Consider the following 144,179-nt stretch of genomic DNA (forward strand, 5'->3'; position numbering starts at 1 on the left):
AAAAAAATCATGTGACTAATCCTGGCCAGTGTATGAATGAATTGTTCCATGGGAATGTTGGAAAGGCTATTCAACCGGGAAAAACAGACTTTGGTCCCCAACATCTGCCTCTTTCCTGTTTCTAGCCTGGAATGCTGGCATAATGACTGGAGCTTTCTCAATCAACTTGGACCATGAGGTGACCTTGAGGATGATAGCCACACCAGGATGAAAAGAAAAAGGAGGAACCTTCTCTGTGGTGACACCATGGGAATCACCTTCCTTGTACTAGACAGCCTTGACTCCAGATTTTTTTAAAATCTCTGAGATTTTGGATTTCTCTGTTGTATGGAGCTGAGGACAAAATATGAATTATTTCAATAATCTTGAATGTTAGTCAAGAAAAGTTCAGAGAAGATTGTATAATTTCCCACTCCCTGGAAACTAAGGCATTTGGGATAAAATCAGGGAGAATCTTCAGGCGTGGCGAGCAGCCCAAATGCCACGCAGATGTTTTCTTCTGGAAGCAATGGGAAATCATGTCTGATCATTCCAGAACTGGGGTCCATGAGTGATGTCCCACAAACTTGTCGTCTACACCCTCTGTCTGTTGCCTGTGGGTAAACAGAAAGGCAAAAGTGTTCTTAGGTTTAATCTTGAAGTGAAAAAGAAAAGATATTTAAATACCCACTTTCACTGACTACCTTCAGGTACAGAGGAATTAACCACCATTAATTATGATGGTGATAATTATACAATACATAAAATATACTATGTAGATCAAGTATGCAATTAAATAATTACCACTTTTATAAATGCTTATTGGATTATTCTTACAGGATAATGAGCAGGGTTAATAATGTTGTCCAATTAAACCCACCTCTTTTTTATGCCCATTGCCCAGGACTTTACCTCCCTGGGCCTCAGTGTTCTCATCCATAAAACAAGGAATGTGTTAGTCAGATTTCCATTACTGTAACAAATACCTAAGATAAATCAACTTATTAAGAGGAAAAGTTAGTTTTTACTTGATTTTGGAAGTTTCAGTCCATGATCAGGCAGACCCCTTGCTTTTAAGACTCTGATGGCAGGGTGGGAAGAGAAGTACATTGTGGTGGAGCCCATGGCAGAGCAAAGCTACTCACCTGTGGCCAAGAGGCAAAGAAAAGAAAGAGGAAGGCACTGGGGTCCCACAGGCCTCTTCAAGTGCACACCCAGTGACCGAAGACTGGCCAGAGGCTCCACCTCTTAAAGTTTCCATCAACTCCCAATAGTACAAGCTGGGGACTGAGTACCTACCACATGGGCCTTTGGGGAACATTCAAGATCCAAGCTATAGCAAGGGACTTGAGTGAGCCACTCTCCAGGGTCGTTGGATCTTGTAGATCTCACACTTAAATTGTTGCTGTTCTGGGCCCTGGGAGAAATGGGTCATCTCCTTTGGGACTTGGGATTTGATTTGGAAAACTGAGAGAGATCTTTACCACAATGAAGTGGTTTTGGAGATGCCCAACACCTTTAGCCTCCACCATTCAAAGCAGGCTTCCTACAGAGAAGGGAATTAAGGGGTATAATCCCAACCCTTTCTAGTCACGATACATGGGTAACATGGGATTAAACAGACAAGGCCGCCTGTAGTTGGAGGTGACCAGCTGCGCTCTACTTGATGCCCCCCAAGAATGAGGAGGAAATACATCGGCATTTCTATAACCCCTTCTGGGCACGCTGAGAAGTTCTATATTCAAATACCAGAAAATCAAGAAAAGGAAACATTTCTTGCCTTATTTGTTTAGTTATAAGATTTACCTTTTTGTTTTTGTTTGGCCTAAAATACAATCACAGTGGGTGAGAACTTACAGCAAATTGCCCAAAGTCATCTCAGAGCAACTTCCCTGAAACCCTGAGCATGTCTATCCACAGGCTCTTGTCCTCTTTGTCACATGGATTGACCAAAGCTACCAAACCATAATGTGGACAGAAGAGCCATCCTTCATTCTAAGACTCTCAAACTCAAGGCCAAGTTTGTTCAAACCTAATGGAAAATTCCCAGTCCCTCCTCTTCAAACCAATGGCCATCTTCCACCAAAATCATGACCTGGGTTGAGCATCCAGGGAAAGGACTTGAAAAAGAAAAGTCCTTGTGTACCAGTCAGCTTTGCATTGCTGTGACCAATATATCCATCAAGAACAACTGAGAAGAGGAACAGTTTACTTTGAGCTCATGGTTTCAGCGTTTGGACTCATGGGTAGCCAACTCCATTGCTCTAGGCCCACAGCGAGGGAGAAGGAAAGCCCCTCAGTACATGGCAATTAGGAAGCAGGAAGCAAGAGCCAGAGATAATATAAACCACAAAGGCCACTCCCTGCAACCTACTTCCTACAACCACACCCTACCTGCCTACAGTTGCTACCTATTAATCCATCAAAAGGATCCACTTATTAATGAATTAATGGATTAATCCATTAGGTTACAGGTCTCATAATCTAATCCTTTCACCTTATATCCTAAGTATATCACCTTGCTATCTTCTTTGGGTACTGAAAGATTAACTTGATTTTGTTTATAGCAGGAGCCAAATAACCATCATCCAGATGTGCCTCTTCATTGTTCATGAATAGAAAGACAGTGGCATACACTGGGATTCTGGAGTTAGTGCCCCTTGTAACTCTAGTTACACTGTTTATTTCACATTCTCAATCCTTACTTTTCCCTGCATGAAATCAAAATATGCAATTAACAGTAATAAATACCTATTAAAACCTTACTATATGCTAGGTACAATGTAGAGGCCAAGAGCAATTAGGATTAACAAGACAGCAGAGGACTTTATGACGTGCCAGCCAGACTCCCTTCAAGGAAGTCCTTGCTGTCCAGTTGTTGGTGATGCTGTTGGCAAGAAGCCTGTAACTGCCAGGGTCCTGCCCTTCCCAGGCAGCACCCATTTAATAACAGATCAAATCCAAAGGATGAAGAACTGGCCATCTCAACCCTGCCCAGGACATCTCTAAAGTTCACTCTAGCCCCGACGGTGTTGGCCAAGTCTTCCTTGTGCAAGATCACAGCTTGACTTCTCCCTCTGCCCACACCTGCCTCCAGGCCATACCAACCAAGGAGGTTGGCCCCAAAGGCCCTTCTTAATAGGTACCCTGCCCACTAAACTCTACCTCAGGGTCTGCTTCCCCAGGAAATCCAGCTTGCAACAAAAATAACAAACTCGAGGAGAAAAATGATAAAGCAATTTTCTGAGAGCCATTGAGAGGAGCCCCTGAGACAGTATGTTGCTTCAGTCACATAGACCTAGGATAGAAGCTCTGAGTTACCTTTGTTTCTATTGGTTTGGAGTGAATTGAGGTTTGCTTGGGAAAAGACCTGATAATCCCATTTCTTCATTTCTTCAAAAGTGCATTCTTAGTAGCCTGCAAGGTGTGCCCAGCACAGACAGATGTGGCAATGTCTGTGTTCCCTTGGGGAAAGAGATTGAGAGGACTTTAGGTACTCCAAGGAAATCCCTTGTCCATGTCTGCCAGTACCTGTCAGGGTGCAAGCCCAGTTTCAGAGGCCACAAAAGGGGAGCCACATGACCCCCAAGCCCAGCTGACAACTTTCCAAGTTCCAATGTGCTATAACTGACTGCAGAAGCAGAATCCCTGGCTCCAAACCACTAATGAACTCCTTCTAGCTCCAGGTTTAATTAGTTTTCATTGCAATATTAATGATCCTAACAAACCATTTCAACTTTCCTGTGGCACAGCTGGAATTCTTTTATTTGGCATTTGGTCTCTTTATAAGAAAATCCCACATGCATCCTCCTCCCCGCTTGCCCCATCAAGAGGGAATAAGATCACATTCTTACTTTGCTTATCACTTTGGGCCAGCCCAGGGACAGTTGCTTTAATAATTTTGAAACTGGGAACATTAAACACATCACAAACTGCCATACAAATAACATATAATATAACTCCAGGATTTTAATTACAGTGACTAATATATGTACCAATCCTGAAATCTCTGTAGCACCATTAGGCCACATGCATGGACATTATTGGGAGGTTTAAAATTTGCACAAGGTGTGTCATTAGTTGATCCAAGACCTTCCAGATCTAGAGTTCTCACTTGGGACTCAGAATTCATTTGTCGGGCACTTCGAACTATCCAGCCAAAGGCAGTGCTTTTTTCATTAGTGACAATGAAAAATGATTAAACTTTGCTACCAGTTCAGGTCAGTTTGTGTTGAGGGTAGTTTAGCAGCATGGCAGAGCAATGAGGCATTTTTGGTGGATTCCACTAGCTCTTCATTTTCTCTGTTTCTCCAAAGGAAGAGAGAAATAGAAGCAAACTGTCATGTGGTGGAACTGTGCCCCTCCTGACATTTCTCCAGCCTGACCTCAGTAAGTTATCCAAATTTATATTGGGAATTCAGTGGATTTTAGGTGCAGGGCCCTTCCAAGAAGCAACTAAGATGTGAGTGGAGATGTTGAATAATGACTTCAAGAAACTGAATTAAGTTCCTATACTGGAATGCTATAACAAAATACTTGGGTTTGGGTACTTTATAAAAAAAAAGAGGTTTACTTCAGCAGGAGGCTAAAGGTTCAAAATTAAGTGGTCCTACCTGTTCAGCCTCTAGGGAGGACCCTGCTAAATGTATCACAACTTGTTGGAGAGGTAGAAAAGAAATAGCCATGTGCAGAAGGGGTTAAGTACATGGAATAGCCTCACCTTATAACAACCTGGTCTCATGAGAACTAACTTACTCCTTGAAACCAACATACTTATTGAAACCTTTTTAACACTCAGGAACAAGGCAAAAGTGTCTACTCTCCCTGCTCCTGTTCACCAAAGTACCATGAGTTCTAGCCACTGAAATAAGATGAGGAAAAAAGGTCAACACAGAGAGCAGGAAATCTTGATTTTGGTTGATCTTCCTGTTGGGGAGACATAGATAAATTTGGACTGAATGAAATCTAAAATACTTTTTAGCTCTAAATTTAATGAGACTATTTCATAAATTATAAAACACTGCTTAAATATAAGTATGCATGTCTTTTATAAATTAATTTGTAAGAATACTATATGCTATATGCTGTATAAACAATTCCTGCTATAAAATTCAAAGTATAATGAGCCTTCTTTACCTGCGTATTCCACATCCTTAAATTCAACCAACTGCAAATAGAAAATGTTTATTTTTTAATTATATATTTATTTATTCATTTATTTTTTGGTACTAGGGATTTAACCCAGGGTACTCTTCCAATGAGCTATATCCCTAGTCCTTTTTATTTTTTTATTTTGAGACAGGGTCTCACTAAGTCACCCAGGCTAGTCTCAAAGTTATGATCCTCCTGTCTTGGACTTCCAAGTTGCTGGGATGACAGGTGAATATGTTTTTTAAAAAATGTGTCTGTAGCTTTGTTAGTCAACTTTCCATTGCTTTGACAAAAGACCTGAGAAAATCAACACAAAGGAGGAAAGATTTATTTTGGCTCATTGTTCCACAGGTTTCAGTCCATAGTCACTTGGCCCATCACTATAGGCTTGTGGTGAGGCAGAACACCGTGATGGGGCATGCACAGTGAAGGAGATCTGCTCACCTCATGGTAGCCAGCAAGCAGAAAATATGAGAGGGCGAGAGTACAGAAGGGGCTATGGACAAAATACACACTTCAAAGACATGCTCCCAGGGATCTACGTCCTCCCATTAGGCCCCACTTTCAACAGTTTCCACCGCCTCCTAACAGTGCCACCATCTGTGGAACACACTTACAACACCTAGGATTTGGGGGAGACCTTAAGATCCAAACCATACTAGTATTCAACATATACAACCTTTTCTTGTCATTATTCCCTAAACAATATGGCATAACAACAAATTTTTATGGCATTTGCACTGTTTGAGGTATTTATAAGGTAGCTAGAGATTATTTAAAGTACACAAGAGGGTGCACATGGATTATACAAAACTGCTATGCCATTTTATTTAAGCATCCACTGATTTGGGTATCTGCAGGGGTTCTGAAACCAATCCCCCACAGATACTGAGAAACAGTTATTAACACAGTTAAAGCACAAAAGTAGATTATTATTTTTTCTTTTATTTGTTCTAATTAGTTGTACATGACAGTAGAATGCATTTTTTCATTTTGATAGATCATACATAAATAGAGTATAATCTCATTTTTCTGATTATACATATTGTAGGATCACAATTGTTTTAAAAGAACAATAAATGAGGGCTGGGGAGATAGCTCAGTCAGTAGAGTGCTTGCCTTGCATGCACAAGGCCCTGGGTTTGATCCCCAGCACTGCAAAAAAAAAAAAAAAAAAAGAACAATAAATAAAAGGCATTCATTCCGATTAGAAATAAAGAAATAAAACTGACCTACTTGCCAATGGCAGGATTGTCTCAAAAAAAAAAAAAAAATCCCATAAAATAAACAAACAAAAAAACAGCCAGAACTAAAAAGTGAATTCCACGAGGTCACAGAATACCAGACCAACACACAAAACTAAGCAGAATTTCTACATACGCAAATGGATATTTTGAAACTAAAATTAAAAACAATACCATCAACGATTCTCTCTAAAGGAAATGAAACATTTAGATATAAACTTGACAAAGCATTCACAGGACATTTATGCTGAAAATTATGAAATGCTAAGAAATCAGAGAAGACCTAAATAAAGGAGCCATATCATGTTCATGGGTTGGGACAATGAGCATAATGAAGATGTCAGCTCTCCCAAAATTAACCTATAGATTAATGCAATTTCTGTCCAAAATTCCAGCAAGGATTTTGGCAAAGTTATTATTCTAAACTTACATTGAAATTTGTAAATAATTGAATAGTGTAAATGATCAAGAAAAACAAGAATAAAAATGGGAGTAATCACACTACTGAATAGTAAGGCTTACTATAGAACTACTTTAATTCAGTCAGTGTAATATTTGTGGAGGGGTAGACACTTAGAACAGATCCAGAAATTGACTCATATGAATACATTTGCATTGGTGGGCTAGAGCTGCCATAACAAGACAACACAGACTAGAGCCATCTTCCTGTCTGTACTTCAGCCCATCCATCTGTCCACCCATCCATCTGTCCACCCATCCATCTTTCCTTCCATCTGTCTGTTCAACAGAAATTTATCTTCTCACAATGCTAGAGGCTAGAAGTTCAAGATCCAGGTGTCAGTGGAGTTGGTTCTTCTGAGGCCTCTCTCCATGGTTTGTAGGTGGCTGGTTTTCCCTGTGTCCCCAACATGCTCTACTTTCTTTGTGTGTCTGTGTACAGATTTCTTTTTCTTATCAGGACATCCGTCATACTGAACTAGGGCCATCCCAAAGAATTCATTTTAACCTAATTGCCTCTTTAAAGATCCTTTCACTAAATATAGGCACATTCTGAGATACTATAAATTTCAGAAGACTGTAGCCTTCAAGAATGCCTGAATAAGGTACAAAATCAATTCAATGGAGGAAGCATAAACTTGAAACAAACCATGTTGGAGCAACCAGACATCCTACTGACCCAAGCCTAAATATGTAGAAAAGTTAACACAAAATTGATCAAGGCTAAAATGGTAAACCCAAAACCTAAATCTCTTAGAATGGGAATAAATACTAGGATCTAGAACTAGACAAAGAATTTTTGATCCTGAAAGAACCATCCATACAAGGAAAATACCAAAAACCCCATCACCAAAAGACTCTGCTAAGAAGGTGAAAAGACCAGGAGGAAATAAATGCAAACCACATATCTGAAAAAGAATCCATATCTAAATATATAAAGAACTTTCAAAAGTTCTGGAAAAAAGCAAATACCCCAATCGGAAAATGGACAAAAGCATGACCAGGTACTTTACCAAAGAGAATATATAAGTCACAAATGAATGAAAACAGGTTCAATTTCAATAATCATGAGGGAAAAGCAAATTAAAACCACTATACACTGCCGTGACCTGCACAGCAACAACAAAAGATTATGGAGAGGGGCAAAAGAAGATTAAGAAAAACACAGGACATTTTTAAGTAAAGCTGGGGCATTTAAAGTAAAGCTCTGATGAAGGAACAATGACTCAGAACTACCTCTGCATGTTTATTACTAGGGTCTCATGATCAGGAAGTTTAAGTACAGAAGCTCTGCAAATTGTTCAAGGTCTGTGAGTTATCAAGAGGCTTCTAAAAATTACACTGTTAAGAATACCTTGCGGCTATCCTGCTGTACCCAGAAAACCCATTGTCCTGGAGCATCTGATAATTGTTGGCATCAGAGCCGAGTGTCGAGGCTGTTTATGTATCCTGCCTTTTGGCAAGAAATGTTTCCCAGGCTTGGCTTTTGCTGACTCTGCAGGATCAGCTGATGACCGTGTCTCAATCATTCTCCACAATACACCAAATATCACTATACACCAAAATGAAGCAATTAGTATACACCAAAATATAACAATCTTTAAAGAAAGAGATGCAGAGGACTGAGTCACTCATACATTCTGGTGAGAATAAAAAATAGTGTATCCACTCTGGAAAACAGTTTGGAAGTTTCTTTTAAAAAATTAAACAAGCAGTTATCACATGACCCTCTGATTGCTCTATTTGGGTATTTACCTCAGAGAAATGGAAATTTATCTTCATAAAAAAATAGGTACACATGACAGCCCAATCCAAGCTTGGGAAGTGTTTGGGTAATGTGGAAACTGACCAGTACCAAGGGGGCATGACGTTGGATAACTACCAGAGAGGCCTGTTTAGAAGGAAAGTGTGTGCCTGGCAGCCATGACCCATGTTTCCTGGGACATCCCTGTTCTACATTGTTGGACACCTTTTAAGCACCACTGCCAATCTGTCTATCCATTCCTATTGTTCTTGTCACTGCTGCCTCCCCCTGTAACCAACAAGCAGGCGTCCAACCTGCTTTGGGAACTGTACAACCCCCTTCTGGGAGCCCCCTGTCTGTCTGCCTCTCACTCCCTTTCTGAGACCTTCCCTGGTGCTAGGGAAAATGGTCACACCTGTGGGACTCCACCACACTAACACAGGTGCAGTCCCAAAGTGTAGAGGTGTTTACACCCAGTGGGAAGAGGAGCCAAAAGATGAACTGCTCCCCAGTTGAGCTCCAGGGGATTCTGAAAGACACTTCCAACTTGAATATGATTGACAATTTTGTCCTGTGGAAAGACCTGGCTTTGAAAGGAGAAGTCTCTTGGCAGTAGCTGGCCCTGCAGATGAGGGTGTGAACTAGCCTGAAGGCTCTGAATTACTGGTGGTCATTCCAGAACTACTGGAGGCCCTCAGAAGGATAAAGAATTTGGTAAGTCATGGCCCTCCTGATCCGAAGGTCTGGAAATTGACAATAGATGAGGAAGAAACTTCTCCAGAAACCCCAAAGATCTTGATACACAACATATCACACAAAGTTTTGAGATTTGAGAAGGTGCTAGCAAGTACCTCACATCACATGTGGCCTTGCACATCCTCTTGCAATAGTGAGAGTATGAGTAAAGTCCAAGTGTATGAGTGATCACAATGTCATCTATCTGTCCATCCATCTATCCTTTTGTGCATTCTTTCATCTACCCATCCATCTACCCATCTATCCAACTGTCCATTCACCTTTCCATTCATCCATCTATATATCCCAAGCATCCACCCATCAATCTACCCATCCATCTGTTCATCCATCAATCCCCTCATCCTTCCATCTATCCACCTCTCCACCCATCTATCTCTCCATCCATCCATCCATCCATCCATTCATCAGTACATACATACATGCTTACATACACACATCCACCCACTCATTCATCCATTCCCTCATCCATCCCTTTATTCATCCATCTATTCATTCATCTTTCCATACATCCACCTGTCCATCTGTCCTTCCATCTATCCTCTATCAACCATTCCTTTGTTAAGAATGCCTTTGCTGAGTTCTGGAGACCAGAGTACCAGGCCCTGGAAGATATCAATGACCATGATGTATCCTTGATCTTGAGCATCTTTTGGCCTCCTGAGGGAGGGTGCTTCCATACATAATGCCTTGACCTTTGAGGCACCCTTCTCCTCTCAGTATACCCCATACTTCCCTCATCAAACAGCATCACAATGTTTTATCTTGCCTGGCTTCCCATGGGATTGTAAACACCATGATGGAAAGCCACACTCTCACAAACACACAGTGTACCATCCTCAGTGCTTGGTATGGATTAACACACAGAAACCTGAAGAGGCAGGAACTTTACAGCTGAGAAAAATGAGACCCAAAGAGGTGAATTGATTTGCTCAAGGTCACCCAGACAGTTTAATCCAGATACTCTGGCTCCCAGCACCTGTATCCTGAACCATGACCCCTGATATCTGGTAGAAGAGCAGGCTGGGGGCACTGTGTTCACTGCAAGATACCAAAACCAAGGGTAGTGCCCAGGTCATCAAGAGGCTCAGCAGTGTGGTGATGGGAAGCCGGCCCAGCAGCACAAGTTAAGTGCAAAGTGCTATGGGAGAATAGGGAAGGGCGCCGCCCACAGGTTGGGTTCTAGGACAGAGGGAAGAGGAGGGGAGAAGGGAAGGAAAGGGAGAAAAGCAGGAGAGAAGAAGGAAGGGTTCAGTGGCTCATGGTGCTGGGATGCACGGCGTGAAAGAGGACCAATGATACTGAGCCTGTCGAGGGGCAGGGCTGATGCTCAGGGTTTCCTGTTCAGCAGGCCTGAGAAATCAACACATTCAGGTTGGGTGCACGTTCAGGTGTTGCTAGCAGCACCTGCTGGATGAAGGCCCTCCAAAGGGGAGCCTGAGGCAGGAAGGGTAGTCAGGAAGCTGCTACAGGGTTCTGGGTGAGGCTGCAGGTAAAGGGAGTGGTCAAGACACAGGCAAGACTTGGAGAGAGGGGAAAGAGAAGAAAGAGGTAATGGAAAGGTCCAGCCTGGTGTGGATGAGGAGAGGATGATGTTCTCCATACTGAAATTAGAACAACCAATACATGAGTACGTACTGTGTGCCAGGCCTATTATGTACCAGTGCTTGAGATAGCATCTAGATTTGTAATTTCAACGACATGGGTGAGGGGAGTTTTTTCCTCCTAGTTTTACAGGAATGAAAATGTCTGAGCCTCTCAAAGTGTCGAGGGGCAGTGAGGTATGGAGGGGATGCACCAAGGGGGTCCCTGGGACTCCAGAGCCCTAAGTACCATGAGAGGACACCTATGTCATCAGCACTCAGCAAAGAGCAGGACACAGCGACAGCTGACCTGGCTTTGTGAGTGTCATGGTGGCCGAGCGCCAAGCTACAAATCATGCCACGTCACCACAAGAGCCAGAATAACGAGCGAGTGTCTATGTGTGGTCTGCTGACTCCAGCTGTCTTAGCTCAACCGGATCTATTGACGATTCACTAATCCAGCCGATAGCTGGGCAGTTGATCCACAAACTCGGCCTCTGCTGAGCCCAAGGCAACACCCAGCCTGCTCCCAAGCCCTCGGATTAGTTGGTGTTAGTCACCGTTAAAGAGTAGCCTTTAGAATCGGCACCACTTAGCTCACCCGGGCGTGTCCCAGATAGCATGGCAGCAGGTACCTGCACTCCTGTGTGCCTGTGTGATGTTTCCTTCTTCCCAGGCGTCCTAGTTTGACCCACCTGTCAGTGACCATCTCAGTACATTTAATTTGTGACAAACTGAACTGAACTGAATCCCTAAAAAGATATGTCCTAATCCCCAGAATCTGGAATTTCAGTCTTATTTGGAAAAAGGATCTTTGCAGATCTTGAGATGAGGCAATGATCCTGACAGGCTCTAAGTCCAGTGACGGTGTCCTTTTCAGAGATGTTTAAGAGACAGAGAAGTAGGAGGCAATGTGACCACAGAGGCAGAGATGGCAGTGATGTGACCACAAGCCAAGGAAAAAACTAGACCAGCAGAAGCTGGAAGAGGCAAGGAAGGATCCTCCCATGGACCCTGCTCACACCTTTGTTTCTGACTTTGAGCCTCCAGAACCGCGAGAGAATAAAATTCTGTTTAAAGCTGCCTGGTGCATGGGAACTGGTCACAGCAGCCACAGGAAAGTAACTAACACACAAGGTTTTTACCACCAGGGAGCCTGAGCTACTACTTGCAGGAGGATCTGTGATCTCATCCCTCAGGCGCACTAGCCGGTTGGTTCCTGTTCTGCCCTTGGCTGGGAAGGGAATCCCGAGGTTGCATCTGCCACTTGGGTGTGGAGTCCTGGGCTGGAGCAAGATGAGAAATGGGCCTATTTATAAATGAAGAGAGCCAGAGAGTAGAGGCGGGGTCAGCCGAGGGCTTCACCAAGGTCAGAGGCCCAGTCCCCAGGGGACTGAGGACAACACAGAGAAGAGCAATGCCCTGAGAGGAAGGTGGGGGCGGAGCAGGGGCATTCAGGGCCTCTCCAAGCAGCAGGGCCATGGTCCCTTTCTGAACAGGAATGTCCAGCTGGCTTCCAAGTCATATCTGGTGTCCCAGGCGGGCGAAGGGCAGGCCCTGCTGGGTGGGAACAGATTCTTTCCTGCTGCCTCATTGCCTCTCTGAGAAAGGAAGTGAGAAGGGGAGCACCCTGCCTGTCTGTGGCCAGCTGTGCCCACGACACTCCTGCCAGCTGAGGAGACACTGTCAGGGTGAGGGGGACTCTGTGCTCCTGTTTTCCCATAAAGGGTGCTCCCTCTGCAGGGCCAAGGCAGAGGGCCTTAGTGGGTGTGTCTCAGCCTCTGGCTGTCATGCAAAGGACAGGAAGCTGTGCACAGTGCCAATGTTGTGGGTGGACAAGGACCCTGCTGGTTAGTGACTAAGTTGGACCAGGACCCAGTCTCAGTTCATCTGGTGCTGGGAACAGCTGGACCAAAGGAAATCACAGCACACAGGCTACCATACCCAATCCCTCCCACAGGTCTGTGTGGGAGATGCCCGATCCCCTGCACCAGGGGTCCTGGATCTAGCAGCAGGCTGTGTTCCGTGGCAGGAGCGCCCTCTGACCTGGCTATAGGCTAGAAGCCCTGGACAGGTTCTTATCCATGACAATATGAGGTGCTGGCCTCTCCATCTTAAATGCCTTTAAGAACTTCTTGCTTTATCAAGAAGAGGAATGGTGGTAGTCTTGTACCTTCTGGGATTAAGAGAGAATGAGTTTTAATAAACCTTAAACCCCAGCTCCACCACTTTCTTGGCTATGTGAGCCTAAGTTACTCAGCATCTCTGAGTCTATTTTCCTTGTCTGTAAAATTAGAATAACAGGCTTGCTTCACTAAGCTTCTGGGAAAGTTAGATGGAACAATAAGTGTGACCAAAGCTTTAATCTCATTCAAGGACATCTTTGAACATTTCTTTTTAATCGTTTTCCTGAAGAAAGTCTGCCACAGCTACAGAGGTCCACTCTATCCCAGCTGTGTATGTGGTCACATGGAACACTCAGTATGGCACCATGTGTCCCCCAGGGCTGGCCTCTACATGCAGGGGATGCAGATCATGTGGGATTGTGTGACCCAGGCATCTGCAGCTCCCCCCATGACTCCAGATTTGGGCTCCGCTGGGCACAGTCAGGGGACCTGAATTCTGAACCTTTATCACTCACCTTTATCACCTGCACCTTTATCACTCACTCCTCATGCCTTGTCATTCCTGCAGAGTCAGGTTACAACCCTCTTCAGGTTGAGTTCATGTTGAAGAAGATGCAAAATGTGCATATGAGGTCTAGGGTTGTGGCTCAGTGGTAGAGTGCTTGCCTAGCATGTGTGAGGCACTGGGTTCAATTCTCAGCCCTGCATATAAATAAATTAAATAAAGGTCCATTGATAACTAAAAAATATTTTTTTAAAAAATGTGCACATGATAGGGACCACCTGTGGAAAGGACCAGCCACCGCCTTAAGGAGCCAGAGTATTGCTCCAAGCTTCTCACGTGGCCTTGGACAGTTCACTTTTCCTCTCAGTTTCTTCATCTTTCAAATGGACATTATCATCCTTGAGTCACACAGTGACTATGGCTGACCCTTGGTCACCCAGCCTGGCACCTGTTGTGTAGTAGGTGCTCAATTAACATGACACCTTTCCTGAGTAGGAAAGGGCTCTCAGCCACACTCGCACAGTTACATTCACTCACATGCAGACCCACGCAAACTCACGCATGTGTACACACTCTAACACACACAGACACAAATCCACAGTGGGTTAAGAGGAGGGCAGAAAGGAGAAGCTGGCTCTTCCAGGTGTCTGGCCTGGAAAGAGACCTTCTGCTTCATGGCTAGCTGACTGCAGAGTTTCCCACCCACAAGTGTGATGGCCTCCACCTTTAGCTTAGTCTCCATCTGCTCCTTGGGATGGTCTTAGGAAAGCTACTCCCAGTCCTGCCAGGCTGCCAGGGCAGAAGCAGTGGAAGAGGAGCCTACAAGAGTGGCAGAGTGAAGTAGCCTGTGTGTGGATTCTCTCTTGTCCAACTATGCCCAGGACTGGAGTATGCAGGGCGCTCAGACAAGCTGGACAAGATGTGGACAGGGCACTTAGCTCAGGTGACTTGAAATGTTGCCACTCTCCCCAGCTCATTGGCCTGGCCTGGGAACGTGCCCCAGGCCATACCTGCAATCCATGTCTTCCACTGGCCTTCATATTCCTGACTTACATAGGCCCTACCAGAAATGGGTAGAGGTGGGATCTGAACCTAGATATGGTTACAGGTGTGGACAACCACAAACCCAAGTGAGTTGAGAATAACCCAGGAGGGTGGCAAGGATGAACCTCCAGATCCACAGTAGGAAATGTGGACGAGTCAGCTGGCCAGACCTCACACTTCCCTCACTAGGAAATCTAGCAATTTCTATTCTGAGTTAATCATATCAGCAGGGCAGTGGACAAAGCAACATCACTCTTGGAAATGAAGTTCTCAGCTGCATTGCCATCTTCCTGACCCTCTATGAGTCTCTCAGTCACACAGGGAGCCAAATGCATGGGGAGGAGACTCGGGGGAGGAGGATTGTATCACATGGACCACAGTGAGAAGCCCGGGCAGCCCTACTCAGGTTCTTCTTGGGATAGGAGAGAAACCAGAAGTGGGTGGGGCCAGGTTGGGGGAGATAGTCTGGATCCACATGATGAGGTTGATAGCTGAGGCATCTCACAGGGTGGGGCGTCAATCAGAACAGCAGGAATTTCAGAAGGGTTCATAGCTGCCATGCTCTGAGCATCAGTGTCCCATCAGAACTGAGGCTAAAACCAGGGTGCTCCCAGGAGAAGGGGAGCTGCAGCCAGGTGGGTGGAGGCCCACCCCTGTTGAGAGGGACACACCTGAGATTGAGGTCAGAAGGGCCAGCCTCCAAGGGCAGTAAGACCTGGAAAGAACAGGCAGCAGAGAACCAGTCACCCTTCAACAAAGAGTGTGTTGGTCCAAAAATGTTGACAGAACAAAAAAGATGGTCAGAGAAATATGCCCAAATTAGATTTCACACCTAAATCCTTGTGAGGTTGACCAAAGCGTCCCATTTTCCCAACAGCACTGGACCAAATCATGGCTCCCAAAAGATGCATCCATATCCTAGTCTCTGGAATCTGGGAATGTAAGTTTATTTGGAGGAAGGATTTTTGCAGACAGGATTAAATTAAGAATCTTGAAATGAGGACATCAAAATTATCCAAGTAGGTCCTATCCCCAGTAACAACACAAAGGAAAAGGACACACAGAGAGAAGTCCACATGGAGACAGAGGCAGAGATCAAGTGATGTAGCCACAAGACAAAGAATGCTTAAAACCACCAGAAGCTGGAAGAGGCTAGAACGGATTCTTCCCTCGAGGATCAGCCTTCAGAGGGAACATGGCACTAATGACAGCTCAATTTCAGACTCTGGTGAAATGTAAACTCTTGTGTTTTAAGTCACCCAGTTTGTGGAAATTTGTTATAGCAGACAGAGTACACTAATACAGAGACATACAAATGGGTTCATATCTACCAGTTACAGTTGTAGGGAAGCATTTTTAAGTCTTTATAAAAGAAAAAATATACAGATCCAATCACAGGAAATTGAAATATATTATGTGCACATTTGTACAAAGAAATAGTATGCAACCACGCAAGGGAGTTTGTGGACAACAGCTAATGATTAGACAAATGTTCACGTACTATCAAATGGGAAAATATGATACCAGAATACCATATAATAAATATATATGTGCCTATCTTTTTAAATACATACCAAGAAAGGAAAAAAAAACCACTGTTCATCTGGGCGATATGATGCAATGTTCTCTATCTTCTTAGTTACTATTTCTCTATTTTTTTCAAAGTGTTCTCAAGAGTATATTATTTATATTATCAGAAATAATGGAGCTGTTCTCAGAATTATGTCTTGAAAATGTCACATGATTGTGCCAGCATGGCTAGAGGCCCACTTTTCTTCCCATCTCTAATCTCTAGAGATCTTTAAAGTGTCATCACAAGAAGGTCTTGCTGTTATTCCATTTTGCAGGTGAGTGTGGGGGTCCATGGGGCACTTGTCTGACAACAGAGCCAGCTTGGGCCCAAGCCTGGGAGACAAACAGCCTTCCCTCAGAGCCCATGCCAGCTTGTAACCTGCAGACAGCCAGCGACTATGGCTACCACCACACCCTCCTCCTTCCTGGCCACACCCAGGGCCTGGCTGTGTCCTTCAAGTCAGATGGTTAGTAAAAGTCTCAAGTGCCCTCCAGGCAGAAATAAATAACAGAGAGCAAGATCCTGGGATTCCAGATTCCTATTTTTAAATGGAATGAAGGATAAATCATTTCTGCTAACTGTTTTTACCTGGCTGCAGGAAATGATGCATCGCCATCTTTTAAAAGAAAATTAAGCCTTTAATTCCATGGCACATGTAATAAAATGGTACTTCGGCTCCCTGCACTGAATATATGGCCCGTCGCGTCCTAATTTACTATTTCGACACTGCCTGAAATGTTCTGAAGTTATTAATGTGGCAATATATTCAAGCACAAAACCCAGCCTTCAAACGCTGTTGAAACACTTAATTAACACAATGGATGGCCATGTGGGAGCAGATGGGGGTAAGAGCAAGGGGCACAGCCAGGGAGCTGGGTGCACAGTTAGCCCTGCCATTGAGCGCTGGTGTAAGCTGGAACCTGTTTCAGCTGAAAGTTCTGGAATACAGAGATTATGGTATTTAATACCCAGGTGCAAAGCACTCGGCTCTCAGTCGACCCTGAGGAAATTCCCTCCTCCTCCCTTACCTGGATCCCTGGCTGCACCACCACCTCTCTGCCAAAGATGCCCCCAAATGCCACTCTCCTTACTCTGACTCCCACAGTCCTCAAGGAGAGCTGCAAACACTTCCACACGCATGCAGATGCTCAGCATGCACATGCACATGTGGGACAGTTCATCACAGGTTCTGAGCTACTGTGTCCCACTGTATTTTGGAGAAGAGGCCTTTATGACCACAGATCTATCATGAAAAAAATACACCAGGGCAGAGATTCAAATTTAGACAAAAGGGGCCCCGAGCTTATTCTAGACTTGTGATCTTCTCCTTGCGCACCTCTCTCCTTTCCTGGCCTCTTATAATATTGACTGGTATGGTCATCACCAGTGTCAGCTGCCCTCACAAACCCTCTCTGCTTCTTAGCAAATGAGATGCAAACTGCATGGGTACATCTGGGTAAGGACACTGAGTGACGACCTTCCTATCCTAGAAAAACTTCCAAATGAACTCATAAGTGCCCCTGGGGTATCCAGGGTCAGGGGCTCCAGCTCTTTCTGTGGGTCCCCTCATCAGAGGGGCCTAGCTCCTTGGACAGTGCCAAGCCTCTCTGCCACCTCACACCTTCTCCACAATGAGACCAATCTCCTATTTAAGCGGCAGATAATTGGGACAGTTAATTTAGCTTTCAGCAAACCCCCAAGGGAAATTGCAAACCTGTGTTTGAGGGGAAGTAGGCATTAAACTCCTAAATGTGGACTTAATCCCTTAGCAACAGGCGCGAGCTAAGTTCCAGGAGAGGACAATCGCTACTGCTGAGATCAATTTTCTGAAGGAGCCAGGATGCCTGGACTACTAACCAAGTGACCTTAAGCAAACTACTTGGGTAACAATAGTAGCTCCTTCTAGGAGTGCTGTGATCATTAAAATAAGTCAATTCATGGTCATATACACTCAGGGCCATGCCTGGCAGAGACATAGTCATTGCATCTTGGCTATGGAATGTGCAGCCCACTGCCCAGTAGACACCTGGAATCCAACCAGACCATGAGTGACATCCCCACATTCCATGCAGATAGTAAGGGACCAACATCATGCCCATTTGGGTCCTCCCTTCCTCACCCCTCACATGCAGACCATCAACAGGTAATGACACTCACTGAGAAGAATTTGCAAAATATGGGGGGAAAAAACCTTCTTTTCTGAGTAGTCCCTACTCTCCTTTTCCTGTGTCTCTGGGCTACCTTCTTTCTCACCACACCTCTGCAATAAGTGTCCAGCTAGCAGCCCTGGTGGCTGTCACCTGGAACTCTCAAACTACTATATTCTGTTTTCCATTGAGCAGAGACAGGTTTGGGGTTTTTTGCTTGTTTGTTTGTCTTAAATACAGAAGATCCTGTCAGACCTTGATTAAACTCACCACTAACATTTTGTAGCACTGGATAAAATACAAATTACATGACTTGACCTTCGAGGCTCCTGATCACCTGGCCCTATTTGCTCCCTGCTCTCTCTTGAATCCTCCATCCCAGTCCCCAAATTTAAGTTCCACAAAACCAGAGACCCTGTCTGACTTATTCACTGTTGTATCCCCATTGTTTGGCCCATGTTTGTTACAAAAGAAATGCTTTTAAAAAAAAATGAATGATCCAAATCCATGCAAAAACTAATTATACTGCATTGTACCACTGCTCAGAGGGAATAGATGCTAATAAAAATAAATCACTTTGGCTAAGCTCATTTTAGTCTCTGAAACTAACCTGGGAGCCACTGGGACTCTGAGAAGTGAAGAAGTTTGTATACATGCAAGATGCATCTCTGAGGGCCAAGGTGACCACCACTTCAGCTACACAAGCTGTAGACTGTACAAATCCAAGGGTGCCCTTGACATAGAGGAACTTACCTGAAGTTTCTAGATAGGGCAGTACAGTAAGTAGCCCTGGATCTCCCAAACTCCTCCATCAGGGAAAGTTCCCACTGAGCCCCCTTCTCTTCGCCCTTGGGATCCAGCTGTGTATCTCCAGCCTCTATAGGTTTCAAGAATGCTCAGACCAATAAACCAGAGAATACAACATGATTGTCACTTAGTGTTTAATTAGCTTTTTTGCTGCTGTGACTAAAAGGACCCAACCAGCACAATTACAGTGGAGGAAGAGTTTGAGGGCTCACAGTTTCAGAGGTCTCAATCCATAGACAGCAAGTTCTGTTCCTCAGGGCTCAAGGTGAGGCAGAACATCAAGGCAGAAGAGTATGGCAGAGCGCATAATCAGTAAGTAGACAGAGACTCCACTCTCTGGATACCAAATGTGTACCTCATAACCATGCCCCAATTCCCACCTCCTCCAGCCACACCCTACTACTTCAATTAATCCCACCAGAGATTAATTCATTGATTGCGTTAAGACTCTCACAACCCAATCATTTCTTCTCTACAATTTCCTGCATTGTCTCACATGTAAGCTTTTGAAGGACACCTCACATCCAAACCATACACTTTGGGAGGAAGAAGAATGAAGGGCAGGTAGGAAGGAGACTTTGGTTCTATAAAATGCAGCTGAAGTCCTTCTCTGTTGCTCACTGGTCAAGCACACTTGAGCTCATCATCTTTCTGAGCCTTGAGCTCCCAGACCATAGGGATCTTGGGACATTTTGGCTATACTGGACTGAATGTCTGCATGGCAGGACTGATGGAGAGTTCAAGAAGTACATGCCACTTGGCTGACTCAGTACATGCAAATGCCACCAGCATGAGGATCTGCACTTCATCCAGAGTTGGCACACCCTGGCTCACTCTGATTCACTGGAGTGGCAAGCATGAATGTTACTATTCCTTCTCGCACAGGAGGCTACTGGTGGTTCAAGGAGAATTAGTGACTGCCCATATTCCCACAGTTGCAGAAGGTGAGACAGTCCTACCAATGGGTCCTTCAGATCCCACTGGTTAGTGCTATTGCCTGAGGTCACTGAGGCCTAGGAGATGGACGCTGATCTTCAAGACTCAGCCATACCATCATGGTGGGTCTCCAAGACCAGCTCTCTCTTTTTCCCACCCTATTCCCCACCTGACTTCCAGCCTGCTCTATGGGGTCTGTTCCTGAGCCTAAAATTGGAATGGAAAGGAGGTGGGACTCCTCCTGAAAACAAACTCCCCACCCCATAACTGACCTTGGCTGTCAAGTCAAAGCCTACCACTAAGTCTGAAAACCTGGGACAGTGCTGCTGACAGCCCGATGACAGCCCAGCTGGGAGGGTGGCTATATTTAGCACATGCTTGACCTAAGATGCTATCAACTGGAGACAGAAACACAGCACTGGGGGACAGAGAGAAGTGGTGGAGAGGACCCCCACCCACCCACTCCACCCTGGCTCTGCACCTCCACTTAGCTGCTCCAGGGAAGTGTCCACTTTCCAAACACGTTTTGTTTCCAGTTCTAGGGAGGCGTTATGATTTGCCAAGTACTTTAGGCCTGGGAAAAACAGCCAGCCTAGCAACCTCGTTAGGAGGTAGAAGCTAAAAGCCATGGGCTCTGTTTGCCACAGAAGGAATTTCAGCACAAGGGGGTTAGGCAATGTGGTGGATATGGGTCATGAAACTGGTTTTCCTTTTGCATCTCCAGTGATTACAATGAGGGAGTCTGTGTGCATTGAGTTCTTCTTTGGAAAGGGAACCTAGACTGATCAACAGGATGGATTCAAGTCCTGGACAAGGATGCTCCCACCACTTAGAGTTTTTGAAAGACCAAATGAAACAGAAGATGTAAAGTATACAGCACAATACATGCCATGACTCTTCCTCCCCTTCCTTTAATCTTCCTAATCTTTCCAGGTAGGTGTTTCTCAATTTATCCCCATTCAACAGACAAAGAAACAGAAAACAGTTTTCTGAGATGGGGATTTGCCTGAGGTCTTTGCCTGGGATCTCAGCAATATTTATGTTGCAGACACATCAATATTTCCCACCTCTGGGGTTGACCTGTGCTCAATGGTCTAAAAAAAATCAAGGCTGGGGGCAGGAGAGCTCACATCCCAGAAGTAATCTTACCTCTGCTCTTTGAAGTGTCACGAAATTGGCCTGAGACTGCTCCTGTCAGCAGCCCCGCATGAGGCTGCTGAAAGCACTTTTAGCACCTGATTAAAAAGGAGGCTTTATTTTCCTGAGCAATTATCAGCTGCATCTCATGATCTCATCCCAAAGACAAGGAGCAGGAGTGATGGACGGCTCGCCACCGGATGCTCACCCTGGAAAGCGCTGAGTGGCTAGCCTCACCTGCGTGCAGGATGAGCCAGGCACAACTTGGGTGGAGACAGCCCGAGTTGCTCTGGGGCAAGCAGGATTTGCCATCTGGGGTCAGTTGTGTCCTCCTTTCCTGCTCTGACAGGGGTCTTCAATCTGGGCTGCATCAGCTGAGTCTCAGGCTGTGACCTGACTGCTGAGGGCTTTGACAGTAAAGCAAAGGAAAAAAGGGAACTAGCCTGCTGTGATGTGCACCTGGGGGTGTGTCATCTTTATACTCCCCAAAATCGCTCTGCTTGGGAGGATTTTAGGTTCACAGTATACTAAGACAGAGACCCAGGAGATGACCTCTTGCCCCAAATCATGCCCCAGAGCATAGCAGAGAGGAGACTCAAACTTGGGGTTCTACCCTAGCCAGCACCCTGCATTTCACCCTGTTGCCCCTAAGACCTAGGAGCTGCCTTCCAAGAGAAGATTGGAACCTGTATTCGCCCTGGCTTGATCCCACTGGCTTCACCATCAGCAACTAGGAACTCAGGAAGGTTTCCTTCCCTGGGAGTGACTAAAAAGCCCCCTGCTCCAAACTGCTTGCTGTGAACCTGCTACAGCACCCTGCTTGGCACTCCACCCCTGGCCTCTGGCATAACCAGGAAGGTGTCTGCATACATGAGGCTCCTTTTCCTGTAGCTCATAGCAGCAAGGACTCATAAAATGAAAACACCCAGTGCTGCCAAATATACAATGAAACGAGCAGGTGCACTCAGTGATGGTGTGATGGGAAGCAATTTGGCAGTGTGTATGCATGGAGAGCTTAACAAGGTATATTACTCTGGCTCCCTAATCTCTCATCTGCAAATATTTGTTAAGGCAATAAGTCTGCCTATCTAAAAATAAGCTTTACTTATAAATATCTTCATCATGGCATTTTATAAAGATCCAAATAGCCTTAAAATCCCATAGTATGGTATATTAAGCCATTAAAAATAGTGCTTCAACTTCAAATCAGCATTCTGCAGTGATGCAACTACATCAATGTTAATAGCAGCTCAATTCACAATAGCCAAACTATGGAAACAACCTAGATGCCCTTCAACAGATGAATGGATAAAGAAAATGTGGTATATATACACATTGGAATACGAGTCAGCCTTAAAGAAGAATGAAATTATGACATTTGCAGGTAAACAGATGGATCTGTAGAATATCATGCTAAGCAAAATAAGTCAATCCCAAAAAACCAAAGACTGAATGTTTTCTATGATTTGTGGATGCTAATTCACAATAATGGTGTGAAGGAGGGGTTAGGGGAAAATAGAGGTACTTTGGACAAGGCAGAGGGGTGTGAAGCAAGGGGAGGGCACATGGCAGTAGGAAGAATGTAGAATGAGTTGGGCATTATTACCCTATGTGTGTCTATGATTACATGACCAAAGTGATTCTACATCATGTACAACCATAAGAATGAGAAGTTACACTCCATGTATACATGATGTGTCGAAATGCATTCTACTGTCATGTACAACTAATTAGAACAAATAAAATTTTTTTAAATTGTATTTCAAACGAATCCATGGTAACATGGAAATGCTTTTGTTGTAAGGTTTAGTGATAAAAGAATGTTATTAAATTATCTAAATGGCACAACCATCACTATGTGGAGGGGTAGAAAAAATAAGAGGTAAAATATAAATGAATGTGTGAATTGGCATTCAAATGGCACTTGGGACTGTGGGTAGAGTTTTTATTTATTTTTTATGCATAGAACTTGTTTTTTAAAGTAGTTTCAGATTCCCAGAAAAATAGAGCAGAAGTACAGAGTTTTCCTCATGTACCCCCCATCCCCACATATGCCTAGTCTCCCCATCACCAACATCCCAGGGTAGGGTTTTTCTCCCACTTTCTCCCCATCTTCAAATTGTCTACAGTGAGAAAAATGTATTTTATTTGGGATGAAAGAAGAAAGGGAAGGTGGGAGACAGGGAGAAAGGGAGGGCAGGCAGCAGGGACAACTTGTCCCAGAGTAAAAACCTGGGTGGCTTCAACACTTCAGCTTTTTGATACATGGTTTTATTTTAGCACCCGGAATTCCTCACCACCTTAAGTTTGTGACCTCATTTACCTGTCTACACATATTCTCTTAAGGAGGGGAGACCATTTCAATGCTTTCTCAACACCCCAATCCTCGTGAAATCCCCCAATTCAAACCAGCTTCCACAAGAAGCCCCTCAGCAGACCATCTCCATCTCCTGCTGCTGCAACCCCAGAGAGACTGGCTTTGCCTCAGTGAGCAGTCCTGGGAGTCCCTGCATGGGAACAATCTGATCTGCAGATCAGCCATCCACCAGCAGGGGGCAGAATGTTGTGCCTGGGCGGGGTCCCAGCCTATGCCTCCACATCTCAGGGGCCCTGGTGCCCAGTGTCAGAGGGGTTCAGGAACACTGGCTGGGTGAGCCAGTGTGACCATAGGCCTGTTGTCAGCACTCTGGAGCTTTAAATTAAGAAATGGGCTTTTGGAACAGTGATACATCTCTCCACAGGAAAGAGTCAATGTCCACCCACTTTTGGTCTTTTAGAAGACTTCCTAAGGGCCAGTCCCACCCAACAGTGCTACAGAGGAGAAAGGCCAGGATTGGGGCTTGCCTTCCTTTCACCAGGTAACCTGAGAGCAAGCCTTTTCCTCTGGGGGTCTCAGCTTTCCCAGAAATAGAATGGCAAAGTGGGATGACCTAGCTGAACCTGGTGCTGTTCTATTCTATGATCCTTGAATATATAAGGACCTCAATATCACAGCACTTCAAAAAATATGAGACATTTCTGTCATGACACCTACAAAGAATTCAGGGAATAAGCCTCAGAAAATTAGCCCCCCGAAAGCATAAATCAACTTCTTGTCTTTTTGCTGAGATGACAATGCAAAGTATGAGTCACAAACCTGTCTATACAACACACATGCACACACACACACACACAACCAAGGACATGCTACACACATACACACTTTGAATCATGTAGACACACATCCTCAGTCACACATGTACCCACACCTACTCTCAGCCACGCACATGCACACACACAATCTCACACACTCACACATTCACAGGTGCACACACACATCTGTACACATTCCTACCACCCCAAAAGTATAAATGCACGTGGACAGTTGTTAGAGAGAGAGAGAGAGAGAGAGAGAGAGAGAGAGAGAGATGAAGCTTAAGTCTGAATTGAAAAAAATGGTCCTAGAAAAATGAAGGCAGAAAGTTCTGGATTTAAAATAGATCAAACAATGGATAATCTGGGACTTTCTGGGGAGGTAAAACTTGAGAGGTGGTGATGACTTAGCCCAGTGCACTTACTGGAAGCAAAGAAGCTCCCTGGGACCACTTCCTGTTGCTAAGACTATCTGCCTAGATCCAAAATGGCAGGCTCTACAAAAGGAAGCCTTCATCAAGGACCACAGATAGTATGGTCTGAACTGCTTTCTACTAAGTGCTACCTCAGATTAAGTAGGGAACTAAGGGTTTAACATACATTGTCTTTAATCCACTCAAAAAGGCCAGGTCAGTGGGTTAGACAAAGGGGAATGAAGGGAAGGGAGAGGGAATGGGAATAGGAAAGACTGCGGGATGAATCAGACATAACTTCACCATGTTCTCATATGAATACGTGACCAGTGTAGCTCCACATCATGTTCAGTCACAAGAGTGGAAAGTTGTGCTCCATGCATATATAATATGTTAAAATATATTCTACTGTCATGTACAACTAAAAAGAGTAAATAAACTTTTTTTATAAAGGAGGGGAAGAAGGGAAAGGAGGGGGACAGGAATCAGAAAGACAGTGGGATGATTCTCATATAACTTTCCTGTGTACATATATGGATACACCACAGAGAATCTCCACATCATGTACAACCACAAGACTTGGATCCTACTTAGAATAAAATATATTCCATGTCTGTATAAATATGTAAAATATACTCTGCTCTCAATGTATAACTAAAAAGAAGAAATCAAAAATAATTTCAATGCCAGGTCAAAAGAATTATGCCCACTCTATAGATGAGACAACCAAGGCAGAGCTTGGGTAAAGAGCTTGCCCACACAGCTAGTAAAAGGCCAAGGTGAAATTTGAAGGCAGATGAGAGACTTCTCTTGCCTCTGACTGGCTGGTCTGCTGTCATCGGGTTGGTGGGGTGTGGGGGGCGGCCAGCATTCCTCAGAGGAGGTAGAACACACTCCCTGAGGTCACTGCTCTGCTTTAAGTCTTGCTGTCTTTCAAGCCCAGCCACTCTGGAGGTTTCTTTTCCGCTCTGGGCTGACCCGGCAGCAATAGCTATTAAAATAGTTCTCAAGGGTGTGGCCTGGGTTTAGTGTTTTTATGTTGCTCCAAATTAAAACTATGGTCACTGGCAGTCCAGTTTTCTCATGGACGTTGTTCTCCTGGATGCCCTCGGTACTGGTGACATCAGATCTATGTCTAACTCGCCTCGTTATGCAATCCTTTTTCTTAAAGAGTTCTTCCTCTTCAACCTAATGGAAAATTCTAGACCCCAAAGGGTGGAATTTTTGTTTGGGGTGAGAAGTAACCATTATTCATGTGACTATTGCCCAAATTTACTCTAACTTGGTGAAAGTCCTCTCTGTTTGACATCTATCTCATTGCTCTCATTCTTGGCTTTCTGCATCCCTTGCAGTGAAGTTGGAATCAGGGCTGATTCCTGAACACCCTTAGCTCCAGGTCCTTATTTTTACCTACCCCTGCATTCACTGGGAAAGGAGTTCATGAGGGTTCTGGATCCTGAGTCTGGATCCTTGCTCACTGTCTGACTCTGGGCAGTTTGTGCTGTTCTTCTAGGCCTCAGTTTCCCCACCAATGCAACATAAGGGCTTAAAATGCTTTGTTGCAACCAGTGATTGTAGGAGAATCCCCTGCAGAGTTTGTCAGAACAGAACTTTTTGGATGTACTTCCAGTGTCTCTAATATTGGAGAGCCTGAGAATCTGCATTTCTAAATAGCTCTAAGCTGGAGTGTGAGGATTCTCACTTTAAATGAAACAAATCGTTACGTGTGGATGCTTCTTTAGAAACTATTTTTGAAAAGATGCTCAATATCACTAACATTAGGGAAATGCAAATCAAAATCACAATGAAGTATTACCTCACACACATTAGGATGGCTACTCTCAAAAAAAAAATCTAAAAAGTGGAAAATAACGAGCGTTGGCAGGAATGGAGATAACTGGAACTCTCGTGAACTATTGGTGGGACTGTAAAACAGTGCAGCTGCTATGGAAAATAATTTGGCAGTTACTCAAAAAGTTGAACATACAATTACCATGATCTAGCAATTACACTGCTGGAGATGTGTGTGTGTGTGTATATATATATAAATATATATAAAGAAAGGAGGCACTCAAAATCAAAACTGCACTGATATTTCACCTCACACCAGTCAGAATGGCAGTCACTAAAAATACAAATAATAAATTCTGGAGCGGATGTGGAGAAAAAGGAACACTTTCACACTGTCTATAAATTAGTACAAACACTATGGAAATCAGTATGGAGGCTCCTCCAAAGACTAGGCATGGAACCACCATATGCCCCAGCTATACCACGCCTCAGTTTTTACCCTGAAGAATTAAAGTCATCTTAGTACAGTGATAGATACATGCATACCCATGTTTATAGCAGCACAATTCAAATTATGGCCAAATTATGGAACCAGCCTAGGTGCCCATCAATGGACGAATGGATAAAGAAAATGTGTTATATGTACACGTTGGAGTTTTATTCATCCAGAAAGAAAAATGAAATTATGGCATGTGCAGGAATATGGATAGAAATAGAGAACATTTGTAAAGTGAAATAAGTCAGTCTCAGAAGGTCAAGGGTGTATGTTTTCTCTCATGTGCAAAAGCTAGAGAAGAAAAAGGAAAACAAAGGTGGGGATGGACCTCAAGAAATCAAAGGGAGATCAGTAGAGGAAAGGGACATAGGGAGTGAGAAGTGGGGGGAAATGGAGGGAGAACTGGGGAGTGATATTGATCAAATTATATTGTTATATTGTGTGTATGTACGAATATGTAACAACAAATCCCATCAATATGTGCAACTATAATGCACTAATAAAAAGGTGGGAAAAAAGAAAGCAGGCTCTCAGATGTGTATGGCAGTATTACTTTCTGTCACCAAAGTGACCCATCAAAGATGAATGGAAAAACAAACTTTAGCAGATACATACAATACCTTGCCTTAAAAAAGGAAAGAAATTCTAACACATGCTATGGCATGAACAAACCTTGAAAACATTACACAAAGTGAAATAAGCCAGTTACAAGAGACAAATTCTGCATGATTCCACTTTATATGATGTGCCTAGAGGAGTCAAATTTGTAGAGATAGAAGGGAGGATGATAGTAACCAGGTGCTGGTGGGACAAAGAGCAGCGGTGGTTACTGTTTAATGGGTACAGAGTTCAGTTTTGCAAGATAATGAAGTTCTGAAGATTGGTTTCACAACAATGTGGATGTACCTGGATTGTGCACTAAAGAATGGTTAAGATAAAAATTTTATGTTACGCATACCTTACTGCAACTTAAAAAGAAAATCACAATATTAAAAAAACTCCTTGACATCTGTGGAAATGATTAGGGTCCATTTCATGATTAAGTGAATTTTGTCTGAACCAAATGTTTGAGTCAGGGCTAATGCCAAGGGAAGCACAGCGTGTAGGTACCAGTTTTCAAAACATCTCCTTCCAAAGGCAACAGAGTACCCAAGGAACATTCTACTCTCTCCCCAAATGCAGAACTCATCTGCTAGAGGACAACTGTAAGCAAAGGACGATTATCAGAGTGGGCTACTTCTATGAGAGACCACAGCACTTCTCTGTCAATGCAACGCACTCCTTAGCCATTCTTCCTTCCTTCCTTGACTTTGTCATTCATTCATATCCTTTTCACTCTACAAACAGTCCCCAGGCCCTGGGCCACACAGAGGCAGAAGGAGCAGGGTGCAGGCCATGGCCTGAGGAGCTCACCTAGCAGGTCCTTTTCAGGAGAAGTGGCCCAGGGAGGGGGAAGAAGCAAGAACATAAGAAGAGAGAGCCAGGGAAGAAGAGAGCACACAGAACTCACAGAATAACTCGGAGCAACTGGAGAAGGAGGTAGTACTGGAAAGAGATCACTTTGGGCCTGGTACTGGGAGCTGATTTTGGTAAGTCTTATGCTGTGTCTGGTTCCCCGCTGCAGCCCTGGTTCCTAGAGTGGTAGGGACCCAACAAATGCTGGCTTGCGACAGAGTGGGCTACTCAGGAGAGGTACAAAAGAGCAGCTCCATCTCAGCCTATGGGATGAATTTTTAGTAGAGACCTTTGCCCACCCCACTTCTGGATTCTGGAAAGCCTTGATCCTCATCCACAGCCACTTTTGGTAACAGCCCCTTCACATGCCTATGTCTCTTCTAAGCTAGCGATGGATAGTTTTCATTTCATTCCAATTGAACTGTGAAACTAAACCAGGCCCAATTTCTGATCAGCTTCATTTCTCAAGCTTGCTCAGGGAAGGAAAAATCCATTAAACTCCCCCCTGTTCCCCTATAGAGGCACGGAGCTCCCCATGGCAGTGAGATGGGAGCTCTTAAGGGTATAGACTCATTTTATGTGGATCAGTGGCTGGCTTATTGTAGGTGCTTAATAAATATTCAATCATAACAATCTTAATTACTGGATTACATCATGTCTGTCTTACGGTAGGATATAAATAAATAATGCCATAATAATAATGAGGCTCTTACGGAGGGCTCTCAGTTTGAGTTCCCACTACTATGCAGGCGGTTTTAATAAATTTGGGTGGATTTCATATTTCATGAAGATTTATCTGCTCACAGCAGGTAAACGTTTCTGAAGAGAAGAGTTATTTCGTATTAATGTGAACAGAACACTTCCTTGTTTCCCGTTTTATGTCCTCCTGAGGTTTAATTCAACTCAACTCAATATGGCACCCAGCTCTCTGAGGGTTGGGGGGTGTCCTTAGGCAGATTTGAGGAGAGTGATGGAGCTCCGTGTTATGGGGTCCTAACAGTTCAGCTGAGTCAAGGTGATATGGTGAGGCAAACTGTCTTTATTGTGATCCAACAAGATGTCTCCTACACAGCCCAAGCCATGCTCCGCCCAGACCCAAACTGCAGAAGCAAAAGCCTTCCTGCCAGGGGGGTCTGTATGTGAGGGAAAGTAGCAAGGAGCCAGCAACAGGGACAAACCCTGCTCTCGCCCCTGCCCCTTCATGGGAATGCCACCCAGAGGAGCCCAACCTCCCATTACAAAGAGCCAGAGATACAACTGTTCCCACAAAAATCTCTCAATTTCTAACTACTACTAATCAATCCAATTTTTTTAAAAAACCGGGGTCATGCTAGGCAGCATCAGAGCTGAGAGCCAGAGTTATACAAAGCAAAAGCAAGTGCTGGGAAGCTCAGGGAAGGGAAAAGATTGAGAGAGTGCTGGCCTAGGAGTTGGGTCCCCAAGGTCTGGAACAAGTACTGTTATCCACTGGACTCCCCATGTGACTCCAAGATCCTGGTCCCTTGCTGCAGTGTGGAGGGTGACAGGGTTATGGGGCATTCCTGAGGAAGAGTGAGAGGAAGCCCTCTGCAGTCCAACCAGCCCTGTACCCCACTTGAAAGTCTCACACCTTCCTGAATACTGACCTCTGGAAACCTCTGGAAGCCTCTGGAAGGTTCTGGAAGCAGAGATAGTTTTGGAGAGTTTGGAGCTGAATACCAAATATCAATCCCAGAAGGGAAATGGTGACCTGCAAAGCCACTTACCCTGTGGGCCCATAGTCTGCCTCTGCCTGACCTCACACAGTGCCTGAGCCAGGCTGAGTCCCGCTGTGGGTATCTGCTTCCCACTCTGCTCTGACTGGGATGAGAGAATGAGGAGGAACCTCCTCTGGTGGAGCCAAGGTATGTGGGGGTGGGGGCAGACTTCACATCCCCACATCACCACCGGAAGCCGAGCAACCCTGATGGGAAAGATAAATGCACCAGGCTGCCTGTCCACAGACGTGATCAGCCCTGCCTCCCTCCCAGGGCCAAGGTGCCTTCTAAAGCAAAGACAATGACCACAGGAACCCTTGGACCTGCAAGTCTCCAAGAAGCAGTTCTTAGCTCTTGCACAATCACCAGCACTGGCCCCTGGTGAGTGACCCTTGATCAGCTCTTCAGAGAAAGTAGACAGCTCAGGGCTCGCTGGAAACATGCCACCTGCACTAGGGTATTTATAGCCCGAAGGCACTGCACCTCCTTTCCAGGGACCTTTGCGTCATAGGTGGGATTAGCCACTCACCTTTGCATGACTCCAGCAGGAAAAACCAGGGAGCTACGTGGGGTGGGAGAAAAGAAAGTGTCTTGTCAATAATAGGACCAGTTTCTCTTCACCCTGCTGCAAGTCAGCTCAATGAAAATACATTACAAAGTGGTATCTCTTAGTTTTAGGTTCTTTTCTTTATCTAATATTTGGCAATTTAAGTACTTGAGAGATTTTTATATTTAAGTGCATTTTGCATTTTTTACATGTATAGACATGGTTTTATATTACTGTGTGAAATTGATTTTTACTTGGTTATATAATAATTCACCCTAACCATGTTCTCCTATTTTAATTTTTTAATTTGTAAGGGCTGCCTTAGGAAACCAAACTCTCAGGTTGGACGTTTAATTGTTTCTCTTGTTTCATGTACTTGCCAATATTGGTAGAGATGTTGGCTTCCCCGAAGCCACTTTATATCAAATAACCCTAAGTGAGGTTACCAGACAGACTGGAGTCTGAGGGACTGGCCAGGCAGGCCCAGGTGCCACCTCCTCTGCCACATGGCTAGAGGGACAGTCCCAGATCTCGCCCAGTCTCAGACCTGCCCAAGTTCTCTGACTCTGGCTGCGTCTCCTTCCTGGGAGCTCTCCCACCTCCCTGTCAGCTCCTTCTAATCCTCTTTCCATCATCTTCAAGTCAGGGAATTTTCCATTTTTGTAAAGGGGCATTTCAAATAAAGTTAATACGAAAGTTCAGAAGGTGGTATAATGACGACTCAATTTCAAAAATCTTGATTCTATGCCTCAACCCATTTCCTCATACATCATATCACTTTGAAGTAAATCCCAGGTTGCATAGTATTTCATTTATAAATGTTAGTGTAAGTTCCCTAAGTACTAAAGCCTCTTTTTCAACTTAATGCTACTATCACACCTAAAAAACACCAGTAATTCCTTAATATAATCAAATCCCCAAGCAATGTGCATAGTTTCCTAGTTGACTTTTAACTGTTTGCTGGGATCAGGATGCAGAGGGTCAGCTTCCTTCTGGCATCTTTTAATCAATAGCTCCCACCTGCCTTGTTTTCAATAATTTCTTTGTTAAAGAAATTGGCCTCTTGTCCTGTAGTTTGCCACTGGGTTTTCCAGTTTTGCTGAATTTAGCTGATAGCTCCCAGGTGGTGTCATTTAACAGTTTTTCTCTATACCCATTGTTCTTGTAATCTGGTGGTTAAATCCAGGCTTAGAAACTTGTTCTGATTGAGGTTTATTGTTCTAGCAAGAGTGTATCCTGTGTGTTTTCACAGGCAGCCATAGACCATCACTGTCTTGAGCCATGGTTTCATTGGGGTTCGGGATTGAAAAATTATAATATTCTAGTTCTACAACTCCTTTTTTATTTATTAGGGAAACTTTTGTCTATCACTTGGTGCGTAGGACTATTCAATACAGTTTATACGGGAGGGTCAGGCCAAGTCTCCCACCTCATCCCACTTCTCAGAAGAATGAACCTGTGCCAGGCTTGGTGGTGGACGCCTGTAACAGTGGTTCGGTAGGCTAAGGCAGAAGAATTGCAAGTTCAAAGCCAGCCTCAGAAATTTAGTAAGTTCCTAAAGCAATTCAGCAAGACCCTGTCCCTAAATAAAATATTAAAAAGGACTAGGGATGTGCCTCACTCCTTAAGCACCACTGGGTTCAAACTCTGATACCAAAAAAAATAAAAAATAAAAAATTTCAAAAAAGAAGAATGAACCTGCTCCCTCTCTCTGCCAAAGGACCACAGAGCACTGTGTGAGCTGCTATTTTGTTGAGTTTTCTTTTCTCAGTGTCATTATGAACTCATGGGTTGAAACCTATTTAATTTTCTTTTTATTCTTTGCCATTTTTATTCTTACTGATCAACATCTTCCCCTAGTGGAAGACTCTTCAAGTCGGCACCTTAGCTTTTTTAATAAGGTCCTGGGAAGGTTTTAATAGCTACTGCCTTTCTGGTATGATAAGGTTTTCCAGACTTTTCTTTTGTATTTTCTGTTCTTTTTAACAAGAAATAGTGATTAGAGACAAAAATGTAGGTTCAAGCATTATGGATTGCTATTCTGTCACAGAAAACATTTTCCTTTTATAAGAGAACATACTTCTCTTTTTAACAGAAAGTAATTACAAGCTGAAATTAATATTCCAGTAAGGGAACACAAGGCTTTACTTAAACATTTTGATGTTATAATTTGCATTTCCTTTCTCTAACACCAAAAGGGAAAAAAAATCTTTCACTCTAATGACATTAACATGCCTGTTAATTTGTTTTATCTGTCTACCTACATAGATTTCTGCAAACAATCTAAGATTTTATTTTACATTTAATTTTGTTTTGAGGTATATCCCCATTATGGATGTTAAATCAAATTGCTGTATTTAAAAAACCATTTATGTTATTCCCCTGTTTGAAATTGTGCCACCTACCCATTAAGCTCATTCATTTCATTTTGTTGAAACAAACTGCTCCTCAATTTTTAGGAACTGCCTTTTTCTTTTAAAAAATTATTTAATTGAGATTTAAAATTTTAGATATTTGCATGGATCCAAGACAAATCTATCCCCCCCAAAAAAAATAGATTCAGAGAAATCTAACTTCTATCCCTATCCCACTACCCTGTTTCCTTTCCCTTAGGTAAATATTTTTTGTTGTTGTATATGCTATTGTTTTCTGGTGGACAGATCTCTTGCTGTCCACCACCTCAGAGATGTAGTGTAGAAAAAGATTTACAGATGAGAAGGCCCCTGGGAGTACCAATCCATAGTTAAGAGCAGAGTATTTGTTGCGTCAAATTGAGCAGCAACTCCAGTAAATAATCTGTAGCAAAAGTGGAAGGGAGCTCCAGCCCAGTTCACCTGGTGGACCCTGCTCTTCCCTCTCCAAGGGTGGTCCCCAGAAGAGTGGCCTCAGTTTCACCTGAGGACTTGTTAGAAGTCTGCATGTTCGGGCCCCATCAAGGATCCACTGAAACAGAAACTCAGGCAGGGCCCCAACAATCAGTGTTCTCTATTCTGGGAGATTTGAGGACCCCTGCTCTGAGACAAGCCAACGCTGAGAGCCTGTGTCAGGGAGAGAGGCAAGGCAGTAAGGAGGACTCAATGTGGGGAAGTGCCCCGCTACTCCCTCACTAGCACATTAGGTACAGGCAAGAACAAGACAAGCAAGGTAAAAGTCCTCCTGGCACTGCATTATGGGGCAAGACTTCTAGTGACACAACATAAACCTATGCACAAAGAAGCAAGATGGTTTCTGTGAGTGATCAGTTCCACAAAGGATGGAAACAGGGTGGCTAGATGGGATAGTCAGGGAAGTTCTTTCTGATAAGGTAACACTTGATCTGAGGTTTTAATGGCAAGTAGGAAGTAGGCATGTAATGATCAGCAGGTGCAAAGGCCCTGGGGCAGGATGGAGCTGCATACATGAGGCGGGCCCTTGGGCCATCTCTAACATTAAAATAATCCTGCTACCCCTGCACCAGAAATGTGTGTGGGACAATTAGCAGCCTTCCTTTCCCCACTGCTACACATGGAAGGGAGCAGGCAATGCCCGGTACACAGAAGTGAGTTTCACACTCCAGTCCCCATCCCCTGCAGCCAGGTGCTCTAGGTGATCCCTGAGACCTGTCCATACTGGAGGGAGAGGAGATTCTTTAAGGAAGGCCCTGCTTCCACCAGCATGTTAGTGATATGGAACCAGGAGGGAAAACATTCTAGAGAGACAGAAAGACTGGACTTTGAGAAAAACTCTGCTTCCAATTACATAATTCAGGGAAAGGGATTCCACCTCTTTGACCTTGTTCTGCATCTGGAAATGGAGCTAAGAATATCTCCCAGGGTGGTTGTGAAGATCAAAATATAGCAGGGTATAAGAGAGCTATGCCAGCAGACAGCTTCTCATAGGCACTTCAAAAATGGCAACTTTTTTTTATTAGAAAAAGGTTAACTTCTTAAGACCCATTATTTTACAGAGACTAGTAGAAGCAAATAGGAACAATACCAGAGATCCAAGAATACAGTTGCCAACATTCCTGCTTAATGTTCAGACTCAGAGCAATTACCACAGAGAAGCTGAGACCCTCTCCCCCAGAGTACCTCTGCCCAGTACCCCGGCAGATCCAACCTGATGGAAATAGTGAGCAATGAAGGTGAGTGTCCACTACCCAGAGAAGAGCTGACCCAATACAATGCAATAGAAACAGGGCAAGTCCCATGTCATTTTAAATCCTTCAGTAGCCCCATTTGAAAAATAAAAAGAAATATGAGAAACACACTTTAATATATATTTAACCCAAATTATCCAAAGTAGAGATGTTCCTTGATTTACAATTGAGTTACAACTCAAAAATCCCATGATAAGTTGAAAATACCGTAAGTTGGAAATGTGTCCAGTGCGCCTAACCTGCTGAACACCCCAACTCAGCTGCCCAGCACATTGGAGTGTCAGGTGTGATCACAGCCTTGTGGTCACATGGCTAAGCAGGAGCCATGGCTCTCTGCTGCTACCCAGCATCACCAGAGAGGAATGGACCACACAGCACCAGCCCTGGAAAAGACTAATTCATAACACAAAGCTGGGTTTACCAATGAATACATCTCACCATCATAAATTGGAAAAATTGTTAACTCATATCATTTTGAGTTAGCAACTGTATTATCTGTTCCATGTGTAATCCATACAACATGATATTGAGATATTTCACAGGTTTTTTTTTTTACGCTGTCTTTGAAATCCTGTGAGCATTACACACAGTGCCTCTCAACTCAAGTCAGTCATTTTTAAGCCATTTTTAAGATGGACACTGTGTCCACCAATGGGGACAGAGCAGCTCTAGGGCAGAGAACAGCCAACTGTGGCTCATGAACCAGATCCAGCTTGCCCAGATGTTGGTGAGGCTCTATAAACTAAGTCTGGTTTCTACCAATTTCAATAGTTGGAGAAAAAACTTCAGGAATGATTTATTTACTGTGTTTACCACTCCCATTGGTTTATAGATTGTCTTTGATAACTTCTGTGCTAATTTGGCATGGCAGAACTTTATGACAAAGACTCTCTGGCCTGCAAAACTGAAAATATTAACTATCTAGTCTTTTGCAGAAAAATCATGCCAGCCTGTGCTCTAAAGAACAGCTCCTGGGTTTCCACATCCCTGAAAATTCTGGAGAGAGGGGTTCCTGAAACCCCAGACTGGCAGGGAGACAGACCTCCCCGCTGGCTTATTGTGTTGGGTAGCATTTTAGTAAACTGAACCAGCTTCATTTCACAGCACAGGTTCTTTTGTTTAAGCCTTTTATTATAAAGTCCTAAGCAAAGAACCCTGAAGGATAGGCCTTCAGGAGAGCCTGGTCGGCCCCTCGGTTGCCAGACTATACAGATTGGAACTTCAGCCTCATGGCCCAAGCCAGACATTGGACAGGCATGAGCAGGCAGCATCCCTCCACATCAGCACCAGCGCCGTATTTCTCAAGGAGAGGTCCACTTCTCAAACCCTGCATCAGGGGAGTGGCCGTGAGCCCCAGAGGTGCCCTCCTCCAGTGAAGCATTCTCTTGCCATCGGCCCTGGGAACACATTTGAACTGTGCCAACACTAGGGCACAGAATTCCCATGGTTCCCATAACAAATCAGTAGCTAAGGAGGTGCCTGAGCCAGACTTTGTTTCTCACCCGGGAGAAGCAAGGCAAACTGGTGTGTGGAAGGAGGCTGTGTCCTGGGTTTGAGCTGGTGGAGCTATTAGCTGCAGGGTGCAATGAAGACATACCATATAGACCCGACAGGCAAGTGGACAAACCCTCATCTGTTTCTGTTAGCTGTGAGGCATCTCAGGACTCTGAAAACTTCAGTTTCCTCATCTGTAAAGAAGCATGCATTAGAATAGAGGAAGGGGATTGAAAGGGAAGAAGGAGGGGAGGACATGGGAAAGAGATGGGGAATGAAATCTAGCAAATTATGCTATGCCTATGTACAGAAATACCACAATGAATCCCATGTACATATATTTAAAAGTATAATGCTCTAATTAAGACAATAATAATAAAAATAATAGAAAGGCAATCAGTAGAATGGATCAGGTGGAGAAAGGAATGAAGAGAAAGAGATGATACTGGGGAATGAGACTGATAAAATTACATTATCTGTTTATTCAAATATGACATAATGAATCTCACCATTCTATATAATTATAATGCACCAATAAAAAAAGATGGGAGATTAAAAAATAATAATGAACAAGAATCATTTACTGACATAACACAGGACTAGAGTGAGAATTTAGTGATTAAAGGGCAGAAAGTGATTTCCTGACACATAGTGAAAATATTGATTCACTTACCTTATCTTTCCTAGCTCCATGATAAGCAGCATTCTTGTTTTTTTTTTAATTTTTTTTTATTTTTACAGACTGCACTTTGATTCATTGTCTATAAATGGGGTACAACTTTTCATTTCTATGGTTGTGCACAATGTAGATTCATACCATTTGTGTAATCAAACATGTACATAGGGTAATGATGTCTGTCTCATTCCACCATCTTTCATAGCCCCATCCTCTCCCCCTCCCATTTCTCTCTATGTAATCTAAAGTTCCTCCATTCTTCTCTCACCCCCCACCCTCCCCAACCCCATTATATATCAAAACCAACTTTTCAGGGAAAACATTCAACCTTTGGTTTTGATAGAAGAAAATGGTTCTAGGATCAAGAGTATACAACTGGGCATGGTGGTGCACACCTGAAATCCCAGTGACTCAGGAGGCTGAGGAAAGAGGATCATAAGTTCAAGGCCAGCCCTAACTACTTAGCAAGGCCTTAAGCACCTTAGTGAAACCCTGCCTCAAAATAAAAAATAAAAAGAACTGGGGATGTGGCTCAGTGGTTAAGCACCCTGGGTTCAATCCCTGGTACCAAAAAAACAAAACAAACAAACAAAAAAAAAAAAACAGCATGTACAGTGCGTAGGTTCCTTTATGTAAAGACTTAGAACAGTGGAGAGCACTAAGTGGGCATTCTGCATGTGCTGGCTAGCATTTTTATTTTATTATTATTATTAAGCCAGGGAAATGCACCAGGTTCCTGAAGAAGTTTACAGAAGCAATTCCTAAAGAAATCTGGGCACTAGTGATGACATGTCACCTGACAAGAAGTCACATATAAACAGGTCAAAAGGGTAGAAGAATCAGGTGAGTTGCTTCATGTTATTTGGAGGAATGCGAGCTTCCAATAACCAGAAACAGAAATTAACTGCAGAAACCATTCTGCATTGCCCTCATTACCAGCATTTGAACATATCTAATTAATACAGATGCAGAGCAGATTCAATTTGCTGTAAAATTAAGTTATTGATCATCATGCGCATCAAGGTGATAACTAGGCCATTTCGCCAGCAGCATCAGGCAGATACACCACCCCCACAGTGTTCCAGAGACCCTGCTGAAAACTGTGGCCACTGAAGTCCCTGCAAGGATGGGACATCGTAGCACGCTGCCTGAGGACAGCTTTATTTATGCTCTTGCCGAATGTACAAGCGGGCCTTGTTTTTCTGGGCCATTAGGGAGCATGCTGGCTCACATAGTGTCCATGATTCTACATTTAGAATTGTGTCTTCATTCACATTCTTTCCACGCAGCTCACGGCTCCTGGACTGGAAGAGAGTGGTCACTTTGCCTGGGCCAGGCCCCAGGAATGATGCCAGCTCCCCACCATGCAGACCCTGAGTTCTTGGTCTAGAGCCCAGCTGTACTCTTTGCTGGGGGTGGTCCATGCCAATGTGCCCACCATTAACTGTGGGGATCCATGGCTTAGGGAAGGTGGAGGCATTTTCCAGGGGAAATTGGATTCTGCAGCCGTCAGCTGTGCTTAGGTTAGCTAGATGGAGCCTTGAGCCAAGCTCTGAGGGTCTTGCTGGGACAACTGTGCTTTCTTGTTCCGTCCCGACCCCTCCTGCTGACGTTATTGACAAAGCTGCCTGCCATTGCCCGGCCCCCTGAATGTTCCTTCCCCTGGTCACCCTCGAGATTTTCTCTTCTCAGTCAGCAGCTTGAAGCAAACACCACCAGCTCCAGCCACAGAGCACTACTCACCGTTTCTAGGATCCTAAACCAGACATGAGGTCATGCTCTCCACCTGTGAAGAATTAAAAGTAAGCTGGGAAGAACGAAACTGAGGCGGGGAGGAAAGCGAGTTAGGAAGAGCAGGGGCCTCGCTGAGTGCTGCAGCTCCTGTTACTAACACCCCCTGCAACCGCCTGCGTAGAATGGGATTCAGTAATGCAAGGTTTCCTAACATCTGGGACAAAATGATTTGAGTCAAACACAGATGACATATGAACTGGCTATAAATTAGTTTCCATGTTGTAATAGGGGAAAAAATTAGGTACTGTTGTTTCTCAGATATTGTTGTTTACCATACAGCACTGTTGATTTAAATAATTTAAAGTTGACTTAATAACTTAAAATTTTAAGTTGACTTAAATTTTCTTTAAAGGACAATAATAAGCAAATAATCTTACAGATGGTTAAGACTGTGGCAAAAGTCATGAAAAATAACAAATAAGTGGCTAACTTTTGGGAAGCTTTGTAGTACATGAGCACAGATGTGTTCATGAGCAATTTTGACCCTCAACCCCACAGAGCCTGGGTAAACTGAGGCTCAAGAGCTGAAGTGATTTGACATTGGTGTCAAAGAGCTAAGAAATGACAGAGCCCAGGCTACAAATACTATGTACTAGTTTTTTAGTGTTGGCTCATGTCTCAAGTTGGCTAATGTTTGTTTTGACAAGCAGAGGAGGTGGGTGCTGTGAGTAACATTAAGGGGTTCACGATGAGTCTGAGTCATCACTGAGTGCTCAGCAGGGAGCAGGTGCCAAAAGGCAACTGGCAAGGCTAGCAGGAGAGGGTCTGCACCTTCTAGGTGGGGGGTCTGACACCCTTGTCTGCAAGACAATGAGGAGCTGTTCTTTCTGATTTGGTTCAGACAAAAATATATAGACATAGGTCCCCATGACCCTGACCACCAGCAGGTTCAAGACTGGAGGTGGTGCCAGGCCCAAGTTGGGACTAGGACAGAGGTTGCTGCCCTTGAGGAGCCCAGAGGAGCAGGAGGGGCAGTCCACAAATAGATCCAGAGATACAGTGCGCTGCAGACTTCCAGGGGCTTTGAACACCCTATGGAACAGGGCACTGGCAGGGGCTGGTCACCTCTGCTTTCTCAGGCCACAGGGAAGGGGAGCATGACAGTGACCTAAGAGCTGGCACAGCACAAGCTAAAGCATGGCAGATAGAAGTTTGGGTTTTGTGGGCAGTTCGGGGAACAGATGGCACCGGGCCAAGACAGAAAGCATCCATTGGGAAGGCAGGCAGCAGTTTGTCTCAGGGTCATAGGTTGCTGCTCCTCCTAGAGATGGAGAGGGGAGCCCTTGCTTGGCAGAAGGGACTTGTCCTCTGATACGCAAGTCTTACAAACAACTGGACTTGCGGTGGCCACGCTCCCCAAGTGGACACTTACTTTGCCTCTTCCCCGATTATTTCATATCCTTCTGCAACCCTCACCCTGAAACCCAGCCTGGCCTTCCTCCAGCCTGCAGCTGGGCATATTATTTTGCTCCAAAAGCACGGCAGAGTACGCTCCTTACTCGAGGAATGCAGGCTGTGGTCGTCCAGACCCGATGATGAAACGGGCTATTTCTGCCCTGGGACATCAGCAGGCCTCCAGGCGCTGGCTCCAAGGCACACACACTATCGTGTTTTTAATGTTTCCCTAGACAAGTGCTTTCTTTCCCACCTTGAGAGATTTTACTTGAATCTGGGTGCTGAAATAGCTTTAGAAATCATTCTGGATTGAAGTTGGAATAGTGGTGAGGGTCCAGCTAATCAGCAAGCAATTTCTCACTCCCCAAGTTATCTATTACCCGTGGCTGATCTGGATGTAAAAATAGCTGCTGAGGCTGTTTGTTTAATCTGACTGTTACTTGACACCACGCGGGTGTTGCAGTGTGGACTGTTCGCCTCTTCCCCACCAAGAACACCATTTGGTTTCCCTCGTCCGGGTCTCTATTTAGGTAAGCTTCTCAGACTTCCAGTGTCTGGCCAACTTCTGGTCACTGATTTTCCTCAGGTGGGCAGGTTTGTGAGAATAGAAAGTTTGGGTCTTCAATCCACCGTCCTCCCATCTCTGGGCAGCCCAGCTCAAGAGAAGAAGTTCGTGCTGCTGGGCAGAGCCAGGCTGCTCTCCGTTCCTAGGGAGGCCTGAAGAGCAAGCAGCTGGGACACGCGGAAAACGGAAGGTACAGTCCATGCTTGCCTGGCTCCTTGGTGTAGGCAGGGAGTCTCAAGCTGGTAGCAGGAGGAGCTTTTGCTCTGGGAGGGCTGGTGGTGTGTTGGATGTGCAGGGTAGTGTGGGAGGCAAGGGCATGTTGGGTGCTGAGCTTCCCAGCGTGCTGGATCACATACAGAAGACAAGGTATATACATGTGTGATTCTGCCCTTCTGTGCTGTCTGTCAGGCACTCTGCTCCCTCATGGCTGAGGGAGCACATGCCTGTGGATGGGCCCAGTCCTTGTGTGGCCAAATGGAGACAACCATATAGTCACAAGTTGTATGCAGTCGGAGTTGGAGGTGGTGGCTCCCTTGTCTCCCCCAGTACTGTGCCAGGCAAGATCATACCTGCTATTACAAAGAACAGTGGTTATTGAAACATTCTGGCCTGTGGACCCTGAAAGCACATGTATCCCCAACCCAAAGCCCTCCACGGATGGCCTGTCTTCACACACTAGGGCCCAGTGTAAAATCATCTCTCTTTTTTTTTCTTTGTTGGAGAATTGGTGGGTGAAAAGAATAGTTTTGGATATGTGTGAAAAGCTAGATAGCCTTAAGAAAAATTATTTTAGACCTTAAAATACTCACAAAATCATTGGAATCCCAGGGAGTAGATTAACCAAATGTGCATGTTAATTGAGGTCCAGATTTCCAGCATTTGAGAACCCTTTACAATAGAAGTTGGTGAACTATGTATGGCCTCTGGGCTGGGTGCCTGGCTTTGTGAATAAAGTTTTATTGGCATACAGCCACACTCCTTCATTTACATATTGTCTTTGGCTACTTTTACACTATACCTGCAGAGTATATGTCTGCAAAGTGGAATCATTTTCTATAGGGTCCTTTACAGAAAAGGTTTGCAGAATGCTATTATACAAGAAAGCTTCTTGAGATAAGTCAATTTATATACTCACACCCCACCCCACCCTCAAAAATAGCAATAGAAGTTTTTGCAGCTAGTAAAGCCCTTGAAGACGAGTGGTTGACTGGCTCTCAGACTTCTACCCCTCCCCAGGGCCTGTATTTCAGGCCTGGTGGTTACAGGAAATGTTCAGTCTGCTGTAGTGGCCCTGGAAGGGTCGGCTGTGCAGTCCACCAGATGGACAACGTGTCTGTGTGACCCAGACCGAGCAAGGCAGATTGTGCTTATCGGATAGTTTATAAATAGCCACCTCCGGGTGACCCAAGTCCAACTAGTGTCTGCCCCTGGGTCCTTGGATTGGAAACTATTGTGCCTGCTCTTTGGTGACCAGAAGCTCTTTGGGATGGGAGCAAAGGTGCTGGGGAAGAAGAGGGGCTGATAGAATTCTGTGTCTTCCTGGAAGCAAAAGACTTCAGCCCCCTGGAAACCTAGAGGGCTGGATTATGTGGGGGAGACAGGGAAAGCTGGCTTTGCATCCTTGGAGGAAGAGCACATCCATTCTCCTGACTTTTCCCAGCAGTGTCTAGGTACTTCCTGCCCCTTTGCTTCTGACCCTAGGATGCCCTGGAGACCCTTCTGAAGAGGGGAAGCCCCATTCTTGAAATAGGCTACTCCTCCAGTCTACCAGTCTCAGTAACCGAGACCTGCCCATGGCATCAAGGCTGGGCTGCCTTCCTTGCCAGCTCTTGGGGTTTTGCTCTGTCTGTCCAGGGTTAATGGAGAGAAGTGGAGGGCTCTAAGGGAAGGGCGCCTGGTTAGAAGCACACAGTGCTGACATTCCCCAACAGGGTCCATGGAGGCTGGAGTGGGTCTTGTTTCAATTTGCATTTGAGGATTTAAACCCCATTTCACCAAATCCAACCAATCCGTAACCCTATAACTCAACCTTAAGTTTCATTTAGTTAGTTGGAAAAACCCCCAAAGGCCTCTTAGTCTCTGCTTGGTTCCCAGGGGTTGTGTGACATGAGCTGATAGGAGTGGCCAGAGGCAGGAGGCCAAGGGGTCAAACAAGGATCACAGATCAAGACCCAAAAGTGGAGCACATGGAGCATATGCTGATGCTGAGGTGTGGCAGCCCAGCGTAAGTCATGCTATTGTGGAACATGGCTGGATGCATGACCAGTGCAATGTAACACGCGGCTCCTGAAGTCAGGTGGAAGGAGAGGGACATTCTTTGGGACCACAGCTCATGAGACCTTCCATTCTCTGCTTGGCCAACCCTCCAGCGTCCACCCCAGACAGGACACAAGCACAACTCAGGCATCCAGGCCCCAGCAGGGCTCCCAAATCCCATAGTTTCTTTAGTGGAGTCCAGGACTCCTTTGGGCCCTGGTCCCTTCTTTGCCTGCAATGTCTCTTCTCCACTGGGCTTGGCTGCTGGGGACAGCAGGCTGGGCTGAGAGAAGGATTTTGCCTCAGCTGACTCCCATCTCAGAGTCTTCACCTGACGCTGGAGGAAGGCAGTGGGGTCTGGAAATGCTTAGATTTGCCGATGCGCCTCTCGAGGGGTATCTGAGACCAACGTTGCTCTTTCTCATTCCTTTCCATGGCTGGAGGCTGGTTTCAGTTCTGGTACTAGTGAGCCCCCTCTGTGAAGGCCAGGTCACACTGCTGCTGCCCCTTGGCTCTGTCCTGGGGCCCCTGGGTCACATGCAGCCCCACCAGTTCATCCCCTCCTGTGGCCCTGTCTGACCCTGAGAGGCAGGTCAGGCCTGAAGGCTGCAGAAGTCAAGGGAACAGAGTTCAGAGAACAGGGTTAAACCCGCCACATCAGAGTCATTTCTTGCCCTCAGTCACCCCCACCCTTGTTCATCATGGCAATCCAGTGGGCAAAAGCTTAGTAAGTCTGGTTTTATTTCTGGAGGTTATTCAGCATGGTGGTCCTTGTGATACTCTTCACAGAGGCAGGCACAGGCTAGAGAGATTAAGTAACCTGCTCAAGAAAGCACAGCAATCAGAACTGGAGATCTGTGTCTAGAGCCTGTATCTTTCCCAACTACCTCCCTATACTAGAGCTCACATCAGCAGCCAACAGACATGCTAGAAAGGAAGCCATGCCACTCATCGATGAGTCAAAATCTTAGGAAAAGTCAGGCGCACCTAGGAAAGCACACAGGCCTCATCCTGTCTCTTGCTCTTCAGGAAGATGTCTAGGGCAGAGCAGGATTCCATAAAGTGCCTCTAAAGCCTGCTGGCTATGCAGGTTCACAGAACAAATAGATCTGAGTCACAGGTCAGCTCTGCCTCTTCTCAGCAAGCCTCCTGAGCCTCAATTTTCTCCTCTGTAAAATGGGAACAATTTACCCCAATCTCAAAGGCGCCTATGAGCATTAAGTAAACGAAGGCATGAAAGGCCTTTGAAGTGCAAGAAGTTTAAGAATTGCTTCCTGCCCTCAACTGTCCTTCAGTGATTTTTTCCTCCTACTTAAACTCCAACTTGGATTTCTACCTTCCAGAGGTCACCAAGGAAAAAGCCTCATGCTTCAGAATTCAGCTGATTCATGCTGTTTCTCAGCTGGTGAGCAGCTGGAACCAGGAAGGACTGACCCCATGTGCCCAGGGTGACCACTGAACATTTGCACATGATCACCTTCCATGATTACCCTCTCTCTTGTTCTAGAGTGGGTCATGGATCTGTGCACCTTCAACACTTGGGGTGGATGACCCAGCCCTAAGTGATCATGGTGTTCCCACGGGTGTAGCAATGCTTCAGAGCACACAGCCATCAGCCAGGACACCCTGCTCCAACCCCACCATCCACTCCCAAGGACAAGAAGAGGGTTGAAACTTCAGAGCCACATTTACAGAACTCGAATCTTAAGCCTCAAGGGCAAAGGCAGGAGTCTGCATTTTAACTGAGCATGCAAGGTTTCCTGATGTTGGTTAGGTGACAACCTAGGAAATGCAGACGCGTATTCCAAGGGGAGCATTGTGCTGGACACGCACATGGGGATCACTGAACAATCAAGCAGGAAAAGTGTGTTCTAAGCAATGAGGGGGGTGAGTGGTTGACTGAGACAGAGGAACCAGACCCCAGGGGGCAAACCCAAGAGGAGCTTCCAAGACAGGGAAGCCCTCCAGGACTCTAGTCAGTCCCAGTCCATGCAGGGCCTCTTCCTTTCATGTGGGAAAAGGCACAGCCAACCCAGTGATTCTAATGACCCCTGACCCTGGATTAACTGTGCCATATGATGATAACAACAATGAGATCTATTTGAGAGTTGCTAGGAGCCAGCCACTTCACAGACACAAGGGCCCAGATTCTTCACCCTCATGACAACCCCATGAAGCAGGTGTTATTTTTAGTCCCACTTTGCGGATGAGGAAACTGAGGCACACACAACTAGTTCAGCCAGGATCCAAGCCCAACACAGTCTGGCTTCAATCCATGTCCTTCACACTAGGTTATACTGCCCCCATCTGGGGTTAGAAATTATGAGAATTGGCATTTAGTGAGCAGCTACTATGTGCTTTATCACATGAGCTCCTTTTTTTTTTTTTCTTTTTTTTTTTTATTATAAAATTGTAAACAAATGGGATACATGTTGTTTACATGAGCTCCTTTAACACACATGACAATCCTGTTGCCAGGTGTTACTACTTCCATAGTAGATATGGGATTCTTCCCTGCACTGTGTGCTTCAAAAACCTTAGTCTGTTCAGGCTGCAGTAACAGAAATACCATCAACTGGCAGCTTATAAATAACAAATATTTATTCCTCACAGTTCTAGAGGCTGGGAAATCCAAGATCAAGGTGCCACTGGCCCCAGTGTCTGGTAAAGGCCTGTTCCTCATAGATGGTACCTTCTTGCTGTATCTTCCCTAGGTGGGAAGAAGGTAAGAGAGCTCTCTGGGATCCTTTCATAAAGGAACTAATCCTGTTCATGGGGGCTCCACCCACATGACCTACTCACCCCCAAAAAGGCTCTACCTCATGACACCTTCACACTGGGGATTAGGGTTCAATGCATGAATTTGGCAGGGGCCTCATCAGACCACAGCAGTCTCTACTGGTGGGAGTTTCCATTTATCAAGTCCTCACTCTGTGTAACTGTCTGGGCTCTTGTCGCTTTTTAACTGTGTCCTTCCCAACCACCCAAGGAAGTAAGTACCAATAGCTGCAGATGAATGAACAGAGGCTGGGAGATGTGCTGGGTGGTGCTACACAGAGCTAAGAGGCGGGAAAGCTGCTCACTCTCTTTCCATCACCACCTTCTGTGGTGTGCCCAGGCTGGGCCCCACTGGGTGCTTGTGCACAGCCTAGGAGCTGAAACTCTCTAGCCTCCCAGCTGCTTTGGAACAAGTTGTCCCATGAGTCCTCTCTCCTTCTGCCCTGGGGACCCCAGCAGCATGCTCTCCCCTTCTACAGCACAGTCCCTTGGAGAGGGAGCAATTTCTAATTCATCTCTGCACCTCATTATACATTATCTACCCTGACTCAGGCACAGGACAAGAGCAGACAGGGCACAATCCACCACTGCACCCAAGCGGCCCAAGCATCTATGACTTACCAGTTCAAGTTCCAATACTGGAGCAGCTTTCTTCAGGTGTGGCCTCAGGCCTTGCAGCAACTTGGCCCCTGGGACTTACTAGAAATATGAATGCTCTGGGCCCACCCAGAGGCCCTGGCAAAGCCCAGCAGTTTAATAAGCCTCCAGGGCACTCTGGGAAGCCCAGGGCCTGACCTGACCTCTGCCTCAGGCAAGGAAAGGGGACACATTTCCGTCATTGTTCTCCAGCTCAAGAGGAGACTCTGCAAGGAACTTGTTCACATCAAGGAACACTATTGTTTTAAGTTACTTACCTGTCTTTCATTTTAAAATTCTTAGAAAGACAGGCCTGGGTAGCCATGTCTGAAAGCTTGTATTTGCTATGAGAAAATCCATAAAGGAGCTGCCATTCAGCTCCTTGTGAGTATGTCAGTAACAGGTCTGAGCCCCTTCCTCTTCTTTTCCCCATCCAAACCCGCCCCACTGCCACAGTCACACAGGTTGAAGAAAAGACAGTCACCATCTACCCACCAGCCCTCTGCTGTCTCCTTCCCAGCCTCCAGCAGGGAGGTGAGAAGCTCTGTGGAAGGGTTAGAAATCCTCAGACGTGCTCTGGGCAGGGTTCCCTTCTCCTCGTCCCAGGTATGCACAGCTTCCAAGGGCCAGAGCAGGGAAGATGGCCTCCGGGGGAGAGCCAGGTCCAAAGACACCTTCTCTAACCTTACCAAAGCGAAGCCTCCTGGTGAAAAGAATAACTGTGAGAAATAGAAGAGGATGTGCCAGGAGAGAAGCTGCCATCCATTCCCTGCCCTGTGTGAACAAAGTGAGCACCCACTGCCTCTCTCTACCTTCCCTGCAATCAGAGGGGCAAAGAGACCTGGGTCTGAATTCTGACTCTGCTATTCTTTGTCCAAGTGATCCTGACAGAGTTCCTCAACCTCTCTGATCCTCAATTTCTCCACCTAAAATTTCTTTGGCACCAGCCCTGCCTGACTCGCCAACTGTTATACCATTGGGTGAGATTATGGATAACAGAGTGTGTGATGGGGATCAGGAGGTCAATAAGCAGGATGGATGCCTGGGAGCACCCCTAAAGTATGGATGCTCAATGACAGCTCTTCCACCTCTGCTTCTCTGCTGTCATCCAGTTCTGGGGTGTCATTTCTCAGTTGGGGGAATTAAGTTCATAGTGTAGACAACTCTGTAGCAGTCCTGAACCCCATGATTCCAGGGAATCCTGCCTAGAATCTCTGTTCCCTGCCACACCTGACATACTACAGAGTTACCTGCCAAGGGTCCCCTCCCCACACTGTCTAATTCCCTTCCCAGAACTAGGGAGAAGATGGTTGCTAAGGGACACCCCTGCTCCCAACAATCCCAAATGCCTCTCCTCCAGGGGGCTCCTCCCTAGACAGGTTTTTGCAAGGTGAAGTCCATCAGGTACAACTGTCCCTGACTACCACAGGGGTTTCTGTGAGTATCAGACTGCCAGGTTGGCCATTCTACTCAACCCAAGGTGTCCAACGCAAGGCTGAGGCTTAAATTGAATGGCTTGTCCAAATTCTTTCTGATTGTGGAAGATTTTAACCAGAGATTCCTGTGTCCTAGTCAATAAGGGCACCACAAGGTTCAAGGTCTTACACCCCGTGCTATGGTATCCCGGGTGTGATGAGTGGAATGCTGGGAACAGAAGGATATCTGGTCAGACATCTTAAAACAAGCTCCAAGGAGAACTAAGGGTAAGAACAGGGGCTACAGGGTATGTTTTAGTTTGGACAGATGTCCCCCAAAGGTTCATGTGTTGAAGCATGTTCAGAAGTGGGAACTGGGGATGTGATTGGAGGTCTCTGGCCTCATCAGTGAATTAATCCATTGATAGATTCATAATTCTATTAATTATTGGGAAGTGGATCTGACTGGAGGAAGTGGGTCACAAAGGTCATGTCCTGGAAGAATATAGCTTGTCTCAGGCCCCTTCCTTGATCTTCCCAACTACCATGAGCTCAGCAGCTTTCTTCTACCATGCCCTTCTGCCATGATGTTCTGCCTCACCATAGGCCTAAAGCCAAGGAGTCAACTGATCATGGACTGAAACTGCAGAGATACCTAAGGAAGCACCATGGTAACACTAGCAGTGGGAGGCTGAGCTCCTTCCTGATGAAGGGAGCACCCAGAGACCCTGCCTTGACCATATCCAGTCCCCTGACCATAAGCATTATGAAGAGTGATGACCAGCACCATCCTGCCTCCAGAAGTGAGCGGAAACAAGGAGGAGGGTGGGTTGATAGCTTATGGGTTAGACTTTGTGAGTGAGACTCTACCCAGATTAAAAGCAAGGATAGTCAGAGCCTGCAGCCATTTGGAGTGTGCCCCAGAGTCCATCCCACCTCAAAAGGACCAACATCCACATTTCATCTCAACTCTACCTCTGGATGTCAGATTGGCATCAGAAAATTGGCCATGGCTACAGACCAACACCTTTGCCCCAGAGATCTGGGTTAAACATTGCTTGGCCTGACAAGGTTGTCAGGGATCAGGAACAGAAGCTGGAAGTGGGCAGGTTGTTTTTTCTCCTGTGACTTCTCATTTTTCTGGAGACTGGGGTCTTCCTCTGGGTGTGTGAGGCCAGGAACCAGGGAACCTTACATCTACATTAGACCAGGCCTGGCCTTCCTTGTGCCTGGCTCCCTGGCCTCTAACTTCAGACTCAACCCAGGTCTGAGCAAACATTCATAAGCTTCTGGGGAAACGCCCCTTCTATACACACAGACTGACTACCCAGGCAGACTCAGCCTCCAGTGAGACTGAGCTCCACAGAGAAAGCATCTCTCCTCAGACTCTTCCCAAAGGTAGCAGTACATGGGCAGCCACAGTGACCACACCATCATAGTGCAAGAGCTGCTTCCTTCATCTGTGATCCCTGGAAGACCTGGACTCCCAACAGCTGCAGAGTTTAGAGGACCCTGCACATGTGACATGGTTTGTGAAGGATTCAGACTCTTATCAGACCAGTGCCAACACTGGGGTCCCCAGGACCAACCACATTGTATTCCTGGGGCTGGATAAAGCCAGCCTCGTTCTCTACTATGGCACAGGAGACTCAGGGTCAGTTTGAAAGTCATTGGCTTTCACACTCTAGCTCCTGCCTTGAAGGTTGGTCAAGCCAGGCCAGCCTGACCAGCCAGGCCAAGTCACAAGCTGATCAACCTTTCCTTGGGTGCCAAATACCAGATCAGTGGAGCCAAACTGGTTAAACCAGATATGCAAGACTCAGGTGCAAATCAAGATGCATTTTATGTGTATAAGAGGTGCTGCCCAATAGAAGCTAATTTGCAATCAGAGGCCAATGTGCTTTTACAAATCAACACCAGGATTCATCCAATCCCACAAAGAAAGGTCACCTTCCTGCATATGGCTACATATCCAGCACCGGAGCAAGGCGGGGCAGGCACATATTAGGTGATCAGTGAGTAGTTGTTGAATGAAAGAGCTTCAAGTTCAGCTTGTGAGAACACACATTTTCTTCCAGAAGAGTCTAAATGAACTGGAAATTCTTGATTTCCAAAAATCAGGAGCGGTAATAAGGACAGAGAAATCATCATATCAGGTGAACAGCCAAAGCAGAATCATCATGGGGCCAGAGAACAGGACACCAAGGTCGAGGATGAGGTGTTACCCAGCTCTGCACTGGTGGCCTCCATCACTCACTTTTCCCTTGCAAAGAAAGGGACAAACAACTAAACCAGGGAACCTCAGTTTCCCCCACTGTAAGATGGGGAAGGAGGCCAACTTTGCCAGGTTTTACTGGTGAATCAATGAAGGTCCATGGAATGAAAGACTACTGCTCCATAGACATCTACCTATGCCTGCTCCCCTCTCCTGAAGGCCCCCAACTGAGGAAGCTAATTTTGCCTTATCGCTATGTCACTTATTGCTATGGACTTTTTGTACCCCCCAAATTCATATATTGAGATCCTAATTTCCAACAGGATGATATTGGGAGTTGGCCCCTGTGGGAGGTAATTAGGTTATGAGGGTGAGTCCTTATGAATGGGAGTAATGCTCCTATAAGATAGCCCCCTCTGTCTGTCTGTCTGTCTGTCTGTCTCTCTCTCTCTCTCTCTCTCTCTCTCTCTCATATGAGCATATAAGAAGGTGTTCATCACAAGTCAGGAAGAGAGTCCTCAGCAGAAAGCAGATCTGCCAATGCCTTGATCTTGAACTTTGCAGCCTCCAGAACTTTGAGAAAGAAATGTTCATTGTTTTAGCCACCCAGTCTATAGAATTTTAGCTCAAGCCAATTTATATACTTACCTCATAAAATATAGAATGTGGACAGGAACATTCCCTCTGAAACAGGAGGGCTGTTGGCCATTGAACACAGAGGTCAAGAGCTTGGCCCAAGACTGGCCAGCAAGTCCAGAGTAAGGGGCTGGGGTGGGGTGGGGTGGTGGAGGCTGTGTGTGCATTCACAGCTAGAATGAGGCTTCTAGGCTGCACAGAGACAAGGGAGCCATCCTAGTTCACTACACTGAACCACTTCTTAAGGCATGCCCAAGTCGATGCCTCAAAAAAGACCAACCCAGAAAGAACAGCATAAGGAATCAATTCCAATTTGTTAGGGCCTTCTGGGTGTGATAAAGCCAACCTCTGTCATCTCCGCTGTCTTCCTGCTTCCCCTTTACTGAGAAGTGAAAATATCATTCAATTAATGTAATTAGATCTACTCAAAGATCTTGGGCTCAAAAACCACACTACAGCAAGTGGTCAAACCCAGCAGCCAAGCAAACCCCAATGGCTTCCTGTGGAAAGACAGGGAGGGATGCAGAGCAGAATGAAATGGCAGCTCAGAAGCATGCCCTGGGCCAGAGAACTTACCCTCCCAGGTCTGCGGGGTCCAACCTTGAGGCCACCTAGCATCAGAGCCCTCCCTATGTTCACCAGCTGAATCAATAGTTCTACTCCAATAGTTGCCATGAAAAGTTGAGCTGAGAAGATCCTTGGGACGTGACCTGACAATGAAATGAACACCCTCCTTTTGTCTACTGGGCCCTTCAATTCTTCCACACACTCCAACCCAGGAGCAGTAAACTTGAGGAGGGTGTCTCCCAGGAAACTCCCATTGGATCCTGAGCCCAGGGGCCAGAAGTTCAAGGTTTCGTCCTGGAGAAAGTGCAGGGTAGTCAAGTGGTGAACCCGAGCTGAGTCTCAGTCCAAATTCTTTTTCTTTACATGCTGTGTGACATAGCAATATTTGGCACCTCTCTGTGCCTTCATTTCTCCACCTAGAAAATGATAGTAAGGCACGCTCAATTCTCTTAAAAGGGCTTGTGAGAATCAAACAAGATAGCGAATGCTAAAGCAGGTCATGACATACATGAGCCATCACTGTCACTGTGTCATCCCGGTATTGACTCATCATACTGACTCCTACTGATGGTGAGCCATTTTGGGTGCTAAGAGTTTGGTGAGGTCCTTGGGTTACCAAATTTAAAGGAAAAATAAATAAGAAGTCCAGTGGAATTTGAATTTCAGATGAGTAATTTTTTAGTATAAGTATATCCCACATGTTGCATGAGATCTACTTAAGTTTTTAATATACTTGATATACTTTTTTAAGTATTTATCATGTATCTGAAATTCATACTTCACTGGGTGTTCTGTATTTTTAACATTCTAAATCTGGTGAGGACCCCAGGACCACAAAGTCCTGGGTCCCAAGCCCTGCTCTGTCACTCGCCAAAGAGAAAATATTCTCATCTCCTCTCTGAGGCTCAACTGTCTCATCTCATAATGATAATGCATAGCTAGATCAACGAGGATGGTCCCTCACCTGGAGCCTCCAGGGTCACCCATTAGAACTCTGGTTCTGTGGGACCATCTCTCCTCAGTTGGAGGGCTCAAAGCAGTAGCTGTATGTGATGTATCTGGAACGGGACCTGGCATATATGGTTGGCATGCAGGAGTCATTTCCCATGGCCACTTCCTGTGCTCACAGCCTGGGGTGCATGAGGGTCTGCAGTGGACCAGAAGAAATTGAGTTGTCTGACATTCTCTGGCCTGAGATAATAAGTGGCCAAGAGACCCAAGGGAGACGTGGAGAACGTGAAGTGGCTGAGCTTTCAGCCCTTCCTCCATCTGTATGCCACACACTCCAGCAAACCTCTGTCATCACATCCTTGTGACCCAAGAAGTGCTCTCGGCAATAGCAGCTGGACACTTTTACAAAGGACTACCACACAGCAGGCACAGTGTCAGTCAAAAATGAATGAGGCCAGGGACGTCCCTCCAAAGATCTCAAAATCTAGTTGGAGTGATGGAGTCACAACAGAAAAATGTGGAATAAAAAGTAATGCAAGTAATTAAAGAAAAACAGATTTTACAAGAGTAGAAGGAAATGGTCAGCAGCATAGCCAGGGGACAGAGGGACATTCCAGGCCAAAGGACTACCACCCAGAGGAGCCAGTCCAGGACACATCCACTGCATTACAGGCTGGGAGTAGGGGGCATGAAAGGAGGTCAAGGTCCCCTTCAAGAAGACCTTGAGGTCATGCATAGGCATTTGTAAGGAGTTAGGAGAGAGGATAAATATCATATCTACAAAAAGCTACACATATTGGTCCTTGACAGTACAACAGCACCATTCACATGAAATGCCAAAAGAGCATCACATGAGAAAACATTTTGGAAAAATGATAACTGTGCAAAGAATATTTTGGTGCTCATCTTGAGAAAAGGCTGGTTCGTGGGGAGGTGTGCTCAAATTTGGCTTCTTTGATATACTCGGATTCACAAGGAGAAGACAAAATGTGTCCTCATGTGTGACTCTCCCACCTCAAGGCTCTGCCCTTGTGTCCCCCCCAAGCACATATTCACCATTCATATGTCACAGTCCACCCATTTCTCCCAGGGATCCTCTTTCACCTCGTGTACTTTGGTGTTTTGTAGAGCCTGCTCGTACTGATGCACTCTTGCTCTGTGTCCAGTGTCACAGGATGGGGGACTGGAAGTCTGTGGAGAAGAATGCTGTTGAGTTCTGTAGGGTTGAGTTTCATAGGGCAGAGGCAAACATTTCATCTGTTGATGCCCATCATTCACATGATGTATCATTTAATGACCACGTGCAATGTCGCTGTAAACAGAATCCCAGTTAACCCTTTAAGCTCCAAGTTGCCAATTCTGAAAATATTTCAACAAAATTGATACAGGCGCATTAAAATAGGTGGCAAATAATAATCTAGAGCTTATATGTTCATTAATGATACTAACAATTAAAATTATTACATCATACTATGTATGACATACTATAGCGAAGTTTTTTATAGTGTTCCATATCTGGAATGATGGGACAATATGAGGTATATTCAACAGATAGTTGCTAGACACTGGCCCTCAGAGCACCTCAAAGCCACTCCCCAACGGGAACACTGAAAACAGGGAAACAGGGAAATGGCATAGTCATGAACTTGCTCTTTCTCTCTGATATAAATGCTAACCAATATTGAAACTCAGTTCTAACTTAGTGGTGTATGCTGTGGTGTGAATGGATGTCTTCCACCCAGCCAGCCTGTGAACATGCTAAGAATAATCTGGTTCACCCACTTCCATAAATTTAATTTGTTTTAGGACTTGAAATCAAAAAGTAATTAAAATCCATTTGGATTCAAATTCACTAATTTGGAATTTGTGATCATTCTACAATTACAGATTATATTTGACTCAATAAAATAAATCCTAATTAGCCAATTAATAGCATGAATAATGTCTTGGTGGAGAGATTTTCTCATGTATTTAACAGATATCTCATGCTGTGCACATGAGGAAGATATGGAGAGCTAGACAAATGAGCACCCAGGCTACAGGACAGACAAATGTCAAATAACAAACCAATCAGCTAAACAGCTGCAATTTTGTTAAGTGCTACAAAGGAGATGGCTATAACCTATTCTGAATGTACTGATGGGAGATCTTGACATAGCCTGAGGAGTTGAAGGTAGCCTATGCTTTGAAGTATATGCAGGAGTTAACTAGGTAACAGAGAAAAGAAGGAAATAAAAGAATTCCAGGCAGAGATAATAATAAGTGCAAAGGTCCCAATGCAGAAAGTAACATAGCAAGTTGAAGAAGCTGAAAAAAGGTCAGGGTAGCTAGAGTCAATCATCAGGGGGAGAATAGGCCAAGATGAGGATGGAAGGGAGATTCCTTGTTAGGAGGGTTAATTTTCATTCTTGAAAACATGGAAGACATCAAGAGTTCTAAGCTACGGGTTGGCAAAAACAGATTTGAGTTCTAGAAGCTTTATCTGGGTGGATGAATATGAGCTTCTGCAGAAGTCCAAGGAAGTCATGACAGCTGCTTGGGGCATGTAGTGACCATGGAAATGGAGACCAGCATATCTGGGGCAAGAGACCCCTGAAAGATGAAACTTACAGAACTTGGAAATGGAATGGGTAGGAAAAGGCTCAGGGAAGAGGGAAAGGGAGAAGTCGTGGGAGGAGAGAAAGGGAGAAGTCATAGGAGATTCTTAGATTGTGAGATCCCCAAAGAAGGATGTGAGTATGAAACACTAGAATACACAGGTATAAAGCTGTCCAATGGGCAGTTGGAGATATGGGCTGGAACCAGACAAGTGGCATGGCCTGGGTATACTGTCAGTGTGTGCTGAGACCAGGTATGGGTAAGATCACCCATGTCCACACTGCAGAGGGAGAAGAGAAGCTCCAGTGCTGGGAGCAAGGAAAGCCAACCATCAGGAAGAGGAAGACAAGCAGCTGACCAGCCAGACAGTGAGGGAGAAGTCAAGAGTCAAGGTCCCTCACAAGAATACAGTGGCCAATAGTCTTGCTTGTAGTTTAGAAGTCAGTCAGTCAGTGAACATGACTCATTGGAAGGCTCATCTGGACCAAACAGAGGGGGCAAGGGTAAGGGGTACAAAGCAGAGCAAGGAGGGTGAAGGAAATAATGGAGGTAAGGGTAGGATAGGAAGCATTTAAGAGAAAAAAATGCTTTTGAAAGCCATAGATATATGCAAGGAATTTATCATGCTGTGATTAAGTATTAACTTTTGTTTCTGTGTGTTCATTGGACCAGATTCCAAGACCTGGATTCTAGCATGGCTCAGCCCTATGCAACTTGTCCTCAGTCATGTCATCTGAAGGTACTCACACCACTCTACCTGCAAAGGGCTCTATGCCAACTCAGGTTGGCTTCCTTCACATGACTGAAAGTAGTGAGCAGGACAGTTTTCCACAATGGTCTCTGGAAAGGTCGTTTCAGCAGCAGTGGCAATGCTTCCAGGAGGCCGCTGGTTAGGGAAGAGCCCAAGCACAGAGTGACAGGTCCCCTAAATGTCCACAAAATTAGTGCCACATCATTCCACTCCTATGTCTTGTCCAAACACAGCACCTGCTAGACTTTATCCGACTCCTTAAGCCGTATCTCAGTAGTACAAACATGTCAATCTGAATTTTACAAATGGTCTTAAGATCCATGGTCATGGGTCTTTTTTACTAAAATTTCTATTATCTTGCTCCTCTGTTTCCTGTGCCTCAATTTTCCATTCAGGAAACACTAAGTCAGAATAAAGATAGCCAATTCAGAGCATTACTACAAATATTGAGCTTCTATGTTGATATGCTCAGCATACAAAGGCATGTAAGACCTTCTTCCAGGATTCAAGAAACTTTCTAGTTGAGGAGAAAAAGAAACAATCATCAATTTCTAAAGTATATTGGTTACAACATGTGATCTGCAGCAATACAGCATGAGCTATGGGAAGGTAGCTCCAGCATGATGTGGGGACCGGAAAGAGCCCATCTGAGCCAGACTGGGGAGTCAGGATGGGGCCCCACCGTATGGTGGCAGAAACAAAGTACCTTGGTGATTCTCCAAAGAAATGTACTCCCCAAGTTTGAGTTATTATGATTATTAATATTATTAATAAACTATCTTAGACTAGATTAATATCCAGGAGCTACAGTCTGGGGAAGGTCTTGTGAAAGCCCCAAGGTCTGCATTTAACATTTGCATAGTGGGTTTATTTTAATTAGTTTACACTTCATCCTGAGCACTCTGAAAATTCTCCTGGGCAGCTTTTTGGTTCTTTTAGCTGTCAAAATAGATACTCAAGCCTCCTGCCAACAATAAATCGAACAACGTGCTGCTGCTGGCTGAGTGGACTTGAGTTTGGCCGCTATAGTTCTATTTCCTGTAAAATCTAAGTTATTAATTCAGTGGGAAAAGGGCCTTTGCTCAGATTTTACTAAAAGACACACACACACACACACACACACACACACACACACACACCCCTACACAAACTGGGTCAAACATATTAGAAATCCCAAAGGTTTAAAACAGGTTTCTGAAATTTCTTGGGCCATCAACAAATCCATGAATATTAGAAAAATTAAACTTGTGTTAGGGTTTTTGCAAAAAAAAAAAAAAAAAGCCTACATTTGGAATTTTGTTGAGTTCAAATATAGATTTAAAAAAAAAAAAAAAGACTGAAGTCCAACTGCCGGCATTATAGCTATATTACTGACATTTAAAGATAGCTTTCCCACTGAGCATGTTATTGGCCTTTGGTCAATTTGGTTCCACTAAAATGATTTTTCCTCCTCTTCCTAGATGAGCAGTGATGACACCAAATATAAGCATAAAAAGAAGTTTTAAAACTACAGATCCTAAACCGCAGCAAGGCAGGCACCCACAACCCCCACTAATGTAACAGGTATGTGTGTTCCATTACTGTAAGAAATACCTAAGACAATCAACTTAAAAAGATGAAAAGTTTATGTTGGTTCACCATTTGGGATGTTTTAGTCCATGGTCAGTTGACCCCATTGCTTTTGGAGGATGATCAGCTCATCTTCCTCTGCAAAAGGAGAGAGGAAGAGGAGGGAGGGACAAATATCCCAATATCCTCTTTAAGGGCACACCCCCAATGACCTAACCTCCCATTAGGCCCCACCTCTTAAAGTTTCTACCACCTCCCAATAGTGCCAAGCTAAGGACTAAGCCTTTAAAACATGGGCCTTTGGAGAACATTCAGATCCAAACCAAAGCAATATGAAACCAACCTAAAAGCCAGGAAAACACTTTCTGTGACACTGGAAACACTTTCTGTGGTTGGGCACTGTGCTGAAGGGTACCAATGGGTAGTGAGAGAATGAGGTCAGCATTATGACAGTCTCATATGACACTAGATATTCCAAATCAGAACTGGAAAAATTACCTGAAGAAAGTTGGGAAGGAAGGTATCTCTCTCATTCCTGAGACAGAAGTAAGATGGTTATTTTCTGAATGCTCTATCAGTGAACATCCTTCACTACTATTTGGAATTACAATGTAAATCCAAGATCAGTTACAGTTCTTTGGCCACAGGCAACAGAAAGTGGACAAATGAAGGAAAATGGCAAGTATGAAAAGGAAATTTGAGATCTTATGCACTCGAAGTGAAGACTGCAGCTCCAGGGAAGGAAAGGTCAGGGACCAGGCAGCCCCCACTGTGTATTGAAAGCTTTACTGCAGAGAAGGATACGTAAGCCTGTTTCCATCCTTGCCTGACTTCAGGAGAAATGGTAAAACACATGGCCCTGCCCCGAGTCTCACATCCACATGGGTAGCGTGGCACCTTGACTTTCACACCTCAAGTCTAAATATGGTGGCAGGGAGAAGAAATTCCCAAAAAATAACAAGTAGTTTTACTCAGAGAGGGATAGAAGCTGAGTGTTCAAAAAGAAAAAAGAAAATTCTGTTAATAAAATAGTAAGGGGCATTTAATTAGCTAGGGACCATTTACTTGACTCTAAGATTCTAGATATTTAGGTCTGCAACTATCTTAATTTCATCTTAATGTGGAAGTGTAGGAACACTAGTATTACTGAGTTTATTACTAGTCATTGCCAAGATCAAAGTCCCAGCATTCAGGATACCAGGAGACTCCCTGGCTATATGAACAGGATTTCAAGGAACAGAAAACCTGATTTATAGTAGCTCAAACCATTAAGGTTCCCCTCAACCCTGATAACACAAACCTCAGAATGGGTTTGTCACTGCAATACTACTGAGGACCTGGGGCACTCAACTGCCGTCCTCAGCAAGTTGGACTTTGGTGGTCATGGCTTGTCCCATGTTATGGTTGAATGGTGCCCCCAAAAATCCATATGTTGAAGTTCTAACCTTCAATACCTCATTTGGAAATAGAGATATTGCTGATATAATCAGACAGGATGAGGACAGTGGGAAGGATACTAATCAGGTTTGGCTGATGTCTCATAAAAAAGGACAACTGAAACACAGAGGCAAGCATGGAAGGAAGACAATGTTAACAGACATAGGAAGAGGACAGCATCTAGGCACCAACAAAGGAGGTCTGGAACAGATTCTTCCTCACTGCCCTCAGAAGGAAACAACCCTGCTGACACCTCAATTTTGGACCTCCATTTCCCAAACTGAGACATGATATATTCCTATTGTTCAAGCATCAGCATATGGAACTTTGCTAGAGCATCATAGCAAATACAGTTTCAGGCTTCCTGTCTGCATTCAAAGCAGGAAAAAAAGGCACTGAAGGGTTTGTTCCTTTGATCAGAAAGACAAGAACTTTCCTCTGACATCTAGCTGCTTCCATCCCTGTGATCAGAACCACATATTCTAGTCATGCTAGCTGCATAGGGAGCCTGTGGCATGAGGGCATGAGGTTATATCTCATTGTGATTTTAATTTGCATTTCCCAAATAACGATCTTGAGCCCTTTTCCTATACCAGTGGGCCACTTATAGTTAGTTGGGCTTTTTTGAGAAATATCTATTCAGTTCATTTATCAATTTTTTTATCAGATCATTTGCTTTTGTTTTTTGAGATTATTTTTACTATTGTTTTAGGAGTACTTTATGTATTTTGGACATTAATCCTTTATCAAATATACGGTTCACAAATATTTCCTCCCATTCCACAGCTTGCCTTTTCATTTTGCTGACTGTTTTCTTTACTGCACAAAAGTTTTATTTGATGTAATCCCACTTGTCCATTTTTGTTTTCATTCCCTGGGACCTCTCAATAAATTTTCCCTCTTACATCTTACAAAGATGAGGCTCACCTGCACTGTGGAGGATAATCTGCTTTACCCAGAGTCTACTGACTTTAATGATAATCACATCTAAAATATACTGTCAGAGCTATAAAAAGACTGGTTTTTAACCAAACACTGTAGAATGGACTAGCTAAGTTGACGTATAAAATTAGCCATCACAGAATGTAGTTCTTGTGCAAAGCTATTAAGCTGGATGTCCTGTTCATACCATGCACTTCTTTCTTTTGCAGAGAAAAATAATCCTCATTTTGCAATTGTAACTGGTCGACAAGAAGCTCTAATTTTGTGGGAAGTGGTCTGCACCTACTCTTTGCCAGAATCATCACCTAAAGGCACCCACCAGCTGGCAGAGAAGACTTTCCTAGAGCCGACAGACAATGCAGGGGAACAAGAAATGCACAGATGGGTTCAGCGACTCCTCCAGCATTGGTAGCGTATTGGATGATGCAGACAGGGAGGTGAGCAACCTCACAGACCGGGCGTTCCGAAGCTTGTGCGTCTCAGAGGACGCATCTTTCCATGACTCCAATCTGTCCCCAGATATCACCCACCAGGTGTTTGGGACATTCCACCAGGGAACAGTGAGCCACACCCACAGAAAAAGTGGCATTTGGAGCCAGCTTCCGTCACAAGGCACAGAGCATGCAGGCTGGGCAGCCACCTTCCAACAGCTACCCAAGTATGTTCAAGGGGAGGAAAAGTACCCCAAAAGCAGCCCCCCACCAACACCATCCCAGAGGAGACTGGAGATGCCAGTTTCTGGCCTGAGGAGCAGCAACAAGCCTGTTTCCAAAGTATCATCACTAATCAAGTCTTTTGACAGGACTGAGAGCCAACATTGCGACAGCAGGCCTCCCACCAGCAAGCCCCCAGCTCTCAAAAATCCCCCCAAGTTTGCCCCTCTTCCAGACAGCAGTGTCAACTTCTGCTTTGATTCTGCTTTTTTGACTGTCAGGAGGGTGCCCGCTGAAGTCTCCAACACCCATCAGAACAGCCTCCAGTCAGGCAGGAACCACGGAGAACAAGAGTCCCCAAAGAATCCAGAAATGGCCTGTCATGGCTCCGGCAGCTTTCTCCCCAAGCCTGACAATTCAGCCAGCTCATTTGAGTCAAGATTCCCCTCTCCACCCCATAAGCCAGCCAAGGCTGAACCCATAAGAGGCAAGGAATGGGTTCACAAAGGGACTTTTCTGCATAGTGAAAACAGTGCTTTTGAGTCATGGAATGCCCACCAACCTAAGCTGCTCGAGAGAAAGGACATCACTGAAACCATCCCAGAAAGCAAAACCCCCAAACATTATGAGGACACACCCTTGTCAAGAGAACCTTATCCCCCTGAGCACAAAGTCTCTCCCTGTCCTGTCCGGGCCGGCTGCACTCAGGAAGAAAGCAGATTAGGAGCAGGGGCTCTGTCCACATCTGGACCCTGGGGCTGCAGAGATCCAGGACCCCCAGTATTCCCTGTGGAGGGGAAAGCTTCCAGCTCACAGTCTGACCCTCAGGTGAAGTCAACCCAACCTCCATGGAGGAAGCCAAAGACTGGCAAAGGAGGGAAGGAAAGTCTACAAGACACTCTGGAAGAAAAGAAACCGACCAACAGGAGAGGCCCACCTCTACATTCAAAGCACAACCTCCAGGGGCAATTTCCAGAAGATGAGGCTCTGGACATGCCTGGGGACCCCAATGAGCATTATAGTCCTCCTTTTAATATCAGTAAGCTCCTGACTCCCATTATACCCACCAAGCATGTCCTGGAATCATCAGACACCCAGTCAGGGGAGATAAGCCCATCCCCCACAGGACAGCTAAATGGATACCAGGAGAAGGAACCCAGTGAATGTCAGTCAAGAGACAGCTACAAATCCAAAGCACCCAGTCTGCTGTTCAACCTCAAGGATGTACGGAAGCGTGTTAAGAGTACATACAGTCCCTCACCTCTCTTGAAAGGCTTCGATGAGAAAACCAGAATTAAGACTGATGGCCAGCAAGAACCTGTGAGCAATGGGGTCATCCTCTCCAATGGACTTGAGGAAAGCCCTCCTAGTGAACTTTCTAAGGAAAGAGCAGCCAATGTCCCTAGTGTATCACAGAGTGGTACTCAAAAGGACCCTACCACTGACCTTGGTGAGTCCTCTGCAGATGATCATCTAACCCTCAATTCACATCCAACTCTCACCAAAGACCCCTGTGTCAATGGGGAGACTGCAGAAAGAAGCAGTGATGGAAAGGAAGATGCCAACGGAGAGTCGGAGCTGTGTCCCACCAGGCCAGGCTGGAGTCCAGACTCCAGGGAACGCCGCTCCAGGAAGCACCTCTCCTTGAAACTTTGCAATAGGGAGCTTGAGGCTGGACAGGCTGCAGAGCAAACAAAGAGCCACCAGCTGGAGAATGGGCTCTTGAGATCCATCTCCCAAGAGATGGAGGCAGAGCGAGATATAGGAATTCAGAACCCACTCCTGAACCAGAAATTCTCCCCAGGGCCCCTATCCCCTGAGGAGGAGGATGTGTTTTACAGTGACAGCCAGTCTGATTTTATGCCAAGCCTCCAAAGTAAGGCCAAATTCAGCACCAGCTCTTCAGATCAATCCTTTGCCTCATTTGATGATCAGCAGAAGTCATGGTTTACTGAGAATCAACGAGAAGACAGGAAGAATGATATGAGTGTAGGTGACAGACAGAAGGAAGAGAAGGAAAAGGTGATGGGGAAAGATGAGCTACAGCAGAATGCTTTAAGAAATGGACACATGTGCATGGATGAGCACAGCCACGGGGAAGCACTACAGAGAGAAGAGGAAAGTCTGGGAGGAGAGAGACCCAGGAAGGCATCAATGGAAGAAGGAAATTTCAGAGGCTCTTGGATTGGGGGAAATAAGGATATGGCCCTTTCACATGGCAAAGACCCCACCCCCTCTCCATCTTCTGCTACAAACAAGCACAAACTGTTTACAATTAAAGACAACACTCTTAGAGCCACCCCTGTGATCAAACCTATCATCCTGCCTCTTCTGAGGACCGTGTCCTCAGAGGACTCACTTGGCAGTGACCAAAAAGAGGAAGAATTACCAAGGCAAGGGTGGGGCGGAGATGCTGCTGGTCCCTGTGCCCATGAAAGCCAGGACATGCCCAACACCCTGACATCCACTAATTTGCAGGGTACACACTTGAAGCACATGTCCTATGAAGGCCTAGAAGACCCTGAGCAGGTATTCAATGCAGCCAGGACAGATAACTCCCAAACAACCCTGAAAGGGAATTACTCATCTCCATCACTGGTGGGAGAGGGGGACAGGATGAAGCCACCCCCTGAAGCAGCACATGAAATCATGGCAAGCGATAGCAAGAGCAGGTCCATAGACTCAGGGAAGTTGGTTGCTCCACTGCACATCCCCAGGATTGCTTTACCTGAGGACGACTTAGAAGATCAGCGCCCCCTGCAGTCACTCAGCGCTTGTTGGGAGGAGCAGGCGCAGAAACAAGGTTTCCAAAGTCACTTTTTGTCTGCGCCCAGAGCAGGGCCACCTGGGAGAAGACTGGTCCCCGGTGAGTTGGCCACTTCCCCCAACCCCAGCTCCCCGGGAGAGAGCAGCGCTTGCTCCCCTGCCACGAGCAGTGTTTGGGATGATGTTTCCCAGGCTCCTGAGGAACTGGGTCCTTCGGAGGAGCAGCCCCGTGCCAGCCCCTGGGCGAGCCCGGGTCCTGCCAGGCTCACTCGGAGGGAGGACCTGACGCACGGCCTCGTGTGGGAGGACAGTTCCGACACCCAACACGAGCCAGGGGCGGAAGACCTCCGGACCGTCTCTCCACGAGGTGCACTGATGGACGTGTCCACCGGCTCAGCAGCCCCTCTTGAGAAACCAGGGCCTCCTGCTCTGCTGGAGAGGGCCGCCGGCAAACCACCTGCAGTACCACCAAAAACGGAGAAGGCCCTGCGAAGGGCGAAGAAACTGGCAAGCAAGAGGAGAAAGACCGACCTGGCGCAGGAGAAGCACGGCGAGTTCTGGGAGGGAAAACCCTGCGCCGAGGACTCACAGCGGACAGAGCGAAGGCCTCTGTCACCTGGAGAGAGGTCCCGCGCCAGGTTCCCTACGGTCCGCTCCTTGCCTCCTCCGGTGCACCGCCACTCAGTGTCCGGGGTCTCCGAGCCTGTGGGAAGGCGGCCTTGGGGGCCCCAGCCCCTCACGCCCCTGCCTCCTTACCCCGCCACCCAGAAGGTCCTCCAGGATCCACAGTCTGGAGAATACTTTGTCTTCGACTTGCCACTCCAGGTGAAAATCAAGACCTTCTATGACCCAGAGACTGGCAAGTATGTCAAGGTCTCCGTCCCATCCTCTGAGGGGGTCTCCCCTGAGCCGCCCCTGCAGGATGCCCTGGCTGCTCCATACCTGCTGTACCCTGGCTTCAGGCCCGTGCCTGTGACCGCCCTGATGCCTCTGCGCTGCTCCTCCCAGCTGTCTGCCCCTACCTTCCTCAGGCAAGGCCCCCGTGCCAGGCCCCAGAGCGCCCACGAGGCAGGACTGCAACCGATCCCTGGGCCTCAAGGCGACTCCACTCAGCACGCTGCTACCCAGCACCCCCGGGGACCTCCCGGGAGCCCAGAGGAGGAGGGTGCAGAAGCTCCAGGTCTGGGCATCATCTCCACTGACGACCTGGAGGACTTTGCCACTGAAGGCATTTCTTGAGAATTGCAGCAGACTAACCTCCACTCCCACCCGTCCCCCGAAAAAACAAAAAAGGTTACATCTGTCCTCCCAATAGGCAAACACACACACACACACACACACACACACACACACACACACAGACTTTCACTTATACTTAGCCCTTCTAGATCCCAAAAGCCCCAAAGGAAGTAGGGATCCCAAGAACCCATGTGACCGTCTCCCCTGGGGTATCTCTGAGGTAGGGGCGCTCCTTGCATGACCAGGTCCCCTCTCCTCCATGCGTCTTCCCATACCTGCCCGCTCCTTACCTCTTTCCCTGGCCATCCCTGCCCTTCTGTGAACCTGCATCATGGTGGCACGGGATGCTGGGCTCTTGCACCACTCTCTCCTTCTTAAGATGGGCTTACTCAGTGACACACACTCCCAAAAGCTGAGCCCTGCTGTGGGCAGGGAGCAGACTGTCCACCACCCACTGCTCAAGGTCAGATATGGCACACAACAGCCAGGTTCCAGGTCACCACAGGTGGAACAGGCTGAGGACTGTGCCAAGGCAACCTTGCAGAAAGGATTATTGGCATGGAATAGGTTTTCTTTATCCAAAGAAACTTGCCCTTGGAAGTTATTTTCTGATAAGGAAAAGGCTACTATTTAAAAAGTGAAACAAGTTTGCCGATGTGGTTCTGTCTCTGGATTCCTGTCTTTCTGAGGGTGGGCGGTCCAGGCTAATGAGTAAAGGGCCATGTACCCTCCAGCTCATCCATGGAGTCTTCCATGGCAGCCATGGACCACATGGGGTCCTTATGTTTAAAGAGAGCTGCTTCCAGGGTCTACTGTAGCCCCAGAAGTCACCTCATTCCTTCAACATCTGTTCATGCCTTTTTTGGGTCAGACCTTCTACCCTTCCCAACAGGTGCCAAGTGACTGTGGGGGACAGGAGTCTTCTAAGTCATCCTCAGGTAAAGCAATGAATCATGAGGATGTGCAATGGGAGCTTCCTTGAGTCTGTGGACTTGCTCTTGCCATTGCTGCATCTGAGGGTGTCTTCATCCCACTAGGGATGGCCAGAGGAAACTGAGGCAGGCCCTGGCTGCCCTAATTTGGGGATCTATCCCTTTGCCTAGCACTCCAAAGAAAACTATATGATTCCTAAGTCCCTGGCCTTTGGGGATTTGGAAGAAAGTATCTGAAAAGTATCTGAATCAACTTGAGGGAGCTGAGGATGTAAGGTTTTGAGGGTCTGAGTGCAGGTGTCCCCAAGCCCTGTAGGCAGTAGTGCTGGGGAACAAAGTAGGCCCACTCCTTTCCTCTTTCCCTGGCCATCCCTGGACTTCTATGTGGAAGCTCTACTAAAACCTCTTAATTCTTGTTCTGGGGAAAGATAATTGCTAACAAGCACCTCCCTCCTTGTTTCAAAATCCTAACAGCTGTCAAGATCATGCTTCACAAGTCCTAGGGGACCATGAAAACTGCATCATCCTGTTTCTATTCACAGAGGTGTCATTTCCACACTGGGAGGATGAGGATCAGCTGCATGGATCAAACTCATTCAAATAGAGAGGACTTGGAGCAATATTTGAGGTTGTGATTGGATTAAGGATTTGTATCTATTTCCCGGGCTAGTGTGGCCACACCTGACTTTCATTCTGAAAATGCTCCCCCACAGCCTTATGCCTTTAGGTTTGACCATACATGGTCAATCAGTCAGACCACCAGTCTGAAGTGTCCCACAGATTTGGTTCCCATGAGCCATTCACTGAGATGCGAGCAACAAAAAGTTGTATTTGGATGCCACCAGCAAATCACCTTGAGGGTTCTCTTAACTATATTTTTATCTTACTAGATGAAAAATAATCTCATCTTAAAATTCTCAGAGCTCCAAGAAAATAATTTTCTAACTGAAGAAGAGGCCCTCAGTTCAATAGAAACCATAGTTAGAAGAACTTCATCCCTACAAGAAAAAACACTTCAGGAAATTTATTTTGGGGAAGCCAGTCACCTTCAATCTGAAAGGCAATATTGGCAGGGTTATGGATAGAGGTAAACACTTAAGCATAGAGATCAATGTCAACTTTCCAGTCCTCTTTGCCCTTGTGGATGCAAAAGAGGTGCAGGGCTATGGCAGATTTCAGCATCCACTCATGACAGGTAGCAGAAATGCTTTGGACTACTGGACCTGGCAAACCAGCCCTCACTTGCTCACAGCAAAACATTCATGTTCCTAAATTCAGGTGATGCCCCAGAGGACAAAAGGTAGAGTCACTACCCAGTGAAAGCCAACTCACTTGCCTGTGGTATTCTCCTCTTTCAGTTTGTCCTGGAGGGTTGGGGGGAGCCTGCTTCCTCCCTCTCTTCCTTAGTCCCTATTTTCCTTTCCTTCCCATCCTCTCTTCTCACCTTCCCTCCTTCCTCTCTTCCCTCATTCTTGCCATCCTGCGTTCCTGCCAAATTTCCTCTCTCCCTTTTACAAACCTTTACACTGTGCCAGGCACTTCCATAGATGCTGAAGATGCTATAATAAGATAGGGTTTCCACAATTGGGGAGCTAAAATCTAACAGATGAGAAAGACCATTGTCATCCCAAGTGTTCAGTAATTTACTATGTTTCTCTGAAGACCACCTAATTCAAACTGGAAGGGAAACGAACCTCCTTTGGGAGGTGGTGCCTGAGCCAAGTCAAGTTACCGGGCAGAGTGGCACATGCCTGTAATCCTAGCGACTCAGAAGACTGAGGCAGGAGGATCACCAGTTCAAAGCCAGCCTCAACAAAAGTGAGGCGCTAAGCAACTCAGTGAGACCCTGTCTCCAAATAAAATACAAAATAGGACTAGGGATGTGGCTCAGTGGTGGAGTGCCCCTGAGTTCAATCCTCAAAAGAAAGAAACACAAAGTAGTACATCTATTCATGAAGAAATCAGAATTTCCTCAGCTTCAATTTGCCTATCAAAGATGACACCAATTAAGTACTAATAGATTATCTTACCATATCAAAGTATATTGAGTTGACTAGTTATTCATTAGCATTTCTAATCAGCACAAGAGCTAAACCAGTGTAGACTCATAGCATAGATGTTTATTAATATGTACTTCTGATTCTGAAATGGTATTTCACTCATCTTGTGTCCCAGAAAAACCCCTACTTGTTGGTGGTAAGAAATAGGAATATGTGTTTGTTGGAAACTGTAGATGTTGCCTACATCTTCTGTTTAGTGCCCTGGACATTTTCTATTACTTAGGGCCCCTCAAAGTATCTAGGAGGAGATATAAATGTGGAGTGCCTTGAGAAAAACATCAAATATCCTGGGGCTATTCAGATAGAAATGACCATGACCCCACACTATGGAGTGGGTTCCATGTGCCAGTCCTGAGCCAGGAGCACTGAACCTGGTCTTGGTCCTCACAACAAACCCACCAGAGCCACCCTCATTGGCCTCGTTTTACTGCAATGGAAACCAAGTCACTGGGACTGAATGTAACTGCCCAAGGTCATACAGCCACAAAAGGAGGGACAGTGCCAGCAGCTCAAGCCTCTCACTTCTAGATGGATGCTCCTAACCCCTAGCCTGGTCTTTTGTAAGTGTGGTCTCTGGATCAGCCACCTGTACCTCACCGGGTGGCTGCATAAGATCCCAGGATCTCAATCTGCATCTTCCCAAGGTCAGTTAGGTGATTGTTCCATCCACACAGTGAACTTAGAGAAGTACTGTTGACCTCTCAGCATGGATAGAAAACTTCAGGGAGGTGCATGGAATGTCTTCATGGCTGTACAGTATTGTCACTTACATGGGAAGGAAGGTTTTCCTCCCTGGGTGGGAGAGTTACAGGGAGACCAGTTTACACTATGTATAAAGAAACCAATGCTAATGACCAGTGCTGTACCACCTGACATGAGGAGCTAGGGGTGCTGAGCTTCCCATGGTTACAGATGCACCATGGAAGCTGATGACTCCTTTGCTAAGACACACATAAATACAGATACCATAAGGGACATAACCATGGCTCTCCATGACCCATGTTATGTGTTAGGTTTCCAGTAAGTCAATGGCAAGGATACAAAAATCTAAGTGGAAGGTGACCATGTGCATGTAATTGAAGAATCATTTGCATTTAGAAGAGGAGCTCTAACCAGGAAGAGTAGGTACATGCCTGTAATCCCAGTTACTCAGGAGGCTGAGTCAGGAGGATCATAAGTTCAAGGTCAGCCTGGGCAATTTAGTGAGATCCTATCTCAAAATAAAATTAAAAGGGCTGGGGCTATAGTTCAATGGTTAAGCACTTGCCTAGCATGTGTGAAGTCCTGGGTTCAATCCCCAGTACAGGAAAAAAAAAAAAAAAAGGAAAAGAGGAACTCTGTGGCAAACCTGAATTCTATAGTTGTAGAATATTTCAAAGCAGCACCATAATGTTGGACATACTTGTTTGTGTGGGTCTTCAGCATCATTCAGATATGAAATCTAATCTGAATAGAGAGAACTCTGGACCATGTCACCAGAGCTTGTCACCATGAAGTTCTGCCTAGGCTTCCTCAGTGTCACCTCTGCAGAGCCATCTGAGCAGAAGGGTCCTCCCTTCCACCAGGCATCTGCCTGAGCCCTCCCTCACCTGTCAATTCCCAATCAAGATGCCCAATCCTATCTGGGCTATAGCATCATTAGAGCACTTGTTGACAAAACAGTTGCAGGCCCTACTTCCAATTTACTCATCAGACTCTCCAGATGTTGGGCAAGGGTCGCTAGAGATACAAAAGCTCGTAGAAACTCTGGTGCATGCAGATTCATAAATGCCATTCCAGAACATGGTCCCATACCTGGCACCAACATACCAGCAAGGTGCTACAGGACCCTGAGGTCTACCCACCTTGCCTGGGGACAAGAAGAACTCAGAGGCACTAGCTTCTCCTCATGTTCGATGACCAAAACTAAAAGTGTCAGAAAGTCCAGTAAAGGGTAAATCCAATGGTTGGCTTCCAGCAGACTCCCACTACTGTTGCCATAATAGAGATGTCATGGCTGCTCTCCCTTGCACCTATGTGCACCCATGTCATGAGTGAGTCACTGCATGGAACTCCCCATCTATCCTGACCCATCCAGTTACCACACCTATACTGTCCGATATGCTACTTTCCCAGAAGGTAGATGCCTTCCAATTGAAAACTTTTGACCACATTCAGCATCACTAGTCATTAGGGAAATATAAACCCAAAACTACAGTGAGATACCACCTCACACCCACTAGGGTGGCTACTATAAAAATAGCAACAAGAAAAGATGGAAAATAACAAGTGTTAGTGAGGGTTTGGAGGAACTGGAATCCTTGTGCCCTGTTAGTGGGAATATAGAATGGTGCAGCTGCTGTGGAAAATAATTTGGCAATTCCTCAAAAAATTAAACATAGAATTACCATGCAATCCAGCAATTCCACTTCCGGGTATATACACCAAACCAAAAAAAAAAAAAAGAAAAGAAAAAGAAAGCAGGCCCTCAGTTAGATGTTTGTCCATTCATGTTCATAGTATTATTCACAGTATCCAAAAGGTAGAAACAACCCAAGCATCTATCAGTGGATGAACAGATACACAAAATCGGGCAAATTCATAGAGTTTAATATTATTCAGTCTTTAAAAAAAGGAAATCCAGACATATGTTACAATATGGATGAATCTGGAGGATACTATGTTCAGTGAAATAAGTTACTCACAAAAGGACAAATACTGTATGGTTGAACTTATTTAAGAGAAATATCTCAGTTATATTCATTGAGAAAGTGGAATGGTGGTTGCCAGGGGCTGGGGGACAGGGGAGATGGGGAGCTGCTGTTTAATAGGTACAGAGTTAGTTGGAAAAAATTTTTAAAAGCCTGGGAATGGATGGTGATGAATATACTTAATGTCATTTAATGGACATTTAAATATGGTTAAAGTGATAAATTTTAGATTATGTATACTTTATCACAATCATAAGCAAAAAAACATAACAAAAAGCCTTTTACCTGGTGTGATACACTCCATTCACCCACTGAAACACCCAAATGCAGGCTGGAGCCTAAAGGAGATGCCCTTTCTATTGCTGGCTCTTCTGCTCCACCTTCTTCCTGCAGATGAAAGAGCAAATGTCAAGCAGGATTCAGGATTCTGAGCTCAATGTGAATACGAGAGCCTGCTCAGTGCTCCTCTGGTCACAGTGAGGCAACTGCACTGACTCCACAGGGGAGGGTGGAGGGAGAAGAAGCTCCAGGGCCTGCCCCCAAGCCAGGTCTTCTTCCCACCCCCTGTTCAGTGACGACTCTGCTCCTCCTGAGCTGCCTTCCCACTGCTCCAATCTCTTGCCCCCAAATCAATATCCCTTACAAACCATTCCCCACAGGGTAACCCAAGGTCCTGACTTAAAAGCACCACCCTCGTCCAGAAAGTTTCTCATCACCTCAGAAAAGAGCTGGGCTCCAGAGTACAGAGTGCAAGGTGGCCATGTGCCAGATCTCTGACCTTCTGACCTCATAGCCTGCCTGTCTCTGCAGCTACCTGAGACCCCAACCGCACCAAGCTTCTCTGGGTCGACCACACCTTTTGCACTAACACTGCTGTAACATCTACCTCAGAAGATGGTAAAATGCCATGCCATTCCACTGGTCCTCAGGAACACACAACTCTGAAATCCCCATACAGACAGTCTGCCATCCTGGGTGATCAGTTGTAAAGAAGCCTACATCAGGACATGTGGAAAGAAGGCCTGGAGAGGCCCTGAGACCACGTGGAGAGAAAGGGAGACATGCTCAGCCTCCTAGCCGGCTTCAGCCACAGACTGACAGGGTCCTTCCCAGATTCCTCACCCACAAAACTATAAGAGATAAAAAACTGATTGTCATTGTTTTAGTCCATTAGGTCTTGGAGGGTTTCACTACCCAACAACAGAGAGCCAGACCCTGTCTTCTGAGCTCCCTTCCCTCTCCACCCCTACCCTCTGCCTGCCAGCCTTCTCCTATGTACTTCCTATGGGTCCTGAACTCTTAACCTTTTTCTGTTTACTTCCTATGGGTTCTAACCTCACAGCCTCTTCTCATCTACTTCCCGTTGGTCCTAACCTTGTCTGATACCTACAGGTTCTAACTTCACAACCTTCTCCTGCCTATTTCCTGTGGGTCCCAACTTACCATCTCCTCTCACCTACCTCCTATGTACTAGTGCCCCATTTTAGACACCATGTTCTCCAGGAGACTACACCTGATGCCCAAGCTCCTGGCCCTATCTGACTCACTGAGTCTGCCAGCACTGTGTATCTCCACCATTATTGCACATATTGTAATTACCTTATTTTCTGTTTGTCCCTCTTACAAACTCGATGGTCAGTTTTGAAGGAAGGAATCATGCTTGGTCTGAATTATTGCTGCATCCCTCAGTGGCTAACAGTGCCAGGTATGCAGTGGACATCATTAGATCCAGTGAAATTTTCATTTTAAATTTCTGGATTGAAGTCAATAGAAAGAATCTTTTGATATAGCAAACATTGCTATTTTTATTATTTTCTGTATTTCCCCAACTGGTTGTGGAACATCATGTAGATGAGCCCCAGTCCCAGGCCCAAAGCAGAGTGGCTATTCTGATCCCCCAACCCTATTGTGGTGGGCAGCTGAGCAGATCACATGCCACAGATGGAGTCTTAGGGACTCAAGATCCAAGAACAGATGTCCCACAATGTAACCCCTAAGTAGGTACTCACATTTCACTAATGTTCTTTGATGAGAGATTCCACACCTGCCAACAAAAGGAAGCCAAAAGGCTGATCCAGTACTCATAACAACATCCAAAATCCACATTCCAACCAAATTATTGTTTGACTTTGTGATGGTGGAATGATGAGGACATTAGGCAAATTGTATTAAGGGCAAGTGGTGAATGTGCCTGAATTCTGTGTTTATTACCAGAGGAGAGCTCAGCACGAGGCAACAGCCCTCTGAAGTGGTTCATCACGTTTGGTTGCCAAACTGAAAGGCCAGGTTAGTGTACATGGGTTTTAACTTTTAAGTCACCTAAGGAAAATCAAGAGTGCTATCCTTAAGGATCAGAAAGGTTTACTAAGATAGTTATTCTATCTCTCTTCTCATTTTCCCTCAATTCAATCCAATGAACTCAATGAATTTTAGCTTCATAGATGGAGAAATAAATAGTATCACAGAAATTGATGGTTCTAAAAGACAAGTAGTATCCACACATTCGCATTTGGATTTATAGTACAATTTTAACACCATCAAGCACAGAGGAGCTTTCAAAAAGCCTAGAGCACCCAGGGTAGGCTTGACATCTTCATATTCCAAAACATTTCTCTATGAGTTTTTGAAACTGGTGACTCTTGAGACTTCCGAGGAAGTCAAATAAGCCACTGAAAATCTTTTTTAACTTTTAAAATTTTTTAGCTTTTTAAAGTTCTAGTAGTTTGTTTGTTTGTTTTCTTTTCTTGAGTCTCCAAAAACTTGAAATCAATAAACCCTGGCTAAATTCCTTGTTTAAAGGAACCCTGACCATATTGTCTTCCTATTATCTTTTCTGACAACCTGGGAAAGGGATAGGGGAGGGGTAGGACAAGGGCCACCAGAAGCCAGAAAAAGGAAGAAAGAAATTTCCAAAAATGTCCATGTTATATTTGAATTTAATCTGAGTCCTCCAGGCTGTTGGCAGAAGATGCTACAGGTAAGAGTTTTTTTAAATAAACCTAAGTCCTATGTTGATGGCCCTGGAAAAGATTTTCCAGGTACAATAAAACTCTCAGTATGTGACTCCTCTCTTTTAACCACTCAGACTCCAAAAAGCCAGATAAGATGTGTCCTTCCAAAGTGACATCAGTAAGCCCATCTGATTACCTCATTCTGATTTAAACCAAGCCTTCTGGACATTCAATGGGATACTTGGTATCAAAAAGAATCATATTGTACTCTATGAATAACTCTTAACTGAATCTACCAATCACTTAAATTCACCACCACAACTGAATCACACGCTGTGAAAGCCTACCTCTATACCATCCCTCTTGGTCACAGAATTTCTGTAAGAAACAAGTTTCTAGACATTGGACAACAGACAGTTGAGGGTCCTGAAGAGAAGAACAATAAATAGGTGAGCCCCATGAATTTTCCAACTTATTGTCTGGAGGCAATTTCCAGGGTACAATGCAGGGAAGAGGGCCCAAACAGAGTCTGTCAATCTGGGTTTGTGGTTACAGAGATCAGATTCTAGAGATGCCAAAAAAGTCAAAATTTGCAAGTTAAAATACTGGGGAGAAAGGGACTTCATAGAAAGAAAACTCCAGGAACCTGCAGAGGGGTCCCCTCAAGTCTTTAGTTGAGCATATGTATACGTGTGAGAGGAAATTGCCAATGCCAAGAAAAGAACCACCGGAAATGCATAAGCAGAGCAATTCTCAAAGTTCACACACAGCTGGGAATAGTTCACGTCCCACTCATCAAAGGGAAGCACCTACCAAGACACAGGGCACTGGGTAGAATCTTCAGAAGGTTATCATCTTAGTGATGGTACTAAATAAATCTCAGAGTAAAGGCTCACTGAATCTATCCTTAAAAAGTTTAAAAACTATCTTCTAAAGCTGTAAAGTTCTATATGAGAAACATAAAAGTTTGGTCCCTCAGTTGCATTGGCCTTATAGAAAATTCTCATGAGCCATATGTGAGTAGTGGTCACTTTAGACAACACAGATTACAGACCATTTTATCATAAAGTTCTAAAGGATCTAGCTGGTTTCAAGTAACTTAGTTGTTTACAAGACAAGATATAAGTCCTTTTAGATGAAAATAACACAATCAAGAACCAACAATATTAAAATCCCAATGTTCAAAATGCAATTAGATTTCTACTATGAAGGAGTGATAAATATTTATGGTGATAGATGTATTTAACCTGACTAAACAATGTATGCATGTATTGAAACAACACATAGTACTCCCATTAATATGTTTTTGTTTTTATATATCAGCTAAAAATAAATGCAGTTTTAAAAAGGATTTTAAAAATGCAATCAGAGGTTATGACTGCAAAAAGCAGAAAAATATGATTAATAACCAAGAAAAAAATTCAGAAGAAATAGATACTTAAATGAAAGAGCACCCTGAGTTCGATCCCCAGCACCCAAAAAAAAAAAAAAAAATGAAAGAGCAGGCAAGGACATGTAAAAGCTAAACCAAATATTTTCTGTGTATTCTAAAATGTGGAGGAAAACATGGGCATGATGAGAAGATAAAAATAAAATATAAAAAATAACCCAAATATAGATTCTAGAGATGAAAAATACAATATCTGAAATGAAAAATACCCTGGATGAGATTAACAACTGATTTGACAGAAAAAAAAAATCAGTTTTAAAAAAAAAAATTAGAAGATATAGCAATAGAAATTATTTTAAATGAGACTCGTAGAAAAAAAAAGTTAACAGCATCAGTGATCTGTGAGACATTACCAAGAGTTAAATACACATTTAATTGGAATCAAAAAGAGAGAGGGAGAAAGAGGAATTAAAGAAACAGTACCTGGATTTTTTTTTCCAAGTTTGATAATTAACATAAACCAAACAATTCAAAAAGTTCAACAAAGTCCATGCAGAATAAATCTAAACAAAATCATGCCAACCAATGATAAAGAGAAAACTTCTTGACCAGTCATAGAAATAGATGCATAAAAGTACATTTAGAACATCAAAGATAAGAAGTACAGTGTATGTGATCCTACAATATGTACAATCAGAAAAATGAGAAATTATACTCCATTTATGTGTGATTTATCAAAATGCATAAATGCATTCTACTGTCACATATAACCAGTTAGAACAAATTTTAAAAATTTTTTTAAAGAATTACAGTGTAGGCCTATCTTCGAAAACCCACAAGTTTCCTCACCATGTTGTCCAAGTTGTCTATGGTTCTGGGTTATTGGGATATTCGCCGGCTGACGCATGCTATCCACCTGCTCCTGGAGTTCACTGATACATCCTATGAGGAGAAGCAGTACATTTGCGGGGAAGCTCCTGACTATGATCGAAGCCAATGGCTGGATGTGAAGTTCAAGCTAGACCTGGACTTTCCTAATCTTCCCTACCTCATGGATGGGAAAAACAAAATCACCCAGAGTAATGCCATTTTGCGCTACATCGCTTGCAAGCACAACATGTGTGGTGAAATAGAAGAAGAAAAGATTCGAGTAGATATCATGAAGAACCAAGTAATGGATTTCCGCATGCAACTGATTCGCCTCTGCTACAACTCTGACAAGAAAAACTGAAGCCTCAGTACTTGGAACAGTTACCTGGACAACTGAAACTATTCTCCTTATTCCTGGGGAAATACTCATGGTTTGCAGGGGAAAAGCTTACTTTTGTGGATTTTCTCACCTATGATGTATTAGACCAGAACCATATGTTTGAGCCTAAGTGCCTGGATGAATTCCCAAATCTGAAGGCTTTTATGTGCCGCTTTGAGGCCTTGGAGAAAATAGCTGCCTACTTGCAGTCTGACCATTTCTTCAAGATGTCCATCAATAACAAGATAGCCAACTGGGGCAACAAGTGTATATGCTGAGCAAGAGAAACTGTTTGGTTTGTTCCATCCTGTACCCAGGGGTCTGTACTCTTCTCTTTCCAATAAATAGCACTTAGGTTAAAAAAAAAAAAAAAAGAATTACAGTGTATGTATGAATATATCACAATGAATTCCACATTTATTCATAACATAATGCACAAATTTAAAATAATTAATAAACAGAGGGATGCCAGATAAAGGAGAAAAAGGGAATCAGGCAGAGAGGAGTGGAGGAAAAGAGGAAGTACTAGGGATTGAAATGGAGCAAATTATGTTATACCACTTATGAAAATGTTGAAATGAACTCCTCTATTATGTATAACTATAATACATTAATAAAAACATCAAGAAGATAAGAATTACCACAGTTATCACCAGAGGCTATACAAGGGAGAAGACATTGGGGAAGCCTCTTCAAAGTATTGAAAGAAAAACACTGTCAACCTAGAATTCTTTGTCCAGCAAAAAGAGCTTACAAAACTAAAAGTAAAATAATTAGTTTCTTACAAACATCTAAAAGAACTCATCTCTGGAAGACCCATACCTTGTGAAATATAAAAACAGTTTATTCAAGTAGAAGAAAAATGACACAAGATGGCAATCCAGCAGTCCGAGTATATACAAATGATTAACAAGCTCTAAAATGGTAGTTATGTGGTGAAATAAAAGAGACATTTTTCTTCATCTAACATGTTTTAAAGATAATCACTTAAAGAAAAAACTATGACAAGACGGTGTGGGATTTATAGCATAAACTGAAGTAAAAGACATGTCAACCATAGCATAAATCATGAAAAGAGGTAAAGAAAATAATTCTTTTGTAAGGTTCTTGTGACACATCAAGTGTGGCAATATTATTGGGAGGTAGGTTTTTTTCATTAAGGATTAATGGCCCATACTAGAACAACCACTGAAAAACAAAATATTAAACCAATAATAGAGTAAAATGAAACTATTAAAAAATATATCCAAAAGAAGGGAAGAAAAATAAGAAAAAAGAAACAAAGAGGGTACAGGACAAATTATGACTAATTTAGATCCAAAATACTTAACTATATTAAACAGAAATGACCTAAATGCCCCAGTTCAGAGATACAGATGATAAGACCAAATTGAAAAAAATGATCCTATTATAAGCTGGCAAATGATATTAACTTTCAATGTAAAGTCACAGTTTAAAACATAAGTACATAGAAAAAGATAGACCAAATGGTGGATCCATTCCAAGATTTTTGAGGAATCTCCATACTGCCTTCCAGAGTGGCTGCACCAATTTGCAACTCTACCACCAATGTATGAGTGTGCCTTTTTCCCCACATCCTCGCCAACACCTAGTATTGTTTATGTTCTTGATAATAGTCATTCTAACTGGAGTTAGATGTAATCTTAGGGTGGTCTTAATTTGCATTTCTCTAATTATTAGAGACTATGAGCACTTTTTCATATATTTGTTGATCACCTGTATATCTTCTGTGAAGTGTCCGCCCAGTTCCTAAGCCCATTTATTGTTTGGGTTCTTTATATTTTGATGTAAAGCTTTTCAAGTTCTTTATAAATTTTGGAGATTAGCACTTTGTCTGAAGTGTGTGTGGAAAGGATTTTCTCCCACTCTGTAGGCTCTCTTTTCACATTATTGATTGTTTCCTCTGCTGAGAAAAAGCTTCTTAGTTTGAATCTATCCCATTTATTGATTATTGCTTTTATTTCTTGTGCTCTGGGGGTCTTGTTAAGGAAGTCTGGTCCTAAGCCAACATGATGAAGATTCAGGCCTACTTTTTCTTCTATTTGGTGAAGGATCTCAGGTCTAATTTCTAGATCCTTGATCCATTTTGAGTTGAGCTTTGTGCAGGGTGAGAGATAGAGGATAAATTTCATTTCACTGCATATGGATTTCCAGTCTTGCAAGCACCATTGTTGAAGATAGCCTTTTCTCCATTGTATGTTTTTTTTTTTAAAAGGTCTATCAACATCTTTAAACATTTTTTAAATAAAAAAAAAGAAAGAAAGAAAATAACATAGAGAGATTCTGCAAAGGTAACGAATTTACCCGGAAATGAGCACTACAATGAGGAAACTCTACAACTTAGTAAACCGTGTGCAGACCCAGGGAGCCCAGGAAGACGAGAGTTCTTAAAGGTAAAGTGAGGACAGTCACAAACATTGTTCTGAGACAATGATCTTTGGCTTCAAAGGTAGCGCAGTCCACGGCTGGGAAAGCAGTGGCTGGTCAGATGTCTTCACAGACGTATTTTTCATGTAAGGCTGTGATGGCCTTTGTACAAGGTTGTGGTTCTGGCAGAGGCTTTAATGTCAGTTTTTTTTTTTTTTTTTTTTTTATTATTATCGTACACAAATGGGATACATGTTGTTTCTCTGTCTGTACATAGCATAAAGGCTTACCATTTGTGTAATCATAAATTTACATAGGGTAATGTTTGATTCATTCTGTTATATTTTTCCCTTACCCCCATCCCTCCCACCCCTCTTTTCCCTCTATACAGTCCTTCCTTCCTCCATTCTTGCCCCCCTCCCTAAACCTAACTCTAAACCTAATACTAACTCTTCCCACCCCACATTATGTGTCCTCATCCACTTATTAGCGATATCATTCTTCCTTTGGTTTTTTGAGATTGGCTTATCTCACTTAGCATGATATTCTCCAGTTTCATCCATTTGCCTGCAAATGCCATAATTTTATCATTCTTTATGGCAGAGTAATATTCCATTGTATACATATACCACATTTTCTTTATCCATTCATCAATTGAAGGATAAATTCAGGTTGGTTCCACAATCTGGCTATTGTGAACTGAGCAGCTATGAACATTGATGTGGCTGTATCTCTGTAATATGCTGATTTTAAATCCTTTGGGTATAGGCCAAGGAGTGGGATAGCTGGGTCAAATGGTGGTTCCATTCCAAGTTTTCTAAGGAATCTCCACACTGCTTTCCAGAGTGGCTGCACTAATTTGCAGCCCCACCAGCAATGTATGAGTGTACCTTTCTCCCCACATCCTCGCCAACACCTGTTGTTGCTTGTATTCTTGATAATCGCCATTCTAATTGGGGTGAGATGGAATCTTAGGGTGGTTTTGATTTGCATTTCTCTTATTACTAGAGATGTTGAACATTTTTCCATATATTTGTTGATTGCTTGTAGATCTTCTTCTGTGAAGTGTCTATTCATTTCCTTAGCCCATTTCTCGATTGGATTACTTGCATTCTTGGTGTAGAGTTTTTTGAGTTCTTTATAGATTCTGGAGATTAGTGCTCTATCTGAAGTATGATTGGCAAAGATTTTCTCCCACTCTGTAGGCTCTTTCTTCACATTGCTGATAGTTTCCTTTGCTGAGAGAAAGCTTTTTAGTTTGAATCTATCCCAGTTATTAATTCTTGCTTTTATTTCTTGTGCTATTGGACTCCTGTTGAGGAAGTCTTGTCCTAAGCCGACATGTTGAAGCTCTGGACCTACTTTTTCTTCTATAAAATGCAAGGTCTCTGGTCTGATTCCGAGATCCTTAATCCATTTTGAGTTTAGTTTCGTGCATGGTGAGAGATATGGGTTTTGTTTCATTCTGTTGCAATTCTCCCAGCACCATTTGTTGAAGAGGCTATCTTTTCTCCATTGCATATTTTTGGCCCCTTTGTCTAGTATGAGAAAATTGTATTTATTTGGGTTTGTGTCCATGTCCTCTATTCTGTACCATTGATCCACCTTTCTATTTTGGTACCAATACCATGCCGTTTTTGTTACTATTGCTTTCTAGTAGAGTTGAAGATCTGGTATTGCGATACCCCCTGCTTCACTCTTTCTGCCAAGGATTGCTTTAGCTATTCTGGGTTTTTTATTCTTCCAGATGAATTTCATAATTTCTTGCTCTATTTCTGTAAGGTACATCATTGGGATTTTAATTGGAATTGCATTGAATCTGTATAGCACTTTTGGTAGTATGGCCATTTTGACAATATTAATTCTTCCTATCCAAGAACATGGGAGATCTTTCCATCTTCTAAGGTTTTCTTTAATTTCTTTCTTTAGTGTTCTGTAGTTCTCATTGTGGAGTTCTTTCACCTCTTTTGTGAGATTGATTCCCAAGTATTTTATTTTTTTCGAAGCTATTGTGAATGGGGTAGTTTTCCTAATTTCTCTTTCTGAAGATTCATTGCTTATGTATAGAAATGCCTTAGATTTATGTGCATTGATCTTATATCCCGCTACTTTACTAAATTCACTTATGAGATCTAACAGTTTTCTGGTGGAATTTCCTGGTTCCTCTAAGTACACAATCATATCATCAGCAAATAGGGATAGTTTGAGTTCTTCTTTTCCTATTCGTATCCCTTTAATTTCTTTGGTCTGTCTAATTGCTCTGGCTAGAGTTTCAAGGACGATATTGAATAGAAGTGGTGAAAGAGGGCATCCCTGCCTTGTTCCAGATTTTAGAGGGAATGCTTTCAGTTTTTCACCATTTAGAATAATATTAGCCATGGGCTAGCGTAGATGGCCTTTACAATGTTAAGGAATGTTCCCACTATCCCTATTTTTTCGAGTGTTTTGAGCATGAAGGGGTGCTGTATTTTATCAAATGCTTTTTCTGCATCTATCGAAATAATCATGTGATTCTTGACTTTAAGTCTATTGATGTGGTGAATTACATTTATTGATTTCCTGATGTTGAACCAACCTTGCATCCCTGGGATGAAACCCACTTGATCATGGTGCACTATCTTTTTAATATGTTTTTGTATGCGATTTGTTAAAATTTTGTTGAGAATTTTTGCGTCGATGTTCATTAAGGATATTGGTCTGAAATTTTCTTTCCTCCATGTGTCTCTGTCTAGTTTAGGTATCAGGGTAATATTGGCTTTGTAGAATGAGTTTGGGAGGGTTCCCTCCTCTTCTATCTTATGGAATACTTTGAGAAGTATTGGAATGAGCTCTTCTTTAAAAGTTTTGTAGAACTCGGCTGAGAAACCATCAGGTCCTGGACTTTTCTTTGTTGGTAGGCTATTGATGACTTCTTCTATTTCATTACTTGAAATTGGTCTATTTAAATTGTGTATGTCCTCCTCATTTAGTTTAGGCAATTCATATGTCTCTAGAAACCTGTTGATGTCTTCAAAATTTTCTATGTTGTTGGAGTATAGATTTTCAAAATAGCTTCTAATTATGTTTTGTATTTCAGTCGTGTCTGTTGTGATATTTCCTTGTTCATTCCAAATTTTAGTGATTTGGGTTTTCTCTCGCCTTCTCTTTGTTGGTGTGGCTAAAGGTTTATCAATTTTGTTTATTTTTTCGAAGAACCAACTATTTATTTTGTCAATTTTTTGTATTGTTTCTTTTGTTTCAATTTCGTTGATTTCAGCTCTGAGTTTGACTATTTCCTGTCTTCTACTACTTTGGGTGTTTTTCTGTTCTTATTTTTCTAGGGCTTTGAGCTGTAGTGTTAGGTCGTTTATTTGTTGAGTTTTACTTCTTTTATTAAATGTGCTCCATGAAATAAATCTTCCTCTAAGTACTGCTTTCATAGTGTCCCAGAGATTTTGATATGATGTTTCTTTGTTCTCGTTTACCTCTAAGAATTTTTTAATTTCCTTCCTAATATCTTCTGTTATCCATTCATCATATAATAGCATATTGTTTAATCTCCAGGTGTTGGAGTAATTTCTGTTTTTTACTCTTTCATTTATTTCTTACTTCAATGCATTATGATCTGATAGAATACAAGGTAGTGTCTCTATCTTCTTGTATTTGCTGACATTAGCTTTGTGGCATAATATATGGTCTATTTTAGAGAAGGATCCATGTGCTGCTGAGAAGAAAGTGTATTCACTCTTCGTTGGATGGTATATTCTATAAATGTCTGTTAAGTCTAAATTATTGATTGTGTTATTGAGATCTATGGTTTCTTTGTTCAATTTTTGTTTGGAAGATCTGTCCAGTGGTGAGAGAGGCGTGTTAAAATCACCTAGTATTATTGTGTTATGGTCTATTTGGTTTCTAAAATTGAGAAGGATTTGTTTAACATACATGGATGAGCCACTGTTTGGGGCATAGATGTTTATGATTGTTATATCTTGCTGATTTATGCTTCCCTTAAGCAGTATGAAATGTCCTTCCTTATCCCTTCTGACTGACATTGGCTCAAAGTCCACATTATCTGAAATGAGGATGGATACTCCAGCTTTTTTGCTGAGTCCATGTGCATGGTATGTTTTTCCCCATCCTTTCACCTTTAGTCTATGGGTATCTCTTTCTATGAGGTGAGTCTCTTGCAGGCAACATATTGGTTGGATCTTTCTTTTTAATCCAATCCGCCAGTCTATGTCTTTTGATTGATGAATTCAGGCCATTAACATTCAGGGTTATTATTGAGATATGATTTGTATTCCCGGTCATTTGGTTCATATTTAAAATTTTATATATTTATTTATTTATTTTTTGACACATCTTGGTTCCTCCTTTATTTGACAGTTCCTTTAGGATAATTCCTCCCTTTGCTGATTTGCTTCTTTATTTTTTATTTCTTCCTCATGAAATATTTTGCCGAGAATGTTCTGTAATGCTGGCTTTCTTTTTGTAAATTCTTTTAGCTTTTGTTTATCATGGAAAGATTTTATTTCATCGTCAAATTTGAAGATAAGCTTTGCTGGGTATAAGATTCTTGGTTGGCATCCATTTTCTTTCAGAGCTTGAAAAATGTTGTTCCAGGCCCTTCTAGCTTTTAGGGTCTGGATTGAAAAATCTGCTGATATCCGTATTGGCTTCCCCCTGAATGTAATTTGGTTCTTTTCTCTCACAGCCTTTAAAATTCTGTCTTTATTTTGTATGTTAGGTATTTTCATTATAATGTGCCTTGGTGTGGGTCTGTTGTAATTTTGTGTATTTGGAGTCCTATAAGCCTCTTGAACTTGATTTTCCATTTCATTCTTCAGATTTGGGAAATTTTCTGATATTATTTCATTGAATAGATTGTTCATTCCTTTGGTTTGTTTTTCTAAGCCTTCCTCAATCCCAATAATTCTCAAATTTGGCCTTTTCATGATATCCCATAGTTCTTGCAGATTCTGTTCATGATTTCTTACCATCTTCTCTGTTTGTTCAACTTTGTTTTCGAGGTTAAATATTTTTTCTTCAATATCTGATGTTCTGTCTTCCAGGTGTTCTATCCTATTGGTTATGCTTTCTATGGAGTTCTTAATTTGGTTTATTGTTTCCTTCATTTCAAGGATTTCTGTTTGGTTTTTTTTCAATATCTCTAACTCTTTATTGAAATGATCTTTTGCTTCCTGAATTTGCTCTGTTAACTGTCGATTGGTGCGATCATTCAATGCCTGCATTTGCTCTTTCATCTCATCATTCAATGCCTGCATTTGCTCTTTCATCTCATCGTTTGCTTCTCTAATCATTTTAATTATGTACATTCTGAACTCCCTTTCTGTCATTTCTTCTGCCATGCTGTCGTTGGATTCTATTGATGTAACATCCAGATTTGTTTGGGGCATTTTCTTCCCTTGTTTTCTCATATTGTTCAGGAATCAGTGGGTCATTAAGATATTGCAGATTTCCTCTATCGACTTATAATGTCCCTGAAGATTGCTAGTATATCCCCTCTTATCCTTCAGTAGCCTGAAGTCTTGGAGGAAGTTGATACTGCGGAGCTCCACGAAGAAGCTGCCTCTCTAGGGTGGTGACCCTCAGGTGGCGTATATTCCCTGCTAGTGGTCAGAGATGTCTCCAATTGTTGACCAATGGTCATCTAATGGGGAACTAGTCTGCGGGCTGAGGCAAGGCCTATTTGTGCCTGTGTCTCTGGTTTAACCGTCCCTGTTGGAAAACCTCTCCCGGTAGGGAAGACTCACTCGGTGGAGACGTCTCGCTGGTCAGTTCCCCTCCTAGACGTTCCCCTCAATCTACAACTACCGCCTGGGCTGGGCTGTCTTCCTTTGCAACGTTCCCAGGGGCCCGGACCTACCTCCTGGGCCTGGGAGCCTCACCCTCCGCAGGCGAGTCTCCTTAGGCTGCCTCTCCCAGATAATCTGCCCGCAGTCCTGGAAACTTCGCTCCGCCCCTAGGCGTGTCTCTGTGCGGCTCTTCCAGCAAGAAGCCACCTAGCTCCTGGGACCCTGCTCTGCACCTAATCGCCTGGCTATGCGGCCCCTCCTCTGAACCGCCACCTGGAGCCCCGTACAATAGCTCCGAGACCCAGAGACCCGCCTTACACTTCCTCCACCGGACAGCAACCCGGTTTCCGACGCAGTCACTAGGAGTCCAAGCAACTCACTTCGCGTCTCCTCCTCCCGCCAACCTCCCGTAGCCCTAGGCAGTCACTCCAAGCCCAAGTGACCCGCCCTGTTCCTCCTCCTTCCCCTCGGGGTAGCCCCCCGGGTGTTCAGGGGTGGTGGCTCCGAGACCAAGTGACCCACCGCGCTCCTCCTCCAGGCAGGCCACCGGTGTTCAGGAGCGGCCGCTTTTAGTCCAATCAACTCACCACTCGCCTCCTCCTCTGGCAACCGCCTGTGGCTCTGATCTCCATTGTATGTTTTTGGCACCTTTGTCTAATATGAGATAACTGTACATACCTGGCTTTTGTCTCTGTGTCTTCTATTCTGTACCATTGGTCTACCTGTCTATTTTGGTGCCAATACTATGCTGTTTTTGTTACTATTGCTCTATAGTAGAGTTTAAGGTCTGGTATTGTGATACCCCCTGCATCACTCTTCCTGCCCAGGATTGCTTTGGCTACCTCAGTTTATACCCAAAGGACTTAAAATCAGCATACTACAGTGATGCAATCATATCAATGTTCATAGCTGCTCAATTCACAATAGCTAGATTGTGGAACCAAACTAGATGCCCTTTAATCGATGAATGGATAAAGAAACTGTCGTACATATACACAATGGAATATTACTCAGCCATAAAGAAGAATAAAATTATGGCATTTGCCGGTAAATGGATGGAGTTGGAGAATATCATGCTAAGTGAGATAAGCCAATCCCAAAGAACCAAAGACCAAATGATCTCTCTGATAAGTGGATGATGATACATAATCCGGGGGGTGGCAGAAGGGCAAGAGAAGAAAGGAGGAACTTTGGATGGTGTGGAGGAAAATGGTGGGGTAGGAGGGAGTGGGGGAAGGAAAGATAGCAGACTGAGACAGACAGTATTACCCTATGGATATGTATGATTACATGAATGGTGTGAATCTACATTGTGTACAACCATAGAAATGAAAAGTTGTACCCCATTTGTGTAAAATGAATCAAAATGGAGTCAGTAAAAATAAAAATTAAAAGAAAGAAAAAGATAGACCATGCTAATACTAGTAAAAATAAAGAAACACCAGGCACAGTGGTGCATACCTGTAATCCCAGCAGCCTGGGAGGCTGAGGCCAGAGGATCAAAAGTTCAAAGACAGTCGCAGCAATTTAGTAAAGCCCTAAGCAACTCAGTAAGACCCTGTTGCTTCTCAAGTATGAAACAAATAAGAGCTATAATGAAATAGTGTTACCTTCTCATCAGATTGAGAAAAATTATAAATTCTGGCAATCCCAAGTGTTAACAAGAATAGCAAATAATGAGAAATTTAGGACACTGCCTATCAGAATATTAATTAGTGCAAACACTGTATTAGTTATCTATTGATACATAAATGGTACCAAAAACATAGCAGCTTAAAATTTAAAAATATTTTCTCATATTATCATGGGTAAGAAATTCAGGAATGGCTTAGCTATTATATTCTGTTTTAGGATCTTGAGTCAAAATGTTGGTTGGGATTGAATTTATCTGGCCTTCCTTAGTCAGAAAGTCTGAAAGAAGGTAGAGTCCCTGCCATCACTAGAAAGACCTGCGATCAAAGCATGCCAGGGAAGAAAACCACTACCTATAAACCAACCCACAAAGGCACTTCACAGTCATTACTAAAGACAGACCCCACTTATGAGGGGGGGCAGACCTAGAATCAGGTTGTCTGGGTTCATGTACCATTGGACCACTACTTACTCAGTGACTACAGAGGACACTCTGACCCTCAGTATCTTCATCTATAAAATCCCAGCCTCACAGAATGATGATAAAGACTAGGTGAGTTAGTATCCCCGTGCCTAGCACCTACTAAGTGCTCATAAATATCAGAGAGTTGCCATCACATGCTTGGCCACAGCCCCTCACTGCTCAGCAGATGCCCCATGATCCAAAGACAGCCTGCTGTAGACCCCTGGGTACTTGGCAATAGGACTGGACTGGGGCAGGGTCCTGCCCACCACAGCCAACATTCCCAAACCTGGAGGCCATGCAGGTCACTGCTGAGTGTGCTTCCTCCCACCAAATAGGTCTAAAATTGCTACAAGGGGGAAATCTCCAGAAGCACAGGGCCACGTGGCACCAGGGGACAGCTCTGGATTTGCTGTGGCTGCAGTTGGACCTGGCATGTGCAGGGAAGGCCCAAGTTTAATAAAGGAAACTCCTAGACCGTGGGACTGGCGGGGAATTGGATTCAGATGACAAAGCAATGCAGCTTAATTGGAAAAAAGTTACTCAGCCTTTTCTTGCTCCAACTCCCAGAACAAAAGCCAAAGAAGAAACGTGAGGGGAAGAGCTTTGCCCCTGAGGCACCACAGAGAGGCACCACCAGAGCCAGGGGGCAGCACAGAGCCCAGCTTCTGGGTCAGCATCCAAGACTTGGGGCTCAGTCCTTGCACAAAGAATCTCCTGGTGCTGTCCGTGGGAAGCACTCTCTGAGAGAGGCAGACTCTGGCCAGCCCTGGACTGCAGCGCCTGGTATGAGAGACCCAGAATCCTAGAGACACTGAGGTGGGAGCTTCAGACCAGGTCTCACCATGGCCCACGAGCACCCTCCACCCCATGCTGGAGGCCTCCCAGATCTTGCTTCCACTCTCTGGCTCTGTCTCCTACCACCCAACCTCCAGCACCCCAACACTGCCAGGCTCCTCTCCCCTATTCCTCTTCCTTTCTTTTTCCCAGTGCTTGTCACCTGCTAGCACACCAGGTCATTTAGGATCAAGTCACATCTATGATTTATTGTCTCTTCCCCTCTAGGAAGAAAACAAACCATAGAAGGAAGGGTTGTCTCTGTCTATTTTGTTCTCTACACCCAGAAACATAGTAGATGCTCAATAAATATGTATGGATGGCAGGAAAGAGGGGGATGTAAGTTGTCAGAATCAAAATGGCGCCATTTGTGTCAACCTAGCAAAATAAAGCTAGGAGGTCCTGAAAGAATGCCCCTCGTGCACAATTTGCCAGGTAACAAGAATTATCACAAGAGACTGCCAAAACCACAACCTGTTACAAAAAATATTTCTGCAAGGACATCTGCCCCGCAGTTGATTGTTCAGTTGCCTGACACTATCTTTGTCATTACTCCTGTAGCCAAAATAATTGTTTCAAAACAATCATGTGACCTTCCTCACTTTACCTTTAAAAACCATTGTCTCCCTTTGCTTCTTCCCCAAATATGCCTATGATCTGTCCTGTCATGCATATTCCAGGTTTCAATCTTCTACTCATTCCTGAGTAAAATCATTGTGTTTCGAGAGTCACTCTCTGTTCTTATGTTACAGAAGGAAGGAGGCAGGGAGGAAAGCAGGGAAGGGAAGGAGGAGGGAGGCAGAGAAGCAGGAGCATGACTTACCATCAGATATGCCTCCAGCCACAAAGCAGAGTCCAAGACCCTCTGAAGCCCCTCATGAGACCAGGGGCAACTCACAGGCCAGCAGAACCCTTACCCAACAGGGTCCTGGGCTAGGTGGAAAGTCAAGAGATGAGATGGGTGGGAAAAGGGAGGCTGCGGAGCCCAGTTGGGGGGACTTCCAGAACAACAGAGGAATCAGAGCCTCTTCTCCCTGTCACTCACTGCCTGTGATCACAGCAGAGTACAGGTCCACACTCTGCAGGCCTAGGATGAAACAATGTCCCCTGCTGGCCCAAAACGCCCTGAAAGTTGGAGATGTCAGACCACAGATCTGTAGTTACAGCTGTTCCTCCTAAGCTGGGGGCAAGCCCTTTCCCCCATGTCAATCATGGGAAAAGGGAAGGTCCTTAAACCAAAAGTGGATCCTAAAAGAAAGGGCAGTGAGATAAGTCCTGCCTGGCTCTCAGACCTCACTACCTGGGACCCCAACTGAGGACGTGAAATTTCTCCAGTGGAAATAACTGAGCTAATATCTTGGTGGAGGTTACGGAGCTGGGCAGAGGGAGGAGGGATGGAGCCATGGTGGTCTCCCAGCTGAAGAAGGTGTTATACTCTGGGCTATGATGACCCCCAGACAAAGATCTCTTCACAGTGCATTTTTCCCTTAGGATGAATGTGGCAAATGGTATTTTCTAAAACACTGAAAAGTATTTCCTATCTTATTTGCTCTTTTGAAAACTTTCCATTTTCCCATTAAGAGGAGAAATCTACATCGCTTTAGACTTTTGTGATTGCCCCCACTTATAGAGTGTAGAAGAAAACCTATATGACTTCCAAGTCTGGGTTACAAAAGGCAATCAGCCTCCACCCAGCTGTCTCTCTCTTAGAATCCCAGGGCTGCCAAGTAAGAAGCCTGAGGCTACCATGCTCTAAGGAAGCCCAATGGGCTCACTTGTGCAGCCTACACAGAGAAGCCCTGAAACATGTGAGGAGAGAGATGCCTGGCCACCCCCAGGCTGCCCCAGTCCTTGCCCTCTCCAGCTACTCTCTCAGGAAAACTATGTAAAAACTTTAGAACCAGAGCCACCCAGCAAGTCATTTCTTTCTTTTTTTTTTTTTATTGTAAACAAATGGGATACATGTTGTTTCTCTGTTTGTACATAGAGTAAAGGCATACCATTTGTGTAATCATAAATTTACATAGGGTGATGTTGGTTGATTCATTCTGTTGTTTTTCCCCTTCCCCCCATCCCTCCCATCCCTCTTTTCCCTCTATACAGTCCTTCCTTCCCCCATTCTTGCCCCCCTCCCTAACCCTCACTCTAACCCTAAAACTAACCCCTCCCACGCCCCATTATGTATCATCATCCACTTATCAGCAAGATCATTCTTCATTTGGTTTTTTCAGATTGGCTTATCTCACTTAGCATGATATTCTCCAATTTTGTCCATTTGCCTGCAAATGCCATAATTTTATCATTCCTTATGGCTGAGTAATATTCCATTGTGTATATATGCCAGTTTCTTTATCCATTCATCAACTGAAGGGCATCTTGGTTGGTTCCACAATCTGGCTATGGTGAATTGAGCAGCAATGAACATTGATGTGGCTGTATCTCTGTAGTATGCTGATTTTAAGTCCTTTGGATATAGGCCAAGGAGTGGGATAGCTGGGTCAAATGGTAGTTCCATTCCAAGTTTTCTAAGGAATCTCCATACTGCCTTCCAGAGTGGCTGCACTAATTTGCAACCCCACCAGCAATGTATGAGTGTACCTTTTTCCCCACATCCTCTCCAACACCTGTTGTTGCTTCTATTCTTGATAATCACCATTCTGATTGGGGTGAGATGGAATCTTAGGGTGGTTTTGATTCACATTTCTCTTATTACTAGAGATGTTGAACATTTTTCCATATGTTTTTTGATTGTTTGTAGGTCTTCTTCTTTGAAGTGTCTGTTCATTTCCTTAGACCATTTGTCAATTGGGTTATTTATAGTCTTGGTGTTGAGTTTTTTGAGTTCTTTATAGATTCTGGAGATTAGTGCTCTATCTGAAGTATGATTGGCAAAGATTTTCTCCCACTCTGTAGGCTCTTTCTTCGCATTGCTGATAGTTTCCTTTGCTGAGAGAAAGCTTTTTAGTTTGAATCTATCCCAGTTGTTGATTCTTGCTTTTATTTCTTGTGCTATGGGAGTCCTGTTGAGGAAGTCTGGTCCTAAGCCGACATGTCGAAGATCTGGACCTACTTTTTCTTCTATAAGATGCAGGGTCTCTGGTCTGATTCCGAGATCCTTAATCCATTTTGAGTTTAGTTTCGTGCATGGTGAGAGATATGGGTTTAGTTTCATTCTGTTGCATATGGATTTCCAATTCTCCCAGCACCATTTGTTGAAGAGGCTATCTTTTCTCCATTGCATATTTTTGGCCCCTTTGTCTAGTATGAGAAAATTATATTTATTTGGGTTTGTGTCCGTGTCCTCTATTCGGTACCATTGATCTACCTGTCTATTTTGGTACCAATACCATGCCATTTTTGTTACTATTGCTTTGTAGTACAGTTGAAGTTCTGGTATTGCAATACCCCCTGCTTCATTTTTCCTGCAAAGGATTGCTTTAGCAATTCTGGGTTTCTTATTCTTCCAGATGAATTTCATGATTGCTTGTTCTATTTCTGTAAGGTACATCATTGGGATTTTAATTGGAATTGCATTGAATCTGTATAGCACTTTTGGTAGTATGGCCATTTTGACAATATTAATTCTGCCTATCCAGGAACATGGGAGATCTTTCCATCTTCTAAGGTGTTTTTTAATTTCTTTCTTTAGTGTTCTGTAGTTCTCATTGTAGAGGTCTTTCACCTCTTTTGTGAGATTAATTCCCAAGTATTTTATTTTTTTCGAAGCTATTGTGAATGGGGTAGTTTTCCTAATTTCTCTTTCTGAAGATTCATCACTTACATATAAAAATGCATTAGATTTATGAGCATTGATCTTATATCCCGCTACTTTACTAAATTCACTTATGAGTTCTAAGAGTTTTCTGGTGGAATTTCCTGGTTCCTCTAAGTATATAATCATATCATTAGCAAATAGGGATAGTTTGAGTTCTTCTTTTCCTATTCGTATCCCTTTAATTTCTTTGGTCTGTCTAATTGCTCTGGCTAGAGTTTCAAGGACGATATTGAATAGGAGTGGTGAGAGAGGGCATCCCTACCTTGTTCCAGATTTTAGGGGGAATGCTTTCAGTTTTTCACCATTAAGAATGATATTACCCATGGGCTTAGCATAGATGGCCTTTACAATGTTAAGGAACGTTCCCACTATCCCTATTTTTTCTAGTGTTTTGAGCATGAAGGGATACTGTATTTTATCAAATGCTTTTTCTGCATCTATTGAAATAATCATGTGATTCTTGACTTTAAGTCTATTGATATGGTGAATTACATTTATTGATTTCCTGATGTTGAACCAACCTTGCATCCCTGGGATGAAACCCACTTGATCATGGTGCACTATCTTTTTAATATGTTTTTGTATGCGATTTGCTAAAATTTTGTTGAGAATTTTTGCGTCGATGTTCATTAAGGATATTGGTCTGAAATTTTCTTTCCTCGATGTGTCTCTGTCTAGTTTAGGTATCAGGGTAATATTGGCTTTGTAGAATGAGTTTGGGAGAGTTCCCTCCTCTTCTATTTCATGGAATACTTTGAAAAGTATTGGAATGAGCTCTTCTTTAAAGGTTTTGTATAACTCGGCTGAGAAACCATCAGGTCCTGGACTTTTCTTTGTTGGTAGGCTTTTGTTGACTTCTTCTATTTCATTACTTGAAATTGGTCTATTTAAATTGTGTATGTCCTCCTCGTTCAGTTTAGGCAATTCATACGTCTCTAGAAACTTGTTGATATCTTCGAAATTTTCTATTTTGTTGGAGTATAGATTTTCAAAATAGTTTCTAATTATGTTTTGTATTTCAGTCGTGTCTGTTGTGATATTTCCTTGTTCATTCCGAATTTTGGTGATTTGGGTTTTCTCTCGTCTTCTCTTTGTTGGTGTGGCTAAAGGTTTATCAATTTTGTTTATTTTTTCGAAGAACCAACTATTTATTTTGTCAATTTTTTGTATTGTTTCTTTTGTTTCAATTTCATTGATTTCAGCTCTGAGTTTGACTATTTCCTGTCTTCTACTACTTTTGGTGTTGGTCTGTTCTTCTTTTTCTAGGGCTTTGAGCTGTAGTGTTAGGTCGTTTATTTGTTGAGTTTTACTTCTTTTATTGAATGCGCTCCATGAAATAAATTTTCCTCTAAGTACTGCTTTCATAGTGTCCCAGAGATTTTGATATGATGTTTCTTTGTTCTCATTTACCTCTAAGAATTTTTAATTTCCTTCCTAATATCTTCTGTTATCCATTCATCATATAATAGCATATTGTTTAATCTCCAGGTGTTGGAGTAATTTCTGTTTTTTACTCTTTCATTTATTTCTAATTTCAATCCATTATGATCTGATAAAATACAAGGAAGTGTCTCTATCTTCTTGTATTTGCTAACATTAGCTTTGTGGCATAATATATGGTCTATTTTAGAGAAGGATCCATGTGCTGCTGAGAAGAAAGTGTATTCACTCTTCGTTGGATGGTATATTCTATAAATGTCTGTTAAGTCTAAATTATTGATTGTGTTATTGAGATCTATGGTTTCTTTGTTCAATTTTTGTTTGGAAGATCTGTCCAGTGGTGAGAGAGGCGTGTTAAAATCACCTAGTATTATTGTATTATGGTCTATTTGGTTTCTGAGATTGAGAAGGATTTGTTTGACATACATGGATGAGGCACTGTTTGGGGCATAGATATTTATGATTGTTATATCTTGCTGATTTATGGTTCCCTTAAGCAGTATGAAATGTCCTTCTTTATCCCTTCTGACTAACTTTGGCTTGAAGCCCACTTTATCTGAAATGAGGATGGATCCCCAGCTTTTTTGCTGGGTCCATGTGCATGGCAAGATTTTCCCATCCTTTCACCTTTAGTCTATGGGTATCTCTTTCTAAGAGATGAGTCTCTTGCAGGCAACATATTGGTTGGATCTTTCTTTTTAATCCAATCTGCCAGTCTATGTCTTTTGATTGATGAATTCAGGCCATTAATATTCAGGGTTATTATTGAGATATGATTTGTATTCCCAGTCATTTGACTCATTTTATTCATTTGTTTGTTTATTTTTGACACGACTTGGTTCCTCTTTATTTGAGAGTTCCTTTAGGATAGCTCCTCCCTTTGCTGATTTGCTTCTTTGTTTTTCATCTCTTCTTCATGGAATATTTTGCTGAGAATGTTCTGTAATGCTGGCTTTCTTTTTGTATATTCTTTTAGCTTTTGTTTATCATGGAAGGATTTTATTTCGTCGTCAAATCTGAAGGTAAGTTTTGCTGGGTATAAGATTCTTGGTTGGCATCCATTTTCTTTTAGGGCTTGAAAAATGTTATTCCAGGCCCTTCTAGCTTTTAAGGTCTGGATTGAAAAATCTGCTGATATCCATATTGGTTTCCCCCTGAATGTAATTTGGTTCTTTTCTCTCACAGCCTTTAAAATTCTGTCTTTATTTTGTATGTTAGGTATTTTCATTATAATGTGCCTTGGTGTGGGTCTGTTGTAATTTTGTGTATTTGGAGTCCTATAAGCCTCTTGAACTTTCATTCTTCAGATTTGGGAAATTTTCTGAAATTATCTCATTGAATAGGTTGTTCATTCCTTTGGTTTGTTTCTCTAAGCCTTCCTCAATCCCAATAATTCTCAAATTTGGCCTTTTCATGATATCCCATAGTTCTTGGAGATTCTGTTCATGATTTCTTACCATCTTCTCTGTTTGTTCGACTTTGTTTTTGAGGTTAAATATTTTGTCTTCAATATCTGAGGTTCTGTCTTCCAGGTGTTCTATCCTATTGGTTATGCTTTCTATGGAGTTCTTAATTTGGTTTATTGTTTCCTTCATTTCAAGGATTTCTGTTTGGTTTTTTTTCAATGTCTCTAACTCTTTATTGAAATGGTCTTTTGCTTCCTGTATTTGCTCTTTTAACTGTCGATTGGTGCGTTCATTCAATGCCTGCATTTGCTCTTTCATCTCATCGTTTGCCTCCCTTATCATGTTAATTATGTACATTCTGAACTCCCTTTCTGACATTTCTTCTGCCAAGCTGTCTTTGGATTCTATTGATGTAACATCCAGATTTGTTTTGGGCATTTTCTTCCCTTGTTTTCTCATGTTGTTCAGGAATCAGTGGGTCATTAAGATGTTGCAGATTTCCTCTATTGACTTATAATGTCCCTGAAGATTGCTAGTGTATCCCCTCTTATCCTTCAGTAGCCTGAAGTCTTAGAGGAAGTTGATACTGCGGTGCTCCCCAAGGAAGCTGCCTCTCTGGGGGTGGTGGTCTTCAGGTGGGGTATATTCCCTGCTAGTGGGCAGAGGTGCCTCCACTTGTTGACCAATGGTCATCCAAAGGGGAACTAGGCTGCGGGCTGAGGCAAGGCCTGTTTGGGCCTGTGTCTCTGGTTTTACCGTCCTTGTGGGAAAACCTCACCCGGCGGGGAAGACTCTCCCGATGGGGAGGTCTCGCTGGTCAGTTCCCCTCCTAGAGGTTCCCCTCAATCTACAACTACCGCCTGGGCAGGGCAGCCTTCCCAGGCAACGTTCCCAGGGGCCCGGACCTACCTCCTGGGCCTGGGAGCCCTGCCCTTCGCAGATGAGTCTCCTTAGGTAGCCCCTCCTCAGAGAAGCTGCCCGCAGTCCTGGAACCTTCGCTCCACCCCTCAGCTTGTCTCTGTGTAGCTCTTTCAACAAAAGGCGCCTAGGTCCCCGGACCGTGCTTTGCACCTAATCGCCTGGCTATGCAACCCCTCCTCTGAGCAGCCACTTGGAGCCTCGTACATATGCTCCAAGCCCTAGTGACCCGCCGCTCGTCTCTTCCTCCAGGCAGCCACCCGGTGTTCTGTGTGGGCGCTTGGAGACCAAGCAACTCACTGCGCACCTCCACCTCCTCAGGACAACCCCCCACCCTTGTTCAGGCGGTTGCTGAGTCCAAATAGCTTGCCGCCCAGCTCTTCCTCTGGCAGCCGCCGGAGCCCTGGCAGGTTGCTCCAAAACCAAGCGTTGTGCTGCGTGGCCTCCTCTGCAAAGTTCCCCGCTGTCCGTGTTTACCGCTCCAGCGGGGGGAGGGGCATCTCACCGAGCAACTCTATTTCACAAAGTTCCCTGCATTCCGGGGCTACTGCTCCATCCGGGACGCCTCCCCAATGGGAGAGACTCACCTGGCGGCTTTGAGTTGGTCCCAAGTCACTCACTATCTCCTCTTTTGAATCTTGGGTCCTAGAGCAACATGAAATGCAGGCGCCCTCTAGTCCACCATCTTGAAACCCCCCCCCCCCCAGCAAGTCATTTCTGACTCAGACTCATGTTTAACACTGGGCATTGTTATTGTCTTAAGCCACTAATTCTGGGGTAGTTTGTCACTCAGCAATAGATAACAAAAACAATGGAATATTCTGGAAATCTTCCTTCCTTGGGAGCAAGGAAATGATGAATGCCTGTGCTTATGTTTAAGGATAAGCATCCCTCATCCCTCAGGGCCAGTGTGGAGGAGGCTGTTGATTAGTAAGAGGCAACTCAGGGGTAGGAGTTGAGTCTATCATCTCTGACCAGCAGTCCTCATTGCCTCAAAGGGCTACCTTCAGTTTTTAGGGGCTTGATAATCCCTTTACAGATAAGCGAGTATTGTCTTCATTGTAATGAAGAAAAACCTAAATCCAAATAGTCCAGTATATACTAAGGTCATTGTGCTCACACAGAGTGGAACGGGGATCCCCGCCCAAGGTTGGTTCATCTGCAAAGCCCAGGCTACATCACAACACTGTAACTCCTCAAGGCAGAGCTCTGCCACAGTGTGCAGACTGCACTCCAGTACAGGAGTAAATGGGGTGGGGTTCTGAAAAGAGCAACTTGAGAAATGACTCTGGAGCCAGGCTTAGCAAGGTCAAGGCCCTGCAGAGAGAGGGCTGGGCCACTACTGCCCATGAATCTCCCCTACCCTCACAAGAAGACACAGCAACATCTGTCCATGGAGACGTTTCCCTCCCCACAAACCCTGGCATCAGCCTGCCTCACCCCTGCAGCAGTTCATACACCACCTCCATAAAAGCACCTTCATCATCAGACAGGGAACAGGGGCATTAGGGAAGATGCCCTGTGCCTAGGCAGGTTAGAGTAAAGGTGAGAATTCCATACACCAGCCCCCAGCCTTGGGTCCTGCAGGCTTCAGGTGATTCTAGAGGCATAACTCTCATCGAGGGCCACAGCAACCAAAGGGCCAATTCACCTGAAGTTAGTCAGGTCCATTACTGGGTCATGGGTTGGACAGGCAGCAATGGTGGGCCAAACAATGAGAAATTTTAGACTATGCGGTGACAAAAGCAAATAACTCATCTCCACATCTGTTACAGAAACATCTTCCAGTTATAAAAGACTCCTGAGAATTTGCTTTTAGGAGATGGTGCTGCAGAAAGGCCTGGAGGGAAACTCAGAGGTTATCAAGAGTCTAAGTTCCTGTGTTAGACAACTTTTCATAACTGCAACAAATACCTGAGAAAATCCACTTAGAGGAGCAAAGATTTATCTTGGCTCACAGTTTCAGATTGCAGTCCACAATTGGCTTGCTCCAGTGCTTTTAAGTGTGTGGTGAGGGAAAGCATCATGGCAGAGAGGAGGTGGTCGTGTGTAGCTACTCACCTGATGACATCCAGGAAGCAGAGAAGGAAATCCAGAGAGCAAGGGGCTGGAGACTAGGTATAGTCCCCAAGAGCACCTCCCCTTCAGGATCCACAGCCTTCAACTAGACCCCACCTCCTAGTTTCCACCACCTACAGTATCTACCCTCCCAAGAGTCCATTCAGCTATGACTCCATCAAGAGATTAATGCATTGATAAGGTTAGAGCCCTCATGATACATTACTTCCCAAAGTCCCACCTCTGGACATTGCTGCCCTGGGGACCAAGCCTTCAACACATGAGCCTTTCCAGATCCAAGCCATAACAGTCCCATAAATGGGAGCAAGGAGAGTAAAGCACAGAACTGCTCAGGAGCACCCTGCCTGGTGAGGCCTCCTGAGGGTGATGAGGCAGAGCCAAGCCTGAGGGGCATCTGGGCCTAGCCAGGAGGGCAGGCTGATGCTTGGCACAGGCAGCCCAAGATTCTGGAGTCACTGGGGGACCTGGAGCTGCTGAGTGAGGGAGGCCAGCAAGGGGCCATGCTCTGTCCCTGCAAACCCCCTCATTCCAAAATCATCCCACTGAGTAAACAGAGATGAATCTTCCCCATAAAGAGGGACTCCAACTGATGCCATTACTAATTGCTGGCAATAAAACTGCTAAATAAAGAACAGAGATGGAATGATGAATCTACGGGAGGCATGCCCGACAGAACAATTAGACTTGAGAGATGAACTTGCGTTCAGACATCACCATCAGGCATGTATTATTAATAAAAGAGACATTGAGCTCAGTCAGTAATGAAAGGAAAGGGAACCCCAGGACCCCCACCTCAATAAGGTCCTCCACTGCTTCTAACTGATAAAGCTCTTATAAGAGGTTGCTTAACAATGCCTCACTAAGGGAAGACACCGGGCTCCCTACCCCATGCCTGGAGCCAGAAAGGACCTGGATGATTCCAAATGCCAACTCATACCCAGGTCCAGCTCCTCTTTTCCAAGTCTTAATGGCAGTGACCCCGACAGCTGTTGTATAACAAATTATCCTAACTTAGCAGCTTAAAACAACTGACATTGATTATCTCAGAGTGGCTGTGGGTCAGGAGTTAGGCATGACTTGGCTAAATGCCTCTGGCTTATGAAATCTCATAAAGTTGCCATGAAATTGTTGGCCCAAGCTCACCTGAAGACTACAGGGAGAAGGACCCTTCCATGACCAGCCAGGTGGGCCCCTGTTCCTCTGGGGTTGTGGGACCATCCCCCGACCCCAGTTCTTGCCTCATAACATGGCATCGATTTCCCTACTCAGGGAGCTATCCAAAAAAGGGCAAGAGCATGCACTCAAGATGAAAGCAGCCATCTTTTCATAGTCTAATTGGGAAGTAACACCCCATAACTTTGAGTTACTCAATCCCAGTCCACAATCAAGGGGAGGGGATCACTGAGGAGTCAGGGATCATTGGATCATTTTAGGAGTTGCTGCCACATCCACTATGCATGCTGCAGGGAAGGGTGACAAGTTGAAACTGACAGGCTGATAGAGCTGCCCACTGAGTGAGCCACAGAGTCAAAGAAGGTGAAGGAGGGAGAGGAGGGAGGGAAGGAGAGAAGAGTAGAAGGAAAGAAGAAGATGAAGAGAAAGAAAGAAATGGGAGGGAGGGAGAAAGAGAGGCAGGGAGAGACAGAAGGAAAGAAATTAAGAGAAAGGAAGGAAGGGAAGAAGGCTGAGGGAAAGAAGGGGGGAAGGAGAGAAGAAAGGAGTCTTTTCCTGTGTATTAGTCACTGTCACATTATTACAATGAACTACCAGGCACAGGCTACTTATGAAGTAAAGAAAAGTTTATTTAGACTCATGGTCCTGAGTGTTCAAGTCCAAGATCCAGCAGCCCCTTGATTTTGGACCTCTGACAAGGTCAGTACATCATGGCAGGAACATGCATCAGACCAAGCAGGCTCATTATGAGCCAGGAAGCAGAGAGAGTCTGAGAGTCTGGGGTCCCACTATCCCCTTCAAAAACACACCCCAGTGAGCCCCCACTAAGCCCAACTTCTGAAAGCTCCTCAGCACCTCCCCATAGTGCTCCCCTAGGGAGCAAGCCTTTGAGGGACACAATTCAGACCAGAGCATCCTGGCACCCCACTGGGCCTCTTGGATGCAGCATCACCATGGAGCTGCCCGCTGACAGGGTCGTGCACTCACCAGCACTATCTGGCCACTGCCCATGGTGAGTCTTAGCCAAGTCCTCTTAGGACCACAGTGTCATTAGTACTTTTTCTTTAAATCAACTCACTTTTTCATTCAAATAAAATAGACTAAAAGGAAACTTCATCTCAAAGGTCTGCATGCAGTTCTTTATTTCTTATTTATTTTTACAGCACTCATAGTAGCAGTGCTACTATTAATACCTCCATAGATAACAGCAATGCTGCACCAACTTTCTAGGTATTTCTAGTGCCACCAATGCAGTATGGCCCACACTCAGGAAGCTCTGCTCCAACTGAGACCAAGCATGGACCCAGTCTGCTCACAGAGAGGGGCAGGATTCCTGCAGCTGTCCTTAGAGATAGGAATTGGGATCCCCAGTGCCCAATGCCCCAGGAGAAACAAATCATATGAAGGGCCCCTCTGCTTGGAAGCCCTAGGAAAGCTGTGGCATCCACTGTGACCTGCACTGCAGAGAGGATGCCTCTCTACAGTCAATGAAGTGGGAGGGTTGAAGCAGCCTCACATGCACTCAAGATTGTTTCTCTACTGAGAAACACCAGTGCCAAGAAAGGAAGGAGCCAAGGTTTGGGTGTCACAGGTCCCAAGTGGGATTCTGGCTCCAACAATTGATGCCATTTAACTCTGGATACATCACTTAAAGTGAGTCACTTAAGTAAGTTTCACTTAATTTTTTTTTTTTTTTTTTTTTTTTTTTTGTACAGGGGATTGAACCCAGAGGCACATTACCACTGAGTTACATCCCCAGATCTCCAGACCTTTTTACTTTTTTTATTTTGAGATAGGGTCTCATTAAGTCACTGAGGTTGGACTCAGACTTGCAATACTCCTGCCTCAGCCTCCCAACAATTAAATTTTTTAGATGTAAAGTAGGAGAAGTACAACATCAGCTTCTGTGGCTTGAATGTCTCCCCCAAAGTTTCTATATTAGAAACTTAACTCTCAAAACAACAATGTTGAGACAGAGGGAACTTTGAGAGATGATAAGGGCTCTACCTTTATCTTATGGGTGAATTAATGTCCTTACAAGGGAGTGGACTTGTAAAAGTGAGTTTCTTATAAGAGCAAATCTTGCCCTTGATTTTTCTTTCTTTCTTTCTTTCCCCTTACCCTCCTCCTCCTCTTCCTCCTCCTCCTCTTCTTCTTTCCCTTCCTCTTCCTCCTCCTCCCCCTCCCTCCCTCTCCCACCATGTGAGGTCTTCTACCATCTTATGATGTGCTAGTGTGGCCCAGTGGATTTCCCAGTCTGCAGAACCGTAATTAATCAAATGAATTTCTACTCTTAATATATATTATTCAGTCTCAGGTATTTTGTTATAGCAGCACAAACAGACTAAGACAGCAGCCTTTAAAACTGATATAAGCATCAGAAGTAATAGGTAAGAAGTACCTGGCAGAATGCTTAGCACATAGTTTTCTGCCAGGTGCTTCATATTTTATTATTTTTATTTTATAACCAAAGATAAAGTCACCCAGCAATCCTTGGTATTCCAATACTTCTTGCATCCCCTGCAGGGTATAACCATCCAATGGTTCGCAAGGCCCCTCAGCATCTGGCCCCAGCATGTGTTCCTGACTCCTATCCCCTCAACCACATCCTCCAACTGCTGACGCTTTTGCTCTTTTCACTTAGGACTACATTAGCTCTTTTATTTTCATCTTTTCAAAAAAATTTTATTGTTTTTTGTATCTTAACTTTTAATTGACACATATATGGCACATATTATGGAGTACAATATAATATTTTGATCATGCAATCTATAAAGATCAGATCAGGGTAAATGACAAATCCATCACCTCAAACACTTACTATTTCTTTATGTTGGAATACAGGGACTCTTTTTTCCAATACTTTTAATAGGTCAATTTAAATAAGTTTCTCTATATACACATTTATAGAGTGAGTGTTAAAAGTTGAAAATTTTACTACTGAAAATTGAAATAGCACATCCAAATTTCCTGATTGCAACACAAATTTTCAAAAAAAAGAAAATATAACTGTTTACCCTTATTATTACATTCTAACCAAATTATCCAATATTCTCTTTACATTCTTTCCAGTTTGGGGGTTTCATCTCACAAACTTCAGGCTTTTAAAACACACAGGAAAACATGAGACCTATTGGTGCTTCTTTGGGTCAAATTAGAAAGTTGAACTAAAGTTTGTTGAAATCATTTATATACTTTCGAACTGCACAGATTCCTTTTAAGTTATTACTGTTGAGGTAGGAAGAGATACAAGAAGAGAAAAATATCATAGAACCCATATCATAGGTTATTCAAAATTATTGATATATAGTCTATTCTACCATAGAGTAGCTTTCTCAATCCCCTGTGTAAAGTTACCAGCAAGAGAGAATAGGATAAGATTTATGCCTAAATCAGTTGTTTCATATTCATTCCCTATTCTAGCATTCTCAGAAGGAGCCCATCAATGCTATACACAATAACTGCAGGTACATTTGAATGGTACACTTCTTGGTTCGCTTTAACTCCCTTATGGTCAATGTCTCTTAGTTATTCTTTCAAGCTGGAAAAATCCATTGCTTAGAAAATATCTCAGTTTTGCCAGCTGCTCTTTCCACATAGATAACAATGTTGAGGCACCTTTCTACCTGTGGGGAAAGTAGTCTCTGATCTCTTATAAAATCCTTCACCTCTGTCCCATAGCTGATGCAGACCTTCTGGTAGAGGAGAAGGCAACTTGGCAGTAGAGTAGAGACTCAAGTTACAAAAATCCCTTATTAACATTTCTCAGAAGACTGAATGAGAGCCCACTGGATCTTTTGGGAAGTTTTCTCCATAAGACATCAGAAAAGGGTCAAGGTTGGCTTAAGACTTTGCAATGAGTCCATTGGCCATGTGCTGAACACTCAAAAAGTTGTTCTGAAGTAGCCTGGAAAAAATAATGTATCTTTGAAAGAGACTGAAACCTCAAACTCCAAAAAATGGTAGTAAAAACAAGCCTACCAGGATACAGGAACTCTTGATATAAACAGAATTTCCCAACATTCTATCTAAATCAACTTCTCAAATCAAAGTTAAACTTTGGGACATCAGTCAATGAATGAACATTTTAAACAAAAAAAAAAATTAGCACCTTAGTAGTAATACATTTATCAATACAGCAGTACTTCTGTTATATAAGACTACTGGAACTTACATTATCTTTAAAAAATAAATAAATAAAAGTGGAAAGAGAGATGTTAAGCTCCTAACTAAAACTAAAGCAGAAGAAACTAAAGATCATTAGGTACACTGCTACCATAAATCTCTGCTTTCACTCTGATGTTCACTGGACAGCCTGGGCACTGGGTATTCACCATGTATAGAATGAACATACTTGGCAAATTCTGGGAGGAAACAGGAAGTTTCTAGAAGCTAAGTGCATTGACAGAGGGACAGGAGACCCGTGGATTGAGAATGAGCTGCAAAAGGACATTTCAGAAGCAGATTCATACACCCTGATACAGAACTCTCCCCAAAATATTATTTAAGAGGAAAAAAGAAAAGACCAAACAGTGTGCATGGCTTGCTACCATCTGTTTGAAAGAGGGATATGACTACTTGTGCATCACAGGACCCTGTAGCAGTGGGTACCTCAAGAGAGAGGAGAGACCAGAGGAGGAAAGGTCAACAGTGTTTTTTCTTACCATGAGTAGGTTGTAGTACAAGGACCCAAGTGAAGAGAAAATTCATGAGTCCATATGTTGTGTTTATGTCTTGCCACAGATTCCTTTGCCAAGACAAACTGTCTGGCATTTCATGGCCTCTTGATAAATTGTTCCAAATATTTAATAAGACGTCACCAAAGTCAATTTCACATTACCCTGCTCCATCTTTGGCAGAATCCCCATCAGCAAAGCTTTTTCCACATTGAAAATAATTCCCTCTAATAAGCACATGAAAAGATGCTTGGCATCACTAATCATTAGGGAAATACAAATCAAAGCCACAATGAGATACTGCCTCACACCCACAAGAACAGTCACTTGTAAAACAAACAAGAAACATTGGTGAGGATGTGAAAAAATTGGAACTTTTGTACACGATGAGTAAGAATGAAAAATGGTGTTGCCAATATGGAAAATGGTATGAAGAACATAAATGAACAATAAAAATAGAACTTCCATATGATCTAGTATTCCCATGTCTGGGTATATGTACAAAAGAACTGAAGCAGGACTTGAACAGTTCTTTGCACACCCCTGCTCATATAAGCACTGACAATAGCCAAAAGGTATAAGCAACCCATGTCCCTTGACAGATAAGTGGATAAACAAAATGAGGTAGATATGTACAACTGAATATTATTCATCCTTTTAAAGGAAGGAAATTCAACACATGAAGCCACATGAATTCACCTTAAAGACATTTTACTAAGTGAAATAAGCCAGTAACAAGAGCCAAGTACTGTCTGTTTCCACTTACATGAGGTACCTCAAGCAATCAAATTTGTAGAAACAAAGTGGAATATGAGTTTCTAAGAATAGAGAGAGAAGGAAATGGAGGATTATAGATTAATAGGCATAGAGTGTCAGTTTTATCATATGGAAATTTCTGGATATGGATGGTAGTAATAGATGCACAACATGAATCTACATAACACTGCTAAATGTATACTCATAATTGACTAACATCACAAATTTTGTGTTATGTGTGTTGCACCACAATGTTTAAAATTCAAAAACAATTTTCTCTGTCTCCTAATTGTCACTGTATGTTTCCCAACAGAACTACATTCAGGGATAAGAAAAAGTTATGTTGTGTTATGTTGAGGTTTAGACTGTTGTGAAGTCCTTCAGAAGTTCACTTACATTTGTGTGCCCTGGAAATTCTCATGTGAAAGCCCTAACCCCCAGCATAGCTTTATATAAAGCTGACATCTCTACAGAAGTAATTAAGATCAAATGAGGTCATAAAGGTACGGTGCTGATTCGAGAGGATTACTGTCCTTATAAGATGACACAGTGGAGATATTTCTCCCTCCTTCTCACACTCTCCCCTCCCCTCACCACACCTCTGCATGCACAGGAGGAAAGATGAGACATAAAAAGAAGACACCTACCAGCAAACTTCAAAGAGAGCCCCCACCAACCTAAGGGAACCAACCCTGCTGACACGCTAATCTTAAATTTCCAGACTCCAAACCAAGAGAAAATAAATTTCTCTTGCTTAAGCCATGCAACCTGTGGTATGCTGTAATGGCAATCTGAGCTGACTAATATACATTGTATATAGTTGGTGTTTATTCTCTGTATTTAATGTTTTTTTTGGGGGGGGGAGCCGGGGGGAGTTGTTTAGTTGATTTGGTTCTGTGAATTGAACCCAGGGGTGCTTAATCACTGAGCCACATACACAGTTCTTTTTATTTTTTATTTTGAGACAGGGTCTCCCTAATTTGCTTAGGGCCTCACTAAGTTGCTAAAGCTGACTTTGAACTTGTGATCCACCTGCCTCAGCCTCCTAAATCACTGGGATTACAGGCACCCAGCTGTATTTAATGTTTTAAATAATCACAAATAACCGATAATGTTTAACACTCTAAAAAATAAAAATAAAAAAAAAAAGTCTATAGCCCTGCAAGATCCCAGGTACATGATTGTCTTCAATCATTTTTTTGTTTTTAATGATAGTGATGGAGAACCAATCTGTTAGGGTCAGGGTAGGCTATGACTATAAAGTGGAGAATGAGAGTCTCCTGGAATGGAGGGGGTAGGGTGGAACATTCTGTACCCTGGCTGAGGGATGGTTTGGGGGCACAGTGATCCCCACCATCTCATCCCACCTAATCCTCATTGCTTCCATCTTACAGATGGTGAAGTTCAGGGTCAGAGAGGGCAAGGGACATGCCAAGATCCCAAAGCCAGTGGGTGGAACTGAATCCTAGATTCAAGGCCAAGTCTGGTAACGCCCCAGCTGGACTCCTGTTCTTTCCCTGTTGGCCACCCTGGGCTGCCACCTGCAGGCTGGCCCCTAATAGCAGGTGTGAGGCAAGCCAATGGGAATGGGTGCTAACTCCAGGCTGCAGGCAGAGCAGCTGTTCTTTGAGTCCCAGCGGCCTGGGGCCATGTTACCCGGTAGATAAAGTACTCCACTTAGGGAAGCTCTCTCCTGGCTGCAGGGCCATTAGCTCGCTGACTCCTGGAAAAACCATTTGGCCAGCACTGACAGATGCGGCCATTACACAATCACTTAGCCCCTCTCCCTGCCCCATCCAGACCTTGGGAGGGAAGGATCCATGAGGCTCGCAAAGCCTGGGGGAGGGCCCACACCACTCACTTCCTGGTACTGCGTCCTCTCCAACCTTAGGCTGCATTTTTCAAGGCCACATTGAAGCAATAGGAGGCAGTTTCAGAGAGCAAGGGGCTCTTGAAATCCTGTGCTTGCTCTTGAGAGTTGTTCACAAACTACATTCTTCATCTCCTTTGCTCTTCACATCCTAAGTTAGGATGATCAAATCCACTATACAGATAAAGAAGAGGCACAGAGAGGTTACGTGGCTTGCTCACAGTTACACAGCTAATATCATCAAAATTTTGATTCCCAGACCTATGATGCTTCCCCAGACCCATGCTGCTGCAATCCTGTTGGTGTGTTACCATGTGTGGAGAATGCGACCTCAAAGCAAGGGCAAGAGCAAGAGCCACTTCTCTCCGCTGAATAAAGGCATGAAGCTACCAAAGACTACAGCCTTCCCCCAAAGGAACTCCTGACCCATTGGCAGCAGCCAGGTAGTCCTTGACCTGGCAGACCCCTGCTTAGCCCTCCCTACATTCTCTGGTCCCTTTGCTCAGGCTGTATCAGCACTCCCAATCTTGTGGCCAAGGCGGGGTTCTAGGCCATCTGGCAAGTCTCTTCCAGACAATAGCAGAGACATCTTAGGATAGGGGCTGCTAAGGCACCTGCACTCCCTACTACTCCATGTCAGGATTTGGCAGCCACACTCCTAGCATGATCTGAACAAAATTCCCAGGGCACTGTCCTAGCACCAGATCCCTAATGCACCCAGCACAGAGGGAAGGGCCGTGCCCCAGTTCTAAGAGAAACAGCTGTCTCCCACACACAACCAGGCTCAAAATGAAACAGATTAGCCCAGCTGGGGTGGCCTGAGAGCAGAGGGCAGGCCGCAAGGAGAGAAGGCTCAACTTCTAGGTCCATTCTCCTTCTGTCTGTCAGAGTGAAAAAGAAGACTTTGCATGCGTTTCAGATGCCCAGTAAGTAGAATCTGCTTTCCACCAAGATGTCTTACTTTGTCTTGAGATAACTCTGAAAGAAGTAGCTTAAAAGTCTGTGTTTGTGTAGGGCACAGCTCCTTCTTTTGAATACATCTTAGGACTGAGGGGGCAGATCCTGGTTTACACAAACCCATCATTCTGTCTCCTGCCAGGAGGCTGAGACAGTTGGTGTGCCTGGCTTTGCAGGGAGAACAACTCACGTTGGGAGGAGGGAGGGGCCACCACTGCTCTTGGACACAGAGATCACAGACCACCAATGCCTGTGGGCCCAGCATGTTGTATGTTGTCCCCTCAGACAGCAGCTGGTGGTGCTGGGGCCCTGTGAGTCCAAACTCAGCAGCAAGAGTGTGTTGTCATTGGATGGGCAACTGATGATAGCTCATGAGGACACAGGGGCGTTACACAACCCAGGGTTCACAGGCAGGGCTGGGCATGCCCCACATTTCAAGTTTGTACACTGATTCATAGCACTTGCCACAGAAAGTATTTGGCCAAGTTTGGAGAGCAAAAAAATGATGAATTTTCCAGAAGTAGATTGACTATGTCAAGGAGTAGAGCTCAGAATAGAGCTGTACTGTCATTTTTAAAATGAATATTACGAGTTCTTTACCATCTCTGTCTTTAAGGAACATAGCATCCTTGCTCTTCACATGCCCCGGCAGGTCCTAGCTCTTCTGCATCTCTGCCCTTCTCTGATCTGGTGTGGCCTTCCATGAGTGGGCATATTCTCGGTGTCAGCCCACATCCTTGAGAAAGACCTCTGTTTTAGTCAGCTTTTGCATTGCTGTGACCAATATACCTGACAAGAACACTGTAGAGAAGGGAAAGTTTATTTTGACTCAAGGTTTCAGAGGCTCAATCCTTGATTGGCCAACTCCATAGCTCTGGGACTGAGGTGAGGCAGAATATCACTATGGAAGGGCAAAGTAGAGGAAAGCAGCTTAGGACATGGCCACTAGGCAGAAGATGGATAGCTCCACTCACCAAGGACAAAATATAAACCCCAAAGACACAGCCGGGTGGCCTACTTCCTCCAACCACACCCTACCTGCCTACAGTTATCACCTAGTTAATCCATATTGGTGGTTACACCTCTCATCATCTAATTATTTCACCTCAGAAGATTCTTGCATTGTCTCACACATGAACTTTTGGAGGACACCTCATATCTAAACTATAACAATGTCCCTTCCCCAAGCAGGGCAGGGCCCAGGAGCCATGATCCACCACTCCGTATTGAACCAGAGATGTTTACCTCACCCAAAATGGAACCGATCACACTCATTCTATAAAGGGTGTTGCAGGGGCTCCAAACCACAGTGAACCAGTCAATGTCTGGGCTAAAACCTGAGTGAAGGTCTGGAGAGATTAAAGGGGAGGGAACAGTTCTGTTCCGCAGGAGGACAAACAAGAGGAGGGTCAGAGAGCACTGGAAAGAAGGCAGTGTCTCAGCCTCCTCTGGGTGCCTGTCCCACTATAGTCCCTGTCACTTGGAGCTCCATGAGATCATCCAGTATCCTTCTGTCTTATAATGGCTTTAATTTTATTTGCAATAAAGGAACCTTTACTAAGGCATTCTCTTCCCTGCCAGCACCCCTCCCTCTACCCTCGCACCCATCTCTGGGTACCACAGGTTTTCATACAAGTTCTCAGGTACCTTATGCATCCTTGGACCCTAAACACACACCCCCTCCTGGAAGTCTTGCCCTTCTGAGGCCCAGTGATTTGCTGAGGGACTGGGTGCAGCCATCCCAACTCTCTCTGGAAGCCGCCCATCCCGTTTCATTCTTGAGATCATTAAGGTTTTCACCAGAAAAATGTCTTCAAGCTCTTGATGTGTGTGAGGCTTGGTGGGACGAGAGCTAGGCTTCATATTAGGTTTCCTCTGTGCCAGTCACCATTGAGCTATTGATTCATTTAATCTTCAAAGAACCCTAGGAGGCTGCTGCTATTATTAGTAAGAGAATCAAAGCACAGAGAGGTTCCACGACTTGCCCAGAGTCACACATCCTTAAGAGCTGGGGTTTCAAACAGGCAGACTATGCTCTCCACTACTTTGGCCAGGCTCTGGGTTTGTCAAAGTTCCATCTGGGGGCTGGGAACAAAGGTCAGTGGTAGAGTGCCTGCCAGCTATGTGCAAGGACCTGGGTTCCTTTCCCAACACTACAAGAACAAAACCCAAAACAACAACAAATGTTTCACCTTTCTGAAGTTAGAAATTTAAGAAGAGTGTCCATTATGCGGATTAGTTGAGTCTCAGGCCCCTTCTTGGTAACCATTTGAGGGTCCCAGGAGTTCTGGGTACCATCCAAAGTGGGACTCCCTACGAGGCCCACTCTGGGACCGACTAACACACACCCTGAGGTCAGGTGCACTGGTCAATTGGGGGAAGGTTGGCCTCTGCCCCTGCCAAACCAGACCAAGGGGAGATTGATGCTGAGTGGGGTCTGACAAGGCCCTGGGGTGGTGCATCCTTCCTTCCCATGAACCCATGCAGGACAGAGCCCACAAACAGCAAGCAAAGGCAAAGAAAGTGACCCACCATTTGCCATCTGTCAAACATGCCTGATTCAACAGGCCCTCTTATGTTTCCATTACCTTTTGGGGTATTAAAGACTCCACCTAGTTAATTTCATGAATTCATCTATTAAGCACTTGCTGTGTGACAGGGAAAGAGGCTGAGCTCTTGCTCTTCCTTACTGGAGGCTACCAGCCATTTCACTTTGGAGAAGTTGCCCAACCCTCCTGTGCCTGTTTCTGTATCTGTGAAATGGAAATAGTAACAGAGGTTGAGTATCCCTCATCCAGAGTACTTGGGACCAGAAAAGTTTCAGATTTTGCTTTGGGTTTATTTTTTTCAAACTTTGAAATATTTGCATAGATGTGATAGATATCTTGGAGAGAGAACCCAAGTCTAACCACAAAATTTATGTGCTTCATACACACTTTACACAAATAACCTGAAGGTAATATCATACAATATTTTTAATAATTTTGTGCATAAAGCAAAGTTTCATGTGGGAAATTTTCCACTCCTGGTGTCATGTTGGTACCCAAAAAGTCTTAGATTTTGGATAATTTTGGACTATGGATTTTCAGATTAGTGATGCTGAACCTTGTGGGTTTATTTTTGGTATTAATTGAGCTAATCTTGGCAAAGTTCCCAGGCAATGAGGCAGTACCAGAGTCTAAGGATGCTCTTTCCACCCAGTAAAGAAGCCAAGTGCTAGGTATTCCTAAATAAAAACCAACTGAGGAATGGAGAAAGGAATCCATGAGTCCTGCAGTGTCCTATGCCAAGACCACTCACCCTTACACTCTGTCACTCCCCACTCTGGTGCCTCCTCTCAGGACCATCGTCCTGAATAAAGATGTGTGACTTCAGTGGTTTCTAGGCTCCATTCCCATAACCTGGAGTGCATTAAGGCATGCTCTTCAGAGTGCTTCAACTAATAAATGAATAATAATGATTAATCAATCAATCCCTGGGGCCGGCACCTCCTTCCCAGACTGAAGCTTGACTGCCTTTTTATGGTCACATTATGAACTTCTGCAGGCAGGGCGACCTACTGAGGCTCCAGAGATGACTGCCCAAAAGGTTACTTCACCAAGAACAACCATAAAGGGGCTCTGGCAAGGCTATGTCCACCCATCCTGGGTGACTTCTACAAGCTTAGGCACCTGGCGAGGGCTCTTGGCTTGCACAGAGACCTCTATTTTGTGGCTGTATCTGCTAAAGCTTTCAGTCAAGGCCTCAAAGCCCTCCTCCTGGAAGTTTCTAAAAGGTTTCCATTTGCACAATGACTGAAGTGGAGAATTGGAAAGAACAGACTCCACCGGGCCCTGCAGCCCCAGGGCCGGGAGGAACAAAGAGAGGACCTGAGCTTTTTAGGTTTTTTTTTAACTCTTCTAAATTTATTTGGGTATTTAAACAAACAGAAACTACATCATGCATCGGTTACTTTTTGCCTTTGTACAACAAAACTAAGTACTCGATATCTCTGCAGAGGTTTGGCGCTTGCTTTTTTTCCTTTCTTTCCGTAATGTCAGGCAGACTTTTCGATGTTATCCAGTTTTGCACAGTCACTAGAGTGTCGCGTCATGAATTATTAAATCAGTGCTTCGTGGTAATACATAATTTCTTATCAATTATTCATGCTAATGTGTGTGTAGTTTACTTAATTGTGTTATTGACGATCAAAAGTAATTTCCTGAAAGTCCTCAAGGACACAAAATTTAATCAGCGTAACTACTTTTCGGATGCAATGCTGTTAAGTATTCTTAATTTGCCCAACAGTTCACTTATTTATGTACCTTTCTGGAGGAAATACGAGTTTAATCAAACAATTAGATTGAAGAGTTAGTGTGCGTAAGGGCTTGAGCTTACATTGCTCAACGGAACATTCATAATTACAGGGAAACGGAAGCGACTTTGCCGCTTTTTGGCAAATCGTTTCATCTTTGTACTCAACAAGCAAAATACAGCAGGAAGAAGGGTTTGATTTCTTTTTTCTTTAAAGGAGACATTATGTTTTATCAAATGCTTTGCAATAATCATAGACGAGGCACGACACACTCAGGAGTATGGGGATAGGGATTCTGGAGGAGGCTAGAAAGGGGAATCTGAAAGTACAGCATTTTGATTACAACTGAAATGAAGGTAATCATCATGAAAACATTGACAGTTTGCATGGGAACACCATCAGCAAAAGCCACCAAAACCCGCAACCTTTCAGGTCTGGTTAAGAGGCGGGGCTCATGCTATTGCACATCTCCCCTTCGATCTCTTCGAGGTTACCATCCACATGAGAGAAATGGCCACTCTAGACAGAAACAGAAATCTCCGTGAAATTTGGCCCTTTGGAATTAATTCTCTTCACACCACAATGAAGCCATCTTCCCTGTGCTTCATCTCTGCACATGCTCCATTTCTGTCTCGTCTCGTTTCCTATGTTTTATTTCCCCCATTTAAAAGGAAAAAACAAACAAACAAACAAAAAAAATCACCACTGGAGATCCCCTTCATGTGCCAGGGATTTGAGGAAAGTTGGTTCATCCAGATATGTAAGTATTTCAGAGGTGTTCCTAGGGGCTTCTTCCCTCCAAGGGTTCTCAGCCTTTCCTGGGCCAGACAATTGCCTTCCAGTTGATCAACTTCCCACCAACCTTCACGTCTTTCAGGAGAGAGGAAGGGCCCACAGGTGGATGCTTCAGTTGTGGGCTCCCTGCTTGCTCTGTGCCCCCCAGTGTCAAGATGGTGGCCCCCAGTTCATGGAACCCATGGCCAGTCTGATTGGCCTGGCCTCTCTGACCAGATGCCCAAGTGCTAGGAGAGAGCACCATGGACCCCTGGAGCAGGCTATGTCCTATCAGCCCTTTCCCACCCCACGTTTTCTTACCTTCTAACCAAGTTCTCAACCAAGACCCTCCAGCAAGAGAAAAGGGTTTACTGCCAGTCTAGCCGGAGCCAAGAGTTGTTTGAGATTCTACCAGTTCTGTGGTTCTTAAACAATGTGATGGGGACAGTTCCATTTCATATCATGAGACATCAGCCCTGGATGTCTCTCAAGGATGACCCTGCCATAGTTCTTGGGGTTGAGAAAAACCTTCAAAGGTGGCCCAGGAAGGGACCAGGAAAGGTGATGGATAAGCAAATCTGTCTCCCCTCCAAGACTTGTAGGTCTGGATAGAAACTCAGGGGTCTCACCACAGAAGGGACTCTGGTGCTACCAAGTGCCATCAGGACCTGTCACCAGAGAAGCCAAAACAACACAGCCCCACTATCAGACTCCCCAGGCACCAAGGGAGCTGTGGGTCTTGATCTCCTTTCCTGGATCCACGAGGAGCCCCAGGAAGCAGGCTTCCCCTTGCTGTGTCAGAGAGTTTGCAGGGCTGAGGCTGAGAGAAGCAGGAGGGCAGGGAGGAGGACACAGCGGGATGGGGCACTCTGGACCCTCATACACTCTTCTCTCCCTCGCTCTGTTCCTTGGTGGGAGGGGTCTTGTCCTGGCTGCTGTCAGAGGGAGCTGGCTTGGCAGCGGGGCTGGGGCTGCTGCTGGTAGATGGCAGGAGATTGGCCGACTGCAGGACGGCTTCCGAGTGCTCACGGGCCTTCATGCGCAGGGCGGCCACGCTGGCCGTGCGGTTACTCTGGCAGCCATAGGTGGGGAGGAAGGAGAGCCCCATGGGGTCTGGGACACAGCAAGAACACAGTGGACCCCCTGGAGGAAGAAAAAACAACAGGCTCCCATCATTGTCCACACTCTGTCTCTTGGGAGACTTGATAGAAGGGAAGGGTCTGGGGCCTGAAAGAGGAAAGTTGAATCCATTTGGCTTCAGACACCAAAAGGAGGACAAGTGCTCAAGACCCCTAGATGTACAACTCAAGAAATCCAGTTGATATTCCAAAGGAGTATCAGAGCAACAGGGAGACCTGATTCATCTTGTCTATTCCAACATCTAGCTGTGTGACCTTATGTCAAGATCTTGGCTACTCTGAGCCTTGATTTCTATAAAATGGAATAATACCCACATCACAGATCATTATTCGGATCCAATGTAGATCCACACTCCAAAACTATGTGCCATGACAGCCCTAAGAATTCACTGTAAGGCAGTACAGGGAGATTTTAAATACTGGAGGGAAACCAGTCATATCTGTCAGTTATGCAAGCAGTTCACACTTCAACATTAGACCATGCTTTTTCCATTTCAGGGTGTCACATCTTTGTGAAATGGGATTTTGCAAGCACCACATGAAATTCCATGCAGAATATAAAATGAGGGCAGTGGCATCCAGTATGACTCCAAGGTTAGAGACACTGAAGGAAGACCACTGGGTACACAATCTCATTACAAAGGAATGGTAGCTACTTAGAAATGAAAAGGAAGCGTTATTTTCCTTCAAAAAAATGCATTTTTAAAATGGGTATAAAGTTCTAGAAACATAAATACTTACGGAGTTATTTGGATTAGTAGAACTATTTATTATTATATTATTTATATATTATATATATATTATATATATAATATATTATATATATTATTATTATATATATTATTATATTATTTTATATATATTATATATTATATATTATTATTATATTATTTCCATTAGTAGAGCTATTAGCCATTATGGCTCAAGGATATGAAGAACTGGGGTTTGAGAGTCTCTGAGGCAATTGGTTTGCAGAGCACCTAGTGTAGGTCCAAGTCCAGGTTTATCCCTCTCCCCCATGTGTTGCCTCTTGGCTGATGGTGGTGGTAGACATGGCATGCTGCACCAGAATTTCTGAAGAAAACTCAAGCAAGAGCTGAGGTCCATGCCAGGAAGAGACCCCTGTGTCCCCAACTTCCCTGCTGTCTTGGGCATGCCTGCAGGTTGCAAATGAGCTTTGTGTTGTCATACTGCTATTCTGAGCATGGTCTGAAATCCTTCCATGGGCCTCCTTGGGACAGTGATCATGAGACACAAAGTCCATGCCCACCAGGGCCTTTGAAGCCACCCAGACTTGGCACCCACCTAGAGATCAGCTTCGGCTATGCTGACTGGCATATCCCCACCCTCATTTCCCAGGACCAGGCTTCCCAGTGCCAGAGCCAGGCTCTTTTTGTCTTCTCAAGCACATTTGAGGATCTTTCCCCTCTTGACCATCTTTCTCAGAAGCAAAAGGAAGTTCTCTTGAACACGATCCACCATCACTAGTCCTCGCCCTTATGGTCCCGCTGAGGGGTGGGCATTACTCATCTCCACCCTCCACATCAGGAAACTGAGCTCCAAGTTGGCACAGTTCATTGAAGAAGTGGGACCAGCACCTTCTAGTGGCCTTAGTACAAAAGAAGATTTAAATGCAGCCACCTTCCTGCCTCAGTTTTGATTGAGCAGCTGATACAGCAGGTAAAGCAGATCTATGATGAATGTGAGACCCATCACCAAGGCCAAGTATACAAGGAATTTTGAAAACCACTTCCCATACCCTGTGCACCTGTTTGACTTCTAGCCCACTGCACATTCAGTAGAATCCCAAGACCTGACTGTTCCACTGCTCCTAGTGACTCCTTCATAGACACAGCCATGCAATGACACCAGGTCCAGAGAGAGGCCCCATGGGGAGTCACCATTTTGCTGGGAAGGATGGTTGTGCTGGCACCATGAGCCAAGAGTCTTCATGAGGACTAGGACCCACCTTCATGGGGAGGCCTTTTCTTCCCCTCCTAGTCTTCCTCCCAAAGGGGCACTCACTGACAAAGAGAACCTAAGGTATGAAGAGACCAAAATATCAAGGATGGTGGTCCCTCTTGGCAGGAGGATGCTATTAATTTGTATTTTCTGTTTCATATTTTTCTCATTTTTTACAAGAGACATGAATTTCTTTTAAACTCAGAAACATAAGTTTAATTTTAAATGAAAGTTAAAAAGAAGACTGGAGCTGACGCCTGACACATCTGAGAGGGGTACTACCAATGGCTGGGAGCTGAGAACCACACTCATTTAAGGTCCCAGAGAAGTGTGCCTGGGGACAGGTTTGGTAGGGACCTAGAAAGGGACATGGCCTCAGGCTTAGCCCTGGACAGCCAGCCTGGCTGGCTGCCCAAGATGGATTTTGCCCCCAGCCTAGGTCTTGCTCTAATGCAAGCATCAAATGGTAAGTTAAATGCTCTGTGACTCAGTAGTGACAATGACTGAGGTGACAAGATTCAGAGGTGACAGAGCTCCTTCTCCTGGGCCACAGTCTAGATCTGCTAGGTCACACCTGCAGTTGCTCCCAAGAAAGTCACTGATAACTCTACTCCTGGTCCTTAAAAACACAGATTTTGAGGTTAAGATAAACAAATCAACTCACAGAATCAAAGCTGTGGCAGAAGGAAGAATCTATACACATGGCTTGGTTCATGTTCCATCCCTAAAACTAGACAGATGGAGGAAACAAGGACCAGATAAAGCCAGGCTTCTGTGATTAAAAACTCTAAGGGCTATGTATACAGTGGAATAACATCAAGGCTTAAAAAGAAGGGCATGTTGACTTCAATATGGATGAACCTTCAGGACATGAAATAAGCCTATCAAAAAGACAAATGGCTCCACTCATCAGAAATATCTAGAATAAACAAATTCATAGAGACAGAAAGTAGAATGGTGGGTGAGTGAGGAATGGGATATTGATGTTTAATAGACACATAGCTTCAGTATTACAAGATGAAAAAGTTCTAGAGATGTGTCTCAGTGTGAAAACCTTCATCCCTCAGCATCCACAGTGGATTGGCTCCAAGACCCACTATGGATACCAAAATCCAAGGATGCTCAAGTCTCTTACAATAAAATGGTACAGTATTCACATAGAACTTGCACACACCCACCTCTATACTTTAAATCTTCTCTAGATTTCTTTTATTATTTTTTAAGTTGTTGGTGGACCAATACCTTTATTTTATTTATTTGTTTTTATGTGGTGCTGAGGATTGAACCCAGTGCTTCACACATGCTATGCAAGTGCTCTACCACTGAGCTACAACAGCAGCCCCTCTTCTCTAGATTTCTTATACCTAATACAATGCAAATGCTGTATAAACTGTTGTTGTTTTATATTGTTTATGGAATCATGATAAGAAAAATTGTCTACATGCTCAGCACAGATACATTTTTTCCAAATTTTTTCTCTCTGCAATTGGTTGAATTCAGACGTGCAAAACCCACAGATATGGATAGCTGGCTTTATACCTAACAAAATGGAGAAAAACACTTAAACATGACTAAGATGATAAAATTTGCATAAAGGGTACTTTGCCATAATTTAAAAGAAAATAAAAGATTTTTAAAAGAAAGTTTAAGAAAAACTGTATGGGCCAAAAGTGAGTTCAGGTCTAAATGGTTCAGGAAGATCAGGAGCACATAAGTCTCCTGGAGCTCCTTTATGGGTCCTAAGGGACTAAGGACTGCCAAAGTCCCTCAAACCCACCCTACACTCACCCAACCACCCACTGTGTCATATCCATGAGTTGACACTTTTAACCCAAGCCACCTACTGTCTTTGACAGAGGAATAATTGCATGGTTCTCATACCTCCCTTCAGTTAGTGCCTGAACCCCAAGTCTGGACAACAGCTAACATATCCATCAAAGGGGCCAAGGCCTAGGCTCTGCTTACTATGTTAGGAGGCAGTTGGGAAGAAGGCTTACAAATGGATTTACCAATATCTAAAGAGCCACAACCAGGAATGTTGACAAATGAAGCACTGGCAACCTGGAAGGAGGTCCTAGAAGGTATTGAGGGGCCAGCCCTCTGTCCTGCGCTGACCTGGATGAAGGCATACAAGATGTGTCTATCCAGGATGGAGATGTGGACAACACTGAGAGAGGCCATCTGTGTAGTAAGCAAAAGCAGAAGCAAACAGGAGACAAATCTAATGAGATAACACTTAACAGAGAGAAGTCCAAAGTCTATGGTCTACACCCAAGGACCCACTGTCCAAAGGGAGAGATGGCTCTGCAGGGAGCATGGAGTCAATATGACTTTACAGGAAGCTCACTGTGACCCCAGAGAGTCACAGATTACCTTAATAGAAGCAGAACCTGCAGGAAAGGGGAAGGCAAAGCCTTCCTCTTCTCTGTTGATGTTCAGACCATGCCCTAAGCCTCCCCATCAACAGACACCTCTGTCACCATCCTAGGGAAAAGAAGGGAATGTGAACTCCAATGAACTGGACACATACATGAATTAATTTCAATTGTCTAGCAAGCAACATCTATCTCCCTTAAATCCTACAACCATTTTTTTTTACCATTTTCCACATTTTTATTGGTGCATTATAATTGTACATAATAGTGGGATTTGTTGTTATATACATTCACACAATATAACAATATAATTTGGCTGATATCACTTCCAGAACTTCCCTCCACTCACCCTTTCCTCTATTCTACTGATCTCCTTTTGATTTTCATGAGTTCCGTACCCCACCACACATACCTTTCTTTTTCCTCTTTCTCCTCTAGCTTCCACATAAGAGAGAAAACATATGACCCTTGACCTTCCGAGTTTGGTTTATTTCACTTAACATAATGGATAGAACTCTAGTTCTACCCATTTTCCTGCAAAGGACATAATTTTATTTTCTTTATGACTGAATAAAACTCTATTGTGTATATATAGCTCATTTTTTTATCCATGCATTTATTCATGTACACCTAGGCTGGTTCCATAGTTTAGCTATTGTGAATTGTACTGCTATAAACATGGGTATGCATGTTCACCACAGTATGATGACTCTAATTCTTTAGTGTAAATATTGAAAAATGGTGTAGTTGGGTTATATGGTGGTTCCATCCCTAGTCTTTTGAGGAAACTTCTTACTGATTTCCATAGAGGTTGTGCTAATTTATAATTTCACCAACAGTGCAAAAGTGTTCCTTGTTCTCTATGGCCTCTCCAGCATTCATTATTATTTGTATTCTTGATGATGTCCATTCTGATTTGTGTGAGATGAGATCTCAGTGTAGGTTTGATTTGTATTTCCCTAATTGCTAATGATGTTGAACATTTTTTTCATAGATTTGCCTACAACCACTTTTTAGCAAAGAAAAATATGACGTCCAAAATAGGAATCTTAAAACTAATTCTTGATTTATCAGTAATGTCACAGTACCAATAGCTCACCAGAGAATTCTGAGGAGCAAACCAACCAATTCAATTCCCCATCTTCTAATTTCCAGACTTGGGGATCTAGAAGGGAGTAGCAAGGGGATGGTATTTGTTTTTGGTTTTGTTTTTGGTTTAAATCAAAAATCTATAATCATGAGTGAACTACAATTAAATTAACTACAAAGGAAGTTATCCCAGTGTAGCATATAGTAATGAAAAACTATGAATAGCCTAATAACTCAATAATAGGAAATTGGCTAAGTGACCTATGTAGAAGATGCTGCATTTATGACAAAACTGTATTGTAGGAGGATGTTTAGTGCCCTGTAAAAGATACCAATAATACACTAGTTTAAAAAGCAGGGTAAGAAACATTATGCAAGTCAACATAATCCCATTTTGATATACATATGTCTGTGTATACACATACATACTGTGGACTGAAATGTGTGTCCCCCAAAATTCATATGTTGGAATCCTAATCCCAAGGTGATGGTCTTGAGAAAGAAGACTTTGAAGGTCATTAGATCATGAGGGCAGAGTCCTCATGGATTAGTGACCTTATAGAGAGTTGCCTTGTGTCTTCCATCAGGCGAGAACACAGAAAGAAGAGGCTCCCTGTGAACTAGGAAGCAGACACCAAATCTGCCAGCACCTTGATCCTGAAGAACAGTGACTCAAGAACTGTGAGAAATAAAGCTTCATTGTTTATAAACCACTCCATTTATAGTATTTTGTTACAGTAGCCCAATATTTTTGTTCTGGGGAGGACAGCTGATTAGTTCCAGGATCCCCTGAGGATACCCAAATCCATGGACACTCAAGAAAAGGGCATAGTTTGTGCACATCCTCCCATATACTTTAGATCCTCTCTACATGACTTATAATACCTAGTGCAATGTAAATGCTATATAACTAGCTGTACTATATTTTTAGGGAGTAAAGACAAGAACCAAAGTCTGTGCATTTTCAGTAAAGACAATTTTTTTTCAAATATTTTTTATCTGTGATTGGGTGAATTTATGGATGCAGAAGCCTGATTCATACACACAGTGCATATGTGTATATGTACATCAATATACCATATCGAATTAAAATTATAGATATATGTACATATATTACACATATAAATACCTTTTAGAAATAGAAAATATTTATAAATTTAAATTTGTTTAATATCTCAATAAGTTATAAAATATGTTTACCAGAGATAGAAATATGAACACATATATTTGCAAATAAGATTTTTAAAATGTACTAATGCCAAAATACAGTGGTTGATTAAGGGTTATAAGACAATAAATGATTTTTCCTTTGCATCCGACCATATTTTCTGCCTTTTCTCAAGTGGCCAGGTATTACTCTCACAAAAAGTATGTCCTTCGTGAGGTGTATGATTTCCTGTCTTCTCTCTTCAGACAATGGGGACAGATGTTCTCCTTTAGAACAGAGACTCACTGAAGATGCAAGGAAATAAAGACTATGTCCTTAGCATTCAGCAAAGACTAAGCCACAGGCCTCAGGCAGCACTTGAAGTACTAATACAAACATTGAGCTGAGGACACACCATGAAATCCACATAGGAGCATTCCATCCATCTCCCATTCTGTGGGAACTGAAGTACACTAGTCCCTTTGATTGGGACCCAACAAAAACAACCCCACTGGTGAACCCCCCAAAAGGCCACAACTTCAATTTTCTACCCAGACAACTTGTGCCATCACCAAATTCTATGAAAAGCCATCTGGTCCTTAAACATGGCCTGAGAATTGTTTTGTTTGGAGATCATACTACCTCCTGGACACTAAATTAAAACACACAATTAGGTTTCCATTAAGTTACAGAAAATTCTGCTGAATTGATCTAATCGGCCTCCATTTCTCTATGACATCATGCTGTAAAGGCTTGACTTGAACATAAATACTTAATGTAATAAATACAGTCTGAAATATTTGATCTCCTTGGCAGTTTAATTGATCTACTACAGAGACTGACAGGAAAAATTAAGTTGGTTCTGTCTTGTCTCTGCCAATAGCACATTTTCATCATAAAGGTACATGAGATTTGATGCAGGTGGCAGACCGAGCCCGGGAACACTGTTCTCTTGTTGACTATTCAGGTTAAATGACCAAGAACATAAATACGTAGATTTATGGGGCATTGAACACTAATGACGCAGTTCATTTCTTTTTGCTTTATGATAAAATAAATAAATGAATAAATGAATGTTTCTTATAGTTCACAAGGAGAGTTTAAGTGGGACTGCTGGCAGATGCCCACAGTATTTAAGCATGTTCTTAGCTGTTATGGCTAACTAAGCATGCTCATAATAATTAAATGCACTACAAGAACAGATCCATACCTGGATTCATTGTCTTGTACCACAGAACCCCAGAAGTGCTTTTTCTTGTTCCTATGAGTTCTCTTCCCCCATTACCACTCTCACACCCCTGATCCCAGAACCAGCCTGTCCCATCTCGGTACAAAGTAAACACTCAGTGAATATTTGAAGAAGAGAGAAAGGGAGAATCTTTCCTTTCTGACCAAGTTAGCATATTTTAGTTCCTCGAAATTGCAATCTCCCAGGTCCCAAAACTCACAAGACCCCATACAAAGAAAAAAGTATGTCAGGACAGATTTCCCCAATCTGTTTAATGCCAAAATTTGCAGGTTCTTTTGATGGAATCAATCCTAACTCCGACCCCTCTTAATTCCACCTTCTCAACATTTCCTTACTCACTCAACAACCACTCATTGACGGAGTCAATTCCACTGACCATGCCAGCCACAGCCTTGTGCTGTGACATAGTCTCAGGACCAGGGCAAGTGTCCTATTTCTGCTTGGATGTCTTTGCAGGGTCAAACAAGTAATGCAGGCAGTCCCAGATCCAAGGACCCCTGGCACAGCCACAGCAGCTACAGTGACACATGTTCTGAGCATTCAGATGCCAGTGAGCATTGCCCTACCGTCCAGAGACAGCCAAAATGTGCATGGGCAGGCTACTTCACCTACTGCATCCTATGCCACTGGCACCAGCCTAAAGCCTTCTGCTCAGTTCCCTGTACTCCAGGGCCCCACTGATTAACAGGAAGGGCAAACTCATCAGCACCTATAGGACATGACTTCCAGAAATGAACTGCAGTTTCTCAAACCCAAGGATGACAACCATGCCTGTCAAAGGAATAAAATCAATATCAGAAGCTCAGAGGGGGCCACCTAGGTCCTGACTTGCCCTGCTTCTGACAGATATGCTATGTGACCTATGTGTCCTACCTCTTCTCCAGGCTTTAGTGTCCCCCACTGCAATCTGGAGAGATGTCCATCAAGGAGATTCCTTACAAATCCCAAGTGCTTGATTCTCCAGCCCTGCCATAGTTTGGATCTTGAATGTCCTCCAAGGCCCTTGTACTAAGGCTTGGTCTCCAGTTCTGGTGCTGTTGGGAGGTGTTAGAATCTTTAAGAGGTGGGGCCCAGTGGGAGGAAGTTAGGCCACTGGGAGTATGCCCTTAAAAGGAATTTCGAGACCCTAGCTCCTCCTTTTCCGCTCTCTGTTTCTCAGTCACTATGAGGTAAACAGTTCTCCTCCACCACATGCTCCCACCATGAAGCATTGTGCAGTCACAGGTCCAAAGCAATAGGGCCAAGTGGTCATGGACTGAAACTTCTAAAACCCTAAGCCAGAATAAACCTTTCCTCCTTTTGAGTTAAGTACCTCAAGTATTTTGTCACAGTAACAGAAAGCTGACTAACCTAACTGTTGTCTCCCTGACATCAGATAGGCATAGTGGGGGCTGGGGTTCATCCACTTTTCCCCATGAAGAATGACCATGTTCTGTCCCTCTGGTTCTCTGCTCTCTAAGAACCTGTACCCTCAGAAACAATCGAGAAGGCCCTGTGTGACTGTGCTGCTTTCTGGGAACACTAGGAATGACCCATACACCACAGACATTGGTCACTGTGTCCTCCATGCTGGAAGTCCCTTCCCTTAGGAAGCAAATGTTTGCAGGATGCAGGTCCTCTGCCCCCAGAGAGTCAAACTCAATCCCTTTTCAGATCCCAAGTGACTTCTCAGTCTTGACTTGATCCTAACAATAATTGTCAGCACTTACTGGACATATGGATGAACCAGGCAGAGGTCCATGTCCTACTGATCACAGAACCACTGTGTGTGGCCATATGACTCTCCTTTCACAGGCAAAGAGCCTGGAAAGTGTCCTAAGTGACCAGGGGATGAAAGGTAGCAGGCAGTACTGCCAGCGTTCATTCCTATTCTCATGACTTCTCTACCCCAGAGGGCCCCCACCCACTGGGCAACTCCTATGCTTCTTTCAAGCCCAACTCAAGCATCTCTTGAAGGCCTTCCTCATTTTTAAGCAGAAAGAATTCCCCCTTCCTCTGGGTTTCCCCACACTTCCCATGCCCTTGTTTGCCTCCCTGAGAGCACATTATTGTGTCACCTAACAGGATTCATGTTTGACCTGTCTCTCTAACTCCACTTCTAGTCTGCCAGGTCCTTAGGGTAGGAATGTGTCTAATTCATTAATGGGTGCTGAGTCCTTGGTGCAGTCTGTAGATGCTCAGTGGATGCTAAATGATAAAAGGAGGCTTCTGGGGTCCAGCAGATGATTAGCTGTGCAGGTACAGGGCCAGGGTCTCTTAAGAGACACATTCAGGGGGGAAAGTCTTTGCTTCTATACTAAACATGTACAAACATTTTCTTGTCATTATTCCCTAAATAATACAGTATATCAACTATTTGCCTGGCACTTACAGTATATTAGGTATTATAAGTAATTGAGAAACTGAGTATACTAAAGACTTCATGCAGAGGTTATATAAAAATCTACACCATTTCACATAAGGAACTTCAGCACCCATGAATTTTGGTGTCCTGATGGGATAATGGAATCAATCCCCTCAGATACCAAAGAACAACTATACTAATATTTGGATCAATCACAGTTAAGTAAAACTGTACCAAAATCTGAAGTGGAGGCTATAAGAAAAGAAAATCACAGACCAATCTCCTCATGAACATAAATGCAAAAACCCTAAAGAAAAATATTAGTCAACAAAATCCAGAAATCTATAAAAAGGATAACATGTACGTCTAATTTGGGTTTATCTTAGGATCATGCGGTTGGCTTAACATCTTAAAAAATCAATCAATATAATTCATCATGTTAATATGTTAAGAAAAATCTTGCAGTCATCTCAACAGCTGCAGAAAAAGTATGTGATGAAATTCAACATCCATTCATATTCATGATTTTTGTAAAATAAACCCAGAACAAGAAACTATCTTCGCTTGATAAAGAGTGTCTTGAAAAAATAAATAATGACCATAGACCCTGAGAGCTTTCCCGGGAAAGCAAGCATAAGGCAAGGACAAGTAGGATCCACGTGTACAGAAGACAGGGTATTCTATGCTTTCATTCATATAAAATGGCCATGACAGCAAGAGTAAAATGCCCACCATCTAGAGAGACAGGGAGATGATATGTGGTTTCTCAGGACTGGGGAAGTTGGCAGAAATGGGAAATGACTGTCAATGGGTACAGGTTGATGAAGATATTCTAAAACTTATTAGAGTGATGTTTGCACAATTCAGTGAATCATTGAATGCTGTACGTTAGAGGATGAATTACAAATAATATACTAATTATACCTCAATAAAACTTTTTTAAAAATAAAATAAAGCAAAGATGCCTATTATAGTCACTTATATTCAAGACTATTTGGGAGGTTGAGTAGGAGAATCTTTTGAGCCCAAGAGATCAAGGCCAGCCTAAGCAACATCCCTGGGCAAATTCTGTTTCAAAAATATATAAATAAAATAAAAAATAAATAAGAATAGATGACTGCTAGGCATTCTAACCAGAACAGCCAGATCAAATAAAGAAAAAAATAGTATAAGATTGTAAAAAAAGAAGCAAACTGACTTTATTTACAGATGACCTGATCCCATACATGAAATATCATAAAGAATCTATGGCTAAACCTAATAACATGGATAAATCTCACTAACATAATTCTGGACCAAAGAACCCAGATACAAAAAAATGGACACTGTATGACTCCACTTATATACAGTCATGTATCATTTAACAACAGGATATGCTCTGAGAAAAGCATTTCGTCATATGTGAACATCATAGAATGTACTTACATAAACTGTTACTATGATGCCACCAGGCAATATTATCTTATGGGACCAGTGTCCTAATGTTGAGTCTTTGATCAAAATGTCATTATGTGAAGCATGACTATATAAATATAAATGTAGATTTTTTTTTTCAAAAAATAGTTGAGACTATAGTGGTTCAGAATGCCTGTGATGAGTGATAAACTCATCTTGCCACGAAAATCAGCAGGGTGGTTGCATTTAGGTAGCAGCAAAGTGACTTGAGTGGAAGGAAGTCCATGGAGTGCAGGTCTCTGGAGTGCAAGCAAGGAGGCAACATAGGTGCTCAAAATCTCTCACTAAACTCTAGATGCATACTTTATGAATTTTCTAATGAATATTCTATTTCACAAGAAAACTACTGCCGGGCATGGTGGCACATGCCTAAAATCTAAGTTGCTCCAAGGCCAAGGCAGGAGGATCACAAGTTCAAAGCCAGCCTCAGCAACTTAGTGAGATCCTAAGCAAATTAGTGAGACTCTGTCTCAAATAAAAGAGATGGGGATGTGGCTCAATGATTAAGCACCTCTGAGTTAAATCCCCAGTACCAAAAAAGAAAAAGAAAACTACTCTAGAAATTTTTTTATTTTTAATTCTTGTGATTTTTTTTTTTTTAAGCACAACAAAAGGGAAAAGTAACTGAAGAGAAAATGGGGGGAAACGCTTTTAGGGCCTCAGAAGAGGAAAAGGCCACCTTCTCCTCTGAATTCAGCCTTCCTAAGCAAATGTTCACTGACAATACAGTCCTTTCTGTCTCAGAAGCTGAGTGCTTTGGCCCGATCTGAAAGTCAAAGGTGAGGAAGTCATGTTCTTGGCTCACAAAGCAGCTTTGCCCTTGGGGAGGACATGGCCTGACCCTTTCCTAGGACTACCCCTGTCTTCCTCATCCTCACACACTCCATCAGGACAAGGACTGTTACTCCAATTGCTAACATCTATTGACTGCCCACTTAGAGTGAGCACAGTTGGAGACACTGTATCTAAAGCATTTCCTTCAGTCCTCACTGCCTCCCAGGCCTCAGCCAGGAAGTGATTCCAGCTGCAGCCTGTCTGCCTGTAGACTCCTCCCAGTCAGTGGGCCTCCACTGGGTAGGCTGAGGGCATCCCACCTCTCCAGGAAGGCCTGGGGAGGGGTGAAAGAAGCAGTCAGATTAACCCCATTGCTCTGCCCTGGTCCTCTGGCCTCAGGCCTGACTCCAGGCTACCACACCAGGGACCGAGGGCCCCATCATGTCAGCCTTGCCCAGCAGGCTGCTTCCTCCCTTTTGGGAAGGTCAGCTGTGATGCCTCCACCCTGCAGACTGCTCAGCCCAGTACAGGAGAGTGGGCATGACTCCCACAATATGAGCACGCAGTGAGTTATGGAAGCCCTCGCCTGGCAGCTGTAATTATTATCCAACTCACACCCAGCACAGAGAATCACAGGTTAGAGTCAGCCTAGCTAAGTGCATGAACCCATGGCTCTGCAGTCCCCAGCCACGCCTGCCGGCCTGTGGCTAACACTTACCCGGAACAAACCGGAGCACCTCCCTGGCCATTAACAACCTCTTTTGCATTAATGAATTGTGATCACCAGGCTTGCCATTAAGACTGTGCAGGAAAATTCTTTGTGTTGCTTCTCTGGACACCCATTATTGTTGTAAAAACCCTCCCCGTGCCTTTGTATTCTCTTGAAACAATCGTGATGCATGCTAATTGGGAGCTCAGCCAGACTGTCTGGACAGGATAAGTCCTCTATGACTAACTTAGAGTGCAAAGCACATCACCATGTGAAGCCTCAGTTAGCCTCAACATGGAATTTCTACAAGAAATAGGAAGGAACCCAAACATTACCAAAAGTTGTAAAAGTGGGGCATATAAGGAATGAGTAAATTTCAGGGGCAATAAAGTTCAGGAAAATTGGAGAAGTTTGAATGGAGCAGACATTTCCACAGGTTCTTGAAGGATGAGTTGGACACAGAGACTACCACAGGGATATTAAAGCAGGCCTCCAGTTAATACTGATGGTTAGGACTCACTGACTACCTCTAAGTGCCAAGTGCTGCTCAGGGACCTCAGATGTTCTATTGTCCGCATTCTTCTTATAAATAGAGTCCTAATAGAATCAAGATGCCCATTTGACAGATGAGCAAGCAAAGGCACAAAACAGTGTTAGTATTTGACTCAAGACTTACATGGCTAGAGAATGGAGAAACTAAGGTTCACATCAGGCAAGGACCACTGTGCTAGTAGGCTAACTTGCTAATTAAAGAAGAAAGCACCAACAGTGCCTGGTTTCCAATTATCAGGGTCTGGTAAGCAATATCTTGGCCTGAGGTAGCCAGCACCTCCATCCTGATGGAGGCAGCCCACTACTTGTCCAAGGGCTTGCCGAGTGAGCCTGGAAGCTGGTCTGCCACACCTGTACCTATGCTGCTCCAGCTGGCTGCTGCACTAGAAGAGCCAAAAATCTCCTGACAATCCAGGGTTGCAACTCCCCCACCTTACATCCATCCCCTGTTCCCCATTACCTAAGCTCCCAGCTGCCCTGCAAAGTCACATCCTTCCCATGTACTCACCTTCCGGCACATTCCAACAGCCTCCTATATAAGCATCCTCAGCCCTGCAGCCCCCAAATTGCCTCACAGTCACCCTAGTCAAGCCCAAACACCTGGCTAGCCTAAGAGCAGAACCGCCAGCACAGGACAGTAGTGCTGTAACAGAAGGCAAAGCTTGAGAAGGTTTCCGCCCTCCTTCTCCTGACCTAAGGATGAGTCACTAAGTCAAGCCTCTGTGTGTGCGTGGCGATGCTGAGCTGTGGGGATTTTCCAGAGATAATGAGTGGTCACCCTCAGTCAGACCTTGGCTTCTCCAGCTCTCAAGTTGTCCTGAACCCCAGGACCTGCCTTCAATGGGTATTTCCAAGGAATGAAAATCAATCAAACTTCCTAAGAAAACCATCATCCAGAGTTTTCTGCTGATGACTTTCCAATCTGTGTATCAGAGTTCTACAAATGACTGACATGAGACATGATCCCCTTCATATTTTCTGGGTCACTCTTCCAACCTCAATGATTTAAATGTAAGAATACAAGGTCTAGAAACTTCGTGGAGTTTTTCAGAGATACTCAGCTCACAGGAATGTACTGAGCCACAGACACTGAGCTGCTGGACCCTAACCTGTCCACCCCACTCACAACAGAGGTGGCTGGATGGTCACCAACCTGTGCTGAGCCCTGAGAGTCCAGTGGGTGGAGGGGGGTGGGCAGAGCACATTCCTCTGCACTCAGTACACTTTTTTTCTGCTTCCCCTTTTCCTCCCTCTAGTGCCATTTGTTCAGGGAACTGACAGTCAGTACCATCAACCCTTCATACCCTTGTGTTCCACATCCATGAATTTGACTGGGCATGAATGGAAAACGTTTGAGGAAAAAAAATCACATCTGTTCTGAACATGCACAGATCCTTTATGTCTTGTCATTATTCTCAATAACAACTATTTATGCAGCATTTACATTGTAACAGGCATCATAAGTAATCTAGAGGTGATTAAAGTATATGCATAAGTTATATGCAAATGCTACACCATTCTATATGAGGGATGTGACCTTCTGTGGATTTTGGTATATGAGGGGTTTCTAGAACAATTCCCTGCAAATATCAAGGGACCACTGTAAGATTCAAGAGCATTCTCATTTTCAGAACACGTTCAAAGCCAAAGAATTTTCAGGCAAGTGAATACCCACAAAACTACCTTACAGAACCTAAGGACCTCAGGGATCACTACTTAAAGGAACTCAGCAATCTCAACAAGCCGGAGGCTATCTCACAAACACTCCAGAGGGCTTTCTCAATGTTTATAAGGCAAGGACCTCAGACCATTACAACAATACCTAGAACAAAAGACTAATACCCGCAACCCAGAGTCCTTGGGTCTATAACTATACACAATTGCTCTTTGGGCAGGTAGCCCTGCAACTACTAGTTGGGGTGCTCTGTGTGCTCACTGGGAGAACAGATCTTGTCCTGGGGTGTTGGGAGCCCTATCTTTGCTCCCACTCTGACCAGGGGCTGATGCAGCCCAGGCAGCCATGGCTTAGATCCTCAATCACAGAAGAGCACTACCCAGTGTGGTGTCTGTTGTGAGGCTAGAGTTCAGGTGACTACCCAGTACATATGCTTCCTTCTGTCCAGGCTATGTGAACCATGTAGGACCACACTTCCTAGGGAAAGACACAGGTACCATTTTTAGTGTGGGAGCTGAAATTAACTTAGGTTCACTTCTTCTGGCTCCATCACCAGTTGCCACAGGCCTGGAGAAGCAGGTTGGAATCTCTGAACTAGAAGGGACCAAGGGACTCTACTCTCATTAGTCCTAGTCTCTAGTGGTCCTGAGTTCAGACCCCTTCCCCTGGAGGACTCAATTGCCCTCATGTGTATGCAAAAGCAGGGCAGATATCAAAGCCTCTGGTTGCTCCCCCTACCAATAGATGCTCACCCAGAGGAACAAAAAAAAAAAAAAAAAAAATGGTGTCTGTAAGAAAGGGTACATTAGGATGTTGAAGAGAACAGCTTAGACCTCCCAGGGGAGACCTAAGTGAATTAGTGAGGTATGAGAAAGTGCCTTCCCTGCCCTGAACCTCAGTTTCTCATTTTTTAAGAGAGCCCCCAGCAAGCACAGTGCTATCTCCCAGCTAGCTGAGGCAGTCCTCTCACTAGTCAACAGTAATAGAAACAGAGTCCAGGCCAAGAGAAGCACAGCTTAGCTGAGTCAATAGTTCTGCCCAGCATTTGGGGGTATAGGCAGGGTGAGAGAGCCTGGGTTTCAGATTGGACTTCCTGGGATAGAGCCAGGCTCTAGAAAATTGGGCTCACTCCTCTCCTGGGCCCAGATAAGACTATTCACTTCATTTCTGGAGCTTGGTGAAAAGGAAAGGACATGAAGTACAAGAGTGGGGAAGTTTAAACACCAAAGCAGTTAACATGTATCTCTCAAAACAATTGAGCGTGGAACCCTGGGGGTGTTCAGAAGCCAACTCGCAGCAGGTGTACTTCTCTCAGCCTATGTCCTGTGATTTTCCCCAAACACAACTTCTGAGGCTGCGGCACCCACCTGGCTTAGAGAGAGGAAGGGCCAACAAGCTGACTCAGATCCAGCTCCAGGATTTCTAGATCAGAACATCTCATTTCCAGAAAAGCCTCCATGTTGGGGTCAGTTACTTTTAGAATGCAAAGATACCCCAACCCATATCAGCTATCACCTCAGAACCATCCCAGCTCCATTCACTAGCGTCTGAATATAGGTCCCCTCCTAGCACAATGCTGACTGTGTCACCGTGAGAATTAAGTGAGTTTAAGATGCAAGGTTGCCTGGCAGAGCAAGAGAGGGTTTTCAATAATTGCTCTTTTCCCTCCTTTCCATCATGGCTTAGCTGTCTGGAGATGGAAAGTCAACTGCCCTGATAAGCCAGAGGGGACAGAGCCACAGAGGGTGAGTGTCAGGATAAGCCCAGAAAGAAGAGCTTTGCTGAAAGGAGGGGGCTGAGGAGGAGGAGGTAGCTGTGCACCAAGAAGAATTCAGAAAGCAGAGATGGGAGGAATGGAAGAAACCCCACCCCCAGCCCAGCCCTGTGCCTCTCAAAAATGGGAAAAAGACAAATACACCCAAAGGACCCTGTGTTTCCAGAATAGTGAGCAAGAACCCTTTTGTATTTAAGAAGGAAAAGACCACATGTACACACAAAGATAATGCCTAGGATGTGTGGAGGCCTAGGTTCAAAAGGAAGGAAGGAAGGAAGGAAGGAAGGAAGGAAGGGAAAAGGAAAGGAAAAGAAAAGAGGAGGGAGGGAGGGAAGAAAGGAAGGAAGAGAGGGAGGGATGGAGGGAGGGAGGGAGGGATTAAAAAAAGGAAATTCTTGACCCAGTTCTCATCTTCCCCATGGGTAGGAGCTAGGGGAAGATGTCTACATAGGGAACTGGAAGATGAATGGATGAGTCCAGGTCTCCCCCAGCTCATGGCTCACTTTCCTCGTGGCTTGCCTGGTTCTGGAAACTTCTCAGCCAATTGTTGGCCCCAACACATCTTGTTGTCCCTACAGTCAGGAAGGGTGCCTCACTGGGATACAGCAAGCTGCCCAAACAGGACCCTTAAAATGTACAAAGATGTGCCTAATTTGGGTGAGCACACTGTGCTTTCTGCCACCTCTGTAGGGTGCAACATACCCCCAGGCTGGCAGCAGCAAAGGAGAGTCCATTTCCAAAGGCAGACAGATACACGGCAGGTTCCAGGGTCACAGCCCAGACAAAGGGCTTAGGAAAGGAGAGTTTGGGAGAAGGAAGGATGGATGGATGGATAAACAGCTGGCCCCATTCTGCAGCAGCCCCTCCACTAGCCTTGTCGATGCCAAGCAGGGGGCTCTCACAAGACATGGGAGACACAAGTCCCAGCTCTGTCTCCCTCTCACCTGCTACCCTTGGCTTCTCCCAACCTCCCCGGCCTGAAGTCTAGCCCTTAAGACCCACCTCCAGACACTGCAGGCTTCCACCAGGGCCTCAGTTTGGCTTAGCCGAGATGCCCCAAGGGCTACCAGGACAAGCAAACATGTGAATCACCTCCTACTCTGAGGGCCAGAATGGGGCAGGCAAAAACCATTTATTACCAAGTGTTGCTCTCAGCTGAGGTGGCCCTCACCAAAACATACAGGATTTGTTGTTTTTTGGTTTTTGGTTTGGTAGGGCAGGGTGAGCGGGGGAATGAAGTAGTAATTGAATCCATGGCTATTTATCACTGAGCTGCATCCCCAGCCCTTTTTATTTTTTATTTTGAGATAGGGCCTCACTAAGTTTCTGAGGCTGGCCTCAAACTTGCAATCCCCCTGCCTCAACCTCCTGAGTATCTGGGATAACAGGCATGCACCACCATACCCAGCTCAGCAGACAGGTTTCTTAGAAGCACAAATACAGGATTGCTGCTTTGCTAAGACCAGTCCCTCAGACAATGCCCAAAACCCACTGGTAATCAGTCTCCCTTCCAATTGGTCAATTCCACCTCTACACAGGTTGAGTATTCCTTATCTAAAATGCTTGGCACCAAAAGTGTTTAGATTTAGGAATTTTTTTCCAGATTTTGGAATATTTGCATACACATAATGATATATCTTGGGGATGGGACAAGACCCAAGTCTAACACAAAATTCATTTATGTTACACACCTCGTGCACTTGGCCTGAGGGGTACCTTACACAATATTTTTATTGTGCCTATGTTTTTACAACAACCCATCACACGAGCAGATGCGGAATTTTCTATTTGTGGTGTTGACACTCAACAGATTTCAGATTTGAAAGTATTTTGGACTTCAGCTTTTTAGATTAGGGATCTTAACCTATAGTTTCAGAGCAGACTATTGTGTACCGTGAACATGTGCTAAGGCTGCAGGGTAGGGAAGCTGTGCATAGCCCCAGGAGCACTGGATGCTGGAGCTGGAGGAAGTGAAGGAAGAGGAAGCTGGAAGCTGAAGGAAGAAGTGCTAGGAGGGGTCTGGAGCTGAGCCTTCACCACCAACATCAGTAAACTAAGGGAGGGGACTCACCCAGCTGCCTGGACCACTAGGAAATGTCTCTAGGCCTCAGCACTCCACCTTTAACAGTGAAAAGCCCAGACCCAGGATTGACATACAGGGCCTTGGAGTCCTAGCCTTTGCCAGGCACCCTCCACCTTATCTCTGGGCACCCAACATACCTGCCATTCTCCAGGTTAGACCAATTCTCCTGCCCACACCTGGTAACCTTTGCACCTGCTGCTCCCTATATCTACAATGCCCTTTTCTCCTTCTCACAGACTCCCTAGGGAGATTCCATCACATTCTCCTTTGGCCTCCATATTGCAATGCAGAATGCCACACTCTGTGGAGTGTGTGTGTGTGTGTGTGTGTGTGTGTGTGTTTCTGCCCCACCTGCTGGAAAGAGACCCCTCAAAGCCAAGGAGAAGCCATTTCTAGCACACAACAAGCAGCAGACACCCTAAGGAGGCCTCTCCTACTGCCAATTATCAGGGGAAAACCTTGAGGGAGTCAGGGCTTATTTGTCACAGGGGGTTTGGGAGGTGGAGTGCAGGTACTCATATTCACCCAAGACCCACTGGGGGCTAAACCTTTTCCTGGCCAGTACAGCTCTCCAGCCTGACCACCGGACAAATAAGTTTGCTACCAGGAATTAAGAGCCACTAATGGGTCCTTTCATGTAGGAAAGGGACAGAAATCACCAAGGGACAGTCCTGCAGGGATTTCTCTCTCTGAGCCTGACCAAAAAAAACCCTAATGATTTTCATCCTTCATATAAAAACAGTCACTGAGAAGAGAGCAAATCTTGCAAAGTCACAAATCCTAACAGTTCAGACCTCTGGCATCAGGAGTCACAAGGGAAAGCAAGTGAACTAGCTGCACGTATCGGACAGGGTCCTCAGAAACAGAGATGGTTTCTTTCTCCAGGCTTCCCCCATGAGCTGCAGGCCAGCACCTAAAAATGTTGCCAGAGGGAGCAAGGAAGCTATAAACATATGGAGTGGTCACTTTTGAAACAATCACCTCTAGGATAAGCCCTCTGTTGTTGACCCTTAACAGCAACATCCACATGCATGTAGAACTTTCACTAGGAAGTATGGACCTGTGTCTGTGACCCTGGCTGTGATTGGCAGGAGAAGGGAACCCAGTCGGTTCAGGGGCAAGGATGGGCAGAGACAAAACAACAGGCCAGTGGGTCTTCACCCTCCCCATGAGGCTGCACCCGCCAGCGGAGCCAAACTCACCCTTCAGGGAGGCCACGTGTGACAAGGCCTGGGCGTAGGTGGCTGTGTTCAGGAGGGTCCCCGGCAAGCAGGAGGGGAAGAAAGGACCAGCAGGACCCACAGTTCGCCCCAAGCTGTCAAAGATAGAAATTTTCATTGAGTTCCCTCATGTATCTGTGGAACTGCCTGAGCCCCGTGGGCCCCAGGTCCAGCTGGCCTCACCTCTGCTGGGTCTCCAGCACCTCTTTCTTGTTCCGGGCCTGGTCCCCAGGGGGTGGGGAGTTGATGTTTCTCACTGGTGGTGGCGTCACCTCTGCCATAGGCTCCTTGGCACCCGGCTCCTGGTCAGAGGCCCCTCTCTCTGTTTTTCTCCATTTGGCTCTTCGGTTCTGGAACCAAACCTAAGTCAGAATGGGAAACACACACCAAAGGGAAGCATAAAATTGAACAAGGGGAAGGAGCCAGAACCCCAACACGAAGGTCTAGACCCTGAGCAGATGCATATGGCTCACCACGCGGCCCCTGCCTACATTGTGCTCTTTGAACTGAGCTTCTATTCCATGGACGTTGGATCAGCTTACAAGTTTATGACAGGCATGTTTCAAGGAATGAATGTTAAATAGTAGGAAGTATGTAAATGCATTGCCCATAGGAAGGGTAAAAGTGTTGGCTTGTGGATATTCCCAGAGCTGAGTTGCATGGAGTCCATTTATTTGATGTGAAATGTATTTGCTACTGGGAGGTTATTGTCAAAGCAGCTTGGAAAACACCACTCCAGGCCTTCTCATCAAAAAGACTCATTTAGCCATCCAACAAGCCGAGGCCCTGAGTGTATCTGGTCTCATACCTGTGGTCTAACTCTGAAATCATAGTAAGTTCATGACCAGCTCAGTGCACCTATTAGAAACCCTGACTCTGGAGTCGGCCATAATTTAGAATTCTAGGGCTTGATTTAGACCCACTGAAACCCCATGAGGTAAGTAGTCCTGTTGTTCCCATTTTACAGTTAGGGAATTAAACACAGAGGTTAATTAACAAGCCCAAAGTTATCCAGGTGGCAAATGACAAATCCACATTGTGAAGTCCAATGACTTGGCTCAGGACCATGATTCAAACTGTTTAGGGGACAATGATAACAGCAACTCCCAAGCATCGTTAGGAACGTTGACGTGCATGCAAAACGTTGAACACAGTACTTGGCACATAGCAATCAATCACTCAATGAACATTAGCTAGTATCATCATCTCTGTGATCTTTGAGTCAGCAGGAGGCTTATGATTCACCTTGATTTAAGCACCTTCTTAGAGGGGGGTGTCCTGCAGAAGGACAGGCTGCATGGAAGCCAGACAGTCCAAGCTCAAGGTGTACCCGAGGTCACCAAGATCCTTCTGTCTTTACTACATCCAGAAAAACCTCACCTCTCCTCCCCTCTCCTCTTCCCTCCTCTCCTCTCCTCTCCTTTCCTCTCCTGGGAGACAATCCTTGACTTAAAAAAAAAGATCGGCAAGGCCTCCCTCTGATTCCTGGGGGGGGCATCCTCGCCTCCTCCCCTAGCTGCTAGCACACTGGCCAGGGAGACAGCCTGGGTCCTTGAGGCTGAGCCCTCTGCCAACCGGCCCTATCTCTTCATTTTCATTCTCCTTTAACTGGGTTTCTTTCTTTCTTAATCAAGTTGGTTTTTAATTGCACATATCAGCAACCATTGAATAATGATTTTATCTATATTCTAAATTTAGGGCAGTTAAATGCAAAGCAAAATGCAGACACTTTCTTGCGTCTTAATTGAATGAAGGTCACAGCTATAACAACATTTAATTGAGCTATTTTTCATTATCATATTTTAATGACTTTGCACTGACAGTTCGCCTGCTTCTGAGGAAAGAGCATGATGGAGTCGTTTATTTCCCTATTTAGTTATTGTTTGACAACATCAGCTTCGATTAAGACCCTGCTTTATAGAACATTAATCATATTTGAATGAGCAAGGGGTATAAATGTAAACACATCTCCCTTCCCGCCACCGAAAGCCCGTGTCCCCACACGGAAGCTCACTAAACAAATGCTTCGCAGCCATTGTCTGGCTGCATAATAGCCAACAACAGCCTGGACAACAATTCCCAGCTTTAATTGTCACCACCCCTATCTTACCCTTGCACCTTTCAGGGAGAAGTTATGATCTTCCACTTCTGAATGTTCAATAATTGTGTCATTTATCTCAATTTGCAGTTCAGTCTTTAGGCAGCTATTGGCAAGCTGGCATTAAAAAAAGAAACGATAGACGGTATCCTGGCCAAAGAAGATTTTCATTTCCAAATAATAATCAGTTTAATTTGCCCGCATATGACCAATGATTCATGTTCAGATTTAATAATCAGGATCACATAATCTGATTATAGGGGAAATAATTTGTTTACAACCCCCAATTTACTGCTCAGAATTCCATTATCTCTCTTCAGCCATTGGTTTTTAAGAGATACTAACATGACCCAGGGGAACCGAAAGCAAACTATTATATTTCCTACAATTAGATCTTTGCATAGTCTTAACCCCAAGCCCCTACATAAAAAAGAACAGAAACAGCATGGAGGAAACCCCATAAATAAAATGAATATATAATTGTGCTCAAAGAATAGCTCGCCCGGAGAGGCGGCACTGTGAATCTGTTCTTCTCCACTCGGGCACATCTGCTGGGCTCGGCGGGTTTGTGCACTTAAACATAATCACCGTGTAGCTTCGGAAAAGAAATCCTGCTTAGAGGCGCTTCATGCGGGCTGTGCTCATCTCTGCTCAGCCCTTTCATTGCACCGTTTAAAGATTTTTAAATTGCACGCATTCTTCGGATCCACTTTGCTGAAAGAGTCCACGTGCAGGGGAAAAGTTGGATATGATGCAATTTCTGGAAAGCAGATCCTATCCTGCTTCCCATCTGAAAACGCGGTTCTCTGCAATTGACCAGCCTCACCCCAGAGCGGTCAGATCTGCTTTGAGAATAGCATCTCAGCTTTTTTTTTTTTTTTTTTTTTTTTTTTCCAAAGCAAGGAAATGGATGTGCATTGATGTAATTTAGTACCTTAGAGACGCGGACAAATTAGTGTAGAACATTATCACTAGTTAATTATGAATGACCGATTAATCAACCTAATCTAATATTCCACATTATGTTGATGTTATTAAAGTGCATCATGAAAATGACAGATAGTCTTCATTTGCTTTCTTTGGCCAAATGTGCACTCTGCAGTCATGATGTCAAAAAAAAAAAAAAAGTTTGCCAGTTTTAATATTAGAGAGTTAAATAATTAAAAAGAAGGTTTACCTGCACTCTGGCTTCTGTGAGGTTTATTTTCATGGCTAGCTCTTCTCTGGTGAAGACATCTGGGTAGTGTGTTTGGGCAAAGACTGCTTCAAGAGCTTCCAGCTGGTAAAAGGAAAAATATTTACTGGTGAGGGGCTGTGGCTAGGTGAGGGGAAGCAGATACACATTTCAAAGCTGCTGTGAGTGGTGAGGAAGCAGTTTCACAGATCAAATGGAGGAAGGAGATAAAGAAAAAAGCTACTTGAATAGATTCCGCAAAATGAGAATTTCAATCCCAGATGACTTAGGAATTCAGACTTAATAACAACCTCAGTGCTATCCCAAGAAGTAGAAATAAAGAGAAGTAGGAATATTTCTTGCATTTACATTTAAATATTGTCATAGGAATTAAAGATCTATGGGTGGCTTTACAAACAGTAATTTGCATAACTTCCACCATGGCGTGTGGAATGATATCTACTTGTGGAAGCCCTCCCTGGGCCAATCCCACAGAAACCTCATAGAGGTTTGTGGGTCACCTTCACAACTACTCCACTTTGCTCAAGAGTAGGACAGAAACTGATCTCAAGGGACATAATCAAGCCTAGGAAATACAAAAGCAAGGTTCCAGTTGAAGACTTTCCACCGGTGGTGACAATACTATCTATAGTACAGTCAACTTCATGGGTCCCAGTTTTCCCATCTGTCTACTGGGGATCAGAAGGTGTGACCTGCCTTCCTCAAAGGGTTATTGTGAGTTGACCTGGGATGTGCCCCATGCCATCAGCTTAAGACAAATGGTAGAGATCACTGTTGCCTCTTCGTTAGACTTCCTGGAATCACAAGGACGAAGTTAGCTACCCTCCCCCAGACGTATTTCTTGATACATAAATTGTTCAATAAAATAAAAAGATCCATTAACATGATCAGTTGGCCTTATTTTAAACAACAAGAAGTTGCTCAGCTCTGACTTCCCGGAGGCAGGAAGTAACTGATTCTCAGAATTGGGGATGGACCTTGTTACCTGCTGAAGTGTGAAGGTCGTCCGGTTTCGGCGCTGTTTTCTCCGCAGAAACCCATCATCAAAATCCCCTGTAGAGTGGTTGCCAAAGGGCGCAGTGCCTACTGGGAACAAACTGGATCAGCCTGAGCAGAGGGACCCTCAGTCCTCAAGGGCCCCCTCTCTCCACAGAGGCCAGCATTATAAGCTCATTCACAGGACACCTGCCCACCCACTCCAGACAGGGTCCATCTATCCCAAAGTGGTTTTTTTCTGCTTCTCTTAAGAGAATAACATCTTTCTACTCTCTTTTCCACTCTCTCCTATTCTCTCTTTCCAAAAAACCTTTGACTTTAGGCCCAGCTGTCCCTATTGCATAGGGTGGCAGTGACCTTAATCCCCAAGATGGTCAAGTGCACTCCTGGTAAAATTCTGGACTCTGAGCCAGAAGGGGTCACTGGCTTGAGGCAGAGTCTTTATCTGCCCTCCAGCTCCCAGCTGCACCTTGTCCAGTGCGCCTTCATCTCACCCACCCATCTCAGACCCTTTAATAAGGGGCTGTATGTCTGCTTTCGCTCGCCTGTTAGTTTACTTTCCCCTGTTTCTATAACCAACAAGGGTTAAGGGCTGAGGAGGGAGGAAGCTGGGGGAAGAAAGAAAACACCAAGAGCTTTTCACAGCACTTTTCTCCTAGAAGTGCAAAACGCAAGGAGTAAGAAGTTTATAAATGAATATTAATTACCGTTCGTCACAGCTCATCAGCACCATAGTGGATCTGTTATTTAAGATGTCAGTTAACAAAAGACCTGCACCAATAGCGACTGCTTTGAATGCCAGGCAGACACAAACGGGGCCACTCTCAAAAGACACTTTCAGGTCAGGCCTTATAAAGCACCTACTGCTCTCACTTCCCTAGAAAAGAAAGACATTGTCCTGCCCAGAAGCCTCCAAAGCTCATGATAATGCCAGAACAGAGTTTGGCCCCAAATGTGCATTCAGATCATTTTCCAAATGTGCGCTATTTACTTGATAGTCCACAATGGCTTCTTAGGAAAACAAATGAGCAAGTTTCCATTAACCAGTGAACAATTTACCTGCCACAGGCCCTGTGCTCAGACTCAATGCACATTCAGCATCAGGAGCTCCCAAAGCCCAGATAACATCCTTCGGAAGGACCTCAGTCCTGGGGAAACCAAGTCCTCTGGGCTTTTTAAAATTCCATCTACTAAAGGAGGTCCCTCTAGGTATTATTTTACCCTCCAGGGCCACATCCCTTGCCAGAATACATCCTTTCTCTCCCCCACTAAATCTTCCTGCCGAAATTGCATTCTTCCTCAAAACCCTAGTTAGAAATATTTCTTTCCAGCTCATTGGAGATTGAAAAGGGGTCGTCTCAAATCAGTCTTGTTTCCACTACTTTGCAAAAAGCTCAATTGTCTCCTTTTGGAACAAAGCACTTGACTGGGGAGGAGGGAATACAGTCTCTGAGGTCTCCAGTCATGATCTTTCCCAATCTTCTAACTTATACCTTTTTGTCCCAAATTATTTCACAATTTTACATGTAACATCTTATTGTGAAATGTTGCATGTCAAATTGAATCCTGAAAAAGGCAACTTCATCAATTTAATAAAAAATTGACAACCTAATAGAAAAGAAGAGATGTGAATAGGCTCTCTATTTAAAAATACACAGAATGGTTAATAATTATGAAAATGTTAAACCTCACATATACTTAAAATGCAACAAAACAATGAAATACTATTTTCATGATTTGGGCCCAAAAAATTAAATAAGGTGCATAACGACACCCAATACAAATAAGAGGTAATAAATTGGACACATTTACTCTTGTTTACAGGAATATCAGTTGGTGCAGCCTTATTTTGACAATAACCATCAAAAGTTTAAGGGCACATGCAGGTATTTAATCTATTAATATTATTTTAAAAGTGTGCTAAAAAAGGACAGACAAGAATGTTCCTGAAAACACTGTAATTGAAAAAGAAAACAAGTAACAGTCAAAGCATACATCAGTAAACACTTTCTTCACAACATTTAATGGAATATTATACAGCTGTCTAAAATAAATCAGTAGATTCATGTACATTGGCATGGAAAAATTCCCAAGATATGTTATGAGGTTAAAAAAAACAAAATATGGAATAATGTGACAATGTGATCTCAGTGCAAATAAAGCATAACATATACAGAGAAAAGAAGTACATGAGGAGGAAAGCATGTTTTTCTTGAAGGAATTATAAGAAACCCACAATAAGCAGGTACCTTTAGAAAAAAATATGGAGGAGGATTTCACTGACCAAAGTATAGGTTTCTGCTCTATCCAGACTTCTCAGATAGGTACATGTAGTACTTTTGAAATTAATATCAGCAAACATATCAGAGAAGTGAGATTATGGGCCTTGTTTTGCTTTGCCTTGCAAGCCGCTCAAAAACAATTTTAAAAAATAGAATTAAAAAGTTGGTAGGCTATAAGATGCCACATTCCCAAAGTCTATCCTCAGCTTTTCCACTTAGAGCAGATTATCTTTCCCCCAACTACACTAACCTAAACTAAATTAAAACTCCTCTTCCTGAAAAATTTGCATAGAAACACATCTACAAAGGGAAAGGTGTTTAAAGCCCCCATCTACCTTTCTTCCAGTCATATCAATCAGAATCAGTGTCAACAGGGAATGTGTCCAGGGTGTGGGCAGAAAAAAAGTAAGCTGAGATGAACTGAGAGCAGCAAGCAACTCTCAAAGAAAGCTGGGGCCAGGCCTGTCCCTAAGTCACTTCTGCAGGACACCCTACAGACATGGTTTTCCCAGTAGGTCACCCAGATTGTCCACCACTTGCTAAATGCCCAAACCTCTGCCTTCCCCCACTTTGACCAGGAAAGGTGCCTCCCAGTGACAATCAGTCCACAGCCCAAGATTCAGAAGCACAAACAAGGTGCACCAAACACAGGTATAGAGGGTCTTCCTTAGACCTGGGATACAGTGTCAAGAGATGCACCTCTGACTTTTCCATAAAGCTTACACAGCATGAGTCATTCATTGGTGGTAAAGGGAGGTGAAATACAGGCAAGTGCATCCTTTTCAGGAATGCTGACAGAGATAATGGGACTTAAACACCACTCTGCTTTAGCCTTCTCTAGAAAATCCTGCTAGGCACTTTAGAGTTTTTTGTTTGTTTGGAGGGAGGGAAGGAGCGGGGACAAAAACAAACTTTCTGATATCCCAGCTAAGCCTGAAGTCAGATCCCTCAGTGTCTAGCCACATTTTGCCTGCCCCATGCCTCTCTTGATTTCTTGGCCTCAAAACTTGTTCCACAGCAAGAATAAATCAAAGAAGTAAAAGGTTGTAAAAGGTCAGTCGGGGTATGGCTTTCAGGATTGCAGAAGCCCTAATATCCCTGAGATACAGCTTTGAAGAATCCCTGTTCAAGCCCAGAGTGTGGGGCTGCACATTTCCCTGATGGACACTAATCTCTGCCCTCAAAGGACCCACCCTCCCTCGGTACCTCTAGGCCCTGACTGGAGGCACCCAGAATTCCAAGGTGTTCCCTTCTCACCACCCACCTCCACTCAACATCAGGGATCCTGAAAGGAAATTTTTTCTAAGGTCTGGAGATCTTCAAAAACCAGTTCCTGGACCCTGGCCCTGGGGAGTGGAGAGTGGAGAGTGGATGGTCTTTGGGGTCAGAAACCCAGTGAGGCACAGAGTAAATTCATGGTAGGGTGCACGGGGCAGGTGGTAGGCAGGGCAGGCAGCTCGGCCGCCAGGGACTGACATTAAGTCGCCCAGAATAGCGGGGCGGGGTGCTTGGAGCACTCCCACCAAACGCCTGGAGTGACAGCAGCCCAGCAATGGGTCCTCCTTTGCTCGCGGTGGGGCCCAGGATGCTGGGGGCCAGCTCGCCTTGGCTTTCCGGGATGTTTGCAAAACACCGTGAAAGATTGATGCGGCCCCCTGGGCAGAGAAGCCCCGATTAGAGGCGTGACACCAGCATCTGTGCTGGGAGGACCGGCCCTCCCCGCGGCAAGCATAGCCCGGGGCAGCGGGTCCCGGGCGGGGAAGGAGGTGGGAGGCAGGTGGTTAAGGGGAAACCGGGGACGGGGGATGGAGCACGCTGTGGGAAGGATACTAAGGGCGCCCCTACTCACCGCCAGGCTGCTACCCCTCCAGGGCGGGGACCCCACCACCCGCCAGCCCTGCTACCGCTCCGACCCTTTCAGCCGGCTTCGGCCTCGCCCAGCAGCCGGGGGAACGGCGCTTACTCACCTTCTAGCTGTGGCGGACAGTGGAAATAAAACATCGCCGACGGTCGGATGGACTGGACGGCCGAACTTGGGTGGGTGGCGGCGGGACCGACCGGCGCGTATAGCTCTGGCCTGGCTGCAAAGCAAACAGCATAGAGCCTAAGTCTCCTGCCTGCGCTCCGGCCCGGCCCAGGGGCACACGGAGAGCACCCCTTTTGAAAAGCCCCGTCCCAGCGCCTTCAGCCCACTGCGGGGACAGGAGGGGAGGTAGTGGGACCTCCGGTCGCAAGCCAGGATCCCGCAAGGTGGGGCGGGTCCACGTCCCGGAGAGTTGAGCCCTCGCCCAGGCCCCAACACCAAACCCGCAGTCTGGTTCCGGGCTCTCGGGGGTCCCGGCCGCAAGCCCCGCACCAGGCCACCGCAGCGGGTCTAGTGAACGTACAAGGCCAGCTGCTCCGGCGGCAGCTACCGCCAGGAAGACAGTCGGCCCCAAGGCCCCGCACGAGGGGCCCGGGGAGTGGGTCGGGAACCCCGCGTACCTCCGCGGGAGACTGGCGAGAAGGCCGGAGCGTGACCGCCTCCGGTCCGCACGCGGGGTTCGGCTGGCGGCGGGCGGGGCTCGGCGCTGCTGGCGCCCGCAGGACCAGAGAAGTGACTCGGGAAGTGGCCAGATGTCTTGCTGTCTGTCTACAGCGCGCGCCGCCGCTCAGCACTCGCCTTTATAATCTCACGCATAATTGGCCTTAATCTGATTATTTCCAGCGCTGTCTACAGCGAGTAACTTGGATAGGTCTATTGGGCCTTACAAATGGCCCACGTGGTGTAAAAAAAAAAAAAAATCCGTCATTTCTCAGCAAACATCGGGAATGTTTTTCCTCTTTTCTTCTAAAAGAGGATAGAAACAACCTCCACCAACAGCACTCCCCCCCACAAAGAGGTTGTGTTTTGAACACTAGGCCCACCCCCACCCCATATCCCCTCAGACTCAAACCTTCTTTCTCCGGGAGAGAATGGATTTGGGCTCGCCCTTGTCAGAGGCCTGGCGACTCCCGGGCTGCAAATTGACAAAGCGCTGCTAATTGTCGCCACCGGATGGGTTTTGGGGGGACTCTTTGCACACGGCTTTCCTTTCCAAGCGATCGTACAAAAGGAAAGTTTGATTTTGTTCCCAGCAAGGGGTCCCTGAATTTATGTTCGCTTCTCCATGCAAATGATATGCGGTGGGACCCTTCGCAATTACTTTTAAAATGCATCCGAGGCAGACACTCAGCGGAGAGAGACCGCCCTTCTCTCTGCCTGGGTGAAAATTAAACTCTAAAGTACCGGGCTGAAATTTTCAAGTCAGGGGCGCGGGATTGGATCAAATCACATAAACTGCAAAAAAAGCAAGTCTAATGGCGCATAATTGGTTCTGTAATAGCATTACACCAGGATAATAGCCCGTTACGGCCCCCTGCACTATTAAGTGCTTCCCTGGCGGAAAGCCTTTATGATATTAAAGGGGGAATATAATGATATTTTGGTTATTAAATGCGTGTAATTAATTTATGCACCACTGAAAATAAAGTTGGTATTATGACCCACTCAAGATGCATCAGAAGATGCAAGTCAGACAACTGTTGATAAGTTCTGGTGTCTGTGTTCCGTCTAGACTGCTGATTTTATTTTTGGGACAATGGCTTCTTGGACAGACTACATAAATTGAATATTTTATAAACATTCTAATGCCGCGTTCGAGAGCTTTGGAGAGGCGGTGGGTCGAGTCCCTGCCCGGGCCCGTAATCCTGCCTCGATCTTAAAGACGTAGCGCGTTGGAAACAAAAGGCCTGGCGGGCCCACTCATGGACATACGCCCCGGAACTACTAGCGTGCAGCTAAAGGACTGAGTGCTGGTGCCCTGGCCTGCAGTGGACATTCCTCCGGGAAAAAAAAAAAGGAAAACGCCGCACCGCTCAGACTGAGGCAAGTTGTGATCTGTTTCATGGAAGCGGACCCTCCTGGGTTCAGCTATCCGGACACTGGACTCTGGCCCTGCCGCTAGCAAGGAATCGCTGAAAACTCCGGCTCGGTTCAGAGTAGAGAGACCCACGGCGCCAGCTTTGCCAGGGCCACTGACTCCGGGAGTCCAGGAGGCCAATCTGGGAGAATGCCGCAGGTTCGGGAGGCGAGTGAGATATCTGGCAGGGGCCAGACGGAGCCAAGTGCGCCGCTTCCAGTACTTGGAGAAAGGGCTGGAGCCTCGGGAGCGGACCTTCTTTCATCCCCAGGCCAAGAGGCCGGCTCACGGGAGCTTGTCTGGGTCTCTCTCCCTGTCTCCTTCAGAGGCACCCAACCCTGCAACCCTTTCAAGAGCCGGGTCGGACCCCCCTTTTGCGCTCCTGAGTCTGCCAAAAGCCCTCTCGGATTCCCTTCTGGCTTAAGCTCAACTCCCCGCCTGTGCGCCCTGTGCGCTCCTGGAGTCCAGTGGCTGTGAATCGAGGCGAGGAAGGTTCACTTGCGGATTTGCGCGGGGAAACCTGAGGACAAACAGCCCAGCTCTGGGAGCCTCATTGGCCCCAGAAACCCGTGAGGTTCAAGCTCCCCATCCCTAATATCAACTGACACAGGTTCCTATCAAGGCTCAGAGATGGACTAGATAAGTTTGTCTGGAATCTGCGAACAGCGCACTACCAAGCTTTTCGGCCGATCAGAACCTTGGACAGCGATGCTGTTTTCAACCCATCCCAGGACTTCTGCTGGGAAAGAAACGGGTCCCCAGGGCCTGTCTGGGCAACTATGCTGCGCAGCGGCGAGACCCGCCCAGTCGGATTCTGGGCATCGGGGGACGGACCTTAATCCTCTCCCGGTACAATCTGAGAAAATTACTTAGGACGCGCGCTGTAGCATCAAGGTCCGAACTCCCGAGTCCACAGTCGCGAGAGCGGATCCTACCCGGTGGCTCCAACCCGGAAACATCCCACGGCCCCTTGCTTCCTGGCCCCCGCCCTCCCAGCGCCCTTCGACAGGATCCTGGATGCCTCCCTGGCTAGACAACCGGCCAAGCTCCGGGAAAACACCTACCTTGCACCGGGCTTCAAGTCAGCTCCGGACCCACGGCCTCGCCTCTCCCGCCGTCCCTCTCCCAGAGCCAATAGTCTGGGTTCGTTTCTGTTAGCAAAACAGCGAATAAACAAACAAACAACTGCAGAAACGAAAATCTACAGTAAACTTTGATGACGCAAGTTCCTAATTTCCCAAATTGTCTCAGATACTCTGAGAAGGTGATTAATAGGTATTCGCTATGGTTCCCTTCTCCCTCCCAAAAAGAGTTAGTAACGAAACGGTTATTTTTTTTTCTTAATTCTTGTGCGGTAAAATGTATTTTCCAATTAACCAAATTCGC

General features: G+C 44.4%; 2 protein-coding genes, 1 long non-coding RNA gene and 1 pseudogene across 9 annotated transcripts; 2 read left to right on the forward strand and 2 right to left on the reverse strand.

The window, feature by feature from the left end:
* Positions 1–424: 424 nt before the first annotated feature.
* Positions 425–38,941, reverse strand: LOC124985200 (uncharacterized). The gene is made up of 4 exons (XR_007108821.1): positions 38,810–38,941; positions 36,494–36,584; positions 30,741–30,773; positions 425–593 (listed from the first exon to the last, which is right to left on the reverse strand). It is a non-coding gene; the product is annotated as an uncharacterized LOC124985200 (long non-coding RNA).
* On the forward strand, positions 38,643–64,888 carry C5H10orf71 (chromosome 5 C10orf71 homolog). Of its 7 annotated transcripts, none has more exons than XM_047553700.1 (4): positions 38,643–38,868; positions 40,842–41,010; positions 57,084–57,186; positions 59,781–64,888. In XM_047553700.1, exon 4 carries the CDS (start codon positions 59,928–59,930, stop codon positions 64,227–64,229), a length of 4,302 nt encoding a protein of 1,433 aa, XP_047409656.1. In that variant the 5' UTR covers positions 38,643–38,868; positions 40,842–41,010; positions 57,084–57,186; positions 59,781–59,927; the 3' UTR covers positions 64,230–64,888. The 7 variants fall into 7 exon arrangements, with proteins under 7 accessions (XP_047409656.1, XP_047409657.1, XP_047409660.1 ...); XM_047553701.1 differs by having other exon boundaries at positions 40,907–41,010; XM_047553704.1 differs by lacking the exon at positions 40,842–41,010.
* Positions 64,889–75,102: 10,214 nt separating this feature from the next.
* Positions 75,103–75,779, forward strand: LOC124985249 (glutathione S-transferase Mu 5-like; annotated as a pseudogene).
* Positions 75,780–111,611: 35,832 nt separating this feature from the next.
* Positions 111,612–140,853, reverse strand: Drgx (dorsal root ganglia homeobox). Its single transcript, XM_047554571.1, has 6 exons — positions 140,820–140,853; positions 136,560–136,657; positions 135,557–135,658; positions 132,465–132,643; positions 132,264–132,376; positions 111,612–111,877 (listed from the first exon to the last, which is right to left on the reverse strand). Exons 1-6 carry the CDS (start codon positions 140,851–140,853, stop codon positions 111,612–111,614), a joined length of 792 nt encoding a protein of 263 aa, XP_047410527.1.
* Positions 140,854–144,179: the final 3,326 nt, after the last annotated feature.

The sequence above is a fragment of the Sciurus carolinensis genome, chromosome 5 (assembly GCF_902686445.1).
Source record: "Sciurus carolinensis chromosome 5, mSciCar1.2, whole genome shotgun sequence".
Classification (NCBI taxonomy): domain Eukaryota; kingdom Metazoa; phylum Chordata; class Mammalia; order Rodentia; family Sciuridae; genus Sciurus; species Sciurus carolinensis.

Bases quoted from the DNA above. Each gene is read 5' to 3' on its own strand.
- C5H10orf71 (XM_047553700.1), top strand. From the start codon at position 59,928: ATGCAGGGGAACAAGAAATGCACAGATGGGTTCAGCGACTCCTCCAGC.
- Drgx (XM_047554571.1), bottom strand. From the start codon at position 140,853: ATGTTTTATTTCCACTGTCCGCCACAGCTAGAAG. The intron at 132,377-132,464 runs GTGAGGCCAGCT...TATCTTTGACAG, and splicing joins GTGCTGGAGACCCAGCAGAG to CTTGGGGCGAACTGTGGGTC. The intron at 111,878-132,263 runs GTGAGTTTGGCT...TTCTTCCTCCAG, and splicing joins ACACGTGGCCTCCCTGAAGG to GGGGTCCACTGTGTTCTTGC.